At 48.3% G+C, this 143,082-nt stretch overlaps 5 protein-coding genes and 1 pseudogene across 6 annotated transcripts in view; 4 read left to right on the top strand and 2 right to left on the bottom strand.

Annotated features, from left to right (window-relative positions):
• Nucleotides 1-17,430, top strand: part of CHMP6 (charged multivesicular body protein 6) — a 24,002-nt gene extending 6,572 nt beyond the window's left edge. The window contains exons 2-8 of the mRNA XM_085858113.1: nt 6,647-6,756; nt 9,027-9,114; nt 9,319-9,405; nt 9,532-9,597; nt 11,241-11,321; nt 14,682-14,745; nt 17,041-17,430. Coding sequence (XP_085714239.1) covers nt 6,647-6,756; nt 9,027-9,114; nt 9,319-9,405; nt 9,532-9,597; nt 11,241-11,321; nt 14,682-14,745; nt 17,041-17,090 — 546 coding nt within the window. The 3' untranslated portion in view covers nt 17,091-17,430. The remainder of the gene's footprint in view (nt 1-6,646; nt 6,757-9,026; nt 9,115-9,318; nt 9,406-9,531; nt 9,598-11,240; nt 11,322-14,681; nt 14,746-17,040) is intronic.
• An 8,458-nt stretch (nt 17,431-25,888) lies between these two features.
• On the top strand, nt 25,889-67,767 carry LOC147012043 (BAR/IMD domain-containing adapter protein 2-like). Its single transcript, XM_085858110.1, has 14 exons — nt 25,889-26,039; nt 28,965-29,040; nt 30,046-30,132; nt 40,606-40,667; nt 42,163-42,234; nt 43,603-43,734; nt 50,044-50,196; nt 51,214-51,429; nt 51,885-52,026; nt 53,376-53,592; nt 54,064-54,135; nt 54,534-54,651; nt 62,699-62,754; nt 64,565-67,767. The coding sequence occupies exons 1-14, from the start codon at nt 25,896-25,898 to the stop codon at nt 64,632-64,634; spliced, it is 1,617 nt and encodes a 538-aa protein (XP_085714236.1). The 5' UTR covers nt 25,889-25,895; the 3' UTR covers nt 64,635-67,767.
• LOC147012044 (SCAN domain-containing protein 3-like) lies at nt 45,585-46,262 on the bottom strand. Its single transcript, XM_085858111.1, has one exon. It carries the CDS (start codon nt 46,260-46,262, stop codon nt 45,660-45,662), a length of 603 nt encoding a protein of 200 aa, XP_085714237.1. The 3' UTR covers nt 45,585-45,659.
• A 3,354-nt stretch (nt 67,768-71,121) lies between the features above and the next one.
• On the bottom strand, nt 71,122-108,377 carry BRI3 (brain protein I3). Its single transcript, XM_085858112.1, has 3 exons — nt 108,068-108,377; nt 107,715-107,832; nt 71,122-72,299 (listed from the first exon to the last, which is right to left on the bottom strand). Exons 1-3 carry the CDS (start codon nt 108,252-108,254, stop codon nt 72,167-72,169), a joined length of 438 nt encoding a protein of 145 aa, XP_085714238.1. The 5' UTR covers nt 108,255-108,377; the 3' UTR covers nt 71,122-72,166.
• A 16,401-nt stretch (nt 108,378-124,778) lies between these two features.
• On the top strand, nt 124,779-126,377 carry LOC147012041 (uncharacterized; annotated as a pseudogene).
• Nucleotides 126,378-130,122: 3,745 nt separating this feature from the next.
• The window catches only part of LOC147012040 (beta-1,3-N-acetylglucosaminyltransferase radical fringe-like), a 45,337-nt gene continuing 32,377 nt past the window's right edge, over nt 130,123-143,082 (top strand). Inside the window, exons 1-2 of one of the 2 annotated variants that reach the window (XM_085858109.1) lie at nt 130,123-130,716; nt 138,241-138,289. In XM_085858109.1, coding sequence (XP_085714235.1) covers nt 130,363-130,716; nt 138,241-138,289 — 403 coding nt within the window. In that variant the 5' untranslated portion in view covers nt 130,123-130,362. Of the gene's footprint in view, nt 130,723-138,240; nt 138,290-143,082 lie in introns of both variants that reach the window. The other variant, XM_085858108.1, reaches the window with a different exon arrangement.

Here is a 143,082-nt window from a genome sequence, read left to right as displayed (position 1 = left end):
ACGTCATAATTCGGAAACTGGAAGTCGGAAGTACAATTCTTTTACATCGGGACACTCCCGGGTACAGGTTCTGTCAGCATGTGAAGTTTGGTGAGGATCAGTCCAGTACTTTTCGTGTGTATAGGTCACAGACAAACACACACACAGACACACAGACAGACACACTTTCAAATATATATATATATATATATATATATATATATATATATATATATATATATATATATATATATATATATATGTTGTTGTTCGTCTTTCGGCTGCTCCCATTAGGGGTCGCCACAGCGGATCATCCATTATGATCCGCATACTGATTTGGCATAGGTTTTACGCCGGATGCCCTTCCTGACGCAACCCTGGTCGCCTCTTACGACACAGGGATAAGGATTGGGTTTCGCCATGATTCCGGGCTGCCCTACACCCTCTCATTGCACGGCCCAGTGCAGAGCTCCTGTCTTCAAGCGATCCTCAACCCAAGCCTCCGAGTAGCCGGATTACAGGCGCACGCCACTACGCCCGGTATATATATATATATATATATATATATATATATATATATATATATATATATATATATATATATATATATATATATATATATATATATATATATATATTATAATATATAGCCTGGTGTTGGCGCAGTGGTTAGGGCAGCAGCTTGGGATCCAAAAGGTCCTGAGTTCAAGCCCTGTTGGGCTACTGAATTAATACACCAGGGGGTTGACTCAGCCTGTCATCCTTCCGAGGTCGGCGAAGTGAGTACCAGTGTACTAGGCCGGTGTATACCCTGGTTAAAATTGGTGTACCATATCCCTGTGTCTTAAGAGGCGACCAGGGTTGCGTCAGGAAGGGCATCCGGCATAAAACATGTGCCAAATCACTATGCGGATCATACGGATGATCCGCTGTGGCGACCCCTAACGGGAGCAGCCGAAAGAAGAAGATATATATGTATATATATGTATATATATATATATATATATATATATATATATATATATATATATATATATATATATATATATGTAGTCACGATTGTGAGCGTCAGGGAGGACAAAGCGCATCCATGTAGATAAAGATAGTTATGCCTTTGTATTCTGCTTGACTGTTAAGTGTGTATCATATTCATTTGGACATATATGCATTGCAAATGTTAGCTTAAGTGCATGTTCTTTTCCTTTGTGCATTCTCAACTCAAACCATTTCCTACCAATACCATGCACACATCGCACCATCTCAAAATCATTCCTTTTTGTTCGAACAGAGAATCAAGGCAGTGGGTTCCCCAGCCCATTCCAAGGAAGTCATTGAGGCTTCTTTGCACAGGAAGTTATCAATCGCAAAGTGACATACGTGCCAATTCTCGCCTCATCCCCCTTCCCGGGAAATTCACCATGAAGGCCCTGTCCCACCAATCGGGCTCCGTTGCCAGGCAGATATCCGGACCTGGCCAGTCACCGTTGGTGAGGGTCAGTCCGACCTCGTGACCTCTGCACCAACAAGGATCCCAGAGTCATGAGGAGGGGGGGGGGCGAGGAGGGGGTGAAGGAATAAAGGGAAAGACACAGGGAAAGTAGAGAAACTCTTAGAGACTTTCGAGATGCACTGACTTTTCCTCGACGGTTTTACACTTTCTTCTTCATTTTTGGGACTTATCTGACTTTGGGGACTTTACGCACTTCCTTCGCTTTCTTTCCTTCTCTTTCTACAAATCGCTCACCTCTTTCGCACTTTGTTCTTTTCGTGCCTTTCGTTTTACCTCACCTCACCACATGTACCTCTCCACACCAAGCCCTGCGCACCTTTGCTTCAGCCCGGTTATCCACCTCGCCGCCCAGCCACGTTGGAGTTATCCACCTCACCTCACCGGAAACGTTTCCACCAAAGCCGTACAGTCCATCTTGTCCAGCCCAATACTATCAGGCACCCCAGGAGATCGGGGGCGTGAGCAGAGAGGAGAATCCGGGAGGGAGCATTAGGGGGACGAACTATGGACCATCAGGCCAGATTATTGAGTGGCCACAATCCAGCTGGATTGTGGCAAGGTGTGTTGGAGCTTGCAGATGACCCCTCACTAACTCTTTCGCACTTCTTCTTCTTCTTCTTCTTCTTCTTCTTCTTCTTCTTCTTCTTCTTCTTCTTCTTCTTCTGCTTTTTCTTCTCACCCTTTTCCTCTCTCTCACTTCTTCAGGTGTGTGTCTTGGCATCAATTAATTACAGTGCTCAGTGATTGATAAAGGCATCAATAGAACGAATGACTTGTAGTGAATAAGAGGAAATGTATATGTCCTGTAGTATTTGTATATCATTATCGCCATTGCCTGTGTTCACTTTCCCGACATTTTGTATTGGAATTATCATTCCTGTGTTTTCCCGCCATTTCTTACTTGAATTGCCATTGTTGTTTTCCCACCATTTCCCACTTTACTTGCTGATTAAACCCCATGTGGTAAAAATAACTATGTCTTGACTTATCACGTTCAGGTTTGGTCAGACATAGTGCTCCTGGAGGTAATTAGCCCAAGCGGTTGACTGGCCTACTGTAGTTAATAGTTTGCGTCACGTCGGTTCCCTCAGCCAATTGTCATCTGTTGCGTGGCTGCCAACATTGTTCCCCATCTACTTCAGTAATCTTACAGGAACGGTAAATCGACATTGGGCACGAGGATCCCACCAAAGGTGAGTGTGTTAGACGGCATCCAGTCTTTTTATAGGTGTGTCGGCGTTTCGTAGTTATCCGGGCGATGTCTGTTGCAATAAAAAGGTCCCAAGAGAACAGTGAGCTCCATCATTAGGAAGTGGAAAGAATATGGAACTATCCAGACTCTTCCTAGAGCTGGCCATCTGCCCAAACTGAGCAACTGGACAAGAAGGATGTTGGTCAGGGAGGTGACCAAGAACCCATTGACCACTCTGACAACTACAGAGTTTCTTGGTTGAGATGGAAGAACCTGCCTGAAGGAAAACAGTCTCTGCGGCACTTCACAAATCTAGGCTTTATGGGAGAGTGGCCAAACGGAAGCCATTCCTGAGAAAAAGGCACATGACAGCACACCTGGAGTTTGGAAAAAGGCACGTGAAAGACTGAGAGCATGAGGCAAAATATTCTGTGTTCTGATGAGACAAAAGTTGAACTCTTTGGCCTGAATGCAAAGTGCTATCTGGCAAAAACTGAGCACAGCTCATCATCCCGACCATGAAGCATGGTGGTGGCAACATTATACTATGGGGATGGTTTTCAGCGGCAGGGACTGGGAGACTTGTAAGGATAAACCCTCCATATCCGTGAGTTCCATGTATTCGTGGATTCGTAAATGTATACTGATTCCTAATTCGCGACCCTTCGACCTCCAGTATTCGTGAGTTTGCAAGCACCCGTCAACCTACCCCCACGTTGGCTCCCATCCCCCAAACCACCAACACCACCGGGGACATGAGGGGGAGGATGAGTAAGATGAGTGGGAAAGGTGAGTCTGCTGGTATGAGGCAGAAGAGTGATGAGTTTAAGTGCAAAAGTGAATGTGTTAGGGTGCAAGTGTGTCTACAGGGGGCATGAATCATCCTTCTGATTTCCCTATCACCATCCTCGTCATCATCATTATCATCAAGAAAAATACACTGTTCTGTATACGGTGCTGTCATTTGTTTATTTTAATCATTGTTCTTAAACATTCACCATTTCCCCCATTGTGTTCAGTCTGACCCAGGAACCTAACCCCCTTTTTCCCATGAAACCAATGTATCCATACTCGCAAATTGTGTTTGTCAGGTTTTCCAGGAACGTAACTCTCAAGAATACGGAGGGCCATATGTATATGTATGTTTCTGTTCAAGGATTTGAAGGAGAAATATGAAGTGCCACTTGCAGGAAAATGAGAATGTCCTCAGTGTTGCAGCTGTGTCTTTACTAACAGCGATTCGATTTGTACCTCTGGGTTAAACTTGGAATCCAAATCCTTAATGTCTTTGGCTTTGATTGAATTTGAACCCGCAACCTCTGGGATGCCAGTTTAGAGTTCAGTATCCAATAAAACCAGCTTTACGTTCTTCATCTTGTACATGATGTGTTCCATAATATGGTGAAAATTACATTGAGTCACAGTTTGAATTTAACAAAGATGTCTTTGTTAGTGATCTATGAACAGACAGGCTGGAGATGCATGGGCTGTTGTCTGCAATCTACGTTATCTTGCCAAAGCAATTCACATATTGCCAAGGAATGTGCCCCCTCCAAGTGGGGCAGATAACAGCAATTTTTGAGAGGAATCGTGCAAATGATGATACAAGCATCAAATTTGGCACATTTGTTCTCCAGGGGGTTCTAATCAAATCTGCCTGATTGGCCATTTGAAAATCCAAATTTAAAAAAATTTGAAAAAAAAAAAAAAACTTCAAAAAGTCAAGATCACGAATCTATGTTGGGTGCTGGCTGAGATTGGTGAATGTTTCAGAAACATCATCAAAGATGTTCCAAGTCTGCCATGCAGTTTTCTTCCCTTTACCGTGGAAGGCAGACACGACATCACATCCAGTGAACGCATGGAAGTATGGGATCCCTCCAGCTTTCTCAAGCCCCATTGCAGAAACAACCTCATGGACTGGAAGCCATCGTGCCTTGGCTCCTTGGCCAAAGACAATCCACATGTTCTCAAGACCTAGTTCCTGTAAGGATGGCAGTACAGATATTGCTATGACTAGTACGTCCGTGTCATTAGCCTTAATGATAATGGACTTGCTACCATCCGTTGTTGCATCCCCGGCATGTACAAATATTCGAGTGTCAGCTTCTTCATGACAACATGGAGACACAGCATCCAGTGACTTCCTTGTGTTGCTAATGGCATCTTCTCCTTTTGTGACAATGACTGTGCTTGTCATCTGTGCTTCACACATCTTTTCCGCAAGGAAGTGAAACAGCTCAGTCTTGTTTCTGTCATTTCGAAGAAAGCTTCTCCAGTTACTTGGGGTCTTACTGGTTGCTGTCACTCTTCTTCTGATTCCTTGCCCCCTTTTCGACCTTGCCTCAGACTTCAGACTTGACTTCTTGTACACATCAAACACTACGTCCACCCTCTCGTACCTGGCACCATAGGATTCCACCTTTGGGATGATGTCTTCTTTAGCATAGTCATCAAATATCTTTGAAGTGCGTGGAGGTCGGGCATTGATAAGTGCTGAGCCATCAATGATGACTGCATCTCCCCTTGGTTCTCTGTCTGGGATGTTCACTTGCGCTTCAAGAATTTCAGCCAGCTGTGACTTCAAATTTTTTTGAAGTTTTTTTTTTTCCTTCAAATTTTTCAAAATTTAGATTTTCAAATGGCCAATCGGGCAGATTTGATCAGAAAGCCCTGCAGAACAGAAATGCCAAATTTGATGTTTGTATCATAATTTGCACGATTTTTCTACGATCTACTACACTATCCTCACCCCAGCACCCCATTAACCTTTGGGTTAAGGGGCAAGCATTGCACCTTTTATTTGCCTGTGCTGAAGAAGTCGCTGGAGGCATTATGTTTTTGCGTTGTCGGTACATAAGTTCGTCCGTCCATCCATGCTAATTTTCTGTTTTCTTTGAAACTGCTTATCCAATTGACACAAAATCTTCACCATAGGGGCAACTACTCGTGTAGAATGTTTTAATGATAATTATGAAATAATAGGTCACGTGGTGTGGCAGCCATGTTGGAAAAAAGGAAAAACTTTGGACCTCTGTATTTCGAAACTGCTCCATGGAAAAAAATTTGGCACATGTCAAGTACTCCCCATGGGAAACAAGTGTGATTTTTTTTTGATGATGTCATAGATGGCTTTGTTTTGACATCATAATTGAATACGTCGAATGCTTTATCCGATCGGTATGAAAATTTTTGAGGGTCATATTGGGCTAAATTGTATGAGGGAAACAAAATGATGATGTCATCAGTCACGTGGTTCGGCAACCATGTTTTTTTTTAACATAAAAGTCTTCAAAATCTTCTCAAAAACAGCTAAACAGATCAAGGCAAAACTTTACAGGTATGATCGCCTATCCATGAGGAACAAAAAGTTCTCCACCTTTGATGTCATAGGTCATATGGTTTGGCAGCTGATTTTTTTTTGAAGAATAAACCTTTAAAAACCCTGTTCTCCAGAATGGCTTGACAGATCGAAGGGAAACTTCACCCACATGTTCCCCAAGCCTTGGGGATACCAGGCTGTTCACAAATAATTAATGTCACATGGTATGGCAGCCATATTGGATTCAACGGAAATATTAAAAAATATATATTTTCTCTTGAACAGCTTCATCAATCGACATAAAACTTCACTATTATGATCTAATAGTCATGGGGAATGTTTTCAACTTCAACCTGATTGGCTGCATGGTCTGGCAGCCAGAATTATTTAATGTTTTGAATCTAGGTTCAGGGATCTAAATAAAACGTACATGTATGTATAATGATGTAATAATGTGAGCGGAGGCATATCTGGGGACGTCGCGACATCAAAGAGTGCCCTTCTAGCTTTGTCTTCTCTCCACCATCCCCACCCCCTTTCTTCAACCTTGTCTATTACTACCATTCCCATTATCCTGATCTGATTTATTTTCGCTTTTCTCCCCTTTTCAACATTTTTTTCCCTCACCCCTGACATCACACAGCAACTAAAGCAGCAGAGAGACAAACTGCGCCAGTACCAGAAGCGCATTGAGCTGCAGTTGGAAAAGGAACGTGATGTTGCAAGACGATTGCTTAAGAATGGACAGAAATCGTATGTCATCACATGACTCCTTATCCTCCTCATCATGACCTTTTACTGCATCTGCAAATGTTAATATTTCCAATTATTCCCCCCCCCCAATCCTTGCATTGCATCAACATGCCAAGCCTTCGGCACTGTCCAAATATCCTTACTTATTACACCCCACCTCCTCCCCTCACTCCCCAACCTATTCCTTTCTGTTGCCTCGTTCGCACCGTGAAATGTTCTATTCCAAAGGATGTAACCATTCTGAGAGGTTTCAGCCGAGAGCAGAGCTTACAGTTTCTGTATCCTCATGAAGCTTTGGGGATGTGATTGATAGCCATATGCATCACCAGTTGTTGCAGGACTGTTCTCATGGATGTTAACTAGGTTTTTGGCATTATCCCTCACTTCCTATTCCAGTTCTTGACTTGGCCGTCTGCAAATTTTAGCTTTTGCATTTTTATTCCAACATTGCTTTACAGCCATATCTGTTCTTGAGTAACCACTGTGTTGAAATGTCACTTGAACAGCTTTTCATTCCCTGAACCTGATGCCATTTCATTCTGCTGCTGTTTTGTTTTGCTCAGTTTCACAAAGTGCTCTGATGAGAGAGCAGTGGGAACATGATGACATAACTTGACCAATGGACTGTTGCGTTCACTGGAGTGAAATTGAACGCATCCTGCAGGAAAATTTCACTGGCCCGGTTAAAGGGGGATTTAGACAAAGGAAGGCAGCATTCATGCTGCTCGAGCACAGGAACAGTTCATGGTGGAAGGAGACATTAGTGTCCCAGATTTTAGAAATAATTATTCACCATACCCTAAAGCCTTTGTATTTTTCTTATAATGACTAGTTTCAAACCAATATATATATATATATATATATATATATATATATATATATATATATATATATATATATATATATATATATATATATATATATAATACACACACAAGTCTGAAGACGACGATGGTTCACGAGCGGTATTTGACGATGTAGATTGTTTCAGAAGTCAAGGATGAGACAATGTGATAATGTTTGACCAAGTTATAAAAATGATCAACATGATGTGGTACGAGTGACAGGTTATTAGCTTCAAAATGTCGAAAACCCGGTTTCGTTCAACAACTTTAAAAATTTGACCTTTGCATCACATTTAAAGGTCACAAAACAATGTTGTGGACATTAAAATAACGAAACAAGATACGTGCTATAGCTTAATGGAGTTAGTTCGTCGAAGAAGGTCGAAAACCCGGTTCGATTCCCACAACTTTGAAAATTTGACCTTTGTGAACTTTAAAGGTCAAAGGTCAAGGATTATGACCTTTCGTGCAAAACTTCCTCTGGAACATTCCAGGAACAATATAACGTCATATAGGCTATATGGCATTTCGCACTCCTCGGATTATCCATACTTTGATGAAATCAGCGTAAAAACAAACTTTAAGGGGGCGCCACGGGCAAGGTGTTCGAGATAGAGCAAAATGGTCTCAAGACTTTAGGTGGGGAATGACCTCAAGATTATGCATAAAAAATAGTCATCCTAGCTCTCAAAGTTTGGGTGGTCGTATGATTTTATGTCAAAATTCGAAATTTTCTAAGTTCGTGACCTTGTGACCTTGGGACGAAAATGAAAAATTGAGCTCCGTGGGGCTATGCAGGTGCCATTGGGTTAACCAAATACCGAAACCCCTGCCAGATTCGACAAACCCCTCGGAGAAGATGGATTTTTATGTCAAAATCACAATTTTCTAAGTTCGTGACCTTGTGACCTTGACCTTGGGACAAAAATGAAAAATCGAGCTCCGTGGGGCTATGCAGGTGCCATTGGGTAACCAAATACCGAAACCCCTGTCAGATTCGACAAACCCCCTAGGTAGGAGAAGATGCAAATTGGAATCGGCTACCCCCTAAAAACACATGTTTTTGGGGCGTGGCTCCGCCCATAATAGGCGCACCATGCCCATTTTCAGGAAAACACAACTAGATCATGATATAAACCTCCCACCAAAATTTTATCAGGATCAGATCAAAACCCACGGAGCTATGCTCGGGACAGACAGACAGACAGACAGACAGACACACAACAATAACGGATATAGTGGTCACTTATTTTTTTCGTGAAAATATTTTTTCGTGAACCAACATATATATATATATATATATATATATATATATATATATATATATATATATATATATATATATATATATATATATATATATATATATATATATATATATATATATATATATATCTTTCTCCCTCTCTCCTTTGCCAATCCCAGCAAAGCTTTGCTTTTATTAAAGAAAAAGCGGTATCAGGAGCAGCTTTTGGAGAAGACTGATGCACAGATCACCAACTTGGAGAACATGGTAATAATGCTTACAAGTGAATGATTTTATAATTATTTTTTGATGTTGTTTGTAAGGGGAGGGTCGTTTACACAAAGGCATCTTCGTGAAATGCACTGGAACATACCCTTTGTCACATCCTCTTCATTCTGCTCCATTGTTTTCAACGAATACATAGACATTCCCTAATGAATTTGTCTATTTCTTTGCGATACATCAATACAGGTACAGGACCTTGAGTTTGCTCAGATTGAAATCAAGGTCATGGAAGGCCTGAAGGTTGGAAACGACAGCCTGAAAAAGATGCATGAGGTCAGTATTTGGACATGATTGGAATTCTTAGCCACGCTCAGCCATCCTGATAACTGAGACATCCTACACTTTGTAACTGACACTTTTGGCCAAATTTTGTTGCGATTTCCTGTGTGTGGTGAGCAGGTGATGTCCATCGAAGATGTTGAGAGAATTATGGAAGAAACAGAGGAGGGCATTGCATACCAAAGGGTAACAATTATTTTATGATTCCCTCATAAGATTACAGAATTTCTTGGGAATTTTTTTCTTCGAGTTTTGTTTGTTCACATTTACGACTACTACTTCTACTACTACTACTACGATGGGTACAATTATTCGAATCTTCTGTGGGTTCGGCTGGGGAAAATGTTATTTGGACCCAAGTCTTTCACGAACCAGCAGGCCAGGTCAGACGTTCAACTGATAGTGTAGTAGATAGTAGACAAATCGTGCAAATTATGATACAATCATCAAATTTGCCATTTCTGTTCTGCAGGGCTTTCTGATCAAATCTGCCCGATTGGCCATTTGAAAATCCAAATTTTGAAAAATTTGAAAAAGAAAAAAAAACTTCAAAAAAAATTTGAAGTCACAGCTGGCTGAAATTCTTGAAGCGCAAGTGAACATCCCAGATAGAGAACCAAGGGGAGATGCAGTCATCATTGATGGCTTAGCACTTATCAATGCCCTACCTCCACGCACTTCAAAGATATTTGATGACTATGCTAAAGAAGACATCATCCCAAAGGTGGAATCCTATGGTGCCAGGTACGAGAGGGTGGACGTAGTGTTTGATGTGTACAAGAAGTCAAGTCTGAAGTCCGAGGCAAGGTCGAAAAGGGGGCAAGGAATCAGAAGAAAAGTGACAGCAACCAGTAAGACCCCAAGTAACTGGAGAAGCTTTCTTCGAGATGACAGCAACAAGACTGAGCTGTTTCACTTCCTTGCGGAAAAGATGTGTGAAGCACAGATGACAAGCACAGTCATTGTCACAAAAGGAGAAGATGCCATTAGCAACACAAGGAAGTCACTGGATGCTGTCTCCATATTGTCATGAAGAAGCTGACACTCGAATATTTGTACACGCCAGGGATGCAACGACGGATGGTAGCAAGTCCATTATCATTAAGGCTAATGACACGGACGTACTAGTCATAGCAATATCTGTACTACCATCCTTACAGGAACTAGGTCTTGAGAACATGTAGATTGCCTTTGGCCAAGGAGCCAAGGTGCGATGGATTCCAGTCCATGAGGTAGTTTCTGCAATAGGGCCTGAGAAAGCTGGAGGGATCCCATACTTCCATGCGTTCACTGGATGTGACGTCGTGTCTGCCTTCCGCGGTAAAGGGAAGAAAACTGCATGGCAGACTTGGAACATCTTTGATGATGTTTCTGAAACATTCACCAATCTCAGTCAGCATCCAACATTGATTTGTGATCTTGACTTTTTAGAAGTTTTTTTTTTATTTAAATTTTTCAAAATTTGGATTTTCAAATGTCCAATCAGGCAGATTTGATTAGAATCCACTGGAGAACAAATGTGCCAAATTTGATGCTTGTATCATCATTTGCACGATTCCTCTCAAAATTGCTGTTATCTGCCCCACTATGAAGCTGGTAGGAAGTTGGAATTTGACCACATCGACCGATGTAAGCTTGTTTACGACGATGCATGTAAGCTGAGGGTGGTGATCTTCAAGGTTTGATGAAACGGTCCACTACAGGAGGCAAATGTTGAGTGTCGATCAGCAGATGAGAACGAACCAGGGAACGATGGTGGTTACATTTTATGTGGGTTGAGTGGAGAATGGAGTTATTGGAATTATTTGTGTCTTTACTGTTTGTAACAGGAAATTGATGACTTGCTGGCTGGAGGTCTGTCAGATGAGGATGAAGATGCAGTTTTGACTGAATTGGAACAAATCACCCAGGTTTGTTTTTACTTATTATCCCCATGCTTTTTGAGAAAAATGGGAAGATATTGTAATTGGCCCTGTCTGTCTGTCTGTCACGCTATCTCCTCCTAAACGGTTGGGAAGAAAATCACCAAACTTGGTGGTTTTGATCACCACATGGAAAGAAGGTGCAAGAGCAGTGGCACATGTTTTGCCCTGCCCCTAAGGTGGGGTCATAAAGGTCTGATAAGAAGAAAATGCAATTGCCGGAACATTTCAAAACATTTTTAATGAAACTTTGAATATGCAATCAACATTGGGGGACGCATGAAATATGTAACGATTTTTTGGATGTGACCCCCGGTTCATGCCCCTGGTGGTAGAAACTTCGGATCACAGTAGTGAAAACGGAGAAAAAAATTTTTTTACTTAAAACTTGATATCAATTCATTCTTGGTGGAACTTTTTGCCATCTTTCAACTTTGCATTCGGTGGGAAATGTGAGGATTTGCGATGGCACACCATCGACTTGGCTCGAGGTTTTTAAAAAAATTTTTTGAGGTGCATTGGTTGCTCACATACATAATACCAGATATGCATTGTTAGAAAGCTTGAGGGTTCTGGTAGCGTGTGCACTTAATGAATGTGTCATGACCGGTGTCTTGAAAGTGCTAATTTGCAGTCTTTCAAGAGTCCTGGACACGATTATGAGGCAAACTTCATTTTGAACATAATTTCCCGTCTCACCCCATCACTGATTTTGTAGGTCATATGAAGCAACTGTTTATGAATAAACAATTCATAGAATTGTGTTGTCTTATTCTTAACCAGCAAATACCACCCATCGCTTCACTGACGGGATTCCAGTACTAAGAGGTGGGGGGAGAGGAGGGAGAAAGATGTGAAGAGGGGTGGGGAAAGGGAAGGCAGTGTGAGGGGAGGGGAATGGGAAGGCAACATGGGGGAGGGGAATGTAAAGGCAGCGAGGGGGGGGGGGAGAAGTCAGCGTGAGGGGATGGTAAGGCAGCGTACCGGGGCGAAAGTGCTTTCAATCATCGATTGTGAAAGCGAACTTGTTGCTGTTGCAGACTTTGGTTTCTTTGAATCCTCATTTTCAACCGTCACTAATGGGTACTCTGGTGTTTGGTTTTCACATATTGGACGTATTATGTCTATTGTCTATTGAACAATATGCAACAGAGGAGCAATGTCTATTGAACGTATGCAATGTCTATTGAACAAAGTGAGCATGCAACTTTTGGACTGTCTTATTTAACCTTCCCAAAATAGTTCCAAACTGCACTTCTGGACCTTTTGAATGACATGTTGTCAAAACTTTTATCAGTCGATTTATTACCCATTTGTCCATCAGCAAAGCAATCAGCACGCTTTACCGGCCCACTCTAAATGCCTTGCTATTCATTTCAAAGGACCATGCTCTTGGGGTGTGTTTAGTTTGCAAGTGACTTGCTTGTGCTGCTATATTTCAAGCAGGACGCCCCAGGGGTGTGTTCCTTTTTAATTAATACATTACCAGACCATGTGTAATTGGAACATGCCCAACAGGGATGAAAAAAAATTCCCAGAAAAAAAAAACGCTTCTTTCTGTGAAGTTGGAATTGCTCGGAATTGACATCGATTCCAGTTCACTACTCGATCCCTTTCAATTCCATGGTTGTAATTGAGTACATTGGAATCAATTCCACCCACCACGATTAAGCACTCAAGCAGCACTCAAACGAAGCAGTTGATGAAGAACGGCTGGCTAGGTCATATTAAACACCGTCCGGAGATGACCAGAGACATCTGAAGTATCAAACAATATTAGAATTGGAGAAATAAATACTTTCTTTGTTTTGTTTTTTTTAGCTGTCGGAACTGGTGCTAAGTTCAATTCCACAGTTTAAATTTTGAAATTCGGTTCAGGTTAAGAGATTCTCGAGCTGATCACATTTCAGCTGCAATGCTTATAAATACCCAGACAGCTGTATGGGAATGGAGGAGGGAGGGGGTTGGAAAGGGGTAAGCGTGATGGGAAGGGAAGGCAGACTTGCGGTGGAGTGTTAATTATGATTCGTGCTGTCTCGTCAAAATGATTCTGCATGGAATAACAGTGAAGATGGAAATAAAATAATGACAGAAATGTATTTCCTTCCGGTCATACTACAAACACCACCCAGAGATAAACAACGTCCAGACCTGTCCATAGATAATCACCGTCCTGAGAAAACTGCCATCCAGACACGTCCCGAGTATCAAATAATGTCCGAATACAACTCTGGACATTTGGACGATGTCCAAATTGGACAAATGAACTGTAGCAGTCGGAACTGTTGCTAAAGTCAATTCCTCAGTTTAAATTTTGAAATTCGACTTGGGTTAAGAGATTCTAGAGCTTATCGCATGTGCGGAAATGAAATGAAGCCATGAACACTGGCGTCTTTTAGCGTTTATAAGCATTGCAATCTATCCAGCGATTTGTAGGTTTGAAGTTGAGGCATTTGATGATATGAGTGAGGAAAGTGAAGTGCTTATCGTTAAGAAACCGTTGTGGCCTGTTCCAAGTCAAGGCATTGTTGAGCAGGCCTCAACAATGGCGAATTAAGACCCCAGCGAGGGTGAGCTGGCTGATAAAGGGGCTGACCAAGGACGAAGTCTTGAGAAAGAACATAATTAAATAAGGCCATAAATTATCTTCAAAAGGGGTGCTTAAATTTACCCAAACACCCAGTTTTCATTCATGCACTCCTTTGGAGTTCCCTTAGTATCCATGCAAAAGTTTCAGGCCACTAGGTTTCATGGTTTTAGAGTTATGGAGGTCACACACACACACACACACACACACACACACACACACACACACACACACACACACACACACACACACACACACACACACTAACTGGTATAGACTATTATGTATATCTGCTGAGTGCAAGTGATGAGATGTCCTAGGGATGGCCCAACACCACCAATGTCAATCCAACTGGAATGTGGTGACTTCATATAGCATGGGGAACACTTTGAGAGAAGTTTATCTTCGACGAGGTCGATCGCAATAAAAGCAGGCATCGTAAGTAAATTTAAATGCCGTAAGCTGAATTGCATGACATTGTTAATTATGCCTCCAAAGTTTGGTGACGATGTACCGAGCGGAGGAGGAGGTAGGAAAATGGACAGATACCGTCCTTTTACTTCTGTTGATTACCTTGATTAAAAAAAAAAATTGTTACTAAAAGAAATCGTTTTACATTCCGGGAGGTTGATTTTGTGCGATTATTACGTAGCTTGCTCATATTATAAACATTGATACCGATTATCACTTGTAGAAGGCTTGTTTCAAACGTCGTTGTCATATCTCCATTTATGGAGCCAACTCTATGTGTTTGTCTTCAGGATGCTCTTCCTGATGTTCCAACGGAGCCCCTACCAGAGCTGCCTACACCACCACTGGAGGACCGTAAGTATGTGGAAATGGAAGTAAGGTGATGGGGGTGTAATGGTGTGTGGAATATGTGCTTTGCAGGTAGGGTGTTGCATCATCATAATTTTGAAGGACATTTAAAGCTGACCTATTTGGGAGCATTTTATGGTGTATAGTTAATGATCCCACAGTGCCATTTGGAAATGAGTTTGTCATTTTGTGCTGGTACTCTGGCCAAATCCATTTTCCTGCTCAAGATTACTGCTGCTGTTGGATGGTGCCAGGATGCCAATGTGACACCCAAACAATCAACAATCTCGTCAAAAGATAAAATACATACTTTTATTTTATTTTTATTTATATGATGTTTTTGTATTTATTTTTTATTTTCTCTCACATGACGTTTAATTTCCTCCACCACCAAAGGTGGATGGACGTTATGTTTTCACTTCTGTCTGTCTGTGTGTCTGTCTCAGTTACATTCGAAATTGAAGATTCACAAGTATATTGGTTGGTCTGGTCTGTGATTATGCCTGGTGTTGGCTTAATGGCTGGAGTGGTGGGCTTGGGGTCTAAGGGTCCTGAGTTCAAATCCCACTTAGCTGCTGAATTAATACCAGGTAGGGTTAACTCTGCCTGTCATTCTTCCGAGTTCTGCAAAAATGAGTGCCAGCTTGCTGGTATCCTGTGTCGGAGTGATGACCCATCCAGGATTGTGCTCAATAGCCAAGTATGGTCCCAATGGATGGATGGATGGGCTGTGAATCTGTCTTTGTCTGTTTGTCTGTATGTCAATTGCCTACTGGTCACAATTTGAAACTGATCTTCACAAGACTTCACCAAATGGTTGAATTGGTCATAATCAAGAAGCCTATTGATTTTGAGGTCAAAAGGTCAACATAAGCCAAAGATCAACAACTTCATTCTATTTCTAAAATCCTCAATTTTCATCTGATTGGCTTGAAATTTGAGGAGGATTTTCACATCAGATCACTGAATTCAAGCATTAATTACTTTTTGACCTCAAAAGGTTAACATAGGCCAGATTTCTAAAATCTTCAATTTTCATCTGATTGACTTGAAATTTGAAGAGGATTTACATATTTGTTCATTGAATTCAACCACTAATAATTATTTTTCAGGTCAAATGTGTTTGAGGGATTTTGCAAGTATCTTGCTCTGCCTGACATCTTTTTAGTTTCTTTCTTTGTTTGTCTGTGAGCAGGATATCTCAAAAAGTTGTGGACTGATTCTGCCGAAATTTGATTGACCAGTTGGGTGTGTGACAAGGAATAAATTATTCCATTTTGGTGATGATCCGAATCCGAATCTGGATCTGAGAATTTTAAAATTTTTAAAGTGATTCTTTCTTCACCATTGTGAGATGGGGGCCAAAACGATATACTGTAGTATAGCACAATATTTCAAAAAGTTATGGATGAGTTATGACAAAACTTGATTAACGAGTATTAGTGGGATCCAAAACGTAAACTGTTTACCCTGGCAGAGGTATGTGCTCTCCTGAGTGCCGTTCTAGTTGATTTTATTTTTGTTTGTTATGACGAAAATTGAAATTTTTTATCATATGTCGGTCTGTCTCATTTATTTGTCTATTTGTTACCTTGTGTGCCCAAAGAGAAAAGTGGGGTCTATCAGTCTGTCTGTCTACAAATGTCAGCTTATGATTGAGGAACAACTTCTTTAAATATAATGTTATATTTTGAACATGAATCAGAAAACAAAACTTTAGTTTAGCAGTACTTTGGCTCTGAACTTGTCCTGACTGCACATGCGCAGCGAGGAGTGAGATTTTAATTTATTTATTTTACTCTGTCTGCCTGTCTGGCAGTCAAACAAATTTGAAAATCGTTCTAAACAGGAAACTCATTGTTTTTAAGGACGTCATAAAGGACACAAACAACAGGCATGAGTAACTAATATAACGTGTTGGATAGGATGATGTGTTGGATGTTGATGTGTTGTTGGATAGGATGATGTAATAGATACTGGGTAAAATGGCGGTAAACCCCAGAATTCATTGATTTATGTCTTTAAACCTTTACTTAAATTGAATTAGATACTTGAACACTGCAGAACACAAATCGGCTTTTTGTCATTTCCAAGAACCTCCAGTTTAGCAGTACTTGGACATGTTAACTGGTGTGATGTGTAAGGGTGGTGTATAAGACTGCTTCAGTCGCGCTAAACTTCCGGAATTTTTTTTAATGATCATTATTTTATTTAATCTAGTTTATTTATGTGGTTATTCATTTTCTGCACATTAGATGTGGAGATTGTGCTGTGTTTATGCTGTGTTTGTGCTGTGTACAGTAGTGGAGCCAACGTGCCCACGAGAACAACCGGCACTCGCAGCATCATGAACTCGGGAGAAGGCTCATCTCATGTTTTTATTACATATTATTTTTTGCAGTTGTCTCCTTTGTCAATAAACTTGTTGATTTGCCCAGATTTTCAATGTTTATTCTATTTTTTTTAGGTTACGTAACATCAATGTTGCTTTAAAAATAATCTTTATTTAGAGTTACCAGTGCACGCGATTCATGTTCCCACGTTTATAAGAATGTGTTTCCTTGAATTGAAGATGTTGGATCTTGTGGATAAAATTGGAGATAAATAATTCACCCTGAAAATGTAACAGATCATGGAATATCTTTAGGTTGGAAAGGTGTAAGCATGATTTTTTTTGTATTATTTGATAAATGGATTTATTATCGATTGAAAGCTTATCATTTGTAGCAATTTGAGGGAGGGAGGCGGGGTGCTGGTGAAGATATTTTCACTTGTTTTGTATTTTGCTTGCAATTGTATGTGCATGTTGTAAGTAGTTGCAGATATGAAAATGATTTCAAATAAAAGTTCTGTTCACTCTCTGAAATTGTTACTGTTTTGTTTTACTCTCATAGGCTGGAAGCTGCACAGCATTGTGGTGCATCGTTTTTCAAGTCGATTAGTGTGCGTTTTACCACGATATTTACCTTTTGCATTATTTTAGAGTAGGCCAATGTTTTACCGTGCACTAGAAAAAGTCTGAAACTTTGGAGTTGTGGTACCATAGGTGTAAAAGGCTTGGTGAACAAACTATCGTTGATATCATTGACACACCCACAATTCACAATGCTGGTTGATTTCTCTACCCCCCCCACCCCCCCTTTTGCTTGTGCCTCATCAACGAAGTTGCCAGATGCATGTTTTTGGGTTGTCCATACAACTGTCCATGCATGATAGGTTTTTGTTACCGTGATAACTTGATGGTTGAAGGGATCTAAGTCAAACTTGGTACAAGAATGTATAATGATGCAAAGATGAACTGATTAGATTTTAGAGTCGAGAGGAAAAGGTCAGAGGTGATGAGGTAAAAATTCTGTTATCACGCTAACTTGATACAAGTATGTATAATGATGCAAAGCTGAATGGATTCGATTTTGGCATCAACAGGTCAGCGGTCATGTCAAGGAAAAAATTATTTTACCACACAAACTTGTGATGAGATTTTGACCAAACTTGGCATATACAGTGCTGATAGTTTATACCCCCTTTCAAATTTTTCACCTTTTGCTACCTTATAGCCTGGGATTAAATTGCATGAAATCAGACTTTTTCCACCTTTTATTTACACATCGTAACCCACTACTTCCAAGTAGCCTGGTGTTGGCGCAGTGGTTAGGGCAGTGGCTTGGGATCCAAAAGGTCCTGAGTTCAAGCCCCGTTGGGCCACTGAATTAATACACCAGGGGGTTGACTCATATCATCCTGTCATCCTTACGAGGTCGGCGAAGTGAGTACAGTGTACTGGGCCGGTGTATACCCCGGTTAAAATAGGTGTACCATATCCCTGTGCCGTAAGAGGCGACCAGGGTTGCGTCAGGAAGGGCATCCGGCGTAAAACATGTGCCAAATCACGATGCGGATCATACGGATGATCCGCTGTGGCGACCCCTAACGGGAGCAGCCGAAAGAAGAAGAAGAAGAAGAAGAATAACCCACTACTTCCAAGTGAAAAACAAATTCTACAAATTTCAGAAAATTAAATAAAATACAAAACTAGAATATCTGAGTTGGATAAGTATCCACCCCCCTCATAATAGCAATTGTAAATTATCTCCGGTGTAACCAATCACCTTCAAAATCACACACCAAGTTAATTGGCCTCCACCTGTGTTAAATCGTAGTGATTCTTATTATTTCAGAATAAAATCAGCTGTTACTGTAGGTTTCCTCTGTTGGATAGTGCATTTCACAGCAAAGACTCAACCATGAGACCCAAGGAGATTTCAAAAGACCTCCAGGATAAAGTTGTAGAAAGGCACAGATCAGGGGATGGGTATAAAAATATTTCAAAGGCCTTGAATATCCCTTGGAGCACAGTCAAGACAACCATTAAGAAGTGGAAGGGGTATGTTACCACCAAGACCCTGCCTAGATCAGGCCATCCCTCCAAACTGGATGACCAAGCAAGGAGGAGACTGATCAGAGAGGCTTCCAAAGAGGCCAATGGCAACTTGTGAAAGAGCTACAGGCCTTTATGGCAAAGACTGGTCACTGTGTGCATTTGACAATACCCCAAGCACTCCACAAGTCTGGCTTGTACGGTAGATGCAAAAAAAAAAAAAACACTCAGATTCTGAAACCATGTGGCAAAAAGTTTTGTGGTCTGGTGGAACTTTTTGGCGTAAATACAAAACATTATGTTTGGCGCCAACCCGACACAGGACCTCATCCAAAGTATGGTGGTGGCAGCATCATGTTTTGGAGATTATTCTCATCAGGGACTGGAGCACTGGTCAGGATAGAAAATGGATGGAGCACAATACTGAAAAATCTGAGAGGAAAACCTGCCCTCTGCAAGAAATTTGAAATTGGAATGCAAGTTCATCTTTCAGCATGATAATGACCCAAAGCTACATTTGAGTGGCTAAGGAACAAAAAGTAAATGTCCTTGAGTGACCCAGTCAGAGCCTCGACCTAAATCCAATCGAAAATCTGTGGCATGACTTCAAGATTGCTGTCTATTAACGCTCCCCGTGAAACTTGACTGCGCTTGAACAGTTTTGTTCAGTAGAATGGGAAAATATTGCCCAATCAAGGTGTGCAAAGTTGGTCGAGACCAATCCCAACACACAGCTGTAATTGCTGTCAAAAGTGCTTCCACCAAGTATTAAGGCCTAGGTCACATTTGTTCTACGGCGAGGATACGGCGGCCGTACACCCTCTGAATTGACAGAAACGTGCGGCGGCCGCAGAGAAACAGGTGGCCTCAGGGAGGCCCTACGCCGTTTGGCTATATTTTACAGGCCATAGGGTCGCCGTGGAATTATAGCGTGGAGTTATAACTTTTTTTTCATTCCTACATTCGCTGGAGCAATTCGACAAGCCAAGGTATGACGTAGATGTGTTCCACGTCGACCGTACGTAGGGCGTACGGTGGGCTTGCGTTATTCGTGCGGCTGCCGTAAGCTCTTCTCAATGAAAAATTAATTTTCCCAACCCCCAAATAATTACGGCGGCCGCACTATTTCCACAGTCGCCGTACGGTGGCCTTGTGGTCTGTGTGACCACCTGCGGGCAACGCAGGGTCGACACGGTTCCCCTACGCCCACTGTGCACCTACGTACGCCTCCGTGGCAGTCTGCGTCGACCGTGCGTCCACCGTGCGCTACCGCTAGAGATCGGAGTATAGGTGTTTGCCTATACTGTGGTGCCCCCAGAATCCCAATTTAATTCGTTCCAAGAGGCTGTTCGGATTGCAAAAAGTTCGGATTCCAAAAATATTTTCCCAATGAGAAATAATGGAGTGAATTAATCCGTTCGTGGACCCAAAGAAAAGCCATTTTCAAGACACTTTAAACTGAAATTACCCATGTTTAAGATAAAATAAGATGAGTAAATGACCTTCGGTGGCGGTGTATTGTATGTAAACTGGTACAATCACCACATCCAAAGGTCCACACAGGCTCGTGCTCCGGCCTGGGTTCCGATCGCTCGCGCACTCTGCGAGAGCGCTGCCCCTAGGGCAGCTCATCAAACATGATGCCCCCAGAACCACAATCACTTTCATCAAACGCATCGGGCTGACGTAATCATGGATATTCCAAATTACAACTGGTTTTGCTGTGAAATTCAATCCTTGCCCGTCACACCACGTGATCGGATTGCTTTTTTGTTATTAATTAAAACACAAGATGGTTAAAAAAACAAACATCACAAATGAAGGTGAAAACACGAGGTAAGGCCTGTCACATTTGGCTCGGCGGCCGGAGGGTCTACAAAATGTTCTTCTTCTTCTTCTTCTTCTTCTTCTTCTTCTTCTTCTTCTTCTGACAAAATCTTAATCTCTCGGACTCGGCTCTTGTATATACAAGATCCGGATCGCCTTAAATACTGAGCACATGTACACAACCTCACATAGACGGTGCCTTTTGAGAGCGTCTATCATTATCTTTTAAATATATTCGGACATTTGCTTTAAAGTTTAGAAAAGTTGACGTTACTATTTAAAGATTATTCCATTTATCGTTTTGTAATTTCGTAAATACATTATATATTTCGTAAATACACGACATATCGTAAATACGTAAATACATTATGACGGGTTTCGCCATTGGCTTAATAAAGACACGTGACGAAATATCGGAAGTTGTTGTTTCTTAAAAAATTTTTTTAATTTTTTCTTTTTTTCAGCCGACAAAACCTTTAGGTTTTGGACGCTGCTCTTGGACACATTTGTCCTTGTTATTTTTCGGGTAGCCGCACGGCGTATTTATAAATTGTGGAGACTGAAAACATGGGTGTGCCGTACGGTCTTTGATTTGATGTCTCACGGTGACCTTAGGGCGTTCCTGCGGCGGCCATAGAATTTTGAAGGCAGACTCAAGGTGCCCGCAGGGGGACCCGAAGCCGAACGGACGGTAACGAATGGGTTAATTTTTTTAATTTTTTTTTTTACCAGTTCTTTTTTTTCGGCTTGTCGAATTTCTATGGCGAACGTAGAAATGAAAAAAGTTATAACTCCGCGCTATAATTCCACGGCGACCTTACGACCTGTAAAATATAGCCATACGACGTAGGGCCACCCTGAGGCCACCTGTTTCTCTGCGCCCGCCGCACGTTTCTGTCAATTCAGAGGGCGTATGGCCGCCGTATCCTCGCCGTAGAGCAAATGTGACTGAGGCCTAAAGCATCGATCGACACACGAGAGATGCTTTCACGATGATTTCCACCGACGAACTGAATGAACAAAGCGCAAAGATGCGGCTCGAACAGGTGGGGGAGACGCGTGAACAAACATGAACGCTATGTTGTGTTCGGTTTTTTAAAATGTATTGCGTTTTTAGGGCAAAACTTTCTCAAAAAAATTGTTCGGATTCCAATTTGTTCAAACAATGGGGTGTTCGGATTCTGGGGGCACCACGGTATATTATAGTTATAGTATATTCAGTTATATATACTGTTATATTTTTATTTCAGTAAAAAAAAGAACTGGTATATATACCCACTCGTTACCATCCGTCTGGCCGCACGTTCGCCTTAGGGCCCCCCTGCGGTCACCTTGCGGGCACCTTGCGTCTGCCTTCAAAATTCTATGTCTGCCGCAGCGACGCCCAAAGGTCACCGTACGGCACCCCCACGTTTTCGGTCTCCACAATTTATAAATACGCCGTGCGGCTACCCGAAAAATAAAAACATATGTGACTGCTACATTGTGTGACCGTGGAAATACTGCGGCCGCCGTATAATTGCTAGTGGCCACAGATTTGGGAGACCCCACGGCCGCCATGGCAAATGTGACCTAGGCCTAACTCAGGGGGGTGGACACTTATCCAACCAAGATATTCTATTTTTGTATTTTTCATTAATATTCTGAAATTTGTACAATTTGTTTTTCACTTGGAAGTTGTGGGTCACGATGTGTAAATGAAGGTGGGAAAAGTCTGATTTACTGCAATTTAATTCCAGGCTACAAGGCAACTAAAGGTGAAAATTTTGAAAGGGGGTGTAGACTTTCCATCGGCACTGTATCTAAATTATGATGCAAAGATGAACTGATTAGATTTCCACATAAAGAGATCAAAGGTCAGAGGTCATGTCAGGTAAAAATGTTATACTTGAGAACAGTTGAAGGGATTAAAATCAAACTTGGTACAAGTATTAATTATAATGTTGGTGGAGGCATATCGGTCAACGTCAAACAGTGTCATTCGAGTTGTTGTTTTTTTCCATACATAGTCGAGGCTCATGGGAGAGCTATCGCACTGAACATATCAGGACGTAACAGACAAAAACAGGATGCAAAACACGCATGCATGGAGAAGGAAACTCAAAGGAGGAAAAACTGTAAAAGTAGGAGGAATTTGGGTGGGGTTAATGAGGGTAGAAAAGATCATGGTTTTGGATTGGGGACAATCTGAGATGCTGGTGGATAGCTGTCTTGAAGACTTAGAGGGAAGAATGAGCTTGAAAAGGATGTGAAAGTTGATTTCACAGGTGGGAAAGAAGAACAAATGAGTGAAGATGAGCAGTGATCCTGGATTTAGGTAGTTTCACCAAAAGGGGGTTGATGATGGATCATGTGAGCCCTGCACAAACTTGGTGAGGGGTAGGGGTGGGGTGGGGACAAAGCATGGAAAGGAAAGAGCAGATGCAAGAACAGAAAGGAGGCAGAGAGAGAGAGAGAGAGAGAGAGAGAGAGAGAGAGAGAGAGAGAGAGAGAGAGAGAGAGAGAGAGAGAGAGAGAGAGAGACCACCGAGAGACCACCGACCTGTCTGCAATGGCGAAGTGATTGGCTCACCTTCCTCGTGGGAGATTCCAATAATCTTGAAGGTCTTGGTTTCCATGGTGTTAAGCTGAGCAAGATGTGAGGCAGGGTAGCCAGCCCAGAGGGGAGCGCAGTGCTCCATCAAGCTACAAATGAAGGCCTTGCAGGTGGATAGTTCAATTGTGCCAAGAAGGACTTTGTACGATGAAGGATGCCCAGTTGGCGGCTAGATTTGAAGGCCAACTTAGATATGTGAATCCGTATCCAGATGTTTTCTTCCAGGTTTTGCACTCTTATGATTACTATGGGACCATATATTTGACAATATGACAATGTCTGACCTGCCCTCCCTGAATACGGCAATCCGATCCACATATATGTACATAATAAATAGTTGGTTTCTAAATGTCAAACATCAGTCACACATGCATCAGTTTTTCTCTTTGCCTTTTGCAATAACGTTTTTATCCCAGAAGTACTCTTGTAATTTGCCATCCTCCATATTTTCGGTTTGCTTACCTTTCTGAAATCCTCCAATATATGGTATGTAATACATCATACAAACAAGAACGGCACTCAGTAGAGAGCGCATACCTCCATCAGGCAGAACAGTTTACATTTTTAACTCGCCTGTTCGAAGAACAGAGAGCTTTAGCGATACCCCCGGCGTGAGCGTGAGCGTCAGTGTTAGCATGAAAATGTTAAAGTTTTTGGTGCGAGTTATTTCCTTTCTAATGTTTTTATCCACCACACTATTTTTTACTGATTACAAAATACAAATACATATATTGCTTTAAAATTATTTGGATCAGACTTCACTGCAATGCTTTATAAAAAATATTATTAGACTAGTCCGATAAATGTATAAACAGGCGAGCATTGGGTGGCTTTGACACCAACTCTCTGGTTATCTTAACGAGAGGTTACATCTGCATTTGGACCTTAACCAAAATCTAATCAGCTTGTTCTTGTCAACTACACAACTCATCCACCAAGTTTTTGTCATCATCCGTCCATAACTTTTTTGAGATGTCGTGCTTTATATCATTTTTGGCCAGATCTCTGAATGGTGAAGCATCTTGTATCCGGATTCTGATCTTCACCAAAATGTAATCAATTCACCCTTGTTACATACCCAACCTGGACACTAAATTTGTCCGAATCCGTCCTCAACTTTTGGAGATATTCTGCTCACAGACAGACAGACAAAGAAACAAGAAAAATGTCATGCAGAACACGATACTTGCGAAATCCATTAAACAGATTTGACCTTAAAAACAATTGGTGGTTGAATCCAATGACCAAATCTGCAAATCCTCTTCAAATTTCAAGTCAATCGGATGAAAATTGACTATTTTAGAAATTTGACTTGTATTGACCTTTTGGCCTATTTTTACCTGCAAAATAATTGGCTGGTTGAATTCAGTGACCTGAAATATAAATCCTCTTCAAATTTCAAGTCAGTTGGATGAAAATTGAGGATTTTAGAAATACCACCTTAGCTGTTGACCATTGGTCTATGTTGAGCTTTCAGTCTTTTGACCTCAAAAACAATAAGCTTCTTCCTTATGACAAACTTTACCAAGTGGTGAAGTCTCGTGAAGATTGGTTTAAAATTGTGACCTGTAGGCGACAAACAGTCAGAACAACAAAATGGACTGACCAATATACTTGAAAAATATACTTCCATTTTGGAAATAACAAACAAACAGACAGACATGATGAAAATTTTCAAATTTCCGCAGAGCAAACAAATCCACAGAATAATGCATAAGACCAACCAATAATACTTGATAAATCTTCGATTTTCGCAAGTCACAAACAGGGGTGAAAACATAACCTCCGTCCACCATGGTGTTGGAGGTAATTATTCGCTCATGATTGAGAGAGGTGAAGGACGTAAGAAGTTGAAACCATATCCCATCCTAGATTCCAATTGGCATATAACGAGGGTGAAATTTTTTTTTAAAAAGAGGACACAACAACTTCGTGTGACGAGTTAAGTGTAAAATTAAAGGTCAAAGCGATAAGATTGCATCACTCGAGGAACACTGAGCGTGTCGTCTCCACCCACACAATCCGGTGCCCCGCCCATAATCCGCCATCGTCTCCACCCACACAATCCGGTGCCCCGCCCATAATCCGCCATCGTCTCCACCACACAATACGGTGCCCCGCCCATAATCCGCCATCGTCTCCACCCACACAATCCGATGCCCCGCCCATAATCCGCCATCGTCTCCACCCACACAATCCGATGCCCTGCCTAATAATCCGCCGTCGTCTCCACCCACACAATCCGATGCCCCGCCCATAATCCGCCGTCGTCTCCGCCCACACAATCCGATGCCCCGCCCATAATCCGCCGTCGTCTCCGCCCACACAATCCGATGCCCCGCCCATAATCCGCTGATGTGCCGCCCCCTTGATTCCCCTGTTCGTGCCTTTCATCTTTGCAGGTTCGCTGGTCGCTCTCACCTCACGCTCTCTTCTCACGGCATTGCTGTCATGGCGAAAGTCGAAGAGGCAGTGAAACTGGCGGAAAGTGTTTACAAGGTAAGAATACGGGAACGGCTCTTGAATTGAACTGAAAAACCAACATGGTACTGTTCGAATAACGTCTTCAATTATATCGTGTGAAATTGCATTTTATTTCACTGGACAATGATCGCTTCTTCCTTTGCCTCAAACATACATATACATATACATATATATATATATATATATATATATATATATATATATATATATATATATATATATATATATATAATAAATGACCGTTTTTACAGCCATTTTTCCCTGCTGTGTAGGGGTTTGGCTTTTTCTTGAGGCAATGTTTTATGGCCGGATGCCCTTCCTGACGCCAACCCTGATCGCCTCTTACGACACACAGGGATATGGTACACCTATTCTAACCCGGGCATACACCGGGACCAGTACACTGGTACTCATTTCACCGACCTCGGAAGGATGACAGGCTGAGTCAACCCCCTGGTGTTAATTCAGCAGCCAACGGGGCTTGAACTCAGGACCCTGGGATCCCAAGCCGCCACCCTAACCACTAAGCCAACACCAGGCTTAATATATATATATACATATATATATATATATATATATATATATATATACATATATATATACATATATATATATTCATATATATATATATATATATATCTACATATATATATATATATATATATATATATATATATATATATATATATATATATATCGTTTAACCTAAAATATTTTGAAGTTAATATATTTTTGTTAACATCGATCGGGATCCTTTAAATTTTTTTCCTTTTCTTTCTATAATTAATATTTTCGGTTTTCAAAATCGATGCATAAATTTCAGGATATCCAAGGATGTGCAGGGAAACTCGTTGCCACCGCTGGAGGAGGGCTATTTGGTCTATCATGCCTGTGCTTTATCCACACCATTGAATTGATCCAATATGAGACCCACATTCCCCTTTTTTCATTTTTATACTGAACTCGCACATATCACATTTAGCCAGGGAACCTGCATACGGTGACTCACTTGTTTGAGAGATGATATGGAATATTTAAATGTGCACAACCTCACGGCAAAAATGTAAATGAAATGGCACAGCCAGGTTCTGATGCTCATCCGAAGGACTGTCTGCTCCACGATGCAGCCCCCACATCTGATGGTGCACCAACATGGCAGCTGAAGTCGCATTTGGTTCCACGGGCAAATAAACACACTTGAGCCGTCTTGCCATTCTTGGCAAATGATAAAGTAAGGCATGAGCATCTGTGTCTGAAGGTAAATCAATGATTGTTAGCGCTCGTTGTTGTTCAAGTCGGGTGATTATTCAGGTGGGTCATTGATCTGGTCGATTTACCTGTGTTGTTATTATTATAAAGAGTATGCCATTGTGTTCTCGTACACTGAACAAGTATAAAATGTTTTATTCGAGTCCTTTCAAACAAATTAAAATGCTCTTTTGTGATGCGACCACATGATATTCCAACATTGTAAACTTGTAGTGTGAAACAAAATGATGGGATGTTCACAATACTTGGCAGATACCAAAGTTATACAGCTCATTCCCAAGTTTGTTTGAGCCATTGCCGAGCATTTTAATTGGGTCAACAACAGGTCGATGTGCCTTATTTTCCCAATTCCTCGAATGTTAAGCACAGGGTTTTGATGAACATCGGTGATTAAGTTCTGCACTATCAACCACACAGTCCACTATCAACCCCCTTCTGGTGAAACTACCTAAATCCAGGATCACTGCTCACCTCCACTCATTTGTTCCCTTTTTTTCCTGCCTGTGGAATCAACTTCTACATTCTGTTCGATCTCATTCTTCTCTCCATGTCTTCAAAACAGCTGTTCACTGCCATCGCAGATTGTCCCCAATCCAAAACCATGATCTTTTCCGCCCTCGTTAACGCCTCCCTTCCTCACCCACCCCAATCCCTCTTACTTCCAAATTTCCAGTTTTCCCTCCCGAGAGTTTCCTTCTTTGTCCATCTTGTCCACCCCATGCATTCTCTCCTACTCCTCCATTCCTTCCCAGCCCCACATCCATTGTTTGTCTTCCTCCCTCTGTCTTGGCCTCCCCCCCCAACCCTCTCTACTGTTCCTTTTGTCCTGTTGCATCCTGATCCGTTCAGTGTATTAGTACGAGCTCTTCCACGAGCCTCGACTATGTATGCAAACAAAAAAAAATTAATTTATCAAATGGTACAGATACTAGTATATCAATGCAGCACCAAAACGTCTAATATTAACTTTGTCATCATGGGGTTGAAAAGGTCAAGGCCATCTGATATGTCTGGACTTTGGGTGGTCATGCCCAGGCACAGATGCTTCCTAAGTTGATGTATTTTCAAATTGCTGTTTGGGGTCTGATTATGTACAGGAAAATAAAATGGTTCAATTTTCTGCAATGAACAACAGCTATCGATTGTATTAAAACCTTTTTTTTTATACCTCTATTGACGAAGTCACCAGAGGCGTTATGTTTTTGGGCAGTCCGTACGTGCATGCGTCCGTGATAGGTTTTCATTATCACGATAACTTAAGAACGGCTGAATGGATCTAAGTCAAACTTGGTACAAGTATGTATAATGATGTAAAGATAAACTGATGAAAATTTTGGGTCAAGAGGTCAAAGGTCAGGTTATGTTCAGTAATTTATGTGATTCTTCACCATTGAGACAGAGGGCCAAAAAATGATGCAGTATACAGCACTATAATCTCAAACGGCTATGGACGGATTCAGACGAAACTTGGTGGATGAGATGGGTAGGTGACAAGAACAAGCTGATTCGATTAGGGTTTACGTCCGGATGCAGATCCGGCCTATCAGTGGGATACAAAATGAAAACTGTTCAACCTGGTGGAGGTTTGCGCTCTACCGACTGCCGTTCTAATTTGTATAGACTTATTGATTAATATCAAATGTGTTCGTCCGTGTGTGTCTTTGCATCCAGGGTGTCATGGACGATTTTAATCCAACTCTTCGCAACTTCATCGTGACGGGTCGAAGTTACGAAAAAGCTCTCGCCGGTAAGATCTGCGCCACCAATGTTCATTGGTTATAAATGTGTAATCGACCCACGAGCCAAGCATTTTATTGCGGAGTTTATGTTGGTTCATGTTCATCGGTTAATCAAATTCATTTCATAATGTCCTTTTCTTCAGTATAATTCACTTATTTCTAGCATTTTGTTTTATTGCTTATAATCAATAATCCTCTTCTTTCTCTCCCCCCCCCCACCTCCCCCCTCTACATTCGTATCATTATTTTAAAGTTGATCTTGTTGTTGCTTTTCATTTGTGTGCTGTTAATTTCATACTATATATATGTACACACACACACACACACACACACACACACACACACACACACACACACACACACACACACACACACACACACACACACACATACACACACACACACACACACACGCCTATTTCACTGTGCTGACTGGGAATGTCAAAGGATTTCCACCATTTGAAGGGTCACGGTGGATGACCTGGCAAGTCTTACGTGGCTCACATTTGGAAGAAAATAGTTTTTATATTGAATTCAAAGTATGTGTGGTGGTAGTAATGGTGGTGGTTAAGGTGTAAGGCCATACTCTTGACAGGACGTAGGGGCTGCTAATGACAAGTCATGAACATTTCCTTGCCGAAGAACCAGTGCTGGACAGGTGACCACCCCATCGCATGGTCCATAAATTTCCACCCTGAGCAGGTGTGGGAATCAAACCTACACTCATTAAGGCAAAGCAACAAGAATTTCCACACTCCAAAGTGTGCGCAGTGTAAATATAAATTTTTCATTTTTTTTTTTTTTTACAAAACCTGCTTGCATTCCCTGCAACGGAGTGACAACCTGTCCAGGGCTGGATCTCAGCCGCAGAACCGATGATGCTCTGCAAACAGACATACGGTCATGGATGGTGATTGTAACCATACTCGCATTACCTGAACAAGCTATTTATTCGATATCATTCCAAATGAGAACTGTTCGTTCAATGGCCTTCGTGGCCTTGCCTTTCCCAGGTGTGACCTACACTGCGAAAGGCTACTTTGACGCGCTGGTGAAGCTCGGGGAGTTGGCAGAAGGAAGTCATGCAGCGAAGGATTTGGGTAAAACGAGCTTGCTCATCTTTAATAATGATGTATTGTAGGAGAACATGTGGTGATTCCAAAAAATGTTACAGGGGTTTGTGACAAGACCCCTCCCCACCAAAAAAAACCACTAAATTTTGACATTTTAGTGCACTGCCCTGCTATCATGATACTCATCCAATTTTAACACATGTTTTTAGTTTCTTAATCCTTGTGCCATTAAATATAAATCTTTGCCAAATACAGTACAGTACAAGCATTTTAAATAATCTCTCTCACAATGATCATTAAAATCACAATTGGATAAAATGGAGTACATTTACCATTTGATTTTCTCTTCTTTGTCTTCTTCCAGCCATGACCTTGTCAGGCCCTTTTGTGGTACCACAATGTGGCCTTGTATTAATGACCAGCAGCATTGTTGGGAAAAGGAGTGGAAGGGGTTAAAAGGAGCGTGGGGGGGGGTAGTTAAGCAAGACTCATGCTTTGTACAGAGAGAGTGGGACATTTTTATCGGAGTTAATGAAACACTTTGTAATGCGCTTGTTTGCACCTCGCTGCTATTTGCAGGTTTTTGTCCAGAGGGAAAGAGGTTTGACATTTCTAGGTATTCATTGATGGTACTGGAGAGAGTTGGGAGGTTGGGGGGAAGAAACAAGAGGTAGGAGAGAAGGTTATCTTGTGGTTGCGCAATGATGACTGAATTCAGATTACAATCATAGTTTCCGTTTCCACTACAAACATTTGACACCCGTGCAGCAAGAACTCTTGGGGTGATTGTATGTTCCTGGGACATGGAACATGTTCTTGTTGGGTTTTCTTTAAAATCTTATCGACATAGTTTCTTCAATAAGATCTCATTTTTCATTGCATCAAACTTTGCTTCTTTTTTTTGTTTTCCACTATGATGTAATTATTCAGATATCCCCAATTTGAAAGCTATCCTTTCATCATTTGTTTTCGATACAATAACACAACCACCAGTTTTGTTGAGAGTTCTCAAGTTTGATTGGTAAAACGTTTTCAAACCCGTTTAAAATAAAGAAACTCGGCCCAGGTATTTGATACAAAGAAATGTTCCACTTGACATTTGGTTTATTAAATCAGCAGCTTCTGATTTTTTTTTTTTAAACAGCCCCAATTAATCCCACTGGGGTAAGCGGTGGAGGAGGGGAGGACCATGTAGGCCCAAAGCTTTCTGGAACTGGCTGGCCAGGCCTGTCACTCAACTGTGACAGGATTTTACTATTTGTTTGGGGTGCCGGCAATAACTCACTTCATCTTCATGAAAAACACAGCAGGATCTTTAATGCTCCTAGTGCTGGCAGTCTGGTCCTCTGACTTAATGACCATCCAGTAGATGGCACACACATTGACACCTCGCCTGCAAGACATCAGCATTACAATTATAGCTGACTCGAGATTTGAACACAGGCTCGACAGCTCGGAGGCGAGTGTGTATTGCTCTTGGCTATCCTGTCATGTGTGTATATATGTATATATATATATATATATATATATATATATATATATATATATATATATATATATATATATATATATATATATATATAATATTGTTACGGCTGTGGAAATTCGCAATACACCATAAAGGGTCCTGAGATGAGTTATGACGCTAAGTTTATGTGCAGATAGGTCCCCACCGTTGTTTAAAGGGATTTCTTCGGGTTCACCTGGTTGCGACTCTTTGAGATAGCCGTTTTTCTTTATCCATCGTTATTTTGAGCCACCATTGCAACAAACCTCCACGCAAACAACAACCGCCACCAACTACGCCACAACGCCCAGCACGCTCACACCACCCCCACAACAATCACCACCATCTTCGCCACTACGCCTGCTTACGAACGCCATTCTCCGCGGACCACGGTAAGACGGTTTCCGCATCGGAAACCGTCCGAGAAGGATTGGCAGAACAAAAGCTCTTGTGAGGCCTGTGGGGTTTTTCCCGCCTGTTTTCCCCACGCTTGGTGTGAAGGAAAGGGGGAGGGCAGCTCACCGCCAATTGGTGGATGCACGGCGTGAGGCGGTCGGGGTGAGGGAACGCCCCTTTTCGGGAACCTTCTTGAAGGGAGGCGGAGCCGAAAACGGGGAGGAGCGAAGGGTGGAGCGCCACGCTATATAAGGCGGACCGCACGTGGGGCCCACTCTCTGTTGGTGGTCGAGGTCAAGTCCTTTTTTGTCTGGGTCGTCGACGTCATCCTCTCTGTCAGGGTCGTGCTGGATCTCTCTCTTTCTTTGTCGTCGAGGTCGAGTTCTCTCTCCCTCCCTCTCGTCTTGGCATTCACCGACCTATCGGCGAAGGTGCGGGCCGGTGGCGAGTCCGGGCGATGCCTCGGAGATGCGGACGGGAGGCGACACAAGTGATCTGTGGTGGACCTGCGCGTGCGGACGAGGAGAGTGCTGGAGAGGGTTCACCGGCCGCAGAAGGGAGGTTTTCTTTTCTTTGGGCTTTTGTATGTGTGTTTGTGGTGCTCGTCCGTGAAGTAAACCTGTTTAAGTGCCTGTACATTTAATGCTATAGTCGGTCGCAACGTCTTTCATTTCTTGCTGTACATATTGCATGACTGCCCTTGCTTGTTTGTGTTATATGTGTAATAAATGTGCTTGTGAAATGTTTCCCGTTCGTTGCGTCCTTCCCCTCTTTTGAAAGTGCCTTCTTGAATCGTGGAATGATCGGTCGTGGGTTTTAAACACCCGATAAATAATCTGAACCGTCGAGGTCGGCGATAACACCGCTCGGTTATCCCTATAGAACGGAACGAACCGCTTAAGCGGTTCGTGTCCTAAGCCGACCTGCGGCGTGGTGCAACCCCTCGGTAGGCTACCTGCGTGGGTATTTAGGTATATCGACATTCGGCGATTCACCCTATCTCACGCGGGTAGAATGCGGACTGGGTTGTGGTGAGGTTAAACCCCCACCCGTGACTGGCTCCTGGCAGTAGTTCCAGGAGGGTCATGACTGAATTGTCTGTCCGGTGGGCGATGCGGCTGCCATTAGAGGTACGCGGCCGATCGCACGCCAGGCGGGCCAGAATTCGTAACAATATTACACATACACACACACATATACACATACACATACACATACACATACACATACACATACACATACACATACACATACACATACACATACACATACACACACACTACTGTAATGCCCAATTCATCCCCACCTACTTCTGGAGCATTACATCATAATGTGTGTGGTCTCTCGGATGGATGCTAAGTTGGGTGTCTCATCTGGTGAATGTTAAAGATCCTATAGTGTCATTCACGAAGAGTAGGTGAGTTATCACTGGCACCCTGAACAAATTGCAAATTCCTGCCCTAATTCTCTTGCCAGCCCCAAATCCCAAAACCTCCAACATCAGTTAAAGGTCTTCATCATGCAGTGAATGGATCAAAAATACAGGGTGTGTGTATTTTTAAATGTATGTTTCACCACATAATCCGAAAAGAACAACCATCTGTCTGCCACCCAGATGATTGTTCCCGCTAGTACGCACCATTCAACCAGAAGGCACGTAACGTGATCGGCAGGTAAATCAAAACATGGGGAGTGTAACGAGCACTCCACGGATCTCCATTGGACATAGTCCTTCACCAAAGCATCACCTCCAACCCAGAGGCCTTGGCCGGGTGACTGTCAAACAGACAAAGATTGTTTGTCTACATCATCAACATTAATTAAACATCAAACGCCTATTTCAAACGCCCACTTATCAAGATTTCAGGCCTATTTGCCCTCGAGTCATCAGGACAGCATACCGATAAACATCTAACCAGGGATGACCACATTGATTGTTTATACATCAGACACACATCCTGACTGTTATAGTGAGCATCACCATGGATTATGACTCACACGATAAAACCGCATAATCCGCAAAGAACAACTGTCTGTCTGATACCCAGACGATTGTTCCCGCTAATGCAAACCATTCAACCAAAAGGCACGTGATGTGATCGGCAAGTAAATCAAAACATGTGGAGTGTGACGACCACTCCCCCGATCTCTGTTGGACATAGTCCTCCACCCGTTTGATGTTTAACTGATGATGACCATGTAATCTTTGTCTGTTTGACAGAGTCGGCGGGCCGAGGCCTCCGGGTTGGAGGTGACGCTTTGGTGTAGGACTATGTCCAATGGAGAACGGGCGAGTGCTCGTCACACTCCACATGTTTCGATATGTATGAAGCCTGGTGTTGGCTTAACGGTAAAGATGGCTGAGTTTGAGCCCCAGTCGTGCAGTTGAAATAACACCAGGTGGGTTGACTCAGCTTGTCATCATTTTGAGGTCAGCAAAATGAGTACAATAAGCCATTTGAGTACCCTGAGTCAGAGTGGTGACCCATCCAGGATTGTACTCCTTAGCCAAATTAAATGGCCTCAGCAGCCCGATTCACTTGATCGGACATCCATAAAACAGCCCTATCCACAAATTTAAACTGATCGGACGCATGGTCTGGCACCCAGAATTATTTTGATTTTTTGAATCTCGGTTCTTTTTGATGTTTTATTTTCTTTTCTTTTTTTGAATGAGGCTCACTTTGCTGCGCCTGGATGAGGTGAGGGTAGAGTAGTAGTCGAAACCCGTGTTCTATCCAGGTTTCTCCTGATGACTTCATCTTTGCTTTTTTCTTTTTGCTTCCATTTGATTTGAATTGAATTTATTTTAATTCCATTCTGAATTCAATTGAATTTTTTTTTTTTTTAAGTCATGGGGGTTAGGGTCAGGTGTCCGATCAAAGTGGGACGTCCGCTACTCTGACCACAAGTTGTATGCACAGTCTGCGATCGTTGACAGACGTCAACACATGCTACTTGTAAGTTAATCATAAGTTGAGACACGCCGAGGTAATGTTTAGCGTACCCGAAACTTATTTCTAACCTATGATTAACGTGTTGTTGGCACGTTACGCGATCGTTGCCACACATCGACAGACGTTACTTTTAAGTTACTCATAGGCTGAAAGACGTCGGTATAACGGATCGTCCTTGCGTCAGCGTCCACGGCCACGGCCAGGACACTTATTTGCAGCATTCTTAAAACTTTTCTTGGGCATGACGAGGATGTTCACACTTCGATGTCTAGCTTGGCTATGATTCCAATTGTCCATCGGCAGCGTCTATTTAAAATAGTCGAGTTTGAGCGTTTTAACACGTTCAGAAGGAACGCTTCAAATTTCAAAACCCCAGCGTCAAAAAACAAAGGCGAGTGACAGCAATTTAAATCGTTCATTGTAAACAATGAAACTAGCTGAGTGGTACCGTTTAAAAGTCGTTAAGTGTAAAAAAATCCAATTGTTGAGCGCAAGCATCTACTTTCAATAGTGGAGATGCAGCCATTTAAATCGTTGAGTTTATCATTTAAATCGTTAAACGCAAGGACGATCCATCATAACCCACACCCTCCCCCTCACACTCACCTACCACTGCCAACATGAACAAACTACTAATACTAATACTAATACTAATACTGATACTGATACTGATACTGTTACTGCTGACATGGACATCGACTCAAAAAGGACTCGAAAACACTGTTGGGTTCCCCTTTTATGAACACCATTTTTATATACCAATTCCCAAAACCGCTGGGAACACGTCTTTATAAGGCAGTTGTAAGCTAGAAACACGTTCGTTTATTTTTTTTTTTTTGTCGACCGGAAGATGTCATTGGAATACGTCTACATACGTCGATGTGTGTTGGGACTACGTAAAGAATTGGTTCAAAGCACGTCAAACATAAGTTAGAAATAAGTTTCGCGTAAAAAAGACATTACCGCGACGTGTTTCGACTTATGAGTAGCTTATAAGTAGCCTTTGTGGACGTGTGTAAGCGTCCACATATCGTGTGTACAACTTATCCCCATCGCATGCGGAACGTGTGTCATACGCCGAGTACGTCGTAAAATTTTGAACATGTTTAAAATTTCTTGACGTACTCTACTTACTACGACGTATGATAGCGTACTTTAGCGTTGTACTCACGTATACCAAACTTACTCATACCGTATTTGACGTGCCCCAACGTTTTAGACACATTTTTCTTAGGTCGGCATACGCTGGCAAGATCGCCAAGGTGTGACCGCGATGTTGACACTTCCATTTCTACGGCAGTTATAATTCGAATCGTTGTGCGTCAGCCTTTTAATAGGCTACGTCACGACATCGTCGGCGATGCGTGCAACGCGCTATGCCTAAGTTAGACTATCGTTGGGCATCGGTTGTGTAGGCCGACAACAGGTTCAGCATTCGTTGGTATAAGTTATCTATAACACAACGAAACGTTCTGTGTCCGTTACTAATCCGTTATACATAAGACCAAGTCGCTGTGAATACGTCCGAATCTTTAAAAAAAAAACATCAAAAGTTCAACGTAAGCCAGCGTTTTACATACATTTTAATACATTGCCATCGCTGGCTAAAACGTCAAGGTGTGACCGGGCCTTAAGGAATAGAATAAGGAATATTTTAGTCTTTGTTTGAAGTCAGTTAAATCATTTTTGACGAAGTTATGAGCGAAAAACGATTTTGACCTTTTTGTGACCTGACCTTGACCTTTGACCTAATTGGACCCAAAAGTTAATGGGATCGTCCGAGGTTCATTACCCACCTGTGGATACAATTTGACAGTGTTTGAGCCAGCCGTTTTCCCGTAAAGTTGTATTTTCGTAACCATGTTTTAGTTTTAATGGGAAATATGTAATTTTGACCGATGACCATGACCCCAAAACTTCGGACGCTACTGATCTTCACAAATATGCATTTTTCACTATATGAAGGGGTAGGATTATAAGTGACAAATAGAATAAGGTTCACTATAAGCTTAGATTGAAGTAAATTAGATCATTTTTGATGAAGTTATGAGCGAAAAACGATTTTGATCTTTTCGTGACCTTGACCTTGACCTTTGATCCAATTGGACCCAAAAGTTAATGGGGTCGTCCAAGGTTCATTGCCCACCTGTGGATTAAATTTGATAGTGTTTGCTAAAGCCGTTTTGCCGTAAAGTTGATAACAGACAGACAAACAAACAAACAAACCGGACGATTATAATATCCTGCTCCCTCCCTCCCGGGGGTGGGGGGTTGGGGGGGAGATAATAACTCAACTTACCAAAGGTTTGGGGTAGTTATGTACTATATTTACCATATTTGATAAACTGGGTTCCAATATTTGAACTTTCAAAAAATGGACACTCTGGAGAGGGGCACTCTGAACAAGAGGGCACTCCGGAGAGGGACACTCCGAAAAAAGAGAACATTCCTTTCAAGAGTTTCCTTTATGTATTGCGTAATCCTATCGGAAGTCTCATTAGATGTGTTCCAGACCTCCATTAATTTTGACTGTAAACCACCATTCTTCCAGTCAAAATACTGAATTATTACTGGAAATAATTTCACTGAACTGTGATTGATTCCATATGTCACAACTTCACAGTAAGCTATGTAATTTTCTTCAAACGCTTTCTGAGCAGCATCAATAGAATCCGGTGCAAGTACAGAGTTAACAATTGCTTCTGTCTCAGCTTCTCCAGTGTTAACCACCAATCGCTTTTCCTGCCCCCCTGCCCACCCCCATGCCCTCCAACTCACCTACCCCCTTCCCCATGCCCTCCAACTCACCTACCCTCTCCCCCAACCCCCAACTTGCCTACCCCCACCCCAACCCTTCAACTCGCCTATTTTCTATCCCCCCAGCCCTCCAACTCTGTTACCCCCGCCCCAGCAATTCTTCTACCCCCCTGGTCTGCCAACTCTCCTTACCCCCCCCCCCTTCTCAAAATTTTCCCCCAAGCAACATCGGGTAAAGTAACCCTGGATATATATATATATATATATATATATATATATATATATATATATATATATATATATATATATACATACATTTGCACATACAGTACTCAAGAAGAACATGTCATAAAGTGTACAGCGGCGTGGGCGATGTGAATATTTTTATTCTAAGTACCCAAATGGGGTTTGTTTTCAATCCAAATACTGTGAAATTTCTCTCCGCATTGTGTACTGTAACAGCAAGAGCAACATTCACGTGGCTTTCATTCATAACCTTGGACCTCATCATGATTATCCCCAAAGTTTAAAAAAAAAAAAAAAATATATATATATATATATATATATATATATATATATATATATATATATATATATATATTGCAATGAAGAGTCTCAGTTAATGGGCTTAGAGTATGATCCTTGAGCTAATCCACCCCCTTGGTAAACAGGAAGAATGGTGGGTGGCGAGCATGCTGTGAGAGCCTGGTGATAAGCTGTCAGAGCAAGGTGGCGATGGCTGGCAGTGGCGATAACTGGAATTAGGAAATCAGTGAGGCCCATTATCGAGAAATCACTTGCTTGTTTAAAACCATTGCCCACAGCATACAATCACCGATCGCAAACTCCTACAGTTATAAGCAAATCCTTCACTTCCGGTAAATAAGTGACAAACGGGTGCTTGATGAATCGTACATCCCATGCTTTAGCGATCTGGATGCAATATCAGTTGTTTTGAAAATGCATCAAAAAAAAAACCACATCTCATCTCGAGGGTGTGACCATATGTGCTACACAACTTGCCTTGCATCAGCCGGAAAGACCTGCCTGGTTCTTCAGGACACCAACTGGACTTGATTACCTAATTATCCCTTCAAAATGATCCACGCTCAACAATCCGACTTCGAAAAAGATTCCTTTGATTTCGGATCAATCGGTTTGATGTTATGGGCGAAAACACGTGCGTTTGAGCGTGCGTGCTTGTTTGTCGCTGATATGATATCATTTCCTGCTAACGGAACATGATGAACTGCAATTTAGTGCAAATCTCTCAACTCCTTATTTGTAAAAGATCTGATGTACAAAATAAAATGCCAGACAGCCAAGGTGTTATTGGATCAATCTTTTAATATCTGTTTATCCAACGGAAGAACGACTTGCACACAAAACTTAGAGCAGGAGCAATGGATTGGATTCCACCGGTTTCTAGATTTTCTTCAGCCATTGTTACAACTACTACTTCAGTGACTCACAAAGGCCTCTGCAATTATTTACCTGATTAGCCAATCAAATAATTATTTACCTGATGTCCAGTTCCTTCCAGCTCACGTCATGTAAACCATATTGTAATCTGTCCACAATTTTTTTTTTTTACGATATCGTGCTATCTATCGTCTTTGGCCACATCTCTCAGTGGTGAAGAATCACTTAGGAAATTAAATAAAAATTCTCTTTTCTGGATCCTCACCAAAATCGAATCGATCGGTCCTTGTGACGCACCGAACCGTCCAACATGTTTCATCTGAATCCGTCCATAACTTTTTTTGAGTTATCCTGCTTTCAGACAGATGGGGTGAAAACTGGAGGTAAATATGTAGCTACTGGGTTCGGCTGCACAACTGCACTGCCAGAAAATGATGCGACTGCTGCTTCCTATGGAAGAAGAAGAGAAAGAGGATTCCAGCAGACTATCCGAATACATGAAACAATTGATGAGAAAAATAAAAACGTTATAAGATCATTATAAATCCCGAATCAAAAAGATTGAGAAACGTCTGGATGTGCATGGTGTGCTAATTTTATCGTTTAGCCTTTGTTCGATGCCCAAGAAGCAAGCGTTCCACTAATAAACTGGAGGTATTAGTGCTTGGTATGGTTTTCTGCTTGTTCTTGGGCTAACTACTCCTTCCAATCTCTGTTTTGTCCCCATGTCAATCCAAAAATATGACTGGGATGTAAAGCAACATGACGAAGATGTCTGGGAGGTCGGCAGATCGATTCTGCCCCTGGCTGAGCTCTACCAAAAACTTGAAAAATGCTTCATGTTGCTTCCTTGCTTGATGATTAGAATTTGGGGATAGAACATGTTGAAACCCCTTGGGTTGGCATCCCACCTGAGAGGGAGGGAATGAGCATTTCTCCCTAATTGCCCCCACTGACTGCAAAGAGAATAGCGATGTCACAAGATGGCATCGCCGGTACCCAGAGTACCCTGCGAAGTTACCGCACTTACTCCAACCTCAGCGGCTGTGTTTGTCTGAAGTTTGTCCGGTTCTATGTGTTGAAAATTTTAAAATGCTTTGGTGTAAAGAAATTTAAATTCAGTAATCCAAGCACAAGTACCTTGTCCATGAGGCCAAGTGTACACCTCTGCACAGTCACAGAATGCGGATGTATGAACGTTACGTGGGCTCAGACATTCGCAAATATTACACAATCAAGCCCGAGCATTGTCCTCGAATCTTTCTTAACTTTGCAAGTACTTTGACTGCCCTTTGCTTTCATATCGATTCTGGTTCTTTCTCAAACTGTGCGACGATGTGTGCTTCGTGGTGAGTTTGGGTCTTATGCATTGGTAACCAATTACTGGTAGAGGTTTGGGGGTGGGGGTGGGGGTTTCAAGTATTTAGGTATTCTAACTATGGGTTGACCTGTGTTTTGCAGGCGCCGCACTGTTCCAAATGGCAGAGGTTCATCGTCAGATCCAAATCGAAATGGAGGAAGCTGTGAGTGGTACATTTGCTTGACCTCTGGATTTTTTTTTTTGCCTTTTGATTCAATCATTCCCTCATTTGATCATGCACTAATACTAATGCAATGAAGCTCAGAAAACATGTATTCTGCTATATTCACAAGTGGTTACGGTCACACAGTGTGTTCTGTGATACACCAAACCAATTGAAACTGGAGAGCATTTCAAAAATGTGCAAAGCCCGTCCACGTCCACTTTGCACTAAAATTTACTTTACGAAAACGACGGTTAAAAAATTGTACATTTTATTCATTTGTTTTCTCCATATTCTCATTATAAAGGTTTGTTGGAGATTTGATGACAAAAACTCAAATGGTAAAAAAAAAAATATTACGACCTGGACGTGCGCGCACGCACGCACGCACGCACGGAAGATGAACAATCTCAGTTACTTCTCAAAGCATATATCGTAACTGAGGGCATGAGATACCGCAGTCGACAAAAGAATCAACAACTTTGTTTACTCAGCTGCTTACTTCAGCAAAACAGACATTTTCACTTTTTGCATAAAACTGATGGAAGAGCTTTTGCCAGGCAGAGTGAAGCATCGATGTGTGCCGTCCCTCGGATGGACGTTAACCTGGGCGTTCCGTCTCCCAGCGTTGGTTGGTGGACGTTGAAGATGCCACGGTGTCCTTCGTGAAGAGTAGTCTTCGCTGTAACCGGCACCCTGAGCAAATTAGAAATTCCTGCCCTAACCTAATTTGTCCAACGTCAGTCAAGGACAGCCAGTTCATGAAAGACTTTGGGCCAAATACATTCCTCTGCCAACCCCACATGGTGGGAATAATTGTGGCCATTAAATATTCATCATCATCATCATCATCATCATCATCATCATCATCATCATCAGCATCATCTTTTGGCTGTACGTGGCAAGAATTTGTAATTTGTTCAGGGTGTTGATAATAACTCGCATGCTCCATGTGGAAGACACCGTGGGATCTTTATCAAGCACCAATGACCCGTGCTGGCAGGTGGTCTTTCCGATGGATGGCACACGAACTGATGCATTGCCTTACCTGAAAAATTCCAGGGTGACGGTTCTGGCGTCCAATGGAAAAATCTAGCGAGTCTCCTAAAGACGGCCTGTGGCTCCTCGGCTTTACTTTTGTACGATTGAATCTTTTGCTTGGTTCAAGATCAGAACACAGAAGAGACAGTTCAATTAAGGTGAGTGTGCATACTCTCTCCACTCTCCTGATGGCCCGATTGGTGATAAAAATTGACGCACACCATTCTTCTTGCTATCCAGAAAGTAGTGATTTTTTTTTTATTGAGCCAAGTGCACCATTTTGGAAACTGTGATAATGATGGTTTGTAAATTTAGAAACAAACTTGCTCTGTTTCATTCTTCAGCATGTATTTTTAGGCACAATTCTGCTATATTTCCCACAATGCTTTGCACACAGCAAGAAAAAGCTCCTGTTTCGATGTTTATGTGCATAATGTTCCATCTCCTCCCATAGTTGAAGGTTCTTCAAACAGACATGCTACAGCAGCTCGAGCAGAAGCTTGATCAGGATGTTCGATACATCAATGTGAGTTTCTCCAAGCTTTGCTTCCATATATTTACCTCCACCACCGAAGGTGGACGGAGGTTGTTTTCGCGTCTGTCTGTCTGTCTGTTTGTCTGTCTGTCTGTCTGTCTGTTTGTCTGTCTATGAGCAGGATATCTCAAAACGTTGTCGACGGATTCAGATGAAATTTGGTGGGCAGCTTGGGTGTGTAACAAGGACGAATTGATTCGATTTTGGTGAAGATCCAGATCCAGTTACTAGAATTTTAAAAAGTGATTCTTCACTATTGAGAGATATGGCTAAAAATGATATATAACACGATATCTCAAACACTGATGGATGTATTCAGATGAAACTTGGTGGACAGGTTGGGGGGGGGGGTGACGAGGACAAATTTATTCAATTTTGGGGAAGATCCGGACCTGAGAACTTTCTTTGTGATTTTTAACCATTGAGAGATGGTGCCAAAAATGATATATAGTATGATATTTCAAAAAGTTGTGGACGAGTTTTTACAAAACTAGGCGGATGAGGTGGTGAGGTGAGAAGAACAAGCCGATTAGATTTTGGATCAGGTCTGGATCAGTGGGATACAAATCATAAACTGTTCAGCCTGGCGAATGTTCTCTGAGCGCCGTTCTAGTTCTTCTTGCTTCCTTCTATGTGCCATCTCTTTTGTTGTGAGCACTTATTCCCACATATTATTTCCCCCCATTGGACTTAGTCTGAAATAGGGGCTTATGGGTTTGGTCTCGATTTTTGTGTCCGTGCGTGCGTACGTCTTCAACCATATCTCGGACGTGTATGGACCGATTTTTATTCATACTCGGCACAAAGACAACATATGATGGTATACATATGGACATCATTTTGTTTCAGGGTGTGATAAAAGATGGCTGACTGGCGGCTACATTTTAGTTGTAAAAAAAAACCTGATGTTCAACACATCCTCAACTATTTCTTTTGATTTTCATTTACCGATATTGTTCGAACTTGGCACACAGATAACGAATGATGGCTTGTATACGCACGTCATTGTTTTTCGAGATAACATCCAAGATGGCCGACTGGTGGCCATTTTGTTACTTAAAATTGGCCCCAACCATTCCTCGGACATGTATGGTCTGATTTTGTTCAAACTCTGTAAATGTCACATGTCACAAATGTCACAAATTTTCTTGTATGTCACATTACCACTCAAGTCAGTTGCGCATACACATAAGTCTTGTAAAGATGGGTTTGCGCTTTAACTCCGTCGAGCAAAATTACTAAAACCATGGGGGCGATGACACTTTATGACTTTTTCTCCTTGTTGTAACTCGATCTCACCACATCGGCCGATTGTACATCAACATTGGCAAGCGGCCCATCCACCCCTCTTCTCTCCAGCTTACCACCAAAGGCTTCCAAGTTCAAAGCAAGGTGAAGATTGAGGGTTTGGAAAAGATTCGGTCAGAGTTGGGGAAAATACGGAAAAAGGTCGGGAAGAACCCTGGGAAATATGGTGAGAAGGAGGTTCAGGTATGTGTGACAATGCAGAATTTATTGAATTTTTTTTTTCATTTATTTCTTTATAAAAGGTCCTTCTAAAGTTCTTTCTTTATTTCTGTTTTTTTTCCTTTTGTCATTGTCGAGTCATAATCGTTGCATCACCTTGTACGTCATATTGCAAAACTACTAATATATAGCATACTGTATCTTAAAATTTCACTGTTAAGGATGGATTGGAATGGAAGGTAAGAAATAGATTGTTTATTCACCTCGTTCATATCCAGAGAGAGAGAGAGAGAGAGAGAGAGAGAGAGAGAGAGAGAGAGATTCTCAATGAGTCCGCATGCAGACCTTTAATACTGCACCCCAAGCGGCCCTGAGGCTTGTCTAATGTAAACAAATATATATATTTTTTAACATCAAATTTAACCATAAGTGATGACCTGAATTCCTACCTTCAATGTGGATTACGTCCAACTTACTGAACCCATTCCCGAGTGTGTTCGCCCACACGTCCAGTGGTTTGAGGTATCCTGCAAGGCCCCATGCCCAACCAGCCCTTGGCGCCAGTTCCACAAAGTTGTTTACTTTCACCACAAGTTGATTTCATACCTACAAAGTTCATTATGTCCAAGTTTCAGATTATTACCTCTGCCGCCGAAGGTGGACGGAGATTATGTTTTCACCCATTTGTCTGTCTGCTTGTTTGTCTGTGAGCAGGATATCTCAAAACATTGGGGACGGATTCAGATGAAATTTGGCGGACAGGTTGGGTGTGTGACGAGTACAAATTAATGAGATTTTGGTGAAGATCCGGATGCGGACTATCAGTGGGATACAAAATGTCAATGTTCACACCGGCAGAGGTATGCGCTCTACTGGGAGCCGTTCTAGTCAATCTTGTAATATAATTTGTGTGGACACTCCGCCATGTGTGTTGTAAACAGCCATAATTTGCTGATCTCTACTCCTTGTAAAGGAGGTTGATCTGTGTATGACGGGTATATTGCTAGTTCACACCTAAACTAATTGATGATGTTAAACAGACACGTTAATATTTCCTTATATACATTACATTAACCATCGCTAACGTATTTTACAATATACGTGCCAACAATTGTGAAACAGAACTGGACTGATTGGCAAACAAGCTGCTGCAAAACAGCAGAAATTTCTCGTGTTCCAAAGTTCTGGTTCTGAAAAATGATTTAAAAGAAGAATTTACGAATCAAGTTGAGACGTTCAAAGAATCTTTTATTCACCAAAGTTTTGGACCGAATTTTTTCTTCTTGTCGTGTAAACTCCTTCATAATCTGATTCTGGGAAAAAAGGAGAAATCTCCATTATTAATAAACATTTTTGATCTTATCTTGCATTTTGAAAATGTATGTTTCCTCGTCCTGGCTTTCTTATCTTTGTGAGCAGTTACTGTTGGATTAATGTAGGTTTTTTTTTTATCATCTGCTGACAAATGTACAAATGTCATTTTCAGCATTCGGAAAGCAGGTGTCATTGAGGTTGAATATACATTTGGGAAATGTGTATGTCCATGATATGAAATGCCGTTATGACCTTGTGGATCTTCTCTCTTCCCTTTCGTTACCAAAATTAATTTTTGTCAATTTACCACCCTCTCCCCTTGCCTATTCCACTCCCAATCTGCAAACTTGATACACAGATGATGCAGATCAGTGGTTCTCAAACTTTTTTTGACTACCGCCCCCTTCTGCCCTCTTGGACCGGCCCAATGCCCCCTTGTCCTATCGTTCGTGGTCGGACACCCAGTGGGCAATAGGATAGTCTGAATTTATGTAGATAGGAGGCAAAAATAACAGAAGCTAAATATTTTCTGAATAATATTTTATTTTATTTTACTTTACTTTTCTATTTTATTTTGCACTACCTACAATGTTTCAGCAGAACAGGTCCAGGTGAGGCAAACTGGGAATCTGTTATCACAGGTCCAGACACCGTCGGTGTGAAGGGTGGGCCTGGTGACTCGCTGCAAGATTACGAACGTCTGGCTCCATCTCAGTGAGGTAGAGACGCAGATCGCCCCTCTTGGTAATGTCAAGGCGGTTTCGATACTTCATCAGCAGCACCATCACGGTGCTGAACCCTCTTTCAACAAGGTATGATGTGGGGAACGCCATCAGCAGCAGTTCTGCCTCTGTCCACATTGCGAGGTATTCGCCCCGCTCCGGAATCCAGAATTTTCCGTATTCATTCTGCGAGAATCTTGCCTTCGCCTCATCATCATTCCACAAATTGATAATTTCGTCCTGTAATTCGCACTTCACATCTCGAATGTCACATTTGATTGGGTTGATCACCCATGCTGGCACCGACAGTTCTAGCATGTCTCTGAAACGCTGCTCCATATCTCCACGGATCTTCTCAAGGTGATTGCAATAAATGAGCAGCTCTTCATCAGAAACAGCAGTTTCCTTTGCCAACCGGGGAAAGTGGTACATGTCTCTGCGGCCGAGGGTTTCCCTGTGCAGAGTCGCCTTGGTTACGAACGCGCCGATCACTTTCTTTCCTTTAATCAGCGTCATATGGTCACCCTGGAGTTGTTTGTTGGCATCATTCAGTATACTGAATATGTCCGCGAGGTAAGCCACATCATGCTCAATCACATTCACTTTCTCCAATAACTCTGTATCAATTTCCGACAGAAACTCGACCACTGTCGAGAAGAGGGCATGGAAACGGGTCAAACAAGTGCCTTTGGACAACCATCGAACTTCGGTATGCAACAAGAGCCTCTCGAATGGTTCATCATTCTCCTGGCAAAGCTGACGAAATAGCCGATCTTGCAGAGACGACACCTTGATTTTATTCACTGCTTTGATTACTATTTGGAGTGATGTATGAAGTCTGGTGCAGAGAGCTTTTGCTACAAGATGCTGGTGGTGCACAACTCGGTGAATGGCAAACACGGACGGTACCTGGTTCTTCAGAAGCGCAATTTAACCACGCTGGCGGCCAACCATCGCTGGTGCCCCATCCGTCTCACAAGCAAGAATGTTCTCCATCGGTATGTTCTTATCAGTAAAGTACTTCTCCAACGTTTGGAAGATGGAAGAACCCTTCGTATCGGTCTGGAGAGAGCGGGCAAACAACAATTCTTCCACCATTTCCTGATCACGGATGAAGCGAACGTAGCAGAGTAACAGAGCTTCACTCTCACGCAAAGTGGACTCATCCAGCTGGATGACGAAGTGCGTGCTTCTCAGCTCACAACACAGCTCATCTTGTACAACTGATGACATTTCATCAATCCGCCTGGCCACGGAATCATTGCTGAGCGCAATCGACGAGGGAACTGGATACGGATCCTGGCCCATAACAGGTTTTATCACTTCCCCAACAGCCGGTTTGATCAACTGTTCGCCGATTGAATGCGGTTTTCCAGATCTGGCGATGAGCAATGACAGCTGATACGACGCTTCCAGTCCTTTATCCACGAGCTTTTGGCTGGCTTTGAACATTGTCGTTACCGTGGATCGCTTCTCAAATTTCTCTTTCAGCGATTGGAAATAGCTGACCTCTGCGCGAGCCTTATCACTGTGCTATTAAGTCAGGTGCTCGCTCAGTCGAGATGGTTTCATTGCTTCATTGGACAACGTGATACCACACAACAAACACATCGGTAACTGCGTGTTCGTCAGGGATGGAATGAATCCATACCTGATGTATTCAACGCAATACTGACGACACTTTTTCTTTGAGGCCGACATCTTGAAGCCGATCGGACGTGAAGCTTTTTTGAATAACGAAATCAATACGCCAAGATGTCGAAAAAGTAACACCAGTGATTAGGCCAAACAATAATTCTATATTTCCGGTATCTGGTCAGCGCGCGCATCGATTTTCACCCTGCGCGTCCAAAAAATTTTTTCTTCACATTTCCAACGGTAGTTACAACAGCGCGCGCCTAAAACACAATGCCGCGCCGCCTCGGTACTCGCGCCGCCTCTGTACTCGCGCCGCCTCGGTACTCGCGCCACCTCGGTACTCGCGCCGCCTCGGTACTCGCGCCGCCTCTGTACTCGCGCCGCCTCAGTACTCACGCCGCCTCTGTACTCGCGCCGCCTCGGTACTCGCGCCGCCTCGGTACTCGCGCCTCGCTGGGAATTGCGCTGCCGGATCATAACACATGTATGTGGTATTCACACCATGTGTGTATTAAAAAACACACTGACTTGTATTGTTGGTAAACAAGTCTGTAATATGCTTGAAGAACTTAATGATTTTCAGAATAAATACATTTTAAAATGTGTTTATTATTTACAAAAAGGCCTACCTGTCCCATTGCCTGTCTTTAATTTCTCTCCGGACAGTGCCACGGCAAACGAGGAGGACCACAAACAGGCATTGTGTGGCCAATTTGCCGAATGGCGCCGGGTAACCTGTTCAGACTGCAGGAAGCCCAATGAGCACTCCTAATCGCCGCTGCTCCTCTAAATCGCCAGTGCCCCCCAAATCATTGCCAGCACCCCCTACCACTCGTGGAGTCTGGAGCGCCACCTGAAAGTTCCCAGCGCCCACTGGGGGGCAGTAGGGACCACTTTGAGAACCACTAATGCAGATGATTATGTCATTGTCACCTCGTAATTGCTTACCTAACTTGCGCTGATTTTTTTTTTCATAATTGACCAAAAAATTAATACAACAATTTAGAACCGAACGGCACTCGGTAGATCACATACCTCCGCCAGGCTGAACAGATTACTCTCTGCATCCCACTGATAGGCCGGCTACATGCTTCTGGATTTGACCAAAATCAAATTGGCTTGTTGTTGTCACCTACCCAACTCATCCACCAAGTTTTGTTATAACCCATCCACAACTTTTGGAAATACCAAAATGGTGTTTTTGAAATACCATTTTTGGCCCTATCACTCTATTATGAAGAATCGCTTTTAAAATTTCAAAATCTTGTGTCCGGATCTGGATCATTACCAAAATTGAATTAATCCGTTCTTTCATGCACCCAAATTGTCCACCAAGTTTCGTCTGAATTCCGACAAAACATTTTGAGATATTCTGCTCACAGACAAAGAAACAGACAGATAGACAAACGGGGGTGAAAACATAACCTACATCCACCTTTGGTGGTGGAGGTAATGAAGAACTAGTCTTGCTTGCGAAAGCTCATGTCGATCTGCGTTGATGGACATGTAGAACAATGGATGAAATTCACAGGACGTTGATCGAGGGATTCTTCGGAACGAAAGAGCTCAACCCTCTTCCTCGACGAAGGGTTAATGCCAGAAACGTCTGCTTCTCCTCACTTCCCACAATGGTTAACTTACCTCGAACAACGTCACCTTCATTTCATCCATCCTCCCTGTGGAATCTTCCATTTGTAGGCTGATAAGACAGCCAGCTTAATGTTTTCTGCCGAAAGAAGATCGATAAAGTGTGTGCGTGTTGCATGCATGCGCGCAGACATGTGGCGATGTCTTAACCTGGAGATGGGTGAATCATCACGTCGTGATTCAATTTAAAACTAAATAATAAAAACGGTCATCGGGTTGCCATGAAGTATGTGCTGCTGAATCAACTTAGGTCTTAAAACCACATCGTTGTCAAAAGAGCATGCACACATCGATTCGTCCATTGTGTGTTACACACTTGGCTCTGGGATACATGAACAAAGAGGTCCAAGGTTACCTATGAGTACACGGCATATATATATATATATATATATATATATATATATATATATATATATATATATATATATATATATATATATATATATATAATAGGCATTTTGCTTTCTGGTTGTCAAAAAGTTTTTTCCCTGGCCATGAAGAAAAATTCGGTGCAGTTGTGGCTTCTTTATGTGTCTAATCCAGCCAGGGTCACGCGTAATGATCCCAGTCATGGATGAGATTCCTGATTCCACTGGAATATAATTCATGTTTTTGTCTCTGAAATATATATATATATATATATATATATATTCATTTTTTGATGAAAATCTGTTGATTTCCCATCATCCCAACATCTTGTGCACAGCAGGTGCTTTTATGAGGCAATAAGATTTACTCTGGTGAAAAATTATCATCGTTATTTAAAAGAATGTAACGTTTATTGACAATGTGAGTATATCAAGTTAGTCGAGTAGCTGTCAAAGTGTGTAGCAGCAACTGAATTGAGTTATTTGGTTTCTGCACAAACCTTCCACCGTCCAACATTTTCCTTCTATCTGTCCATGCTGGGAACAGCTGTTTGATTGTTCTCTACATGTTAATTTCTTCATCAACTTGCACCTTTCCAATGCCTAACTACAACTTTTTTTTTTATCTCATTATCACCCCAAAGCTCACCCAGCTGGCAAACACCCGACAAACAGAATTGGAGTCTTATGTAGCAGAAGGTTACAGGAGCGCTGTGGTGGAAGAGCGGCGCAGGTACTGTTTTCTTGTGGATCGTCAGTGCGCTGTGACCAAACAATTCCTTCTCTATCACAACAAGGTAAGCGTGTGTGCGTGCGTGTGTGTGTGTGTGTGTGTGTGCGTGCGTGCGTGCGTGTGTGTGTGTGTGCGTGTGTGTGTGTGTGTGTGTGTGTGTGCGTGCGTGCGTGTGCGTGCGTGCGTGCGTGCGTGTGTGTGTGTGCGTGCGTGTGTGCGTGCGTGTGTGTGTGTGTGTGTGTGCGTGTGTGTGTGTGTGTGTGTGTGTGTGTGTGTGCGTGTGTGTGTGCGTGTGTGTGTGCGTGCGTGCGTGCGTGTGTGTGTGTGTGCGTGCGTGTGCGTGCGTGCGTGTGTGTGTGTGTGTGTGTGTGTGTGTGTGTGTGTGCGTGCGTGCGTGCGTGTGTGTGTGTGCGTGCGTGTGCGTGCGTGCGTGTGTGTGTGTGTGTGTGTGTGTGTGTGTGTGTGTGTGTGTGTGTGTGTGTGTGTGTGTCAGTGGGTTACATCAGCAATTCCAAACCTTTATCTCAAAGTTTCCTCTGCTGGGATAATAGCCGATGGTTTGATACAATAGATTTGAGTTGTCAAAATTCCTGTCGTTCATAGTTTATATTTTTAATTGGCCTCGGGGATTTTTCGATGACAGTGCCTTTTCGTAGTTGGCATTTTAGTGCCCATCCGACATTCTCCTGAGAGCATTTAGAGTCGACCACAAGTCTGGTGCTTTCAGCTGGACGTGAACCCATAATCTTTGGTATTCCAACCCAGTATCCTCTCGGTCAGCACCATCCCATTTATCCCCACTCCCACCCCACTCCCAAGTGAGGAGGTAAATTAAGAAAAGGAAAAAATTGAAGTAAAGGAAAGGAAGTAGAGTTTGGGAGAATGGGGGGGGGGGGTAGAAAGGGGAGTGGAAAGGAGTTATTTTACAGGGCTTGCGTGATTGGGCGAAGAGTCTGAAATTCCTCCTTTTTTGCACATGTAAGAAGTAGTTGACTCCTTTGCACCAAATATTATACGGTGGAGGCAATATGGATTAAAATTTGGCCTCGGACATTCTTATTTCTGGATGGTTACCATGCAGGCACGAGAACTCCTTGCCAGCAACCTGTCTGGGTGGCACAAGTCGTCGACGTCTCCAATGGAGTTACCGGGCCCAGCCATGGCGATCATTCAGCAGCTTACACCTTCAGGAGAGTTCCAGCCTCCTGCCTTGCCAGGGCCAGCACCACCGAGCCAACCACCCATCATGCAAGCATCGTCGAAGGCCACAGAGCTCAATCAGTATACTAGGCCCAAGGTGAGTTTCAAGGAATTTCTCTACCTTGCCAAAAGAGGGAAAACTCACATGCTGGAGGGAATTTTCAGCAAGGGCAAGGAGTTGGATGGGAACAGGAAGAGAGGTATTTGGGATATTAGCATTTTCCTCAAAGACAGAGTTAAATGCACCTGGCCTTAGTAAGGATGGTATCCATGAATCCATGCTTCGAGAGGAAAGGAACAGATGAGGTACACGTATCGGTGATGGACACTGTAATCCCAGGTTCCAAGTCCATATACTGTCCTGTTTTGATGAGTCCCTTTCCTGATGTCCTTGCCAAGCATGTGATAACTGACTATGCAATCTCCTCCACGAGTATCACATCACTGTGAAAAATAAAAGAATAAAACACCTTTACCGATAAGGCTCCTGATGGTCAAACGTGAGTGCAATACAAGACTTGTGTCTGTTCATCCCACCAATGCCCCCAAAAGAATCGGGATCTGCCGGCAGTGCCTAATGGCACATTACCCACTCGAGCCACATGGGGTGAACGGGGACCTCCGCAACAGCTCAATGAGAGTTACTCGCGCACACTTCCTGCTCGTCGTAACCAGAAAGTGGACATCCCGACGGGTGAGTTGGTTAAAGTAGAATATTTATTGTGCTGTCAATAATCTACGCTTCGTGTTAGGTGTTTCCCTAAAACTCACATTGGTTTTGGGTTCAGTTCTCCCTGAAGCTCACATTGGATTCCCTTTTGACCTCCGCCACCGAAGGTGGATGGAGGTTATGTTTTTGCCCCGTCTGTCTGTCTGTCTGTCTGTCTGTTTGTTTGTTTGTTTGTGAACAAAATATCTCAAAAAGTTGTCGACGGATTTGGACGAAATTTTGTGGAGAGCTTGGGTATGTGACAAGGACGAAATGTTTAGATTTTAGTGAAGATCCGAATTCGGATCTGGATCTGAGAATTTTTTAAAGTGATTCTTCACCATTGAGTGATTGGGCTAAAACGACATAGAGCAGAATATTTCAAAAAGTTATGGACGGATTCGGATGAAACTTGGTGGATGAGTTGGTTCGGTGGCAAGAACAAACCGATTAAATATTAAGTTCAGGTCCAAATCCAGATCCAGCCTATCAGTGGGATACACAACGTAAATGAATCAGCCGAGCGGGGGTATGCTCTCTCCCGGGTGCCCTTCGAGTGCGGGGGTATGCTCTCTCCCGGGTGCCCTTCGAGTGCGGGGGTATGCTCTCTCCCGGGTGCCCTTCGAGTGCGGGGGTATGCTCTCTCCCGGGTGCCCTTCGAGTTGTGAATGTGCCACGATGCATGTAAACTGAAAAACCAAGACTTGAAAGTCATGACCAAGCTATCCGAGTTTCAGAATGAGTCATGTCCAGTGGTATTGTCACTTCCACAAAGTCATCGTGTTCCTTGCACGACTTACCACCGTGCAGAGCGGCCCCTGAAGAACTGCAGTTGTATTGTTATCGGAGGTCGGGACAAGGTAGTAGATATATTTGCAGGCATAATTAACTTGTCTTCACACGTGTGTATTGCGCTGATGTTTGAGGTGCATATGTTGCTTTTCATGAGTAGCATGATTCAATATATTTAGTTTGTTAATGTCCATCTCTAACTAAACGGCTGTTATGGGCAAAAAGTTGAGATCTCGAGTCCAGAGTTGGACAGGGATGAGCTGAAAAACGGTCCTTTGGGGGAGAAAAAGCAAAGTTCGTGAAAGATTTTTTCCAAACCGAACAATGACACGAGTATATTGTCCACGAGTGGATAAGAAAATTGAATGCCATTGAATTCTAATTTGAGGAATGCTGGCTGGATAAGAGAGAATTAGAACAGTGAGGTGAAAACTTGAACCTGCAGCACGTGATGCAGCTGACATAATAATGCACATAAGTGCTGTTGTATCATGTTAGGCAAACATAATCCAAGCAACAACACCTGCCGCATGTGTATACAGAGCATGGAATCCTGGCACGCAGCAGCTCTGCGTCAGCTGGGCTAGAAGGCCCCGCACATCTTGGTGCGACCTTTGGCCTCGTGCTAGCTCTCTATGAACATGACGGCGACGGCGCGGATGGGACTATGATGACGTTCCGCCCTGGAGACACAATCGTCCTTTTGGTGGCTGAAAGCGTCGACGGCTGGCATTACGGGGAGAACGAGAGGACCAAGCAGTAAGGCGTACTTCTTCTTGGACTATCGGGGAGCATAGACCGACACTGCAATATGGTTATTTATTGGGGTTTGTTTGTTTCACATGTAGCACATGGCTGTGGGTTTGCATCACTTGCTCTTGGGGGGGGGGGGCATGACTGTACTGCTGATGCAGTGCCCCCCGTAGGTTAGAACAGGAAATTGCCATTTCGTCAGGCTGCCAGTGATAGTTCGTCGACTCTTCGTGAAGGACACCATGGGATCTTTAACATCCACAAACTAATGCCGGCAGACTGGGGCACCCAGTTTTAAGTCCATCTGAGGGACGGCACACGCATTGATGAATCACATTGCCTGTGAACACCGGGATGATAATTTATAGCTGGGTCGGGATTCAAACCCAGGCTAGACAGCTCGGAGATGAGTATGCGTACCTCGAGGTTATCCTGCCATCCATGATTTATTTGTTTTTTTTCTTCTGTTTCTCGTAGACGTGGATGGTTTCCTTTTGCCTACACGCGGTGTATTGATCAAGATGACATCGATGAAGGGGCGTTGTCCAGGTAACATTCAAATCCACACCACTCAGCCCCTCCCTTAATTTTATAATCCCTTCTTTCTTTCATGCCCCCTCCCTTTTTTGTTTACCTTCCTATGAAGCGGTATTGGCTCACCTCCAATGCCTGAGAATTTTGTCGACCAACTGTGATGAAAAACAAAAATATTCATTCGGTCAATCGGTGAGATGTGCTTCAGTTAATGCAATTGGTGTTTATGGAGATAATCGATAGTTTTGTCCAAAGACAGTCTATCTCAGTAAAAAAAACAATGTTTTATTGGTTCCAAGCTGTCTGAACTCCTTGTTGCTCTGTTTATTTGTTTTTTCTTAATCTCACCTCTAATTCTATTCTTTTTTTTTTCTCTTTCCCCCTTGTGTATAATTTTGCTTCCACCTTCTCAGTGGGGAACACGAGACGTTGAGCAGCTCTGGAAGCCTGCAGGGTCAGGAGGAGACACTTCCTGGCACACAGTCACCCTATGATTTAGACGAGGACGATGATTACGATGATACATCACCCGTAAGTGGCACCAGTGTTGATGAATGCAACGTTCCAAGTACCCCGCACTTTCCGAGAACAAACATAACGGGGAATACCCATCGCTCTAATCTTATCGGAGGCAGGTGATTTTGGCCGTTTCGATGCAGTCAGTCGGTAAGATGAGTTTTTAACCGTCACTGGACTCGATGCCGATGGTCTCCCAGTGACTTTATTCCGGGTCCATCAAGGTTGCTGCAGTCATCATAACTGTTGTTTACAAAGAACACCGAGCAATTCACATGGTTGGTTAAATTCACGGTCAAGGACGTAAAGTGCCGGTCACGGGCGTCAATCGAGACCATTTACCGACCAGGCTTTGTTTCTGTCGTGGAGGAAACTTGTCGGCAAGTTTTGATGCGACGGAGGGTTAACATCCGAAACATCGGTCTTGCATTCCGCGGCAGTTAGTACACCTCGATCAACATTCTATTGATCTCATCCATTATGTTAAAACAGGCGACTGAGCTTTGCTGAAGCTTTTTACTCAAATGAAAGATCAAATACTGCATTGGAGTCATCAGAAGGAATCCGAATAAGCCACAGCCAAACAGTGATCGGCATTTTCCCCACACACAAATGCACGAACAAGCGGCACGATGTTAACTTTGAATGTTTTTAACGAGGAGAGGAGTGGGCTCCGAACCATTCCAGTTGTTCACTACGAAGCTTTGATTAAAACCTCGTCTTGGTCAGATATAGTTCCTTATCACTCCATCCAGAAGGGACCCCGATCTTTGGTGCGTAGCACCCACCACGTGTGAAAGGATTTCTGGTTTGTCGCCACCCTTATACAGTCCTCTTGTAGAAGGTCCTTGCATCGAACTACAACACAATTGAAGTAGTCTCCACAGCTGTCTGGTGACCGTCTTGTATTCAACTTGCAGTCAATCGTTTGCACGAAATTAACGCTAAACCTCAAAATGAGCTTCTTTTTCTCATTCATAGACCGTGGGCAAACAGGGTCATGTTAGCCTAACGTGGGTGGTGGGGAGGAACTAATTTCACATTGAAGTTCGGAGTTGGAATGTATCCATTCTTTGTGGGTCGTGACATCATTGGTGGCCGAGCTCATGGTGCCGCTGCTGATGGTGGAGTGGAAGCATCGGCGATGCCATGTGATGTCTCCAATTCCTTTAACTGTTTAAAACGTCGATGATTAAAAAAAATAATTCCACAATTCACCATAAACCAAACCAATGTCGTTTCGCAGGATTGAGCGTTAACCCGAGCAAAATAAATGTACCGTTGTCACGATTTTCGTTGATCCATAAAAATCCATCATCTTGTCTGCTGACGTGGCGAGACAATCACTTGCCTTCAGTGACTTGTATTCCATTGTAATTCTGATTCTCGGCAATGCCGGATTTCTTCGTCATTGTTTACTCTATTTCCCTACGAGGTGATTTAGGTGAAACTTTTTAAACTATTTGTCGACTGATGCTGCTCCCTTTCGGCGAGGATGCATAACTGCATGTCTTCCCAGCACAAGCTATAGTAAAACATAAATAAACTAGAGGGGGAGCACTCGGGAGAGTGCAAAACCTCCGCCGCCAATACTGCTGGGTCACTCAAGTGAACCTTATATCTTATGCATTAAATATGATGTCAACAGTGCTGACAGTTGTAGTTCTTTTCTCCAACATTTTTTTTGGGGGGAGGGGGGGTTGGAAATCACTTAAAACATGTAGAAATGCAAAAAAAAAAAAAATCGAAATTTTGTTGAAAAAAAAGTTGCAAAAAACATTTTTTTTCTCCAACAATTTTTGGGGGGTTTGGAAATCACTTAAAACATGTAGAAATGCAAAAAATAAAAAAAATATTTGGGGGGGGGGTAACAATTTTTTAGGGGGTTGGAAATCACTTAAAACATGCAGAAATGCAAAAAAAATTTTCTTTAACAATTTTTTTTGGGGGGGGGGGGGGTTGGAAATCACTTAAAACATGTAGAAATGCAAAAAAAAATTTTTTTTCTCTAAATTTTTTTTGGGGGGAGTAACAATTTTTTTGGGGGGGTTGGAAATCATTTAAAACATGTAGAAATGCAAAAAAAATTCTCTTTTTTGAGGGGGGTGACAATTTTTTGGGGGGGGGTTGGAAATCACTTAAAACATGCAGAAATGCAAAAAAAAAAAAATTCTCTAACAATTCTTTTTTTGGGGGGGGGACCAAGTCCAAAATTTAATGGCATGATCCTTGGACCATACCTAACCCCCCCACCAAGTTTCGTCGAAATCTGTCGAGGAGTTTTTCCATAATACTGTTCACAAACAAACAAACAAACAGAAAGGGGTGAAAACAGTAACCTCCATCCATCTTCAAAGATGGCGGAGGTTAATAAACTTGTGTCTTTTTTACATCCACAGTCAAGGCTCAATGAGTAGCTAGAAACAGAATGGACCAGAACGAACAGAACAGTTGAAATTGACAGTTGGAGGAAATGGGGGGGGGGGTGGACGGAGCACAGAAAGGGCAGAGGGTGCAAGACCAGAAAAGAGGTGGTGGAAGGCAGTGAGACTACTGACCTATCTACAAAGTGAAAATAATAGGCCCAGAGACTCGGCTTCATTGCAGGAGATACCAATGATTTTGAAGGCGTTGGTTTTCATGACGTCAAACTGGGCAAGGTGTGAGGCGTGGGTGGCAGCCCAAAGGAGAGAGCACTATTGCATCAAGCTGCGGATTAAGGCCTTTTAAGTAGATCTACGTTCAGATGTGCCAAGCAAAGACTGCATGACGGAGGATTCCCAGTCAACAGCTGGTTTTGGAGGTCATCTGAGATATGTGGTTTGCCCAAGATTGAATTGTGGCTGATCGTGAGGCCAAAACGTTTGCGTGACTGAATTTATTTGAGAGGTTTGTTAAGGAAGTGGATGGGAGGGTTCCCCAGATGGTCTTTTTGGGGAGAGAAAGTGAGTGTGACATTTGTCGGGATTGAAAGCCACGACAAGTGTTGAACCAACTCATGATTATATCAAGGTCTGCAGAAAGGGAAGAGGTTGCTGCCTGCCTATGTGAAGGATAAGGGAAGCTGTGGCAAATGGTGGAATGTTCAGCAAAGTGATATGGGATTTCCCAGAGAGTCTTAAGGATTGTTGATGAAGATTAAGAACACGACTCGGCCAAAGACACTGCATTGGGGCACTCCAGCCTTGACAGTGAGAGGATATAAGAAGACACCTTTGAGAGCCACGTGTTGGCTCTGAGAGTGGTGGATGTCGGTAAGCCACGAGAGGAGGTGGCCTGGGATGCTATCCACAGGCCGAGTTTTGAGAGCAAATCAGGGTGCCAGACTATCAAATGCTCGAGATATGTCCAGAAGACAGCCCGGATCTCATGTCTGAGATTGAGGGGCTCCATCCATTGTTGGGAGAGCAGAAGCATCATGTGCAAGGTCGAGTGACCTGGTCTGATGGTCTCAATCTGAACTCATGGTCTGAGAAAACAGAAGAACAGGAAGCATTCCAGGAGAAAGACATTTTTGGAGTGAGAGTGTGGGAAGATTAAATACGATAAAAGTTGTCATTTAAAGGATTTGTATGGATGCATTGTTTATTAAAAAGCAACCAGGGGCAGGTAAAAGGGAAGAGGGAGAAGTGGAGGTGAGGAAAGAAATAGTTTGGGAATGAACGACCAAGGAATGACATCAGAATTTGTGGAAATTATGAATGACTTGTTATTTACCGTATTTGTGGTTGCCGACTCGTATCAATAACCTCAGGTGTGGCCACCTGTTGATTACGTGCACTTGTATCTTGGAGACGGTATAGCCTCATTAAGCAAAAATCATATTTGCCATCGTCTTACATGAGTGGCATGCGCACTGTGCAATTAATACTGAGGAGGTTTACATGTTCACAAAACACTGGTCAACAGGTTTGTCAGAATGCTTTTACGCAACGACCAAAGCATTGTCCAAAAGTTGTACACAACATTCTCCAGGCCCCAGTTGCTCAAAACTCGGATAATTTAACCACTGGATAACAGCTACCCTGTGGTTAAAATTATTATCCGATGGTGAACTAACCCGACAGATAAACTACGGGTGGACAAGGTGGACAAGGCCAGGAAACCTATCTGCGAGATAAGGTGTGGATAAACTTTTTATAGGTACATGGTATCCCACAATGCATTACGCTGTCGTCTTATGGCAAAACAATCATGGTGCCAGAAGAAGTCAAATTAGAAAGAGGAAGGCAAACTTTACGCCAGCCAAACAGGATGCCAAACTGTGTCGGGTGCCAAGAGTATGTGAAGGTCATCAGGAGTAAATTTTCCAACACTACAACAAATGATGAGAAGAGGAAAGCGTGGTTGGCGTCACCACAAACACACCTTCCATGCTTTTTGAATTTGACAAACCTACGTACGTATTTATAATCACGGATAAGGTGGTATTCACCCGGCGACTTCAGAGAAATAAAATGGCCAGAGGAGACTTCACCCAGCGGAAAATCACCACTTTATCCACCGGATAGCGCTTATCCGAGCTTTGAGCAACCGAGCGCAGCTGTACAAAGTTTTGTACATTCTCTTAAAATGATGCAAAAGTTTTACACCTTGATGCTGATCTCAAAATATTAAAATCATGATCAAGTCATAACACGTATCCAATCTTTAATTGATACCTTCACTGCTTGATGATGTGTATGAACATCGGACACATCTCAAACGAAAACCGGGAGTGACGTTCACAAGTACGAGAGAGCAACTGTTTGTGGTTCAAAAAAATTTATTGAAATACAGGGTGTTCCAAAAACACCTGCACAACTTTGGTTGTTAATCTATTTAGTCCAACAAATGATACAATGATACCCTTTGATTTACATGATGCAGAAACTCATAAAGTTTCCTTTATTTTCAGGTCTGGTAGTTTAATGTAAGAGAAAATGGCGACTCCACAGGAGAAATCTCAGTGCGTCAAATGGTTTATCGAGACGAGATCAGACACGCAAGTTCAGCGTAATTTCCGTACAAGGTATGGAAGGAATCCGCCATAATGGACTCGTATCAGAGAGTGGTACAAGAGGTTTAAGGAGACTGGAAGTTATCAGAAACAGAAAAGTACCGATCGACCAAGTCCAAGTGCAGCAGATGTTGAACAAGTGCGTGAATCATTTCAACAAAGTCCCAGAAAATCAATTTGACATGCAATCAGACAACTGGAACTACAAACCACCACTGTACACATGATTTTGCATAAACGACTGAAGCTTTATGCCTATAAGGTGCAGATCCTGCAGGAACTCAAACCAAATGATGGACACAAATGCAAGATGTTTGCCTTGGATATGCTCAGTCACATGGAGGAGGAGGAGGAGATTGGGACCATACTCTGTGCAGAGTGTTCGTGCTGCTTAAGTAGTCTCCTTGGCTATTGGGTACAATCCTGGACGGGTCGCCACTCCGACACAGTATACCAGCATTGCCGACCTCGGAAGGATGACAGGCCGAGTTAACCCCACCTGGTATTAATTCAACAGATGAGCGGGATTTGAACTCAGGACACTAGGATCCAAAGCCCACCACCCTAACCATTATGCCAACACCAGGCATAGTCGCATAGAGGATGACGAAGATTACCTGAAAAAGGTCATGTTCACAGATAATGCTTACTTTCATGTATCGGGGAAGGTCAACCGGCACAATGTGAGAATCTGTGGCTCTGAAATCCTCCCACGTGGTCATTGAACACATACGTGACAGTCCAAAGGTCAATGTGTGGTGTGGCCTTCTCTATAACTGCTTAGTGGGTCCGTTTTTCTTTGTGGATACAGTGACCTCAACAATTTGCATGACTTCCGATTCGCCTTCCCACAGATTGAAGACGTGCAACCAGATATCATTTTTCAACAGGATTGTGCTTCTCCTCATTGGGCCTTGGTCGTTCGAGCTGTCCTGAATGAATAATTTCCAGATGGCTGGAATTGCCCAAGACGAACCAACCACCTGGATCCCACGATCACCAACCATAACTCCCCTTGAATTGTTTTCTCTGGGGGTTTGTCAAAGATGTTGTCCACATTTTCTCTTTGGGTTTGTCAAAGATGTTGTCCACAACACCAAGGAAGCAAACCTGCAGGATCTTCGTTCTCGGATCACAGCTGCATACGCACTGGTGGACGCAAACATGCTGAACTGAACATGGCAAGAACTTGTGTACCGCCATGATGTCCTGTGCGCAACAAACGGAGCTCGCATTGAAGTGTGTCGATGGTGTGCACAAAATGTTATGAGGTTCTGTATCATATAAACCAAAGGGTGTCATTGTATCATTTGTGGTTCGAAATACACTGTCGGACCCCGCTATTTGCGGGGGATACGTTCCTGAAAAATGCCATGAATGTCGAATCCACAAATGTTGGAGCATTTGTTTAATTTTTATTTTTTAACACGATCTTGGCTCGTGGAAGAGCGATTACACAGAACAAATCAGGACACAATATAACAAAGGGAACAGCAGGAGAAAGGGGGAAACAACAGAAGGGCGGAAGTAGAAAGTAGTGGGAGACGGACAAACGAGGGATGCAGGTAACGATGAGGGGTAAGGGAAAACGCAAAGGGTGGACAACATGGATACGTAAACAAAATTGTGTTTAACCAGTTTGTGATTTTTTTTTTTCAAGGTCTAAAGAGAGGGAAGAGGCTGCATCCTGTCTGTCAGAAGGATGAGAGATGTCATGGCAAGGAGTGGAGGCATCAGCAAAGAGATAAAGAGGGTTTTCCAGAGAGTCAGTGAGATCATTGATGAATATTAGAAATAAGATGGGAACCAAGAAAACTGCCTTGGGGTACTCCAGCCTTAACAGGGAGAGGAGATGAAAGGGTTCTGTTGAGAGCCACACATTGTCTGCGAGAGGGGAGGAAGTCAGTAATCCAAGAGTGGAGTTCGTCTTGGATTCCATTGGCAGACAGTTTGGAGAGCAATGAAGGATACCAAATTGTATCAAATGCTTGAGATATGTCCAGATAAACGGGCCTGATCTCATGTCTGATATTGAGGGCCTCCACCATTTTTGGGAGAGTAGAAGCAGCAAGTCCAAGGCAGAGTGACCTGGTCTGAATCCAAATTAATGATCTGAGATGAGGCTGTTGGACAAAAGGAATGATTTTAGGTCAACTGCGGTGATGGATTCCATCATGACCATGTTGATGATTGGAAGTAAGCTAATTGGGCTGGAGTTTAGGGGATCCGTTTTTGCACCTTTTTAATGGAATGCTGTGATGTTGGCTGATTTCCAATTTCCCAGGTGGACATAAGAGACCAGTCCTGATGTGTTGAGAAAAAAAAACCTTTCAATATGCGAGTGTCGAAGCAGGTCACACTTTAGTCCCGTGAATACTTGGGGTCTGCAAATAGCGGGGTCCGACAATATTAATAACCAAAATTGTCTGGGTCTTTTTGAAACACTCTGTACAAGTACGTCATATAGGATACCATATTTCTCCTTAGTATAGTATAACCTGTTATATAGCAGTAAAGGGGTCAAAGTGAGATATTTTGGGATTGCTCGTCTCCTCTAACCATTTATTCGAGCACGTTTACTTTCAGAATCCAATCGTAAAATAATGCCCCATCTGGAAGTTAAAAATTATTTACGAGTGACACGTTAGTGTGTCGTGTTCAGGGCACTGTTGATGCTTGTACACCTCCGATTCGATATGGAACGACTTGTTTATACGACTGGTATTTATATGGTGAAGGCGAGATATTCCTTATGGAAGTTGTGTCGATGTTGCAGTTGGATTTTGAGCCGTGAAAAGATCGCAAGAATTTGGGAATTCTTTTGGTACTTCTGGACATTGAACCATCTCACGTTTAACAAGCAATTTCTACGAGCATCTGGTTATAGCTTATCTCTTACGTAAATGCAAGTTTGTACTGCACAGACCTCCCCGTTAGACGGCAATTGATCAAAGGTCATTGGGTGTTTTACGGCGTTGATAATGCCAAGAAATATTAAAACTCCTTTGGCTTGTGTGATCCTCACTTCTCTGCATGCTGTCTTTGTGTGTGACTGGTATGCAGGCCAGCCTCGAACCACCCTCCCCTCGAGAGTGCTACAATGTTCTTCCAAGCTTCAGGTACTTGCTTACTTAGAACTTCCATCCTTTATAAATATATTTGAGAGGCAATGACAACACATACCAAATTAAAATTGACATTTATTTCATAGCAAGTGAAAAAAGATCGATGTATGCAATCACGTGAGATTTGTCAGGGACAGTCCTACAGAATCTGCGCAGAGACGGGGGGGAAAAAGGGGGATGTATATGTGACGTCACAAAAATGTCAAACGATGCAGGGGTCTGCACAGTCAATATCGAGTGTGATCACCTTGGGCGGCGATCCATGTTTGAAGTCTGCGGGACATAGATAAACACAGGCAGTGGATCAGAGCTTGTGGTATTGCTGTCCAATGGAACTGTAAACCATACCACCACCATCTCCAAAACGGTCTCTCTCAATAATGCAGCCGAGCAAAATGGTGTCCTTGCCGAGGGTACATGCGAAGACGTCCATCTGGAAAACTGACGTTGAACCTCGATTAATTGGAAAAGATGACGTTTGCCCGCCGCCGCCCACCCAAATTACCACCAGCTGCTGCCCATCGTTGTCATTCAACTCAGTGTTGATGTGTCAAGATTTGTCCACGGTAAAGTCAACGACACCGTGAACCTCGTGCAGCAAGATGACTTTGTACGATTCGGTCACTGATGAGTCGTCGCCTTGTTCCAATGGTGGTTCTGGCCATTTCTTATGCTGTCCTGAAGTGGTTACGGAGGTGACCGACGATGATGTATCGGTCATATCTTGCTGACATCATACGCTATGCATCAGGACGGTCACTGACCCTTCCTGTGGCTCTGTAGCCCACAATCTGTTGACTGTGGACATGAAAGTGTCGAGCAACTCTTTCTTGACCGATTCCACTATTCAGCATACCGATGCCTTGGTTCCTCTGATCATTCGTTAGACGTGACATTTTAATTGACGGCCTTACATTTAAGGCAACCTGAGCTTTTATAGGGCATGGATACACATGTTGTACATGCAGCAATTTTGTTTGTTTTTTAACCACCGCTCATCATTTCCAAGATTTTCCAAATGGTTGCGTTCAGATGTTCAGGCATGCTTTAAATGCATTTGTTAAGTTAAATTCCAATCAAGTACTTTCGGAGTTGAGTGGTACTTGAGGAGTTGATCAAATGGGGAAGGTATGGGTCACTTTAACTTTTCTATAAACAGTAATCTAAGGCTCATGTCGGAGCTCGTACATAAACTGCACACAACACGGACATGAAGAGAACTTTGTAATAATATTACACAAATTACAAGGACATCATTAGATGATGGATAAATCAACTTGGTTGCAATATGAAGCAGCGAGTCCAGCATCATGAGCTCCTCCTCTTCCTTTGTATGCAGCACAAAGCTGCAGGTGGCATCATTGGCTGAGGGCGCGGCTATGCCGCTGATGCAATGTCCCTATTACCAGTACATTGGCACTCATTTCGCCGACCTCAGAAGGATGACAGGCTGAGTCAACCCCACCTGGTGTTAATTCAACGCAAAACAGGGCTCAAACTCAGGAACTTAAGATCCCAAGCCAGCCACCCTAACCGCTAAGCCAACACCAGACTTGAGGCATCATGAGCTAAGTGCTCAGATTGGAAACTTATTTGGTGTTTTAAACAAAAGAGAGATTGGCTGAGAGATGGACAGACAAAAGGGTACATCAATTAAAAATTATGACATATATATATATATATATATATATTTTTTTTTATATATAAAACCACTAAACTATTTTTATGATTGAGGTCACTCACATATGTAGAAATTGGATTACACTAATGTATTATTTGTGATGCCTCTGGTTCTTTTCTCCAGACCTTCGCAAATCGCTGCCAGCCAGCTGAAACGAACCCTGTCCAACGACTTCTCTGGCCCATTGATTTGACCCAAAGACCACATGATTCCTCGTGATCAAACAGAAGTGGTCGACGGTGACTTTTTCACCAAGTTATTGTTACTGCATTTGCAGCATTCAGAAGACAAAATTGTTCCATCTCCCGGAGGCTAAGAAAACCATTCCACGTACACTGTTAGATTATTTCAATCTGTGGTGGTCTGCCACACTGAATCCAGGCTTAACCTCAGACACTATAAACCTTCACTTCAAGCCTCTTTTAGACTCTAGATCATAACCTAGTCGAACTTCGTATCCATCATAGGCAAGATTGAGACAATTTAGTGGGCCTATTCTCAGTGAAGAGAAAGTGGTGAGGATGAAATCACGAGACATTACCAAGGAGACAAAATGAAATTTCCCTGACCAAACTACAGCTATGAGTGTACAGTACTATAATCGTTGACCTATATATATTTATATATATATATATTTATACATATATAAACTAGAGTGAAGTTGATCGATGGTGTGCCATCACAAATCCCCATGCTTCCTACCAAAAGCAAAGTTGAAAGATGGCATAAGAGTTCCACCAGTAATGATCCAATATTAAAAATAGTTTTTTTGTTTTTTTAATCTTCTGTTTTGACCCCTGTGACCCTAAGTCACCACCCCTGGGGCATGAAACTCGGGGTCAAATCCAAAAAGATTGCCACATATTTCATGCATCTCACAACGTTGATTGCACACACACACACAGTTTCATTTAAAAAATGTTTCAAAATGTGCCCGTAATTGCATCGTTTGGTATTTGACCTTTTTAATTCCACCCTGGGGGGAGGGGGGGGGACAAGCGACAGAGCCAAAAATGACTGCTCTTACACCTTCTTGCCATGCAGTGATCATAACTACCAAGTTTGATGGATTTGTACCCAACCGTTTAGGAGGAGATTCACTGTTCACAATCCTATGAGACAACATTGGTGTGAGAAGTTAATGTGGATTATAGTAACCTGCCCCTCGCCCCCAATTTGGTAATGTGGGGGGAAAGCGGTGAGGGGGGTTTCTATATTTTGCTTTGTCATACGAGAATTTTCGTTCACAAAATGTAAACAGACGTTAAACCATAATACAGTGAAAGCAGAAAACAACCAATAAATAAAGCCTTTTTATTTTTTAATGTAAAATAGTTTTCCTAACTTTAAGCTTTGAAAGTTAAAATTTCAGCAGCCTTGTAGTTAAGCTGAATATCATATTCATTCATTATATGAGGGGCAGTCCACAAGTCGTGTTAAAATGGCGATATAAATTGGAGAATGTAATGTGTGTAATTGTAAACGGCATATGTTATATCTGTGGGTAAGATTCATGTTTTGCCTGTTTTAGATCTGGAAACATTGAGTGTATGACGTCAGTGGAGCAGTTCCAAGATGGCAACTCCCTTCGAAACATGCACCAGGGAGGAGCAACGTTCCGTCATCAGTTTCTTGGGAAGTGAGGCTGTGAATCCCAGTGAAATCCATCGCAGAATGAAGATGCAATATGGTGACGCATGTTTATCGCTGCAGCAGGTGTACGACTGTGACAGGAAGTTTAAAAGTGGAGTGTCCAGTGTGGCAGACGCTGCTTGCTCAGGCCGGCCTCACACAGCCGACACACCAGAGATGGTTGCAGGAGTTGAGTGCGTGCTAAGGGAAAACCGTCGCATTACGCTGGATGAAGTGATCTCCGAATTGAACATTAGCCACAGTTCAGCACACCATTCACAACATGCTGGGGTTCTGCAAGGTGAGTGCCCAAACAACTCACACCCAAACTGAAATAACTCCACTTTTAAACTTCCTGTCCCAGTCGTACACCTGCTGTAGCGATAAACATGCGTCAGCGTATTGCATCTTCATTCTGTGATGGATTTCACTGGGATTCACAGCCTCACTTCGCAAGAAACGGATGACCAAATATGAAGGCAACAGAATGTTGCTCCTCCCTGGTGCACATTTCTAAGGGAGCCGCCATCTTGGAACTGCTCCACTGATGTCACACACTCAATGTTGCCAGATCTAAAACAGGCAAAACATGACTGTTTCCCATAGATATAACACGTCGTTTACAATTACACACATTACATTCTCGAATTTATATCGCCACTTTAAGGTTACTTATTGATTGCCCCTCGTACAACGATAATGTATAAAAATGTATTTTTAACTGTGTTTTGAACATTAATCACTTGTTTGTTGTTGTATTTTTGCTTAGCACACCATGACCACCACACTGAGGGTGAAGGGAGACTAAACAATCACACAGAAGCCAATCAACAATAACTGTGCAAAAGCAATCACCCAAATCAGAGTCGGGGTGGTTGAGTTTCAAAGGTTTTGTTTTTTAACCCTCATCCTCGCCCTCCCAAAGTAGACAAGGAGACAACTCCAACCCTAAGCCTGGAGTTAGTTTAGTGCTTAGGGTAAGCTGGTTTGGGATCTTGGGGTCCTGAGTTAAAACCCCAATGGCCACTGAATTAACACCAGGTGAGGTTGACAGCCTGTCGTCCTTCTGAGGTCGGTCAAATGAGTACCAGTGTGACCACTCCTTGGTTTTTTCACAATATCTTGGCTCTTCGTTGTTCACCTTGGCGTATAGGTTTTCCGAAACCTTGTGAATTCTTGGCTTTTTTCATTGGCTCACCTTGGCATTTATGAAAATGGAGTGGTCACACAGAGTACCAGTGTTCTGGTAGAGGGGCTCAGCATCAGCGGCGCAGCCATGCTTCCAAGAAATAATAGCCACCCGGCAGCCAAGCTGCCATACACAATAACAGAACCGAACCCCAACCCTATACTGTATTCCCTACATTTAACTGTATATCTGTTACAAGTTGACAAAGGAAATATATGGAAAATCGTTTGGGGTATTTGGAATCTTGTGATCGGTGGTTATGAGTGACCACATCGGTTTCATTTTACAAACTAAACAGTTTTAAAAGGTCAAATTCCATTTCTTTCTTCTATAGTTGCAATATGTCTAATTATTATTGAGTTTCTAGGAATAAGTTACTTTGTACAGAAATAGAACTTTTCCCAAATGTTCAAAATGTAATGCTATTCCACATTTGAGAATCATTTACAATTATATGTACTTTGTTTGCTTACAAATAAACTGGTTACTGTTGGTGGTGAAAGTACATTGTGCTTCTTGGATTGTTCGACTTCCCTGCATCACTCGGAACTAATGCTGTTTCTACCAACAAAGTTAGACAAGGGACAAAACGGGTTACTTTGCTAACGGGTTAAAGCATTGTCCACTATATCAGATTAAAATAGAAATATATAGCTATAAAAATATAATTATTCAAACGATCATACACCTAGGAGCAAATGATTGAGGGAAAGTTTACTCTGAGGTTTGGAAAAATAGATACAGGATATTGCATACTAAGACAGCATTGCATCAAGAGAAAGGGGTAAGTGGCTGAAAGCAAAGAGTTTTGAGGTAATGTTTTCTGAGATCCTCCCAAGATGAGGAAACAATATAGAAATTATGAGCAGAGCAATAGACGTCAACCAATGGCTGGAAGAATGGTGTCGGGAGGAAGGTTTTACATTTAAGAAGCAGTGGGAATCATTTAGGGGACAAAGGGAGTGTTTCCAGAATGATGGCCACATCTTAAATAGAAAGGGGCAGCAAGGTTTGCAGTGGGAATTGAGGAAGGAATAGAGGTTTTTTTTTTAGGTCAGTGGAGGGTGGGGAAGGTATTAAGGAAGGAACGGATGCTGTAATTGTGATGAGTTAACAGCTCGGCTTACCCAAACAGCTCGGACGATTAAATGGGTATTTTTCAACTTTTACACAAGAAGTCAGGACAAACAGAGTAGCAAATGTAATGCCATGATTTAAGAAAGGATCCAGAGAAGAATTGGGAAACTATAGACCTGTTAGTTTGACTTCAGTTGTGGGAAAGGTGTTGGAGACTAATTATGGACAAGATGAGTAACCATTGAAATAAATACAAACTAATTAAAGGTAGTCAAGCATGGGTTTACCTAAGGTAGTTCCTGTTTAACAAATCTTTTAGAGTTCTATGAAGCAGTGTCTGATTGGGTGGATGAGGCAAAAGCAGTGGACATAGTATATCTAGACTTTAAGAAGGCTTTTGATAAGGTACCGCATCAGAGGTTGAAAACCAAGTTAAGGGCTTGTGGAGTGGCTGGTCAGGTAGCTAATTGGATTGCAAACTGGTAGGAAGATTCGTGGTTGGCAGCAAAGAGTGTCTGTGAGTGGGAGATGTCTTTCTGGGAGGATGCAAGTCGTGGAGTACCTCAGGGATCAGTACTCGGACCATTACTATTCATTATTTACATCAATGATTTGGATAGTGGGGTAAAGAGGAAGCTTTCCAAATTTGCAGATACAAAGCTTTGAGGCAAGGTGGATAGCAGAGGGGGTGGTGATCGGATACAAGAGAGTATTGATACTTTCATGGATTGGGCAAAAGATTGGCAGATGGAATTTAACCTGAGCAAGTGTAAGGTGTTGAGGATGGGAAAGAACAATGAAAATAGAAGCCTGGTGTTGGCTCAGTGGTTAGGGTGGCAGCTTGGGATCCTTGGGTCCTGAGTTCAAGCCCCGTCGGCCGCTGAATTAATACACCAGGGGGGACTCAGCCTGTCATCCTTCCGAGGTTGGCGAAATGAGTACCAGTTCCAGTGTGTGTACTGGGAGAGGGGCACTGCATCAGTGACACAGTCATGCTTCAAGAAATGATAGCTATCCCGGCAGCTAAGCTGCCATACGACCACACACACACACAATGAAAATAGAGATGCAGAAGGGGTAATTTTGGAGTGTGTCACACAGGAGAAGGATCTGGGGGTGGTAATATTTATGGGAGGTAAGCAGGGAGCACAGTGCCAGGCAGCTTTTGGTAAAGCAAATCGGGTTTTAGGCTATATTCAGAGGGGGATCAATTATAAATCAAGAGGTGGTGTTAATATTGTACAGGAATTTAGTGAGGGCCACATCTGAAATATTGTGTGCAGTTTTGGTCACCACTCAGGAAGGACATCAATGCCATGGAGAGGGTTAATCGCAGGGTTAATTAATAGATTAATTCCAGGCCTAGCTAAACTTAACTATAAGGAGCGGCTGAAGGAGACAGGGCTTTATACTCGAGAAAGGAGGCATTTCCGAGGAGATTTGATGGAGATGTTTAAGATAATGAAAGGTAGAGATAAAATAAGTGGATGAATTATTCAACAGAGTAGACAGTGATAGCACCAGGGGCCATAGCCTGAGAGTAAAGAAGAGGAGAGTTAAGACAGTGGCAAGGCAGGGGACTTTCACTCAGAGTAATTAATGCATGGAATGGTCTCCCTGGAAAGGTGGTGGCAGCAGAAACAGTGGATAAGTTTAAGTTGGAATTGGATAGGTACCTGGAAGTTATGGAGATGGAAGGGTATCAGGATGTTGACAGGACTTTTAGGTAGTTTAAGCATTGATGGGTGATTGTGTACGGAGTGCTCTTGGTGGGGGTCTCGTCAAGGGGTGTTGTGTGGTTGTGTGTTTTTTAATGAAGCTCATGCCCCATCCCCTGAGGAGAAGAAAAAAAAAGTTTTTATGACACAAAATCAACCTCCACAAAATCCAGATATTTTATTTTTAAAGCAGCAAAATATATAAAGTGTACATATCGAGTGCAGTAATTCAATCACCCTGGTGCTTTATGAGCAGGACCTTGCATCATTAAACAATAATTTCAGGCCTGGGACGAGTGGGGGGGGGGGCATTAAGCCAGCTGTTTCTTGTCTAGTGCATCATTGAAGATCCCACAATTAGTTCTGGAATAAGGTCATGTGGCAGTACCCTTGATAAAATATCACCACATACAGTATTCGTATAATTCCTGACGAAATATGAATTTGGTACACAGCGTCAAGCATGAAGCAGACATGAGAGCAGTCACAAATTAAATTATCATGATGGTTTATTACTTATTTACCACTTTCTTTATGGAGATATGTCTTCTCCCATCACTGCAAGCACATGTAGGACTCCAACTGAACAGTGAACAAAACCCACAGTTCGGCCTGAGCCAGTGAAGAAGTATGCACGGGTATTTCATCAATGTTTAAGATCCCAGTGTCCTTTGTGAAGAGCAAGCAAGCTTTTACCAGCACCCTGAACAAATTACAAATTCCTGCTCAAACCATAATCGAATGTCAGGCCTGGCCAGCCGGTTCATGAAAGACTTGGACCACAACTCCTCCAGCCAACCGAACTGTTGTAGCCATTAAAGAATAGTAGTAGGAGGCCTGAGCCAGTGTGAGCTTGTGTGGTTAATTTATCAGCTTAAAATAGAGGAAGCAGGAAGTGGTATCAGCTGGTCAGGGTTATGTTATCCCATGACGTTTCATTACGACTCGGTAGGGGATGGGAGGACACATTGGATCGGACAGTAAATGGCAAACAAGAGACTAATTGAGTACGATAACAGCAATGCCATTTACTATTGTTTAGTTCACTTTTTCAATAAAGTTCATCAGAGTATTTTTCTTTTTTAATGTACAACTGTTACAGAAATAATGGAGTCATAGGTCACTACAACCAACAGCTCCATTCTTTACGTTGGAGAATCAAATAAGGAAAACAGTAAAACATTTGGATAAACAACAATGATAGAACACAGGGCTTCGAATAGAATGGACATATTCACAGTCAAAATAAAATTAAACAATGCACAGAAAAAAAACAAAGGGAATGACAATTAACTTCCTTAAAAGGTGACCAAAGGCAATGTCCCACCACAAGGTGCGAATAACTTCACTACTCTTGCAAAATCCAATGAGATACTTCATTTGGACTGCTTATACCAAACCAGGCCAGATTGTCAGACTGCCCAAAGTCATTCAAAAGCTTCAAACGAGCTTGGCCTAAACCAGACAATCGGTTCGATTTCTAACACACGGAATTCCTTGCCATTGCTCAGGTGGTACATCCAGCGAGTCATGGTTGTAGAAGTAGGAAGACACCCTCCCCGCTAAAATCCCCTAACCATGTCTGTGCAAAAACATCTCTCAAGCCTTGTGCCTCAAACTCCCTCCCCCACCCCCCAAAAAAGAAAACTCACCATAATATTCATCAATATAACCACAATTAGTTTCTGCTCCTGGCAGCTGCATAGGCAAAACATTCTGTACAATTTCACTTATTTTTTTCTTGACAAAGTGATAACATAGAAAGGAAGAAAAGAAAGATTTGCATCAAAATGATGAACAAACTCAATATGTTGTGCAAGAAAGGATTCAATTTGGATTAAAAACATATATGTACGATTAGAGTTGCAATCAACTAAGACAAGCCAAAAAAAGAAAAAGAAAGGAAGAAAAGAAAGATTCGAATCAAAATGATGAACAAACTCAATATCTTGTGCACGAAAGGATTCGATTTGGATTAAACATGTATGTACGATTAGAGTTGCAATCAACTTAGACAGGCCAAAAAAAAAGGTAACGAGGCTATTTAAACCCAGATGATCTTACACCACCAGATGTCCTCATGGTCACCGTATGCCAGCACTAAACCACCTAACTGAATGTGGCACCGCAGTGGGGACAGTGCCTCTGCCGAAGTAACAGGCAGCACAGCAATCCAATGGGGAAGAAAAGAATGGCACAGAGGATCCCCAAACAGGTAAAGTCATCTTCAAGTACTCCAACACTGCAGGGATGGGAAACAGTATGAAACAGGAGGGTGGGGGGGGGGGCAAAAAAATGGATGGGGTGGGGGCAGGTTAGCCTGATTGGATGGGACGACCAAGCATATAGCTCATGATGTATGAGCTCCGAACCAGGTTCAAATCCCACATTGCTTTGTTAATTTTTGGTCAATCTATCATTCTTATTTCCATTAAAGTGTATTTTGCCTCCCAAAGTCATACTAATAGGTTTATGCAAAACTGCAATGAACTAAATACATGATGGCCAAAATGCTGAATCAGTTACTCTGCCCTCAGGCCATGAGATGGCATGAATATTTCTTCAAGTAATGATAAACAGAAAGTTTTTGAAAGTGCCAAGAAGGCAATTTGTGTTCTCGTGTTTAAATATAAAATTCAATTAAATTAAGGAGATTCGAAAGAATGTAGAAAAACAAACCAAAAAAAAACAACTAACTTTTATCAGAAGTTTATCGCTGTTGATGCAGCGTCTTTTACACCGCCCTATCAAACATGTTGCATGAGTTATTCGTGCTTGTTGTGTGTGTCCTTTATGACATCCTTAAAACAGCAAGTTTCCTGTTTGGAATGATTTTAAATCTTGTTTGACTGCCAGATAGGCAGACAATTAAAAAAAAAAAAATTAAATTGCATTCCGATCGCACACTCACCAAGATTTCATACATTTTGCCAAATTCAGAGCCAAAGTCCTGCTAAACTACAGGTTCATGTCCCGATTCATGTTCTGCAGTATAGTATTTAAAATGTGAAATTAAATTGAAATAAAGTAGTTCCTCGATCACAAACTTCTATCGAAAGAGACAGACAGACGACAAAGTGAACCAATTACTTCAGCCTGCTTTTTGCTTCATGTGTGTGGGGCAATTAAATTAGTTCTAGTTGTGAAGATTCATTTTCAAGCATGAAGGAACCACTGACTTGTATAGCTTACAGCAGGAAAGGCTCAGGTCAAACATTTCAACTTGAGTGGTCTTCATCTGGGACGAGGCAGGCATTGTGTGCTCAAGAGCCCAAGTGTCAAGATTCCTCTCAAAGGGGAACAGTGATCACATGACACTATGCGATCACTTTGTCTGCTGGACAGCTACACGAGTTTGTGATACCTTCAAGTATGTTTCCCTGCTGGGTTGGTATGTCAGTGTTCCCATCTGAACCCCTGGCTCGTGAAGCAGAGAAATCCGGTTCAAATACCATATAAATGGGGTGGGGTGGGTAGGGGAAAAAGATACCAACATCAGAGGGAGGACAAATGGGCATGGGAGATGAGATAAAGGGGAGGGGGAGGAGGACAAATGGAGTGATCAAGCTTGACCAAGATGTGAAAGGTGCGAGGCAGGGGAATGTACCCAAGGGGAAGAGCAGTACTAATTGTCTCGTAATGTCCATGTAATATTGTAATCTAAACCATAAGAGAGAAGTTTGTCTGTCACCATTTTTCTCAGAGATGGCCGAACGGATGTTCATCAAACCATCATTATTTACGTTCAACGATGTACGTGCATAGTATATGCATCAGGATGATAATTGGTTTGGGGTGTCGTAGTCACTTGACAGTTGGAATTCCACATATCTCATGGGATTGCGAGTTGGACAGGTGACAGTAACAGGCCATGACTGTTTCGATTGCGGATTCTGTGAAGTCGGTGACAGCAAGAGAGGGGAGAGGAAAAGCGTTACATATTCCCCTGTTTTGATGGGGGAATGCTTGTTTACTTTTATGAGTGGGGGAGGACAGAGTTGGGGTTCCAGTGGTGGGGGGAGGGGAAGGGAATAACAAAGATGGGACAGAGTTGAGAGGGAAAGGTTGAGGCTTGGTGTTTGAGGGGAGAGGAGGGGTTGAGGACTTGGCGTTTGGGGGAGAGGAGATTGAGGTTTCGGGTTTTGAGGGGGGAGGAGATTGAAGTCTTGAGGTTTGGTGGGTGAGGGAGATTGAGGACTTAGAGTTTGAGGGGGGGGAAGAGATCGAGGACTTGGGGTTTGATGGGGGGTAAGGTTGAGGCCCTGGGGATTGGAGGGGGAAGGTCGAGGACCTGGAGTTTGAGGGGAAGAGGTTGAGGAGATTGAGGACTTGGGGCATGAGGAGGGGGAGGTTGAGGACTTGGGGCTTGAGGAGGGGGAGGTTGAGGACGAGGCCATTGAGGAGGAGGGAGGTTGAGGACTAGGGCCTTGAGGAGGAGGGAGGTTGAGGAGGGGGAGGTTGAGGACTTGAGGAATGGGGATGTTGAGGACTTGGGGCTTGAGGAGGGGGAGGTTGAGGACTCGGGGCTTGAGGAGGGGGAGGTGGAGGACTTGGGGCTTGAGGAGGGGGAGGTTGATAAGTCGGGGCTTGGGGGAGAAGGGAGGTTGAGGAGTCGGGGCTTGAGGAGGGGGAGGTTGAGGAGTCGGGGCTTGAGGAGGTGGGAGGTTGAGGAGTCAGGGCATGAGGAGGGGAGGTTGAGGACTCGGGGCTTGAGGAGGCGGGAGGTTGAGGACTGGGAGCTTGAGGAGGGGGAGGTTGAGGACTTGGGGCTTGAGGAGGGGGTATTGAGGACTTGCGGCTTGAGGAGGGGGGAGGTTGAGGACTTGGGGATTGAGGAGTGGGGAGGTCAAGGACTTGGGGCTTGAGGAGTGGGGAGGTCAAGGACTTGGGGCTTGAGGAGGAGGGAGGTTGAAGGGTTGAGGAGAGGGGGAGGTCAAGGACTTGGGGCTTGAGGAGGGGGAGGTTGAGCACCTGGAATTTTAGGGGAGGAGGTTGACGACTTGAGGTTTGAGGGGGTGAGGAGATGGAGGACTTGGGGCTTGAGGAGGGGGAGGATGAGGACTTGGGGCTTGAGGAGGGTGGAGGTTCAGGACTTGGGGCTTGAGGAGGAGGGAGGTTGAGGACTTGGGGCTTGAGGAGGAGGGAGGTTGAGGACTTGGGGCTTGAGGAGGAGGGAAGTTGAGGACTTGGGGCTTGAGGAGGAGGGAGGTTGAGGACTTGGGGCTTGAGGAGCAGGGAGGTTGAGGTCTTGGGGTTTGAGGTCTCGGGGCTTGAGGAGGGGAGAGGTTGAGGACTCGGGGCTTGAGGAGGGGGAGGTTGAGGAATCGGGGCTTGAGGAGGGGGGAGGTTGAGGACTCGCGGATTGAGGAGGGGGGAGGTTGAGGACTTGCGGATTGAGGACGGGGGAGGTTGAGGACTTGCGGATTGAGGAGGGGGAGGTTCAGGACTGGGGGCTTGAGGAGCGGGGACGTTGAGCACCTGGAATTTTAGGGGAGAAGGTTGAGGACTTGAGGTTTGAGGGGGGTGAGGAGATGGAGGCCGTGGGGCTTGAGGAGGGAGAGGGTGAGGACTTGGGGCTTGAGGAGGGTAGAGGTCCAGGCCTTGGGGGTTGAGGAGGAGGGAGGTTGAGGTTTTGGGGCTTGAGGAGGAGGGAGGTTGAGGATTTGGGGCTTTAGGAGGGAGGAGGTTGAGGACTTGGGGCTTGAGGAGGGAGGAGGTTGAGGACGGGGGAGGTTGAGGGCTCGGGGCTTGAGGAGGGGGAGGTTGACGGCTCGGGGCTTGAGGAGGGGGGAGGTTGACGGCTCGGGGCTTGAGGAGGGGGGAGGTTGACGGCTCGGGGCTTGAGGAGGGGGAGGTTGACGGCTCGGGGCTTGAGGAGGGGGGAGGTTGACGACTCGGGGCTTGAGGAGGTGGGAGCTTGACGACTCGGGGCTTGAGGAGGTGGGAGCTTGACGACTCGGGGCTTGAGGAGGTGGGAGCTTGACGACTCGGGGCTTGAGGAGGTGGGAGCTTGACGACTCGGGGCTTGAGGAGGTGGGAGCTTGACGACTCGGGGCTTGAGGAGGTGGGAGGTTGACGACTCGGGGCTTGAGGAGGTGGGAGGTTGACGACTCGGGGCTTGAGGAGGTGGGAGGTTGACGACTCGGGGCTTGAGGAGGTGGGAGGTTGACGACTCGGGGCTTGAGGAGGTGGGAGGTTGACGACTCGGGGCTTGAGGAGGTGGGAGGTTGACGACTCGGGGCTTGAGGAGGTGGGAGGTTGACGACTGGGGGCTTGAGGAGGTGGGACCTTGACGACTCGGGGCTTGAGGAGGTGGGAGCTTAACGACTCGGGGCTTGAGGAGGTGGGAGCTTGACGCCTCGGGGCTTGAGGAGGTGGGAGCTTGACGACTCGGGGCTTGAGGAGGTGGGAGGTTGACGACTCGGGGCTTGAGGAGGTGGGAGGTTGAAGACTCGGGGCTTGAGGAGGTGGGAGCTTGACGACTCGGGGCTTGAGGAGGTGGGAGGTTGACGACTCGGGGCTTGAGGAGGTGGGAGGTTGACGACTCGGGGCTTGAAGAGAGGGAGGTTGAGGACTCGGGGTTGAGGACTCGGGGCTTGAGGAGGTGGGAGGTTGAGGACTCGGGGCTTGAGGAGGTGGGATGTTGAGGACTCGGGGCTTGAGGAGGGGGATGTTGAGGACTCGGGGCTTGAGGAGGGGGATGTTGAGGTCTCGGGGGTTGAGGAGGGGGATGTTGAGGACTCGGGGCTTGAGGAGGGTGGAGGTTGAGGACTCGGGGCTTGAGGAGGGTGGAGGTTGAGGACTCGGGGCTTGAGGACTTGGGGCTTGAGGAGGGGGAGGTTGAGGACTCTGGGCTTGAGGAGGGGGGAGGTTGAGGACTCGGGGCTTGAGGAGGGGGGGAGGTTGAGGACTCGGGGCATGAGGTGGATGGAGGTTGAGGACTCGGGGCTTGAGGAGGAGGGAGGTTGAGGACTCGGGGCTTGAGGAGGAGGGAGGTTGAGGACTCGGGGCTTGAGGAGGAGGGAGGTTGAGGACTCGGGGCTTGAGGAGGGGGTAGGTTGAGGAAGGGGGAGGTTGAGGACTCGGGGCTTGAGGAGGAGGGAGGTTGAGGACTCGGAGGTTGAGGAAGGGGGAGGTTGAGGACTCGGGGCTTGAGGAGGGAGGAGGTTGAGGACTCGGGGCTTGAGGAGGGAGGAGGGGCAGGACTCGCGGCTTGAGGACGGAGGAGGTGGAGGACTCGGGGCTTGAGGAGGGAGGAGGTTGAGGACTCGGGGCTTGAGGAGGGCGGAGGTTGAGGACGGCGGAGGTTGAGGGCTCGGGGCTTGAGGAGGGCGGAGGTTGAGGGCTCGGGGCTTGAGGAGGGCGGAGGTTGAGGGCTCGGGGCTTGAGGAGGGCGGAGGTTGAGGGCTCGGGGCTTGAGGAGGGCGGAGGTTGAGGGCTCGGGGCTTGAGGAGGGCGGAGGTTGAGGGCTCGGGGCTTGAGGAGGGCGGAGGTTGAGGGCTCGGGGCTTGAGGAGGGCGGAGGTTGAGGGCTCGGGGCTTGAGGAGGGCGGAGGTTGAGGGCTCGGGGCTTGAGGAGGGCGGAGGTTGAGGGCTCGGGGCTTGAGGAGGGCGGAGGTTGAGGGCTCGGGGCTTGAGGAGGGCGGAGGTTGAGGGCTCGGGGCTTGAGGAGGGCGGAGGTTGAGGAGTCGGGGCTTGAGGAGGGCGGAGGTTGAGGGCTCGGGGCTTGAGGAGGGCGGAGGTTGAGGGCTCGGGGCTTGAGGAGGGCGGAGGTTGAGGGCTCGGGGCTTGAGGAGGGCGGAGGTTGAGGGCTCGGGGCTTGAGGAGGGCGGAGGTTGAGGACTCGGGGCTTGAGGAGGGCGGAGGTTGAGGACTCGGGGCTTGAGGAGGGCGGAGGTTGAGGACTCGGGGCTTGAGGAGGGCGGAGGTTGAGGACTCGGGGCTTGAGGAGGGCGGAGGTTGAGGACTCGGGGCTTGAGGAGGGCGGAGGTTGAGGACTCGGGGCTTGAGGAGGGCGGAGGTTGAGGACTCGGGGCTTGAGGAGGGCGGAGGTTGAGGACTCGGGGCTTGAGGAGGGCGGAGGTTGAGGACTCGGGGCTTGAGGAGGGCGGAGGTTGAGGACTCGGGGCTTGAGGAGGGCGGAGGTTGAGGACTCGGGGCTTGAGGAGGGCGGAGGTTGAGGACTCGGGGCTTGAGGAGGGCGGAGGTTGAGGACTCGGGGCTTGAGGAGGGCGGAGGTTGAGGACTCGGGGCTTGAGGAGGGCGGAGGTTGAGGACTCGGGGCTTGAGGAGGGCGGAGGTTGAGGACTCGGGGCTTGAGGAGGGCGGAGGTTGAGGACTCGGGGCTTGAGGAGGGCGGAGGTTGAGGACTCGGGGCTTGAGGAGGGCGGAGGTTGAGGACTCGGGGCTTGAGGAGGGCGGAGGTTGAGGACTCGGGGCTTGAGGAGGGCGGAGGTTGAGGACTCGGGGCTTGAGGAGGGCGGAGGTTGAGGACTCGGGGCTTGAGGAGGGCGGAGGTTGAGGACTCGGGGCTTGAGGAGGGCGGAGGTTGAGGACTCGGGGCTTGAGGAGGGCGGAGGTTGAGGACTCGGGGCTTGAGGAGGGCGGAGGTTGAGGACTCGGGGCTTGAGGAGGGCGGAGGTTGAGGACTCGGGGCTTGAGGAGGGCGGAGGTTGAGGACTCGGGGCTTGAGGAGGGCGGAGGTTGAGGACTCGGGGCTTGAGGAGGGCGGAGGTTGAGGACTCGGGGCTTGAGGAGGGCGGAGGTTGAGGACTCGGGGCTTGAGGAGGGCGGAGGTTGAGGACTCGGGGCTTGAGGAGGGCGGAGGTTGAGGACTCGGGGCTTGAGGAGGGCGGAGGTTGAGGACTCGGGGCTTGAGGAGGGCGGAGGTTGAGGACTCGGGGCTTGAGGAGGGCGGAGGTTGAGGACTCGGGGCTTGAGGAGGGCGGAGGTTGAGGACTCGGGGCTTGAGGAGGGCGGAGGTTGAGGACTCGGGGCTTGAGGAGGGCGGAGGTTGAGGACTCGGGGCTTGAGGAGGGCGGAGGTTGAGGACTCGGGGCTTGAGGAGGGCGGAGGTTGAGGACTCGGGGCTTGAGGAGGGCGGAGGTTGAGGACTCGGGGCTTGAGGAGGGCGGAGGTTGAGGACTCGGGGCTTGAGGAGGGCGGAGGTTGAGGACTCGGGGCTTGAGGAGGGCGGAGGTTGAGGACTCGGGGCTTGAGGAGGGCGGAGGTTGAGGACTCGGGGCTTGAGGAGGGCGGAGGTTGAGGACTCGGGGCTTGAGGAGGGCGGAGGTTGAGGACTCGGGGCTTGAGGAGGAGGCGGAGGTTGAGGACTCGGGGCTTGAGGAGGGCGGAGGTTGAGGACTCGGGGCTTGAGGAGGGCGGAGGTTGAGGACTCGGGGCTTGAGGAGGGCGGAGGTTGAGGACTCGGGGGTTGAGGAGGGCGGAGGTTGAGGACTCGGGGCTTGAGGGGGGCGGAGGGTGAGGACTCGGGGCTTGAGGAGGGCGGAGGTTGAGGACTCGGGGCTTGAGGAGGGCGGAGGTTGAGGACTCGGGGCTTGAGGAGGGCGGAGGTTGAGGACTCGGGGCTTGAGGAGGGCGGAGGTTGAGGACTCGGGGCTTGAGGAGGGCGGAGGTTGAGGACTCGGGGCTTGGAGGAGGGCGGAGGTTGAGGACTCGGGGCTTGAGGAGGGCGGAGGTTGAGGACTCGGGGCTTGAGGAGGGCGGAGGTTGAGGACTCGGGGCTTGAGGAGGGCGGAGGTTGAGGACTCGGGGCTTGAGGAGGGCGGAGGTTGAGGACTCGGGGCTTGAGGAGGGCGGAGGTTGAGGACTCGGGGGTTGAGGAGGGCGGAGGTTGAGGACTCGGGGCTTGAGGAGGGCGGAGGTTGAGGACTCGGGGCAGGAGGGGGGCGGAGGTTGAGGACTCGGGGCTTGAGGAGGGCGGAGGTTGAGGACTCGGGGCTTGAGGAGGGCGGAGGTTGAGGACTCGGGGCTTGAGGAGGGCGGAGGTTGAGGACTCGGGGCTTGGAGGAGGGCGGAGGTTGAGGACTCGGGGCTTGAGGAGGGCGGAGGTTGAGGACTCGGGGCTTGAGGAGGGCGGAGGTTGAGGAGTCGGGGCTTGAGGAGGGCGGAGGTTGAGGAGTCGGGGCTTGAGGAGGGCGGAGGTTGAGGAGTCGGGGCTTGAGGAGGGCGGAGGTTGAGGAGTCGGGGCTTGAGGAGGGCGGAGGTTGAGGAGTCGGGGCTTGAGGAGGGCGGAGGTTGAGGACTCGGGGCTTGAGGAGGGCGGAGGTTGAGGACTCGGGGCTTGAGGAGGGCGGAGGTTGAGGACTCGGGGCTTGAGGAGGGCGGAGGTTGAGGACTCGGGGCTTGAGGAGGGCGGAGGTTGAGGACTCGGGGCTTGAGGAGGGCGGAGGTTGAGGACTCGGGGCTTGAGGAGGGCGGAGGTGCAGGAGCCGGGGCTTGAGGAGGGCGGAGGTGGAGGACTCGGGGCTTGAGGAGGGCGGAGGTTGAGGAGGGGAGGTTGAGGACTTGAGGAATGGGGATGTTGAGGACTTGGGGCTTGAGGAGGGGGGAGGTTGAGGACTCGGGGCTTGAGGAGGGGGAGGTGGAGGACTTGGGGCTTGAGGAGGGGGAGGTTGATAAGTCGGGGCTTGAGGAGAAGGGAGGTTGAGGAGTCGGGGCTTGAGGAGGGGGAGGTTGAGGAGTCGGGGCTTGAGGATGGGAAAGGTTGAGGAGTCGGGGCTTGAGGAGGTGGGAGGTTGAGGAGTCAGGGAATGAGGTGGGGGGAGGTTGAGGACTCGGGGCTTGAGGAGGGGGAGGTTGAGGACTGGGAGCTTGAGGAGGGGGGAGGTTGAGGACTTGGGGCTTGGAGGAGGGGGTATTGAGGACTTGCGGCTTGAGGAGGGGGAGGTTGAGGACTTGGGGATTGAGGAGTGGGGAGGTCAAGGACTTGGGGCTTGAGGAGGAGGGAGGTTGAAGGGTTGAGGAGAGGGGGAGGTCAAGGACTTGGGGCTTGAGGAGGGGGAGGTTGAGCACCTGGAATTTTAGGGGAGGAGGTTGACGACTTGAGGTTTGAGGCGGGTGAGGAGATGGAGGACTTGTGGCTTGAGGAGGGGGAGGATGAGGACTTGGGGCTTGAGGAGGGTGGAGGTTGAGGACTTGGGGCTTGAGGAGCAGGGAGGTTGAGGTCTTGGGGTTTGAGGTCTCGGGGCTTGAGGAGGGGAGAGGTTGAGGACTCGGGGCTTGAGGACTCGGGGCTTGAGGAGGTTGAGGACTCGGGGCTTGAGGAGGGGGGAGGTTGAGGAATCGGGGCTTGAGGAGGGGGGAGGTTGAGGAATCGGGGCTTGAGGACGGGGAGGTTGAGGACTTGCGGATGGAGGACGGGGGAGGTTGAGGACTTGCGGATTGAGGACGGGGGAGGTTGAGGACTTGCGGATTGAGGAGGGGGGAGGTTGAGCACCTGGAATTTTAGGGGAGAAGGTTGAGGACTTGAAGATTGAGGGGGGTGAGGAGATGGAGGCCGTGGGGCTTGAGGAGGGAGAGGGTGAGGACTTGGGGCTTGAGGAGGGTAGAGGTTGAGGACTTGGGGCTTGAGGAGGATGGAGGTTGAGGACTTGGGGCTTGAGGAGGGAAGGGGTTGAGGAGTTGGGGCTTGAGGAGGGAGGAGGTTGAGGACTCGGGGATTGAGGAGGGAGGAGGTTGAGGACTCGGGGCTTGAGGAGGGAGGAGGTTGAGGACGGGGGGAGGTCGACGGCTCGGGGCTTGAGGAGGTGGGGGAGGTTGACGACTCGGGGCTTGAGGAGGTGGGAGCTTGACGACTCGGGGCTTGAGGAGGTGGGAGCTTGACGACTCGGGGCTTGAGGAGGTGGGAGCTTGACGACTCGGGGCTTGAGGAGGTGGGAGCTTGACGACTCGGGGCTTGAGGAGGTGGGAGCTTGACGACTCGGGGCTTGAGGAGGTGGGAGGTTGACGACTCGGGGCTTGAGGAGGTGGGAGGTTGACGACTCGGGGCTTGGAGGAGGTGGGAGCTTGACGACTCGGGGCTTGAGGAGGTGGGAGCTTGACGACTCGGGGCTTGGAGGAGGTGGGAGCTTGACGACTCGGGGCTTGAGGAGGTGGGAGGTTGAGGACTCGGGGCTTGGAGGAGGGGGATGTTGAGGACTCGGGGCTTGAGGAGGGGGGATGTTGAGGTCGGGGGGCTTGAGGAGGGGGGATGTTGAGGACTCGGGGCTTGAGGAGGGTGGAGGTTGAGGACTCGGGGCTTGAGGAGGGTGGAGGTTGAGGACTCGGGGCTTGAGGAGGGGCTTGAGGAGGAGGGGAGGTTGAGGACTCGGGGCTTGAGGAGGGGGGAGGTTGAGGACTCGGGGCTTGAGGAGGATGGAGGTTGAGGACTCGGGGCTTGAGGAGGGGGAGGTTGAGGACTCGGGGCTTGAGGGAGGAGGTTGAGGACGGGGGGAGGTTGAGGACTCGGGGCTTGAGGAGGGCGGAGGTTGAGGACTCGGGGCTTGAGGAGGGCGGAGGTTGAGGACTCGGGGATTGAGGAGGGCGGAGGTTGAGGACTCGGGGCTTGAGGAGGGCGGAGGTTGAGGACTCGGGGCTTGAGGGGGGAGGAGGTTGAGGACTCGGCGCTTGAGGAGGGAGGAGGTTGAGGACTCGGGGCTTGAGGAGGGAGGAGGTTGAGGACTCGGGGCTTGAGGAGGGAGGAGGTTGAGGACTCGGGGCTTGAGGAGGGCGGAGGTGGAGGAGGCGGGGCTTGAGGAGGGGGGAGGTTGAGGACTCGGGGCTTGAGGAGGGCGGAGGCTGAGGACTCGGGGCTTGAGGAGGGCGGAGGTTGAGGACTCGGGGCTTGAGGAGGGCGGAGGTTGAGGACTCGGGGATTGAGGAGGAGGGAGGTTGACGACTCGGGGCTTGAGGAGGTGGGAGGTTGAGGACTCGGGGCTTGAGGAGGTGGGAGGTTGACGACTCGGGGCTTGAGGAGGTGGGAGGTTGAGGACTCGGGGCTTGGAGGAGGTGGGAGGTTGAGGACTCGGGGCTTGAGGAGGGGGGAGGTTGAGGACTCGGGGCTTGAGGAGGGGGAGGTTGAGGACTCGGGGCTTGAGGAGGGTGGAGGTTGAGGACTCGGGGCTTGAGGAATCGGGGCTTGAGGAGGGGGGATGGAGGTTGAGGACTCGGGGCTTGAGGAGGGGGAGGTTGAGGACTCGGGGCTTGAGGAGGGGGAGGTTGAGGACTCGGGGCTTGAGGGAGGAGGTTGAGGACGGGGGAGGTTGAGGACTCGGGGCTTGAGGAGGGCGGAGGTTGAGGACTCGGGGCTTGAGGAGGGCGGAGGTTGAGGACTCGGGGCTTGAGGAGGGCGGAGGTTGAGGACTCGGGGCTTGAGGAGGGCGGAGGTTGAGGACTCGGGGCTTGAGGAGGGCGGAGGTTGAGGACTCGGGGCTTGAGGAGGGCGGAGGTTGAGGACTCGGGGCTTGAGGAGGGCGGAGGTTGAGGACTCGGGGCTTGAGGAGGGCGGAGGTTGAGGACTCGGGGCTTGAGGAGGGCGGAGGTTGAGGACTCGGGCTTGAGGAGGGCGGAGGTTGAGGACTCGGGGCTTGAGGAGGGCGGAGGTTGAGGACTCGGGGCTTGAGGAGGGCGGAGGTTGAGGACTCGGGGCTTGAGGAGGGCGGAGGTTGAGGACTCGGGGCTTGAGGAGGGCGGAGGTTGAGGACTCGGGGCTTGAGGAGGGCGGAGGTTGAGGACTCGGGGCTTGAGGAGGGCGGAGGTTGAGGACTCGGGGCTTGAGGAGGGCGGAGGTTGAGGACTCGGGGCTTGAGGAGGGCGGAGGTTGAGGACTCGGGGCTTGAGGAGGGCGGAGGTTGAGGACTCGGGGCTTGGAGGAGGGCGGAGGTTGAGGACTCGGGGCTTGAGGAGGGCGGAGGTTGAGGACTCGGGGCTTGAGGAGGGCGGAGGTTGAGGACTCGGGGCTTGAGGAGGGCGGAGGTTGAGGACTCGGGGCTTGAGGAGGGCGGAGGTTGAGGACTCGGGGCTTGAGGAGGGCGGAGGTTGAGGACTCGGGGCTTGAGGAGGGCGGAGGTTGAGGACTCGGGGCTTGGAGGAGGGCGGAGGTTGAGGACTCGGGGCTTGAGGAGGGCGGAGGTTGAGGACTCGGGCTTGAGGAGGGCGGAGGTTGAGGACTCGGGGCTTGAGGAGGGCGGAGGTTGAGGACTCGGGGCTTGAGGAGGGCGGAGGTTGAGGACTCGGGGCTTGAGGAGGGCGGAGGTTGAGGACTCGGGGCTTGAGGAGGGCGGAGGGTGAGGACTCGGGGCTTGAGGAGGGCGGAGGTTGAGGAGTCGGGGCTTGAGGAGGGCGGAGGTTGAGGACTCGGGGCTTGAGGAGGGCGGAGGTTGAGGACTCGGGGCTTGAGGAGGGCGGAGGTTGAGGACTCGGGGCTTGAGGAGGGCGGAGGTTGAGGACTCGGGGCTTGAGGAGGGCGGAGGTTGAGGACTCGGGGCTTGGAGGAGGGCGGAGGTTGAGGACTCGGGGCTTGAGGAGGGCGGAGGTTGAGGACTCGGGCTTGAGGAGGGCGGAGGTTGAGGACTCGGGGCTTGAGGAGGGCGGAGGTTGAGGACTCGGGGCTTGAGGAGGCCGGAGGTTGAGGACTCGGGGCTTGAGGAGGGCGGAGGTTGAGGACTCGGGGCTTGAGGAGGGCGGAGGTTGTGGACTCGCGGCTGGAGGAGGGCGGAGGTTGAGGACTCGGGGCTTGAGGAGGGCGGAGGTTGAGGACTCGGGGCTTGAGGAGGGCGGAGGTTGAGGACTCGGGGCTTGAGGAGGGCGGAGGTTGAGGACTCGGGGCTTGAGGAGGGCGGAGGTTGAGGACTCGGGGCTTGAGGAGGGCGGAGGTTGAGGACTCGGGGCTTGAGGAGGGCGGAGGTTGAGGACTCGGGGCTTGAGGAGGGCGGAGGTTGAGGACTCGGGGCTTGAGGAGGGCGGAGGTTGAGGACTCGGGGCTTGAGGAGGGCGGAGGTTGAGGACTCGGGGCTTGAGGAGGGCGGAGGTTGAGGACTCGGGGCTTGAGGAGGGCGGAGGAGGAGGACGCGCGGCTTGTGGAGGGCGGAGGTTGGGGGCTCGGGGCTTGAGGAGGGCGGAGGTTGAGGACTCGGGGCTTGGAGGAGGCCGGAGGTTGAGGACTCGGGGCTTGAGGAGGGCGGAGGTTGAGGACTCGGGGCTTGAGGAGGGCGGAGGTTGAGGACTCGGGGCTTGAGGAGGGCGGAGGTTGAGGACTCGGGGCTTGAGGAGGGCGGAGGTTGAGGACTCGGGGCTTGAGGAGGGCGGAGGTTGAGGACTCGGGGCTTGAGGAGGGCGGAGGTTGAGGACTCGGGGCTTGAGGAGGGCGGAGGTTGAGGACTCGGGGCTTGAGGAGGGCGGAGGTTGAGGACTCGGGGCTTGAGGAGGGCGGAGGTTGAGGACTCGGGGCTTGAGGAGGGCGGAGGTTGAGGACTCGGGGCTTGAGGAGGGCGGAGGTTGAGGACTCGGGGCTTGAGGAGGGCGGAGGTTGAGGACTCGGGGCTTGAGGAGGGCGGAGGTTGAGGACTCGGGGCTTGAGGAGGGCGGAGGTTGAGGACTCGGGGCTTGAGGAGGGCGGAGGTTGAGGACTCGGGGCTTGAGGAGGGCGGAGGTTGAGGACTCGGGGCTTGAGGAGGGCGGAGGTTGAGGACTCGGGGCTTGAGGAGGGCGGAGGTTGAGGACTCGGGGCTTGAGGAGGGCGGAGGTTGAGGACTCGGGGCTTGAGGAGGGCGGAGGTTGAGGACTCGGGGCTTGAGGAGGGCGGAGGTTGAGGACTCGGGGCTTGAGGAGGGCGGAGGTTGAGGACTCGGGGCTTGAGGAGGGCGGAGGTTGAGGACTCGGGGCTTGAGGAGGGCGGAGGTTGAGGACTCGGGGCTTGAGGAGGGCGGAGGTTGAGGACTCGGGGCTTGAGGAGGGCGGAGGTTGAGGACTCGGGGCTTGAGGAGGGCGGAGGTTGAGGACTCGGGGCTTGAGGAGGGCGGAGGTTGAGGACTCGGGGCTTGAGGAGGGCGGAGGTTGAGGACTCGGGGCATGGAGGAGGGCGGAGGTTGAGGACTCGGGGCTTGAGGAGGGCGGAGGTGGAGGACTCGGGGTTTGAGGAGGGCGGAGGGTGAGGACTTGGGGCTTGAGGAGGGCGGAGGTTGAGGACTCGGGGCTTGAGGAGGGCGGAGGTGGAGGACTCGGGGCTTGAGGAGGGCGGAGGTTGAGGACTCGGGGCTTGGAGGAGGGCGGAGGTTGAGGACTCGGGGCTTGAGGAGGGCGGAGGTTGAGGACTCGGGGCTTGAGGAGGGCGGAGGTTGAGGACTCGGGGCTTGGAGGAGGGCGGAGGTTGAGGACTCGGGGCTTGAGGAGGGCGGAGGTTGAGGACTCGGGGCTTGAGGAGGGCGGAGGTTGAGGACTCGGGGCTTGAGCAGGGCGGAGGCTGAGGAGTCGGGGCTTGAGGAGGGCGGGCGATGAGGACTCGGGGCTTGAGGAGGGCGGAGGTTGCGGACTCGGGGCGTGAGGAGGGCGGAGGTTGAGGACTCGGGGCTTGAGGAGGGCGGAGGTTGAGGACACGGGGCTTGAGGAGGGCGGAGGTTGAGGACGCGGGGCTGGAGGAGGGCGGAGGTGGAGGGCGCGGGGCGGGAGGAGGGAGGAGGTTGAGGACCCGCCGCTTGAGGGGGGCGGAGGTGGAGGGCCCGGGGCCTGAGGAGGGCGGAGGTTGAGGACTCGGGGCTTGGAGGAGGGCGGAGGTTGAGGACTCGGGGCTTGAGGAGGGCGGAGGTTGAGGACTCGGGCTTGAGGAGGGCGGAGGTTGAGGACTCGGGGCTTGAGGAGGGCGGAGGTTGAGGACTCGGGGCTTGGAGGAGGGCGGAGGTTGAGGACTCGGGGCTTGAGGAGGGCGGAGGTTGAGGACTCGGGGCTTGAGGAGGGCGGAGGTTGAGGACTCGGGGCTTGAGGAGGGCGGAGGTTGAGGACTCGGGGCTTGAGGAGGGCGGAGGTTGAGGACTCGGGCTTGAGGAGGGCGGAGGTTGAGGACTCGGGGCTTGAGGAGGGCGGAGGTTGAGGACTCGGGGCTTGGAGGAGGGCGGAGGTTGAGGACTCGGGGCTTGAGGAGGGCGGAGGTTGAGGACTCGGGGCTTGAGGAGGGCGGAGGTTGAGGACTCGGGGCTTGAGGAGGGCGGAGGTTGAGGACTCGGGGCTTGAGGAGGGCGGAGGTTGAGGACTCGGGGCTTGAGGAGGGCGGAGGTTGAGGACTCGGGGCTTGAGGAGGGCGGAGGTTGAGGACTCGGGGCTTGAGGAGGGCGGAGGTTGAGGACTCGGGGCTTGAGGAGGGCGGAGGTTGAGGACTCGGGGCTTGAGGAGGGCGGAGGTTGAGGACTCGGGGCTTGAGGAGGGCGGAGGTTGAGGACTCGGGGCTTGAGGAGGGCGGAGGTTGAGGACTCGGGCTTGAGGAGGGCGGAGGTTGAGGACTCGGGGCTTGAGGAGGGCGGAGGTTGAGGACTCGGGGCTTGAGGAGGGCGGAGGTTGAGGACTCGGGGCTTGAGGAGGGCGGAGGTTGAGGACTCGGGGCTTGAGGAGGGCGGAGGTTGAGGACTCGGGGCTTGAGGAGGGCGGAGGTTGAGGACTCGGGGCTTGAGGAGGGCGGAGGTTGAGGACTCGGGGCTTGAGGAGGGCGGAGGTTGAGGACTCGGGGCTTGAGGAGGGCGGAGGTTCAGGACTCGGGGCTTGGAGGAGGGCGGAGGTTGAGGACTCGGGGCTTGAGGAGGGCGGAGGTTGAGGACTCGGGGCTTGAGGAGGGCGGAGGTTGAGGACTCGGGGCTTGAGGAGGGCGGAGGTTGAGGACTCGGGGCTTGAGGAGGACGGAGGTTGAGGACTCGGGGCTTGAGGAGGGCGGAGGTTGAGGACTCGGGGCTTGAGGAGGGCGGAGGTTGAGGACTCGGGGCTTGAGGACTCGGGGCTTGAGGAGGGCGGACGTTGAGGACTCGGGGCTTGAGGAGGGCGGACGTTGAGGACTCGGGGCTTGAGGAGGGCGGACGTTGAGGACTCGGGGCTTGAGGAGGGCGGAGGTTGAGGACTCGGGGCTTGAGGCGGGCGCAGGTTGAGGACTCGCGGCTTGACGAGGGCGGAGGTTGAGGACTCGGGGCTTGAGGAGGGCGGAGGTTGAGGACTCGGGGCTTGAGGAGGGCGGAGGTTGAGGACTCGGGGCTTGAGGAGGGCGGAGGTTGAGGACTCGGGGCTTGAGGAGGGCGGAGGTTGAGGACTCGGGGCTTGAGGAGGGCGGAGGTTGAGGACTCGGGGCTTGAGGAGGGCGGAGGTTGAGGACTCGGGGCTTGAGGAGGGCGGAGGTTGAGGACTCGGGGCTTGAGGAGGGCGGAGGTTGAGGACTCGGGGCTTGAGGAGGGCGGAGGTTGAGGACTCGGGGCTTGAGGAGGGCGGAGGTTGAGGACTCGGGGCTTGAGGAGGGCGGAGGTTGAGGACTCGGGGCTTGAGGACTCGGGGCTTGAGGAGGGCGGAGGTTGAGGACTCGGGGCTTGAGGAGGGCGGAGGTTGAGGACTCGGGGCTTGAGGAGGGCGGAGGTTGAGGACTCGGGGCTTGAGGAGGGCGGAGGTTGAGGACTCGGGGCTTGAGGAGGGCGGAGGTTGAGGACTCGGGGCTTGAGGAGGGCGGAGGTTGAGGACTCGGGGCTTGAGGAGGGCGGAGGTTGAGGACTCGGGCTTGAGGAGGGCGGAGGTTGAGGACTCGGGGCTTGAGGAGGGCGGAGGTTGAGGACTCGGGGCTTGAGGAGGGCGGAGGTTGAGGACTCGGGGCTTGGAGGAGGGCGGAGGTTGAGGACTTGGGGCTTGAGGAGGGCGGAGGTTGAGGACTCGGGGCTTGAGGAGGGGGAGGTTGAGGAGTCGGGGCTTGAGGAGGGGGAGGTTGAGGAGTCGGGGCTTGAGGAGGGCGGAGGTTGAGGAGTCGGGGCTTGAGGAGGTGGGAGGTTGAGGAGTCGGGGCTTGAGGAGGGCGGAGGTTGAGATTTCGGGGCTTGAGGAGGGGGAGGTTGAGGACTTGGAGGTTGAGGACTTGGGGCTTGAGGAGGGGGAGGTTGAGGAATTGGGGCTTGAGGAGGGGAGGTTGAGGACTTGGGGATTGAGGAGTGGGGAGGTCAAGGACTTGGGGCTTGAGGAGGAGGGAGGTTGAAGGGTTGAGGAGAGGGGGAGGTCAAGGACTTGGGGCTTGAGGAGGGGGGAGGTTGAGCACCTGGAATTTTAGGGGAGGAGGTTGACGACTTGAGGTTTGAGGGGGGTGAGGAGATGGAGGACTTGGGGCTTGAGGAGGGGGAGGATGAGGACTTGGGGCTTGAGGAGGGTGGAGGTTGAGGACTTGGGGCTTGAGGAGGAGGGAGGTTGAGGACTTGGGGCTTGAGGAGCAGGGAGGTTGAGGTCTTGGGGTTTGAGGTCTCGGGGCTTGAGGAGGGGAGAGGTTGAGGACTCGGGGCTTGAGGAGGGAGGTTGAGGACTCGGGGCTTGAGGAGGGGGAGGTTGAGGACTCGGGGCTTGAGGAGGGGGAGGTTGAGGACTCGGGGCTTGAGGAGGGGGAGGTTGAGGACTTGGGGATTGAGGAGGGGGAGGTTGAGGACTTGGGGATTGAGGACGGGGGAGGTTGAGGACTTGGGGATTGAGGAGGGTGGAGGTTGAGCACCTCCGATTTTAGGGCAGAAGGTGGAGGACTTGCCGATTGAGGCGGGTGAGGAGCTGGAGGCCGTGGGGCTTGAGGAGGGAGAGGCTAAGGGCTTGGGGCTTGAGGAGGCTAGAGGTTGAGCATTTGGGGCCTGAGGAGGAGGGAGGTTGAGGATTTGGGGCTTGAGGAGGGAGGAGGTTCAGGACTTGGGGCTTGAGGAGGGAGGAGGTTGAGGACGGGGAGGTTGAGGACTCGGGGCTTGAGGAGGTGGGAGGTTGAGGACTCGGGGCTTGAGGAGGTGGGAGGTTGAGGACTCGGGGCTTGAGGAGGTGGGAGGTTGAGGACTCGGGGCTTGAGGAGGTGGGAGGTTGAGGACTCGGGGCTTGGAGGAGGTGGGAGGTTGAGGACTCGGGGCTTGGAGGAGGTGGGAGGTTGAGGACTCGGGGCTTGAGGAGGTGGGAGGTTGAGGACTCGGGGCTTGAGGAGGTGGGAGGTTGAGGACTAGGGGCTTGAGGAGGTGGGAGGTTGAGGACTCGGGGCTTGAGGAGGGGGGAGGTTGAGGACTCGGGGCTTGAGGAGGGGGGATGTTGAGGTCTCGGGGCTTGAGGAGGGGGGAGGTTGAGGACTCGGGGCTTGAGGAGGGTGGAGGTTGAGGACTCGGGGCTTGAGGAGGGTGGAGGTTGAGGACTTGGGGCTTGAGGAATCGGGGCTTGAGGAGGGGGGGAGGTTGAGGACTCGGGGCTTGAGGAGGGAGGAGGTTGAGGACGGGGGAGGTTGAGGACTCGGGGCTTGAGGAGGGCGGAGGTTGAGGACTCGGGGCTTGAGGAGGGCGGAGGTTGAGGACTCGGGGCTTGAGGAGGGCGGAGGTTGAGGACTCGGGGCTTGAGGAGGAGGGAGGTTGAGGACTCGGGGCTTGAGGAGGGGGGAGGTTGAGGACTCGGGGCTTGAGGAGTGGGAGGTTGAGGGCTCGGGAGGTTGAGGATTCGGGGATTGAGGAGGGGAGGTTGAGGAGAAGGGAGGTTGAGGAGCCGGGGCTTGAGGCGGAGGGAGGGTGAGGAGTCGGTGCTTGAGGCCTTGGGAGGTTGAGGAATCGGGGCTTGAGGAGTCGGGAGGTTGAGGATTCGGGGCTTGAGGAGGGGAGGTTGAGGACTCGGGGCTTAAGGAGGGGGAGGTTGAGGACTTGGGGCTTGAGGAGGGGGAGGTTGAGGACTTGGGGCTTGAGGAGGGGGGAGGTTGAGGACTTGGGGATTGAGGAGTGGGGAGGTTAAGGACTTGGGGCTTGAGGAGGAGGGAGGTTGAAGGGTTGAGGAGGGGGGGAGGGGAAGTCAAGGACTTGGGGCTTGAGGAGGGGGGAGGTTGAGCACCTGGAATTTTAGGGGAGGAGGTTGACGACTTGAGGTTTGAGGGGATGAGGAGATGGAGGAATTGGGGATTGAGAAGGGGGAGGATGAGGACTTGGGGCCTGAGGAGGGTGGAGGTTCAGGACTTGGGGCTTGAGGAGGAGGGAGGTTGAGGACTTGGGGCTTGAGGAGGAGGGAGGTTGAGGACTTGGGGCTTGAGGAGAAGGGAGGTTGAGGACTTGGGGCTTGAGGAGAAGGGAGGTTGAGGACTTGGGGGTTGGGGAGGGGGAGGTTGAGGACTGAGGGTTTGAGGAGGGGGGAGGTTGAGGCCTGGGGGCTTGAGGAGGGGAGGTTGAGGATTTGGGGCTTGAGGAGGGGGAGGTTGAGCACTCGGGGCTTGAGGAGGGAGGAGGTTGAGGACTTGAGGTTTGAGGAGGGTGAGGAGATGGAGGCCTTGGGGCTTGAGGAGGGAGAGGATGAGGACTTTGGGCTTGAGGAGGAGGGAGGTTGAGGACTTGGGGCTTGAGGAGGGAGGAGGTTGAGGACTTGGGGCTTGAGGGGGAGAGGTTGAGGTCTTGGGGCTTGAGGACGGGGGGAGGTTGAGGACTCGGGTCTTGAGGAGTGGGAGGTTGAGGACTCGGGGCTTGAGGAGGGCGAAGGTTGAGGACTCGGGGCTTGAGGAGGGCGAAGGTTGAGGACTCGGGGCTTGAGGAGGGCGGAGGTTGAGGACTCGGGGCTTGAGGAGGGCGGAGGTTGAGGACTCGGGGCTTGAGGAGGGCGGAGGTTGAGGACTCGGGGCTTGAGGAGGGCGGAGGTTGAGGACTCGGGGCTTGAGGAGGGCGGAGGTTGAGGTCTCGGGGCTTGAGGAGGGCGGAGGGTGAGGACTCGGGGCTTGAGGAGTGGGAGGTTGAGGACGAGGAGGTTGAGCACTTGGGGCTCGAGGAGGGGATGGGTTGAGGACTCGGGGCTTGAGGAGGGCGGAGGTTGAGGACTCGGGGCTTGAGGAGGGCGGAGGTTGAGGACTCGGGGCTTGGAGGAGGGCGGAGGTTGAGGTCTCGGGGCTTGAGGAGAGGAGAGGAGAGGTTGAGGATCGTGGCTTGAGGAGGGCGGAGGTTGAGGACTCGGGGCTTGAGGAGGGGAAGATTGCGGACTTCAGGAGGGGAAGGTTGAGGGATTGAGGAGTCGGGGCCTGAGGAGGGGGAGGTTGAGGACTCGGGGCTTGGAGGAGGGCGGAGGTTGAGGACTCGGGGCTTGAGGGGGGCGGAGGTTGAGGACTCTGGGCTTGAGGAGGGCGGAGGTTGAGGACTCGGGGCTTGAGGAGGGCGGAGGTTGAGGACTCGGGGCTTGAGGAGGGCGGAGGTTGAGGACTCGGGGCTTGAGGAGGGCGGAGGTTGAGGACTCGGGAGCTGGAGGAGGGCGGAGGTTGAGGACTCGGGGCTTGAGGGGGGCGGAGGTTGAGGACTCTGGGCTTGAGGAGGGGGGAGGTTGAGGACTCGGGGCTTGAGGAGGGCGGAGGTTGAGGACTCGGGGCTTGAGGAGGGCGGAGGTTGAGGACTCGGGGCTTGAGGAGGGCGGAGGTTGAGGACTCGGGGCTTGGAGGAGGGGGGAGGTTGAGGCCTCGGGGCTTGAGGAGGGCGGAGGTTGAGGACTCGGGGCTTGGAGGAGGGCGGAGGTTGAGGACTCGGGGCTTGAGGAGGGCGGAGGTTGAGGACTCGGGGCTTGAGGAGGGCGGAGGTTGAGGACTCGGGGCTTCAGGAGGGCGGAGGTTGAGGACTCGGGGCTTGAGCAGGGCGGAGGTTGAGGACTCGGCGCTTGAGGAGGCGGGAGGTTGAGGACTCGGGGCTTGAGGAGGGCGGAGGTTGAGGACTCGGGGCTTGAGGAGGGCGGAGGTTGAGGACTCGGCGCTTGAGGAGGGCGGAGGTTGGGGACTCGGGGCTTGAGGAGGGCGGAGGTTGAGGACTCGGGGCTTGGAGGAGGGCGGAGGTTGAGGACTCGGGGCTTGAGGAGGGCGGAGGTTGAGGACTCGGGGCTTGGAGGAGGGCGGAGGTTGAGGACTCGGGGCTTGAGGAGGGCGGAGGTTGAGGACTCGGGGCTTGAGGAGGGCGGAGGTTGAGGACTCGGGGCTTGAGGAGGGCGGAGGTTGAGGACTCGGGGCTTGAGGAGGGCGGAGGTTGAGGACTCGGGGCTTGAGGAGGGCGGAGGTTGAGGACTCGGGCTTGAGGAGGCGGAGGTTGAGCACTCGGGGCTTGAGGAGGGCGGAGGTTGAGGACTCGGGGCTTGAGGAGGGCGGAGGTTGAGGACTCGGGGCTTGAGGAGGGCGGAGGTTGAGGACTCGGGGCTTGAGGAGGGCGGAGGTTGAGGACTCGGGGCTTGAGGAGGGCGGAGGTTGAGGACTCGGGGCTTGAGGAGGGCGGAGGTTGAGGACTCGGGGCTTGAGGAGGGCGGAGGTTGAGGACTCGGGGCTTGAGGAGGGCGGAGGTTGAGGACTCGGGGCTTGAGGAGGGCGGAGGTTGAGGACTCGGGGCTTGAGGAGGGCGGAGGTTGAGGACTCGGGGCTTGAGGAGGGCGGAGGTTGAGGACTCGGGGCTTGAGGAGGGCGGAGGTTGAGGACTCGGGGCTTGAGGAGGGCGGAGGTTGAGGACTCGGGGCTTGAGGAGGGCGGAGGTTGAGGACTCGGGGCTTGAGGAGGGCGGAGGTTGAGGACTCGGGGCTTGAGGAGGGCGGAGGTTGAGGACTCGGGGCTTGAGGAGGGCGGAGGTTGAGGACTCGGGGCTTGAGGAGGGCGGAGGTTGAGGACTCGGGGCTTGAGGAGGGCGGAGGTTGAGGACTCGGGGCTTGAGGAGGGCGGAGGTTGAGGACTCGGGGCTTGAGGAGGGCGGAGGTTGAGGACTCGGGGCTTGAGGAGGGCGGAGGTTGAGGACTCGGGGCTTGAGGAGGGCGGAGGTTGAGGACTCGGGGCTTGAGGAGGGCGGAGGTTGAGGACTCGGGGCTTGAGGAGGGCGGAGGTTGAGGACTCGGGGCTTGAGGAGGGCGGAGGTTGAGGACTCGGGGCTTGAGGAGGGCGGAGGTTGAGGACTCGGGGCTTGAGGAGGGCGGAGGTTGAGGACTCGGGGCTTGAGGAGGGCGGAGGTTGAGGACTCGGGGCTTGAGGAGGGCGGAGGTTGAGGACTCGGGGCTTGAGGAGGGCGGAGGTTGAGGACTCGGGGCTTGAGGAGGGCGGAGGTTGAGGACTCGGGGCTTGAGGAGGGCGGAGGTTGAGGACTCGGGGCTTGGGGAGGGCGGAGGTTGAGGACTCGGGGCTTGAGGAGGGCGGAGGTTGAGGACTCGGGGCTTGAGGAGGGCGGAGGTTGAGGACTCGGGGCTTGAGGAGGGCGGAGGTTGAGGACTCGGGGCTTGAGGAGGGCGGAGGTTGAGGACTCGGGGCTTGAGGAGGGCGGAGGTTGAGGACTCGGGGCTTGAGGAGGGCGGAGGTTGAGGACTCGGGGCTTGAGGAGGGCGGAGGTTGAGGACTCGGGGCTTGAGGAGGGCGGAGGTTGAGGACTCGGGGCTTGAGGAGGGCGGAGGTTGAGGACTCGGGGCTTGAGGAGGGCGGAGGTTGAGGACTCGGGGCTTGAGGAGGGCGGAGGTTGAGGACTCGGGGCTTGAGGAGGGCGGAGGTTGAGGACTCGGGGCTTGAGGAGGGCGGAGGTTGAGGACTCGGGGCTTGAGGAGGGCGGAGGTTGAGGACTCGGGGCTTGAGGAGGGCGGAGGTTGAGGACTCGGGGCTTGAGGAGGGCGGAGGTTGAGGACTCGGGGCTTGAGGAGGGCGGAGGTTGAGGACTCGGGGCTTGAGGAGGGCGGGGGTTGAGGACTCGGGGCTTGAGGAGTGGGAGGTTGAGGACGAGGAGGTTGAGCACTTGGGGCTCGAGGAGGGGATGGGTTGAGGACTCGGGGCTCGAGGAGGTGGGAGGTTGAGGACTCGTGGATTGAGGAGGGGGAGGTTGAGGACTCGTGGCTTGAGGAGGGGGGAGGTTGAGGTCTCGTGGCTTGAGGAGAGGAGAGGAGAGGTGAGGATCGTGGCTTGAGGAGGGGAGAGGTGAGGACTTCGGGCTTGAGGAGGGGAAGATTGCGGACTTCAGGAGGGGAAGGTTGAGGGATTGAGGAGTCGGGGCCTGAGGAGGGGGAGGTTGAGGACTCTGGGCTTGAGGAGGGGAGGTTGAGGACGAGAGAGGTTGAGGACTCGGGGCTTGGAGGAGGGGGAGGTTGAGGACTCGGGGCTTGAGGAGGGGGGAGGTTGAGGACTCGGGGCTTGAGGAGGCGGGAGCTTGAGGACTCGGGGATTGAGGAGGGGGAGCTTGAGGACGTGGAGCTGGAGGAGGTGGGAGGTTGAGGACTTGGGGCTTGAGGAGGGGAGAGGTTGAGGAGTTGGGGCTTGAAGAGGGGAGAGGTTGAGGAGTTGGGGCTTGAAGAGGGGAGAGGTTGAGGAGTTGGGGCTTGGAGGAGAAGGGAGGTTGAGGACTTGGGGCTTGAGGAGAAGGGAGGTTGAGGACTTGGGGATTGAGGAAGGGGGAGGTTGAGGCCTGGGGGCTTGAGGAGGGGGAGGTTGAGGATTTGGGGCTTGAGGAGGGGGGGAGTGAGCACTTGGAATTTTAGGGGAGGAGGTTGAGGACTTGAGGTTTGAGGAGGGTGAGGAGATGGAGGCCTTGGGGCTTGAGGAGGGAGAGGATGAGGACTTTGGGCTTGAGGAGGAGGGAGGTTGAGGACTTGGGGCTTGAGGAGGGAGGAGGTTGAGGACTTGGGGCTTGAGGGGAGAGGTTGAGGTCTTGGGGCTTGAGGACGGGGGGAGGTTGAGGACTCGGGGCTTGAGGAGGGCGAAGGTTGAGGACTCGGGGCTTGAGGAGGGCGAAGGTTGAGGACTCGGGGCTTGAGGAGGGCGAAGGTTGAGGACTCGGGGCTTGAGGAGGGCGGAGGTTGAGGACTCGGGGCTTGAGGAGGGCGGAGGTTGAGGACTCGGGGCTTGAGGAGGGGGGATGTTGAGGACTCGGGGCTTGATGAGGTAGATGGTTGAGGTCTCGGGGCTTGAGGAGGGGGAGGTTGAGGACTCGGGGCTTGAGGAGTGGGAGGTTGAGGACGAGGAGGTTGAGCACTTGGGGCTCGAGGAGGGGATGGGTTGAGGACTCGGGGCTCGAGGAGGTGGGAGGTTGAGGACTCGGGGCTTGAGGAGGGCGGAGGTTGAGGACTCGGGGCTTGAGGAGGGCGGAGGTTGAGGACTCGGGGCTTGAGGAGGGCGGAGGTTGAGGACTCGGGGCTTGAGGAGGGCGGAGGTTGAGGACTCGGGGCTTGAGGAGGGCGGAGGTTGAGGACTCGGGGCTTGAGGAGGGCGGAGGTTGAGGACTCGGGGCTTGAGGAGGGCGGAGGTTGAGGACTCGGGGCTTGAGGAGGGCGGAGGTTGAGGAGTCGGGGCTTGAGGAGGGCGGAGGTTGAGGAGTCGGGGCTTGAGGAGGGCGGAGGTTGAGGAGTCGGGGCTTGAGGAGGGCGGAGGTTGAGGACTCGGGGCTTGAGGAGGACGGAGGTTGAGGACTCGGGGCTTGAGGAGGGCGGAGGTTGAGGACTCGGGGCTTGAGGAGGGCGGAGGTTGAGGACTCGGGGCTTGAGGAGGGCGGAGGTTGAGGACTCGGGGCTTGAGGAGGGCGGAGGTTGAGGACTCGGGGCTTGAGGAGGGCGGAGGTTGAGGACTCGGGGCTTGAGGAGGGCGGAGGTTGAGGACTCGGGGCTTGAGGAGGGCGGAGGTTGAGGACTCGGGGCTTGAGGAGGGCGGAGGTTGAGGACTCGGGGCTTGAGGAGGGCGGAGGTTGAGGACTCGGGGCTTGAGGAGGGCGGAGGTTGAGGACTCGGGGCTTGAGGAGGGCGGAGGTTGAGGACTCGGGGCTTGAGGAGGGCGGAGGTTGAGGACTCGGGGCTTGAGGAGGGCGGAGGTTGAGGACTCGGGGCTTGAGGAGGGCGGAGGTTGAGGAGGGGGGAGGTTGAGGACTCGGGGCTTGAGGAGGGCGGAGGTTGAGGACTCGGGGCTTGAGGAGGGCGGAGGTTGAGGACTCGGGGCTTGAGGAGGGCGGAGGTTGAGGACTCGGGGCTTGAGGAGGGCGGAGGTTGAGGACTCGGGGCTTGAGGAGGGCGGAGGTTGAGGACTCGGGGCTTGAGGAGGGGGGAGGTTGGGGAGTCGGGGCTTGGAGGAGGGCGGAGGTTGAGGACTCGGGGCTTGAGGAGGGCGGAGGTTGAGGACTCGGGGCTTGAGGAGGGCGGAGGTTGAGGACTCGGGGCTTGAGGAGGGCGGAGGTTGAGGACTCGGGGCTTGAGGAGGGCGGAGGTTGAGGACTCGGGGCTTGAGGAGGGCGGAGGTTGAGAACTCGGGGCTTGAGGAGGGCGGAGGTTGAGGAGTCGGGGCTTGAGGAGGGCGGAGGTTGAGGAGTCGGGGCTTGAGGAGGGCGGAGGTTGAGGAGTCGGGGCTTGAGGAGGGCGGAGGTTGAGGACTCGGGGCTTGAGGAGGGCGGAGGTTGAGGACTCGGGGCTTGAGGAGGGCGGAGGTTGAGGACTCGGGGCTTGAGGAGGGCGGAGGTTGAGGACTCGGGGCTTGAGGAGGGCGGGGGCTGGGGACTCGGGGCTTGAGGAGGGCGGAGGTTGAGGACTCGGGGCTTGAGGAGGGAGGAGGATGAGGCCACGGGGCGTGAGGAGGGCGGAGGTCGAGGACGCGGGGCTTGAGGAGGGCGGGGGTTGAGGACTCGGGGCATGAGGAGGGCGGAGGATGAGGACTCGGGGCTTGAGGAGGGCGGAGGTTGAGGAGGGGAGGAGGTTGAGGACTTGAGGAGGGGGATGTTGAGGACTTGGGGCTTGGAGGAGGGGGAGGTTGAGGACTCGGGGCTTGAGGAGGGGGAGGTTGAGGACTTGGGGCTTGGAGGAGGGGGGAGGTTGATAAGTCGGGGCTTGAGGAGAAGGGAGGTTGAGGAGTCGGGGCTTGAGGAGGGGAGGTTGAGGAGTCGGGGCTTGAGGATGGGAAAGGTTGAGGAGTCGGGGCTTGAGGAGGTGGGAGGTTGAGGAGTCAGGGAATGAGGTGGGGGAGGTTGAGGACTCGGGGCTTGAGGAGGGGAGGTTGAGGACTGGGAGCTTGAGGAGGGGGAGGTTGAGGACTTGGGGCTTGAGGAGGGGGGTATTGAGGACTTGCGGCTTGAGGAGGGGGGAGGTTGAGGACTTGGGGATTGAGGAGTGGGGAGGTCAAGGACTTGGGGCTTGAGGAGGAGGGAGGTTGAAGGGTTGAGGAGAGGGGGAGGTCAAGGACTTGGGGCTTGAGGAGGGGGAGGTTGAGCACCTGGAATTTTAGGGGAGGAGGTTGACGACTTGAGGTTTGGAGGGGGGTGAGGAGATGGAGGACTTGGGGCTTGAGGAGGGGGAGGATGAGGACTTGGGGCTTGAGGAGGGTGGAGGTTGAGGACTTGGGGCTTGAGGAGGAGGGAGGTTGAGGACTTGGGGCTTGAGGAGCAGGGAGGTTGAGGTCTTGGGGTTTGAGGTCTCGGGGCTTGAGGAGGGGAGAGGTTGAGGACTCGGGGCTTGAGGAGGTTGAGGACTCGGGGCTTGAGGAGGGGGAGGTTGAGGAATCGGGGCTTGAGGAGGGGGAGGTTGAGGACTTGCGGATTGAGGACGGGGAGGTTGAGGACTTGCGGATTGAGGAGGGGGAGGTTGAGGACTCGGGGATTGAGGAGGGGGAGGTTGAGGACTTGCGGATTGAGGAGGGGGAGGTTGAGCACCTGGAATTTTAGGGGAGAAGGTTGAGGACTTGAAGATTGAGGGGGTGAGGAGATGGAGGCCGTGGGGCTTGAGGAGGGAGAGGGTGAGGACTTGGGGCTTGAGGAGGGTAGAGGTTGAGGATTTGGGGCTTGAGGAGGAGGGAGGTTGAGGATTCGGGGCTTGAGGAGGAGGGAGGTTGAGGACTTGGGGCTTGAGGAGGGAGGAGGTTGAGGACGGGGGAGGTTGACGGCTCGGGGCTTGAGGAGGTGGGAGGTTGACGACTCGGGGCTTGGAGGAGGTGGGAGGTTGAGGACTCGGGGCTTGAGGAGGTGGGAGGTTGAGGACTCGGGGCTTGAGGAGGTGGGAGCTTGACGACTCGGGGCTTGAGGAGGTGGGAGGTTGAGGACTCGGGGCTTGAGGAGGTGGGAGGTTGAGGACTCGGGGCTTGAGGAGGTGGGAGCTTGAGGACTCGGGGCTTGAGGAGGTGGGAGGTTGAGGACTAGGGGCTTGAGGAGGTGGGAGGTTGAGGACTCGGGGCTTGAGGAGGGCGGAGGTTGAGGACTCGGGGCTTGAGGAGGGCGGAGGTTGAGGTCTCGGGGCTTGAGGAGGGCGGATGTTGAGGACTCGGGGCTTGAGGAGGGTGGAGGTTGAGGACTCGGGGCTTGAGGAGGGTGGAGGTTGAGGACTTGGGGCTTGAGGAATCGGGGCTTGAGCAGGGGGGCAGGCTGAGGACTCGGGGCTTGAGGAGGGAGGAGGTTGAGGACGGGGGAGGTTGAGGACTCGGGGCTTGAGGAGGGCGGAGGTTGAGGACTCGGGGCTTGAGGAGGGCGGAGGTTGAGGACTCGGGGCTTGAGGAGGGCGGAGGTTGAGGACTCGGGGATTGAGGAGGGCGGAGGTGGAGGACGCGGGGCAGGAGGACGGGGGAGGTTGAGGACTCGGGGCTTGAGGAGTGGGAGGTTGAGGGCTCGGGAGGTTGAGGATTCGGGGATTGAGGAGGGGAGGTTGAGGAGAAGGGAGGTTGAGGAGTCGGGGCTTGAGGAGGGCGGAGGTTGAGGAGTCGGGGCTTGAGGAGGGCGGAGGTTGAGGACTCGGGGCTTGAGGAGGGCGGAGGTTGAGGACTCGGGGCTTGAGGAGGGCGGAGGTTGAGGACTCGGGGCTTGAGGAGGGCGGAGGTTGAGGACTCGGGGCTTGAGGAGGGCGGAGGTTGAGGACTCGGGGCTTGAGGAGGGCGGAGGTTGAGGACTCGGGGCTTGAGGAGGGCGGAGGTTGAGGACTCGGGGCTTGAGGAGGGCGGAGGTTGAGGACTCGGGGCTTGAGGAGGGCGGAGGTTGAGGACTCGGGGCTTGAGGAGGGCGGAGGTTGAGGACTCGGGGCTTGAGGAGGGCGGAGGTTGAGGACTCGGGGCTTGAGGAGGGCGGAGGTTGAGGACTCGGGGCTTGAGGAGGGCGGAGGTTGAGGACTCGGGGCTTGAGGAGGGCGGAGGTTGAGGACTCGGGGCTTGAGGAGGGCGGAGGTTGAGGACTCGGGGCTTGAGGAGGGCGGAGGTTGAGGACTCGGGGCTTGAGGAGGGCGGAGGTTGAGGACTCGGGGCTTGAGGAGGGCGGAGGTTGAGGACTCGGGGCTTGAGGAGGGCGGAGGTTGAGGACTCGGGCTTGAGGAGGGCGGAGGTTGAGGACTCGGGGCTTGAGGAGGGCGGAGGTTGAGGACTCGGGGCTTGAGGAGGGCGGAGGTTGAGGACTCGGGGCTTGAGGAGGGCGGAGGTTGAGGACTCGGGGCTTGAGGAGGGCGGAGGTTGAGGACTCGGGGCTTGAGGAGGGCGGAGGTTGAGGACTCGGGGCTTGAGGAGGGCGGAGGTTGAGGAGTCGGGGCTTGAGGAGGGCGGAGGTTGAGGAGTCGGGGCTTGAGGAGGGCGGAGGTTGAGGAGTCGGGGCTTGAGGAGGGCGGAGGTTGAGGACTCGGGGCTTGAGGAGGACGGAGGTTGAGGACTCGGGGCTTGAGGAGGGCGGAGGTTGAGGACTCGGGGCTTGAGGAGGGCGGAGGTTGAGGACTCGGGGCTTGAGGAGGGCGGAGGTTGAGGACTCGGGGCTTGAGGAGGGCGGAGGTTGAGGACTCGGGGCTTGAGGAGGGCGGAGGTTGAGGACTCGGGGCTTGGAGGAGGGCGGGGTTGAGGACTCGGGGCTTGAGGAGGGCGGAGGTTGAGGACTCGGGGCTTGAGGAGGGGGAGGTTGAGGACTCGGGGCTTGAGGAGGGCGGAGGTTGAGGAGGGGGAGGTTGAGGACTTGAGGAATGGGGATGTTGAGGACTTGGGGCTTGAGGAGGGGGGAGGTTGAGGACTCGGGGCTTGAGGAGGGGGAGGTGGAGGACTTGGGGCTTGGAGGAGGGGGAGGTTGATAAGTCGGGGCTTGAGGAGAAGGGAGGTTGAGGAGTCGGGGCTTGAGGAGGGGGAGGTTGAGGAGTCGGGGCTTGAGGATGGGAAAGGTTGAGGAGTCGGGGCTTGAGGAGGTGGGAGGTTGAGGAGTCAGGGAATGAGGTGGGGGAGGTTGAGGACTCGGGGCTTGAGGAGGGGGGAGGTTGAGGACTGGGAGCTTGAGGAGGGGGAGGTTGAGGACTTGGGGCTTGAGGAGGGGGTATTGAGGACTTGCGGCTTGAGGAGGGGGAGGTTGAGGACTTGGGGATTGAGGAGTGGGGAGGTCAAGGACTTGGGGCTTGAGGAGGAGGGAGGTTGAAGGGTTGAGGAGAGGGGGAGGTCAAGGACTTGGGGCTTGAGGAGGGGGAGGTTGAGCACCTGGAATTTTAGGGGAGGAGGTTGACGACTTGAGGTTTGAGGGGGGTGAGGAGATGGAGGACTTGGGGCTTGGAGGAGGGGGAGGATGAGGACGTGGGGCTTGAGGAGGGTGGAGGTTGAGGACTTGGGGCTTGAGGAGGAGGGAGGTTGAGGACTTGGGGCTTGAGGAGCAGGGAGGTTGAGGTCTTGGGGTTTGAGGTCTCGGGGCTTGAGGAGGGGAGAGGTTGAGGACTCGGGGCTTGAGGAGGTTGAGGACTCGGGGCTTGAGGAGGGGGGAGGTTGAGGAATCGGGGCTTGAGGAGGGGGGAGGTTGAGGACTTGCGGATTGAGGACGGGGGAGGTTGAGGACTTGCGGATTGAGGACGGGGGAGGTTGAGGACTTGCGGATTGAGGACGGGGGAGGTTGAGGACTTGCGGATTGAGGAGGGGGAGGTTGAGCACCTGGAATTTTAGGGGAGAAGGTTGAGGACTTGAAGATTGAGGGGGTGAGGAGATGGAGGCCGTGGGCGTGAGGAGATGGAGGCCGTGGGGCTTGAGGAGGGAGAGGGTGAGGACTTGGGGCTTGAGGAGGGTAGAGGTTGAGGATTTGGGGCTTGAGGAGGAGGGAGGTTGAGGATTTGGGGCTTGAGGAGGGAGGAGGTTGAGGACTTGGGGCTTGAGGAGGGAGGAGGTTGAGGACGGGGGGAGGTTGACGGCTCGGGGCTTGAGGAGGTGGGAGGTTGACGACTCGGGGCTTGAGGAGGTGGGAGGTTGACGACTCGGGGCTTGAGGAGGTGGGAGGTTGACGACTCGGGGCTTGAGGAGGTGGGAGCTTGACGACTCGGGGCTTGAGGAGGTGGGAGGTTGACGACTCGGGGCTTGAGGAGGTGGGAGGTTGACGACTCGGGGCTTGAGGAGGTGGGAGCTTGACGACTCGGGGCTTGAGGAGGTGGGAGGTTGACGACTAGGGGCTTGAGGAGGTGGGAGGTTGACGACTCGGGGCTTGAGGAGGGGGGGATGTTGAGGACTCGGGGCTTGAGGAGGGGGGGATGTTGAGGTCTCGGGGCTTGAGGAGGGGGGATGTTGAGGACTCGGGGCTTGAGGAGGGTGGAGGTTGAGGACTCGGGGCTTGAGGAGGGCGGAGGTTGGGGACTTGGGGCTTGAGGAATCGGGGCTTGAGGAGGGGGGGAGGTTGAGGACTCGGGGCTTGAGGAGGGAGGAGGTTGAGGACGGGGGAGGTTGAGGACTCGGGGCTTGAGGAGGGCGGAGGTTGAGGACTCGGGGATTGAGGAGGGCGGAGGTGGAGGACTCGGGGCTTGAGGACGGGGGAGGTTGAGGACTCGGGGATTGAGGAGGGCGGAGGTGGAGGACTCGGGGCTTGAGGACGGAGGAGGTTGAGGACTCGGGGCTTGAGGAGTGGGGGGTTGAGGGCTCGGGAGGTTGAGGATTCGGGGATTGAGGTGGGGGAGGTTGAGGACTCGGGGCTTGAGGAAGGGAGGTTGAGGACTCGGGGCTTGAGGAAGGGGAGGTTGAGGACTCGGGGCTTGAGGAGTGGGAGGTTGCGGACTCGGGAGGTTGAGGATTCGGGGATTGAGGCGGGGAGGTTGAGGTCTTGGGGCTTGAGGAGGGCGGAGGTTGAAGGGTTCAGGAGGGGGGAGGTCAAGGACTTGGGGCTTGAGGAGGGGGAGGTTGAGGACTCGGGGCTTGAGGAGGGGGAGGTTGAGGACTCGGGACTTGAGGAGGTGGGAGGTTGAGGACTGGGGGCTTGAGGAGGCGGGAGGTTGAGGACTTGGGGCTTGAGGAGGGGGAGGTCGAGGCCTTGGGGCTTGAGGAGGGGGAGGTCGAGGACTTGGGGCTTGAGGAGGGGGAGGTTGAGGACTCGCGACTTGAGGAGGGGGAGGTTGAGGACTCGGGGCTTGAGGAGGTGGGAGGTTGAGGACTTGGGGGTTGAGGAGGGGGAGGTTGAGCACCTGGAGTTTGAGGACTTGAGGTTTGAGGGGGTTGGGAGATGGAGGACTTGGGGCTTGAGGAGGGGTGAGGTTGAGGACTCGGGGCTTGAGGAGGGGTGAGGTTGAGGACTCGGGGCTTGAGGAGGGGGAGGTTGAGGACTCGGGGCTTGAGGAGGGGGAGGTTGAGGACTCGGGGCTTGAGGAGGGGGAGGTTGAGGACTCGGGGCTTGAGGAGGGGGGAGGTTGAGGACTTGGGGCTTGAGGAGGAGGGAGGTTGAGGACTCGTCGGGTTGTCGGCGACTAAACCGTCTTCCCCACCAGGTTTTCTGGTGAGGAGGGTGTTTGGATATGGACACCCAGCAGGATTAAAAACAAAACCTGTCAAAGGGTGGAGGAGCTCCTTGTGAGCCGACGGCCATCCATATCTAGTGCCCAACTGTGTCTGCGGACGTCCTCCTGCAGTTGGGTTACTTCTTATTAGGAGGTTGGTGGCAGGATTTGCACTCCGGCCACCATAAAACCCTTCACTCCACAAAACACAAAAATGCAAAGAAATCTGAAAATCCACTCCGTGGGAGTACCTCCTGTGCAGCTGCCCTCCACCGGGCAGCTCACTGTATGACAGGATTGGGGCAAAGACTTCGAGACCCCCACTCTTTGATGATAGGAAGAAAACCATGGGGTAACCTTCCCGGGTCAGATTGCAGTAGTATGTGTCGGTGGTGCTGAGGTGTCATCCACCAGATGGCAGTCTCCTTGGGTTCACCTGAGGCAGTCCCTTCGGGGGATGCCTGGAAGAAGATGATCAGAGAGGATGATCATATGATCCCTAAGAGAGGATGATCACCTGTCTCTGTTATCATCTGAGCTCAAGCGTTTGGACATCGGGATTGCAGCTCTCTCTGAGGTTCGGAGACCGGATTGCGGCGAGATCATGGTGGGTGGTTACATCTACTATTGGTCTGGTCGCTCTGATGGTTACCATGCCCAAGGAGTAGCTGTAGCTGTGTCCAATAAGCTGACCCCAATGATAATTGAGGTAACACCGGTCAACGAGCGTATTATGAGATTAAGGATTCGCCACTCCTTAGGTGTCATTTCCCTGGTCTCTATTTATGCTCCGACTGAGGCGAGTGATCTCACCGTGAAGGACACATTCTACGCCACACTCGAGTCTGTGGTTGATCAGTGCCCCAGACGAGATACACTTCTAGTCTTGGGGGATTTCAATGCATCGACTGGAACTGATAGGGGTGGTTATGAGGTGTGTGTTGGTCCCCATGGGTCAGGAACTATGAACCAGAATAGCACTAAGTTCCTTGACTTTGCAAGAAGTCATGGACTTAGGGTGGCTGGTTCATGGTTTCGGCACCCGCAAGCTCATCGCTGGACTTGGTATTCCAACGCTGGTGGTGTGGCAAAGGAGATTGACCATGTCCTCATTGACGGTCGTTGGAGGATGATCCAGAACTGCAGGGTCTACCGGAGTGCTCAGTTCCTCAATACTGACCACAGGCTTGTTGTAGCAACTCTAAAGCTGCACCTTAAATCCTGGAGAATGGTACCATCCCAGCCTAGGCTGGATGTTGCCAAGCTCAGGGATGAGAGAGTTGCTGAGGAGTTTGCGAACAGGCTGAGTGGACACTTGGAGGGGGTCTGGGTGCTTTGGGGGGTCCTGAAGAGTTGTGGAGCACCTTCAAGACCACCGTCCTTGATGTTGTCGGTGGATGCCTTGGAGTTCACCGCAGGGCAAAGAAGAATTTTGTCTCTCAAGGGACACTGGATACCATTGACCAGAGTCGCAGGGCCAGGCTGAATGGCAGAGCTGAGCTGTTCAGGGAGCTGAGGCGTAAAACTGTACGTGCACTGAAGGTGGACAAGGAGGCCTATGTGCGAGGAATCTGTGAGGGGGTAGAGCATCACCTGTGGACAGGTGATTCTCGTCCCGCTTTCAGGGGAATTCGCGCATTACGTTCATCCAAGCCCATCCCTCGGAGCACTGCAGTTCGAGCAGAGAGTGGTAGGCTCTTGACAGAGGAGTCTGAAGTGAAGGCCCGCTGGGCCGGTTACTTTGAGCGGTTGTACCAGGCTGATCCCCCAGCTGTCGAGTTGGACGTCAAGGGTGTTACAATCCCTGTTGCTGACCCTCGAATCAACTGTGGTCCACCATCGCTTGTGGAAACACGGGCTGCGGTGAACCAGTTGAAACGGGGCAAAGCTCCAGGGATCTGTGGCATCCATGCCGAACTTCTCAAGGCTGGTGGAAATGCTGCACTCGTGTCGTTGCATGCAGTTTTGTGCTCTGCCTGGAACACAGGCATCATCCCAACTGACTGGAAGAGGGGCCTTGTTGTCCCTCTCTGGAAAGGGAAGAGTGATCGCCAAGACTGCAACAACTACCGAGGGGTGACGCTGCTCTCAGTGCCAGGCAAGGTCTTTGCTTGGATAATTCTTAATAGGGTTCGCCAACATCTGCTTGAGCACCAGCGTCCAGAGCAGTCAGGCTTTACACCAAAGAGGTCAACGATTGACCGTATCCTTGCACTTCGTGTCCTCACCGAACGCAGATGAGAGTTTCGGCAGGGGCTGCTTGCAGCCTATGTTGATCTCTGTAAAGCGTTCGATTCAGTGAATCGGGATGTCCTCTGGAGGATTCTTGGTCTTCGTGGGGTGCCACCGAAACTGATCGATCTGATGTCTGAACTCTACTCTGGTCCTGAGAGTGCTGTGAAGTGTGGTGGTACCATCTCTGACTTATTTCCAGTTGTTACTGGAGTTCGTTAGGGATGTTTACTTGCCCCCACACTTTTCAGCACTTGTATGGACTGGATTTTTGGGAGGATGTCGGAGAGATCAAGTTGCGGTGCATCGTTTGGCAATGTCAAGATCTCGGACCTTGATTTTGCAGATGATGCAGTCATCTTTGCAGAGACTTTAGACATCCTCTTGGGGGCCCTCGAGGTGCTGAATGAGGAGTCGGAGCCGTTGGGATTACGGATTTCTTGGGTCAAAACTAAGATCCAGGCTTTCGGTGACATCTTGGATGCTGCTGTCCTGTCTGTGTCTGTTTGTGGTGAGGATGTTGAGGTCGTGGATAGATTCACTTACCTTGGCAGTGATATTCATGTCTCCGCAGGTTGTGAGCCGGAGGTCAATAGACGTCTGGGTCGGGCCTGGGGAGTCATGGATTCACTGGATCATGGGGTGTGGCGCTGCCGGTACCTGTGCAGGAGGACGAAAGTGCGAGTCTTCAGGTCCTTGGTACTTCCAGTCTTGCTCTCTGGGTGCGAGACTTGGACTTTGACCAAGGATCTGAGACGGAGACTTAATTCCTTTGGTACCAGGTCTCTTCGGAGAATCCTTGGCTATCGCTGGTCGGATTTTGTGTCCAACGAGCGGTTGCTGAGAGAGACTCGGATGAGATTTGTTACCTGCATAGTCCGTGAGCGTCAGCTGCGGCTGTATGGACATGTGGCTCGTTTTCCTGACGCTGATCCTGCTCACCAGATTCTCTCAGCGAGGGAGTCTCATGAGTGGAGGAGGCCAGTGGGCCGACCACGTGCCTCATGGTTGCAGCAGGTTGACCATCATCTCAAGGAGATGGGGATGGGCCTGGCATCTGCCTGGGGGATGGCCAGACGGAGGCCCCTGGAGTACCGGCGGAAAGTGGACGCAGCGACGCGCTGCTCTGGCACATGCTCCCATACCTGACCTGAGGGGGGAGGTTGAGGACTTGGGGCTTGAGGACTTGTGGCTTGAGGAGGAGGGAGGTTGAAGACTTCGGGGTTGAGGACTCAAAGTCACATTTTACATTACCTGTATGTTGCACGGATCCCTGCAGTTCTTCATAGCTTTGTGACTTTTTCGATTTATAAGATGTAATTTTCGTGACGTTTGTGTGTGACGCATTTCTCAACTCCTAAACCTGCAAAAAGTGAGTTTAACAGAAACAATTTGTTCATGTTCTCATGACCCGGGCAACGCCGAGTACCCACCCCAGCAGGTTCATGTACAGTATCAAGTATAAAGTATACCGAGCTGTCCAAAGGTGGTCTCCTGCACGTGATTCACGTCCAAGTTCCACTCCAAGCCGAAGATCAAAACAAAATAAAAGGATCCGAGTTGTTTCGAAACACAAACAACACCGACAGTCATTACAAAACCACACACCGGCAAGCAGGACAACCACCAACAACCACGACCGAGGAGACGTGTGGGTGGATAACGGTCGTGTACGTGTTGGCCCCATAAGGTGTCGGACCGGGTCCCGACTGACCGTGATGAACACCTGAAACACAAATCATGTTGATGAGTCGATTGTGGTTTTACTCTTCAATACCTGTAAACTCTTTATCAAAAAGGACACAGACAAACACCACACCGCCAGTGTCACTCACAGTCACTGTTAACTTGCTGCCGTTACACAAGTACAGGTACAGGTACAGCAAGTCGTTCGAGACAAACTCGGGCTGCGTTTCACCATCAATTCCCCGAACAAAGACTCCCAAACCGTGTTGACCTACCTTGTGCCTGATCCTGAGAGTGTGGGTACACGTACGGGTACGGGTATGGGTACGGGTATGGCTGCGGTTGGGGTTGAGTTTGGGGCACGGAACCGTAACCCGGAATCTGAGAGGAGTACGGCGGTGGAAGATCGTTCATTAAAGGCTTCGTTTCGGTGGTCGGATCCAGCACTGCACGACCCGACATGTTCCAACGTGAAAAAATAAAAATAAAAAATCTGCAGATATAACGTCCGTCACGACTTCACTCTCTGCTTTCTTCACGGAAAACACACTGATATCACGTGACCTTACGTCATCTCTCTCGTCACGTGACGGGAAGCTCCGCCTCTCCTGCTCACTTCCCCCACAATCGAAGACACACCCGCCGCTCGCTCGTCGACACGAAATCATGCAAAACGACGACGTTGCTGTGACACGAACGCACATCGTCATTACTGTACATGTCAAGAAGAAAAAAAAATAGGGAAGAGAAAAAGTTGAAAACGAGCAAACAACGTGTTTCATGTTATACATCTTCATATATCTCGACCTGCTGTTGCTGTTGTTGCTGCTGTATGTCGGCTCAGCCATGAGGAACGGTTGAAGGAGGCTGGACTAGAAAGTGCACTGATATGTAACAAAAATGACTTTCGTCGGATTTTTGTGCCAAAATTGATTTTTTTTGCAGTTTTCTCAACTATAGGGGGTAAATATACAGAAAAATTCGGGGTTAAATTTTTTCGTGAACTTTTAGGGTATTTTGGGTGACCCCCCAAATATTGCTCTGCCTATATCTTCGCTCCTAGACATGCTAGCTTCATCATCTTGGTGTCTCGCATAGGGTTTATGGGGGCTCTGAGTTCAATTATGATGGTTATGAGGTGATCTGAGCTCAAGGTCATAGGTCCAAGGTCACCACAGGGTCATAAATGGCCTCAAACGGTCAATTAGCCAAAATAATTGAACTATATCATGTAGTACCACTTTTTATGGGTTTTTGTGGGTGTGGAATTCAATGGTGACATTCTTTTTTTATTGGAGGTCTTGATCAGGTTACAAAGGTCATGGTCAAGGTCATTTGGGTAGGTAAGAATATGCTGAAAACAAAATATGGCTGTGTGCTGTGTGGTGCTGTGCTGGTGCTGGAGGTGCTGTGTGGCTGCCCAAGTTGGCATCACATCTTCTTTCTTTAATATTTTCTTCTTCTTCTCCATTCTTTCTGTTACTTCGAAAATCATCTCTGTTTTATCTCCAACATCTGCAGCATCTCTGGCATCTTTTTTTTTTTTGTATACCTTGGTCAAGGCTCGTATGAGAGCTAACACACAACTCACAGCAAGGAGGCATGAGACAAGAGGGGCGGGAGTGGAAGGGACAAAACAGTGGGGAACAGACACATTAGGTGAACTGTGGAAGGGAGAGGGATGGGGATGGGACGGGGAACATGGCGAAGAGAAGATGGAAAATACAAGGACTTTCAGGAAGGAAAGCAGGGGAATTGAAGGAAGTGGGCTTGGGTGGATTATCGGGGGTAGAAAAGATCGAGGATTTGGATGGGGGAAGATAAGAGGTGGTGGTGAACAGCTGTTTTGAAAGCCTGGAGGGAAGAATGGGAAAGAATAGAGTGAGGAAGTTTATTCCAAAGGCGGGAAAAAAGAGGAATGAAAGAGCGAAGATGAGCAGTGATTCGTGATTTTGGTAGTTTTACCAGAAGGGGGTTGTTGGTGGACCTTGAGCACCCTGTGGAAATGTGGTGGGGACAAATCACAGAGAGAGCAGGGGGGGCAAGGCTGGAGAGGAGTCGGTAGAAGACAGAAAGACCACCGACCAACCTGCGGTGATTGAGTGAGAGGCCCAAAGACTCAGCTTCATTGCGGGAGATGCCGATGATCTTAAATGCCCTGGTTTCGACAGCGTAAAGCCGAGAAAGGTGGGAGGCAGGAGCACCAGCCCAGAGGGGAGAGCAGTACTCCATCAGGCTACGGACAAAAGCTTTGTAAGTGGTCAGGCGCTCAAGAGGGCCGAGGAAGGACTTTGCACGACGGAGGATTCCCAGTCGGCGACTGGCTTTTGAGGCGAGGTTGGAAATGTGGCTTTCCCAGGAAAAGTCATGGCAGATAGTGAGACCCAGAAGCTTGAAAGAAAAGACTTCTTCCAGAGAATTGTTGAGAAAGTGGATGGGGGTGTTTTCTAAACGGTCCTTTCAAAGAGACATAGTAAGAGTGTGAGATTTGTCTGGATTGAAAGACATGTTCCACATGTTGGACCAATTTGTGATTTTATCCAGATCTTCAGTGAGTGAAGAAGCTGCTGCTTGCCAGTCTGAGGGATGACAGATGGTATGGCAGAGGGTGGAGTCATCGGCAAAGAGAAATAGAGGATTTTCCAGAGAGTCGGAGAGATCATTGATGAAAACCAGAAAAAGAACAGGGCCCAGAACGCTCCAGCCTGCACACGAAGAGGGGATGAAAGAACTCCATTTAGAGCCACACGTTGACTGCGACAGGAGAGGAAGTCTGCGAGCCATGAGTGGAGATGGCCTTGAATACCATGGGAAGAGAGTTTGGTGAGTAGGGCAGGGTGCCAGACTGTGTCAAAAGCACGTGATATGTCCAGGGATACGGCTCGGATTTCCTGTCTGGCATTGAGGACCTCCATCCATTGATGGGAGAGCAGAAGCAGCATATCCAGGGTAGAGTGACCTGGTCTGAAACCAATTGATGATTGGAAATCAAGCCATTGGAGAAGAAGAAGGATTTCATGTCTGAAGCGATGATGGATTCCATAACCTTGCTGATGATTGGGAGAAGGCTGATTGGTCTGTAGTTACAGGGATCTGTTTTTGCACCTTTTTATGCAGGGCAGTGATGTTAGAAGATGTCCAAGCAGATGGCAGATGACCTTGGGCAAATGAGAGGGTGAATAGAACAGAGAGAGGGTGAGCAAGAGCAGAAGAGCAGGCTTTGAGGACACGTGGGCTGATGCCGTCTGGACCGGTTGCAGAATCATACTCGAGGTTTGAAAGCAAGCTCTCCACCTTGTCAGGAGAAAAGGATACAGAGTCCAGGGACAGTTGGGTGCGACTGGGTAAAGTGGGTAGAGATAGTGATGGGTTTAGGACACAAGATTTAGCTGCAAACACCGAGTTTAGACATTCAGCTTTATCACGTGTGGAATCAGCAGTGCGGCCATTTGAGGTAAGGGAGGGGATGGAGGGGGAACATACACCAGAAACAGATTTGATGAAACGCCACCAGGATTTTGAGGAGGGAGAGAGGTTTGAGAGTTCAGACTTGAGATGAGAAAGATGTTGTTTTCTGGCTCTCCTGAGGGTAGATACACACTTGTTCCGAGCTTTGTGGAAAGAACTGAGATTGCCCTCAGTTGGGTTTGCTTTCCATGAGGCAAAGGCAAGTTGTTTCAGGACAACTGCCTCACCACAAGCTTCAGTAAACCAAGGGCGGGAGGAAGGGTAGGACAACTGAACACGAGAGGGGATAAATCTGTGCATGAGGGAGAGCAAGTTTCTTTGAAAGAATTCCCAGGATGAGTTGATGTTTGAGAAATTAGTGATAGGAGACCAGTCTGTAAGTTTGATGGCTTCTCGGAGACCCTGCCAGTCGGCTTGAGTGAAATGCCAGACTTGACGGCGGTGAGGTGGTTCTCTGATAACAGCCAGAGAGATGTCCACTTTGACAAGGACGTGGTCAGAAGAACCCATTGGAGCGGAGGAAGAGCAGCAGATATTGTCAGGGAAATTTGTCAAAATCAGATCCAGAAGAGATGGAGTACCATTGGTTGAGATCCGGGTCGGGAAGTTGACTGATTGAGTCAGTCCTAATGAGTCGCAGAAAGCTTTTGCTGAGGTGCCATAGCAGGTGAGAGAGGTACCCACACCTAGCCAACTGGCGTGATGACAATTGAAGTCACCACATAAGAGGAAGAGAGAGTTTGGATGAGAAGATAGAAGATGGTCCATGTTTTCGTATAGTGAGGTGTAGATGGAGTCATCACTGTTCGGTGGACGGTACAGTACACATATAAACATGAGGTGGGAGTGGAGGGGAAGCCGAAGCCAGAGGTATTCCTGGGGGTGTGGGGGAGTGAGAGCAGTGCATGGAGAGTGAGGAATAGAGTCTTTGATGAAGAGAGCAACACCTCCACCAGGACGAGGCTCAGGTCTGTCATACCATAAGAGGGAGTAACCAGGGAGAGATACTTGGGAGTCAGACATGTCTTGGGAGAGGAAAGTTTCTGTTAGGCAGATAATGTCTGGTTTGTCAGTGGAAACCTGTAAGGAAAGATCTGAAAGGTTTGAGCGAAGGCCCCGGATATTTGAGGTCCCCACTTTTAATGAAGAGGGAGGGGAGGAGGGTTTGGGTGCAGGGGGTGGGGGGGGGTAGGGTAGAACAAGGGATGAGGGGGGAGGTAAGGAGTGTTGTTGAAAGAGTGTGGGGGGTTGCAGAATAGCTAGGGGAGGGGCCGAATGAGGAGGAGAAAAGGCTCTGTGGTGCTGGGGGAGAGGGGGACAAGAGAGGGGGAAGAAGGCAGTTGAGGATTTGAGGAGGTGGAGTGAAGAGATGGAGGTGAGAGGGCAGTGGAAGGAGGCAGCTTTGTAGATGGGAAGGGGGGCAACTTTGGGAAGGATGAGTGTGGGGGATGAATGGTGGGAGAAAGGTGAGGGGGGAGTTTTTGAGAGAGGTGAGAGGGAGGCTTGGAGGGAGAAGAGTGGGATGGTTGCTTTGAGAGTGAGGGGTGAGAGGGGTGAGTTGGCACTGAAATTGGAAAAAAAAGAATGGTTGATGGAAAGGCAACATTCATAGCAAACTGGGTATCACACTTCCCAACCCAACCCAACCCAACAAGAACCCAACCCAACAAGACCCAACAAGAACCCAACAAGATCACACTTCCAACACATCAAACTACAAAAATTAAAATCAAACGTTTTACGACTGAAGGTGCCGAAACCTTCTGATATTGAACAACAAATACACCAATGTTTCATTGCACAGATGGCCGTTTCCATGGCAACCAACTGTTCCAATACTTGAAAATCATAATACTTATGTGTAAGTTAGTCATGGTCACTATATTTAACAATTATTTAGGCCATCCGATGGAAAATATAATTTAAAAATATATGTATTAAAAAATTGCAATTCCACTCCAAAAATGCTGTTTCCATGGCAACCGACAGTCAAAATGCAACATTTTATTAACTTATAAAATCCATTGTTAGCCATTTAACAGTAATCCATCATCAGTTGGTTATTTTGTATTGTTTCAGATTTTTTTTAAATTGGAATTCAAAAAAAGCATTTTTCACCCCAAAACGACCTTTCCAAAAGTTGAAAAAAACGTGAAACATCATTTTTTTTATTTAAATAGATTTTAAACTTCTCAAAAATCTATAGGCTTGCTACTCTCCAAAAAATTCCAACGAAATTACACAAGGAACCTGACTATTGGAAGTGTTAAGGAATTCAGCTCTACTCAACATGCTTGCCAACGAAATACATCTCAATTTGATGGTATGCTTTGCTAACTTTTTTTTTTTTTAACTATTTTCAAACTAAAACAATTCGAACATGGAATACCTAATGGCACTGTACTTTCAGGTCTCCTACAAATCCTATCCTGTCACCTCACCATGGTAGAGGAGTGGCAATGGTCAATGGCAGCGAATGTCATGGCCAGCAAAGACAGGGAGGTAAACTTGATTTTAATTTGGATTTTAATTAACTCTGTGTGTAAGTATCACAGCAGTTGTTACTTCAATGAAAGTGATAATTCGTGGAATGATGTGAACATTCCGTACGGGCACGCACTACTTCTGGATAGTGATGGCTTACTGTATTCTAATAATTTCTCGATTTCTTATGCGGATTTATAGATAAACACAATGCCCCAATCCAGTCGTCGTTTATGAGAGCAAAGGAACGGCCTGTGTAGTTGTTTGAAAGTTGTTTTTTTTTTTGCACGTACGGCCACGCGAGAGCGAAGGAACGGCCCGTGTGGTTGTTGTTTCTGGCACACGGTTTGAAAGTTTTTTTTTGTATGTGCGGCCACGCAAGTATGGCCACGCACATACGGCCACGCACATACGGCCACGCGAGACCGAAGGAACGGCCTTTGTGGTTGTTGTTTCTGGCACGCGGTTTGAAAGTTTTTTTGTATGTACGGCCATGCAAGTATGGCCACGCACATACGGCCACGCACGTACAGCCACGCGAGAGCGAAGGAACGGCCTGTATGGTTGTTGTTTCTGGCACGCGGTTTGAAAGTTTTTTTTTGTATGTACGGCCACGCACGTATGGCCACACACGTACAGCCACGTGAGAGTGAAGGAACGGCCTGTGTGGTTGTTTCTGGCAAGCGATTTTAAAGTATATATATATATATATATTTTTTTTTTTTGCACGTACGACCACGCACGTACGGGCACGTGAGAGCGAAGGAACGGCCTGTGTGGTTGTTGTTTCTGGCACGTGGTTTGAAAGTTTTTTTTTGTATGTACGGCCACGCACGTACGGCCACACACGTACAGCCACGCGAGAGTGAAGGAACGGCCTGTGTGGTTGTTTCTGGCAAGTGATTTTAAAGTATATATATATATATATTTTTTTTTTGCACGTACCACCACGCACGTATGGGCACGTGAGAGCGAAGGAACGGCCTGTGTGGTTGTTGTTTCTGGCACGTGGTTTGAAAGTTTTTTTTGGGGGGGGGTTTGCATGTACGGCCACGCACCTACGGGCACGCACCTACGGGCATACACTAGTATTGATAAAACGAATGTCTTACTTTGAAACAGGGTGACCTGGTTGATAACACTGCAAACTTTTGCCACGATTGTGTCATTCCCTCCCTTACACCCAAAGTGGACACGTATTGCAGTTTTGAGTTATTTTGCCTCATGCTTATCAGCTAATCCTGCCGTTGAGTTGCCAAATGTCTCATCCTCCCATTCTTTGGAATGTCAAATTGTATATAAGAAGAATTGCTTTGGGCTTGTCCATTTGAAAAGTGAAGTCCATTTGAATGTTTCAGTGAATCATTCAATGTTCTTCCTCCGTATATAAGAAATTAAAGATTCTCCTTTGGTATGCTGATCCAACTTGTGGAAATTGAGTTCTTTTCCACCACACATGGCAGGATTTGACAAATTTCTCCACATCTCTTTCCATTCCTGGCCAGCAGACTTTTGTCCTCAGGTTCTGTTTGGTACTAATGATTCCCAAATGACCTTCATGTGCTAACGTCGCCAGTCTTGGTCTCAACATCTGTGGCACCAAAATCCTACTACCTCTGAGAATGCATTTCCCAATTGAACATAGCTCATCTCACATGGCTACATATGCCTTGTGTGGGCAGTTCTCCCAGTCTCCAGTCTTGATACTCTGTCTGACTTCATCTAACTCTGGATCATTGTCTGACCCTCTCTCTCTACTTCTCGGGTTGTCATCGCTTTAGGTGTTGAGTGTACTGCCACAAATCGTACAAACAATTCAGCTTCCTTCTCTTGTGAAGATTCCTGTCTCTTGTCCACCTCTAATAGTCTCGATAGAGCATTTGCAATATTTGTCTTGCCAGCAATGTGGACCACCTTGTACCTATATGGTTGAAGTCTTACGACCCACACTCAATCTTTGCACATGGCTTGGACCTCCATGAATATATCACCTCCACTGGCTTGTGGTCTGTCACCAACTCAAACTCAATGCCATATATATGCATGGAATAGCTCGCACGCCCATACAAGTCCCAAGGCCTCCTTTGCCGTCTGTGAATATCACCCATCTCCGTCTATGAGCAATCAGCTTGTGAACGCAAAAATTCTTGGTTCCCCAATTTGTATCTGCACTAACACTGCACCTAATCCCACAGGACTGGCATCTGCAATGACTTTGGTTCGTGCTTTGGGATTGTAATATCCAAATGTTTGAGCATTCATCAAATTCTCCTTCAATGTTTGGAAAGCATCTTTTTGTTCCTGGCTAAACACAAATCGCTCGTTCTTCCTTGTCAACTTTCGCAATGGATTTGCTGAGGTAGCAAAGTTTGGAATGGACCTTACACAATAGTTCACAAGACCCAAGAATTTACACTTTCTCCCAAGAAACTTCTCACTTCACTTGCATTCCGTGGCTCTCACGCCTCAGCCACTGCTTCCACTTTGTGTTCGGTTGGGTTGATACCTTCACTCGTCAGCTTGTGACCCATGAACACCAGCTCTGAAACCCCGAACTGGCACTTGTCTGTATTCACAGTCAAACCAGCTCATTGTCGTTTTCCCAACACCAACTTCAACCTTTTGTCATGTTTCTCACGCGTCGCACCATGGACGATAATGTCATCAGAGATGTTAGCTGTCCCTGGAATGCCTTGAATCATTTTGTGGATCTCATGTTGGTAAATCTCAAGTGCTGCATTGATACCAATTAACAGCCTCTTATACCTGTACAATCCAGTGTGTTAAAAGTATTGGATTTTAAATTTACACTTCCTCACAAAATGATCCTTTCGCCCACATTTTCCACATAATTTACCTTCAGCAAGGAAACTCAAATCCTTCCCACGATGTCCCAGATGTCCACATCTGAAGCATTCTTTATCTCTCTTACTCAGGCGGAACCAACGCTTACCTCTTTGGGTAATCTTGTTGACATGACTACTGGAGTTTGACAGAGACTTTGCAGCATGTCCACTATCCAATTTCATCGCCTGACATTGAGCTTCAACTGCTACAAACACTGAAGAAATCTTCAGTGTTTCTACCAAAGTTAGACGATCACCTTTCTCAAGTAATTTGAACTACTTGGTCCCTCATCTGAGTCTCCAGATTCCTCTCGTAGTTGCATCCATCAGAAGCTTGTTTCAAACGCGCCACAAACTGCGCCACAGTCTCCCCATCAGTCTGCATCATCTGAAGGAGAACATGGCGCTGAAACGTAGCATTAGTATTTACAATGTAATGACTGTTTAGTGCTCTCACCACTTCTTCATAAGTCTCTTTTTCTCCAGTATCATGAAACATCTTGCAGGTCTCTTTCACTGCTGCACCAGCATTGAACAATAATAGTTCTCTTTGGGCTGGTGACGCCCCATCCAAAAATAGGCCTCTGCTGTCCACAAACCATTCGAACTCTTCAAGCCAAGCCCGCCATTGCACACTCACAACGCTCGCATCACTCGTCGTATCGAACGACTTTATGCCTCGAATAGCAGATAAATCGGTCCCTCCAAATGCCATCTTGACGGTGCACACTCGGTCGACTTAAATCCTCGTCGCCAATGTCACGTCGTCGAGACCAAGAAACACAGAAACCAGCGTGATTACGGATCACCACTATCGCTCGCGGTGCTCGTTTTAATCAGCCATCTTAGAACCTCCTCTTCCAGTTGTTTCACAGCATCGTGACAGTACAGTACATCGTGACATTTATTCAAAAGTATCCAAACACGACACAAACTGTTATCATAACAATACCTCACAGCAATGGAAAACGTGGGGACAGGAATACTGTACACTGTAAAGGATGGAAACTTGTAATACCCGCCCCCAGCTCAAGGCAGCGCTGCATGATATACATATTTACCTGGATAATTTGTTTTCCAACCTCCCCCACCCCAAGACCACCAGGAAAGATTAAAAAAAAACACCCCTACTCACTAACTGGGGTCATGCTGATCATACGTAGCAAGTCTGGATGCAATCAGCCCAGAACTGTAGGAGGAGTAGCATGCCAAATACACACACACAAACACCGGTGCATGAATTATGGTAAGGATGATGAAGAAGGTATGTCTTACTGGGTAAGTAATATCGAGCCGTAAAGTATAAATTCAGGTTCAAGAATCCTAAATTCTGTCTCTCCGAGCTTCTTCCCTTGACTGTTTCAATGGATATACAGTGACGTCATTATCCACGTTTGGTCCCAACCAATTGATCTTCTGTGACGTCATAATCAGGGATGACATAGTTACTACTGGATGACGTGTCATGTCCATTGTTCTCACGCCTATACAAAACCGGCATGAGGGAAAGAACAGTCATTTTATCGAGTTTTCTTGCTCGAAGCAGTTTCTGTAAGTGAGCTCTCTTGCTCGTGATGCAGTCTCACGGGGCTCGGGAAGCTGGTGTTCGCTTCACTTGCTTCTCGACCCCTTTCTTTATCCTGCTTTCTTCGGTGGTTCAGGTGGTGCTTTATCGTGGTGCACAGTGCAGTATTCCTCCATCCCTTGTCGAGTTAGCGAGTCGCGGTGGTGACGTTCCTCATCTTACCCAGTGATGGGAGGCTCACTGGGTAAGATGAGGAACCCAGCTTACCCAGCCCCAGCCCCCTGTCTTTCTTTGGACATAGGGGGTGTGACCTCCTTGTTCCTCCCTGGCGATGGGGAGGGGTGATGATCCGGAGCTCCAAGAGTTCACAGTAGTCCTTGTGGGGTTGATGATCTTGAAGTCGGGCTTTGACAAAGACCACAAGCTCTTCAGCCTCCTTTTCGCTCACGCTCTGACTTTATGGGTCCTCCCTCAGTGGCTGGAAGTTGGAGAGGTCAAGGAAGTTCTTGTGCTCCTTGAATCTCTTGAACAGCAGAATATTGGGCCCAGTGGAAAGGTTCATCAGCAGAGAAAAGGATTTCTGCACTTGGAGCTCAATGAGATGGTGACAGCATGCCAGATGTAACAAAGGCCTCCCCAACTTTTCCTCAGAGTGCAAACACCACGACGGAGTTTGGTATTGGATGCCTTGGTATCAAACGACATCGCCTTGACTGAATGTTGGAGTCTGAAGCCATGTAAGATGGTCACAACTGCTGTCGCCTGCGCCTCTCCCGATCCTGATCCTATCTTCTGGACCAAGAGGAGCTTCTCGATCTTTTTTGCTGTTACCAGCACAGGGCAGCCTGGTGTTGGCTTAGTGGTTAAGGTGGCGGCTTGGGATCCTAGGATCCTGAGTCAAGCCCCGTTGGCCGCTGAATTAAAAAAAATACACCAGGAGGTTGACTCAGCCTGTTATCCTTCTGAGATCAGCAAAATGAGCACCAGTGTACTAGTAAGCGGGACACTGCATCAGCGGCACAGCCACGTCCCAACCAATGATGCAACCAGCAGCCACAGGCTGCACTCGATAGAGAGAGAGACCAGCACAGGGAGGCGATCCACTTGTTTGTTCTCAACAAGATCAGGAAGCAACTTTCCGTCCCAGTGAACCACAAATATTCTGGACTTCAAGAAATCCATTCCCTTCTTGTGTCAGCTTTCGCTTCCTCTCGATGCTTCATTCTGGCTCTGCGAATGGTGGAGCGGCTGAGAGCTATTGTGGAAGCGTCCATTCCACTGCTACTTATGAAAGATGCTGTAACATGTAGTGCTTCTCTGTCACTGAGCCATGTCCTATCAAACGTAGCCGACATTCCTGGGGACACAGTGGGCAGGGGCCGACGTCGCTTCGGCAAATGAGTGACACCAACCCCTCCAACTGTTTCTCTCTCAGCTGATGAAACCGATGATGAATCGTGGGCAGAATCGGAGGTGGTCTTCTTCACAACAGAGCTCCACCTTCTTTGTGAGCCGTAACACATCCTGATCACTCCTTCGCTTCCTCATGTCAGCTTTCTTTGAAGCTTCCAACCGCTGCTCCTCTTTCAATGCAGTTTTGGTGTCGATTCCAAGCATTATGGCTCGCTGAGCAGGCTCCCACTGGGCTTGGAGGAACCTCAAATCGTCCTTGATCATGGTTTCAATGTTGGCATGTGTGATGTCAAACAGCTTGGAGAGCATCTCTAAAAATGCTTTTCTCTTATCTTCTTCTTTCGTAGATCTGGTCGCCCGCTTTTGCAGATCCTTTCACCGAGCATACAGATCCTCAACCTTTTTGATGATGTGCTATTTCTCACAGACAGGGATTCGTGCTTTTTTCCAGAAACTTAAAACTCCAGCACATGTCTCGCTCGCCGCCTCTCTTATCCGTTGCACCAGGGTTGTCGATGAATGAAGTAGAATCGGTGAATCACATCTCCATTGGAAGAAAGTTTTCCTCCCTTGATTGGATCTGGGAGGTCATTACCAAGGAGTTAGATTGATTTATTGAAGCACGTACCCATCATTGTAAACCTGCAAACAAATTAGAAGAATATTTAGAAATTAAGTGCATTTCTCCGAGGAAAAACAGCGCTACTGGGAAAACCGGAGTTCCTGTTTTGCAGGGGGTGAAAATTTGGTGTTGTTGGAGCACCTTTTAATAAAGTTCAATCGTCACAAAACTTTACAAGGATAGTCTAACCAAAGAGGAACACAACGAAGGGGTGAGACAATAGAAATTCAGAAATAAATTTTCAACCCCACAATCAGTGGACCACCCTTGTGTGTATATATTGTTGTGGTTACCAAATTCGCAAACCACCATTCAGGTCCCTTAGGTGAGGTATCTCGGTAAGTACATGTGTAGTTAGGCCCAAACCCGTTGTCTAGTGGGAATACATGTCATTTATGCGAGCTGCGACTCTTCAGGATAGCCGTTTTTCTTTTACTATCTTTATTTTGGACCAACCGCCATGATTACAACCACAACCACCGCTTCACCACAACCGCCACGACCTTCACGTCACACCTCGCAACCATAGCATCGCCACCGTTCTTGCCCCGCTGTGGGTACCGGTGTTGGACTCGTGCAGGGCGCGCGTCGAACAGCGTGTACAAAATCACGGATTTTGTGCTTCAAAAACGGATCAAAAACGACACACGCCCACTTTTTGCCGTCCAATCGGTGAGCGAGGGGCGATTTGGCTCCGCCTCCAGGACGATCGATATATGCAAATTTGTGGATCAAAAAGCCTTCACGCCCACTTTTTCTCGGGCCAATGGGGAGCGAGGTGAAAGGTCAAAGGGAGGGGGTCAAAGGCGAAGCTACGGGGGGATAAAAGGACCGTGTTCGTCAGTCAGGAGAGTCGTGGAGAGTCGGAGAGTTCAGGAGTGGAGAGTCGGAGAGTCCAGAGGCGGAGAGTAGGAGAGTCGGAAGCAGAGGGTCAAGACTTCGCGGGCGGTGGAGCTGCTCGTTGTGTGCGTTGGAGTCGGAACGGAGGGGACGAGCTGTGGAAAGGCGGCGACACCAGACGAGGGGGTGCTCGCGTCGTGCAGGGAGCTGCACCCGAGGGAGGCCGACAGCGCGACCTGGCCGAGGTGGAGACGCACACCAGGGATAATAAAGATCCTCTATACCCCGAGCATCAGCAACCCCCTCCTGTTTCCCCCCGCGCTGAGATAGTGCGACCAAGGGGGCCCCTTTCCCACCCCCCTACCAGACACTGCCCGCGAGGCCCGCGGGGTTGGGGCGCCATCGCCGCTCCGCGTCTCATCACCAGACGGGTAGGCGCGACCCGGTCTCGGCCTCAGGCCCGCCTCATCCTTGAGGGTATTCTTTCCTTGGTTTTGGGTATGTGTTGTCGGCGCCGTCTGTGAAGTAGAATTGTATAAGTGTTGCCGTGTGCTCGGTAGTCGGTATTAGCTCTGCATTGTGTTTTCACTTTTACATTTGCTTGTTGTGTAAATTGCATTGTGTCTTTTCTGTGTGCATTTGGTGGAATTGTATATGTGTGCTTCCCGTGTGCCGCGAATAAATGTGCTTTTGTGTTGAACTGTTTCCCGCTTCGCTTCGTCATTTCTCCCATTGAATCCTCATCTTGCTTCACGTAAAGGGTTGGTAGTTGGCTGAATACGCCCGATAATTAATCGAACCGTCGAGGTCGACGATAACACCGCTCGGTTATTCTGATAGTACGGAACGGGTCGCTTAAGTGGCCCGTGTCCGAAGTCGACCTGCGGCGAGGTGCGATCGCCCGGTCTACCCTCCGCGTGGGTACTTAGGTAGGTCGAATTTGGCGAGCAACCCTATCCCACGCGGGGGCTGATTGGCTCGATCGCGGTGAGACCGAAAGGTCCACCCGTGACTGATTCCCGGCGTTAGTCCGAGAGGGTCACGACTGGATTGTCCGTCCGGTGGGCGACGTGCCGCGATTCGAGTTACGTGGCCGTCAGCACGCCGGCGGGCGCGAATACCGCAACAATATGTATGTGTAATATGTATGTATATGTGCATGCTTATGTGTGTATATATATATATATATATATATATATATATATATATATATATATATATATATATATATATATATATATATATATATATATATGTGCACCGTCTGTCACGTGTTGTGTTGTGTTGTGTTGTGTTGTGTTGTGTTGTGTTGTGTTGTGTTATCATTGAACTACTCCCTCACACTTTTGTGAAATTTTACCAAACTTCTGGGCTGTACGTATGTGCGCACGCTTGTGCGCGTATGTCCCACTAGACAGTGGTGGCATTAGTCATTTGGGGTCCCCATGCAAAACTCAATCGTGGCCCAGTGGGACCCCTTTGAGTCCTGTCAAGGTCATGAGTCACTACACAATGAAATACACAATTTGACATCTGTCTGTCTGATGTCGATGTATTTTGGTTGTTCTTTAGATAATCTCAACCAACTAAACTTGCCAAGGGGACTACAGGTCATAAGGCAAAGGTGGTGGTGACTTCATTGGGCCCCTCACCTGGTGTAAGTGTGTGTGTGTGTGTGTGTGTGTGTGTGTGTGTGTGTGTGTGTGTGTGTGTGTGTGTTCCACCACCATTCACGTTGATATCGCTTGCCAAGCTAGCCGTTCCTTATCAACCGTTTCGTTGGAGTGCTTGCTTGAGTGCTTAAGCTGCTTGGTAATGGAACACACCCCATGGGTTCCGAAGGTGGGGCAATGCAAATTATCTTCGTGAATGTGTGCCGTGTCGCTCTGCTCCCGGTGGTGGTGGGAGAGGGTATCATGAGTGACGCTTCAGAACCCTTAATTGTATGTCAGGACTGCCTTGGAAAGGTGTTTCGATAACAGCTTCAGCCGTTTATAGGGACTATGCATGCTTTATTGTAATTATTGTTGTATTTGTAAACATTAAACGTCATTATTATTCCACGTACTCTCTCTACTATCCTTCACCTCAAACCTAACCTCTACTAACCCCCATACTTTTGTAATCGTTCTGTCGAGTTAAACATCAAGGGAAAACGTGTTTTTTAATTGATTCATTATGTCACAGTGCTTTCTTTCCTTGAGATGGACCATTCCCTTTGCACTGTGTTTATCACCACTCACAAGGTGATGTGTTTTGTCAGCAAAGTGAGACCACATCCTCAGGGAGGCCCTTCTCGAAGATTGTGAACCACGACCGGTCGTGCGTTAGTTCGTGTGGGTTCGGGGTTTCACAACTTATTCTCGATGCGCATTCGAGCTATTTCCCATTTTCGCACTGACACTGATGAACACTTGCTTGGGATTTTAGGAACGTCTGAATGAATCGTAAACTCCATGTATGTAATTTGTGGATTAATTGAGATTGTCCATGTTTTCTTGGATTTTCAGCGTTGGGTTGTTTAGTCACGGTCAAAAGGCCCATATTCACCAAATCTCTTGCATAATAATATCTACCAATGTGATTTAGTTGAGGAGGGAGAGGGTGATGTTGAGTGCTTCATCCCAATTTGTCATTGTGCACTCAATGACCAGGTTGACTGTTAAGGGAAACAATTATTTGACGTTGGATGACGAGCCTTGGTGTACGGCCACCGAACATCTGGTGGGGGCAACCCAGTGCCGTGATCACAGCTTGGACCTTTAATTCAGCATCTGGACGTGTGGTGCATGCGTGTGTGCGTGCGTGCGCCCCTTAAAATTGCATATTCCGAAGCTACAGCAAGATCTAAAGTTGGATTATTATTTTTAAGCATATATGAAAACAGCAAAACTGGAAAGAATAATAAAAAGAACTTATTACATTAAAAAAAAAACTCTTCATAATAATCGTCATTTTATATTTACAACTCGCAAGGGTACCCGGCATTGCCAGCATCCACCCTTTCCCTCTCCCTCATCCTTCCCCCCCTTGGAGCTCTTTGCGGTCCGTATGGTCTTCATTAGGCTAGTGGCCAAATGAGGTTTCGGGTGGCATACCCCTACTCAAGGTAGAACAAGTCACAACCTATTTTTTCTTGAAGAGGGATATTTGGGGAGTTAGAAAATCATGGTTGTGAACCTGAGATCATTGCACAACATTTTGAAAATCACGTTTACATATGTACCACTGCAGACTGCAAAAATGGATTTAATCGCCACAGATTTTGGCTCATATTGGCTCATATATTTGTTAATACTGGTGCTACAAACACAAATTTGGTACCAAAACGTGAGGAATGATGACATATATATCTGTAGAAACCATTTGTGATGTAACTTTGTGTGACCTACAGGCAAAAATAGTGGAATTTTACTCAACAAATCAGCTTCGGGTTTACCAATAAATATCAACTAAACAATTAATTTCTTCATAAGTATTTGAGTTGTATTACTACATATTACATCAAAATAACCCTATATCATTCTCCTTTTTAGAAATATAACTCATAAAGATAAATCAGTTGAATTAATCGAGTTATTATCGAAACCATATGTCACCCCCCCTAAAAGTAATCGACATTGATTAATTTATAATACATGTATATGCATTAACCAAACAAGAATGATCTTAAATCCAGTTGCAGAAAATCAATTTTGAGCTTGATTGCCTTTTTATAAAACTACTGATATATAGTTATCTTTAACTATTTCATTTCAGACACTTGTGCTGACAATTGATCTGCAATTATGGATCTGGAATCACCTGTTGTGAAGCATCGTAAAATTGACACTGACCACTACATCATATGCTTTAAACCCCTCAACCCTAAAAAGCAAGAAGTTGTAAAGAACCCAACATTTAATGGTTTGAGTGCAATCTTCAAAGCAAGTCAAATCAGAAAAGATGACGTTTACGAAAGTATCTCGCCTTTGCAACAAGACATATTGAGTCTTGATTTGAAAGTATCATTCCACAAATCGTGTCGGGCCAAGTATACCAGCAAGTCAAATATCTCCACATCCAACCCCAGTGAGAGTGACCAGCAACCATGCACGTCTGCGGCAACAGAACACACAAGAATCAGCAGAAATGAAACAGCTGGGTTTGACGTCAGGACTAACTACTTCATTTGTGGAAAATCTAACACTTCCAGAAACAAGCTTGCACCGGTATCTACAGGAACTGGACAGTCCACCAGAGAAAAAGTTCTGGCAGCAGCTGACAAAAGACAAGACAATAAAATACACATGCGCATGCTTGCCTTTCCAGATTTGTTCGCCTATGATGCCAAGTACCACAGGTTATGCTATTCACACTATATTTCAGAAAGGAACATCACTGCTGCAATTCGTAAATCAGGAGAGGAAACAATGGGCACATTACATGATGAAGCTTTTGATGAACTGAAATGTTATCTGGAACAAACTGTGTTCTCCAAAACTAAGACAGTGACAACCCTCGTTCATCTGAAAGATGAATACGTTGAACATTTGGTTTCACTGGGTACCACGAATGCAGAACAGTATAAAACTTGGAAGTTGAAGGAGCGATTAACTATATATTATGGTGACCAAATAGTCTGTGTAACATTTGATCGCCACACTGACATCATATGCTCTTCTTCTGTGACCTTATGTGATGCCCTGAGAAAAGCCACGATTCTGCAGAGCATGACTGATGAACCAGAATGTGAAGACATCCCGTCTGATGTACCATCAACCACAGATAGTGAAATGCATACTTTACATGCTGCAGCTGGTATCCTGAGGAAGCACATGGCTGATATCGAGCATGCTGGAAATATGTATGCACCTGTCGAGGAAACAGATATTCAGCACTGTGGAGAATTTGTTCCTAATACACTCTACGACTTTATTCAGTGGTGCACCAGTGAGAAATCACACACGAATGTAACCAGCTGTAGTGATTAAGGTGTTATGAAGAACAACCCGAGGACGATCGCCATTTGTCACAATATAATATCACAGAGCCGTCGAGTGTACTCCACAATAACGCTTGGTTTAGCCTTGCAGGTGCATCATGAATTGGGAAGCAAGCATCTCATTGACATGCTTCATGAATTAGGATACTGTGTGTCCTATGATAAGGTGAGACGTTTCCTCACGTCTGTGGCTGTTGATCAAACTGCCTTGGAGGATATTTACATCCCCAAAGTTCTTCAATACCTACGCTGCACCGACGATGACTGTAGGCAGAGCAGAACATGTCATTGTATCTCTGCAGGACTGACCTGCACTGAATTCTGCTCGTGTAGCGCAGACGATTGTCCAAATGTTGATGATTCTGTTGTCTTTGACGACAGCACTGATGAAGAGCGTGACTGAACTTTTAAATGTATTACATGTATTACTTCATGTCATAGATGTACATAAGTTACAGTGCATGTTATGAATTCATTATCGTCATATGTGAAATAGCTTATATCAACATGATGTCTATAAAAGTCACTTTTACAATTGTGTCAGAATCTTAAGTCAATTCTTCATGTTGCATATCTGCTTCGGGATTTCTATCGGTCAGCATTAGTGAGGCGACATATGATTTCAGTTATAACTACATCATTTCAGTGACAATTATATCATTAGATATATTTTTCAAAGGGTAAATAAACTTGGATTATGTTGATGTATCAAGTATGACTGCAAGTCCAATATTTTTGAAGTAATTAATGTTTTTGTTGATATTTATTGGTAAACCCGAAGCTGATTTGTTGAGTAAAATTCCACTATTTTTGCCTATAGGTCACACAAAAGCCTTTGTTACATCACAAATGGTTTTTACAGATATATATGTCATCATTCCGCACATTTTGGTACCAAATTTGTGTTTGTAGCGCCAGTATTAACAAATATATGAGCCAATATGAGCCAAAATCTGTGGCGATTAAATCCATTTTTGCAGTCTGCAGTGGTACATATGTAAACGTGATTTTCAAAATGTTGTGCAATGATCTCAGGTTCACAACCATGATTTTCTAACTCCCCAAACATCCCTCTTCAAGAAAAAAATAGGTTGTGACTTGTTCTACCATGGGTAGGGATTTCTCACAATTTTAGGCCCCTTTTTAATTTGGCCACTAGCCTACATGGTCTTATGTATCTTTGGGGTCTTCAATGTCTTAGTCTTTGTGGTCTTCTGGGTCTTAAAGGTCTGCAGGGTCTTTGGGTCAAAAGCATCTTCGGGGGTCTTACAGGTCTTTCAGGATTTTAGGTGTCTTTGAGGGTCTTAGAGGGTCTTTGGGGTCTTTAAATGCTGAGGTGGTTGATGAAAATATGCTGCGGACAATTCCCGGGTAGGACTTGTCTGTGTGCCAAATGTGGTGGTTCGTGGCTCAGCGGTCTTTGCCAAAAAAAGCGAACATACAGACAAATTTTAACAACATAAATTAAAATTTTAAATTTTAACAACATAAATTAAAATTTTAAATTTCAACAACATAAATTAAAATTTTAAATTTTAACAACATGAACATACAGACAGATGACAAATTTTACTTATTATATTTTGTCTCAACAACAGATATTGAGCCCTCTACCACCTATCATGACCATTCATACAAGTTTTGAGTGACAGCGTATCATTTTCATTGGCCTTGATGATTCACAGTGACCAACTCCAATAGCATTGATGCAGGTTGATGAGCAGATTAAACTTCAAGTGATTTTGAAGATGTGTGGTCAACCAGAGAGAAGGAATAATTTTTTTTTTTGAAGACTGGCAATTTAAAAAACGAATAGAGAGGGTGTGCAGAGGAATTGCCTCGCAATGGAACTTGCTCAATGAAAATCGAGTCAAAATTCAAATAAATCTACTCTGGGTTGTATAAATTCAAAAGATTTACAATCTTCAGAAGATTTAATGTTTTAAACTCAAAAATTACAAATCTTTAACGTTCACTAACTAATGCCAGCGGACGAGAAGCCCAGTTTAACGTCCATCCATGGGACGGGGTAGTCATTGATACAACCACGGCACCTGTCTGCTGAACCACCAAACTGACAGTTTATCGTCGGTTCAAGAATCGAACAGTTGAGACCAGGGGTTCTCATCACAGGTGTAATTGGAGAGTTCATCGGATACGATATCCCCACACAGTTACTTCAATTTTAATAAAATATTGATTTTAACGATCGTTAAAAAAACAAAATCTGAAAGTTTAGTGCTATTGAAGTGCGGTACTGTAATCCAGAAGCAGTCCCGAACAGCACCATGATACATCATCCCCATCAAACCTGTATTTCAATTGACATACTGTGAAACTGCAGGTTCTTGTAAGTATTTACAAGGTGATTTGTGTTCTACAGTCTTCAAATATATAATTTGATTTATGTAAAAAACATTGTAAAAATCGTATAAATTAATGATTTCTGGTTTTACCGCCATTTTACTCAGTGCCGATTACACCAACCCCAGCTAAGACGTTACATGAGTTATTCGTGCTTGTTGTTTGTGTCCATTATGACATCCTTAAAAACAGTAATTTTCCTGTTTGGAATGATTTTCAATTTTGTTGAACTGCCAGGTAGACAGACAAAGGAAAGAAATTGTCTCTCCGCTCTTCGCACGTGCGGTCGTGATGAATTCAGAGCCAAAGTACTGCTAAACAAAAGACTTATCTTCCGATTCATGTTCAAGAAGTAACATTTTATTTAAATAAATTGTTCCTTGATCGTAAACTGATAAGACAGATGGACAGAATGACGGACCTGGAGAAATTGCTTAACCCCGCTTTTCGCTTCGAGTGCGTGGGGTAAATACCCCCATGAGCACAATTTGGGATATCCAGGAGGTATTAAATGGAAACTCGCTTTCAAATCAAAAATTGGAAAAAGAAATCTCGCTTTCAAATCTCTCACCACAATTTGGGAGAATGTTTTAAGTTCGTGTTGTGAAAGCGAGAGAATATTATGACATTTCATCCTTTGATTCTTTTATTAGTCCCCTCCCGGTTTTACCGGAGGGGACTATAGGTTTGCCTCTCCGTCCTACCTGTGGATTTTTAGAGTTTTTCCCATGCCTTTTAACATATTTAACTGATACTTGGTACATGGCTTTATTTTGTTAAGTTACAGAACAAGTTCGAGTTTCAGAAAGTTTCATCAAAATTTCGGTAATCTCCTTTTTGGACTGAGAAAATATCACATCTGTATGGGACATGCATGGCAAAGCAATTCTTGCTCTTGTTCTCTATGCTAGCCACCAAAGGTCAAGGTAAATTTGTGTGTGGTATTAAAGAAGAGTAGGCAAATTATTGTTCCCTGACTACTGCTTGGGAAGGTGAAAGACCAACCACCGAAGAGTAGTCTTAATTGCCAGAAGACAGCTATGGCGGCTCTGAAAGTGTGGGGAACCACAAGGGAAAGCCTTTTCGACACGCAGAAGCAAATTATTATTCAAAAATGTGGGAGGGCGGGGGGGGGGGGTATTGTAATCGGCTCCGTCTGTACATCTGTCTGTCGCGCTATCTCTTCCTAAACATTTGTGCAAAAATTCACCAAACTCGGTAGTTATGATCAGCACATTGCAAGAGGGAGCGGGATCACACGGTCAAAGACCGAAAAATGCAATTACGGGAACATTTTAAATGCAACTTTATATATGCAATCAACATTAGGAGACATGAAATATGTACGATTTTTTTGGGGATTTGACCCCGGGTTCATTCCCGAAGGATGGGGACTTAAGGTCACCGAGGGGAAAAATTGGGGGGAGGGGGGGGGAAATGAACTCAAAATTTGATATTGGGTCTTTCCTGGTGGAACTTTTTACCATCTTTCAACTTTCCTTTTGGTGCAAAGCATGGGGATTTGCGCTGATGGCAAATGCCACCGACTTGGCTCGAGTTTATTTTTCAAAACACCTTCATCGAATCGACCCACGGGTAGCAGCACCATGATCGATCTCCACTTCGGCCACGAGTGTTCCCCGTTCACCAGGTCCGTTTGATTGAAACAATCGATAGATGTTGATCCTGCAATGATTTGGTCCTGTTGTCACGCATGGGTGGATCATGGCGCGTCCGCAGGAAACATGCTCCGACCGACTCCACTTCCTCGCTTTGTTTCACACACTCGGCTGCACAGCCGATCCCACATCGTTACGTTTGGCCTTTCCTCTCCGCTTTTCCCCTTAGTTTCCATTTCCCAAGCATCTCCCTAGTTTCCTGCCCACCACGTACTCCTGCTTCTGTGACCATGCGCACAAAGTCTTCGCTCGGTGCCCACGGTGTCATGCGAGGAGACTAGAGTGACGGACAAATTGATTGACAAAGAGTGTGCATAGAGGGACACGAGAAGAGTGAGCTAAGACATGCGTAATAAGCGTCCCGCCTGCCTGGCGCTTCTCGCTTGCGTCCTTGTTGGGGTCGTGTTACGACGGGAGACCGCGAGAGGTATCAAACCACATGCGCTGTCGCCATATCGCACCGCATCGACGGGGCATGGTCTCTCCGGCTACATTGCGGAGCTTGTGGGTCATTCACAAAGGGACATACGGCTCAAAGAGAAGGACACGGGTTGGCTTAAGGAGCAAGATAACGGGGGGAAACGCCGGGGGGGCCAAAAGCTCCGAGCAGCGGACATCATGATTGCAGTCCGCACCTCACGCAAGTTCCACCAGTCACGCCTTGCGCTGCTCCTCGCCACGTGGATCCCGCGTGCACGGGTACAGGTATGCGCTCGGGAGCGAGCGTTCGTGCGAGTGTGAAAGTAGCGGAGGAGTGTTCCTCTCATTATTATTATTGGTTCATGAGCGCCAGCCAGAGTGACCACTATATTCGTTACGTCTGTGTGTCTGTGAGTCTGTCTTGTCTGTCTGTCTGTCTGTGTGTCTGTCTGTCCAGAGCATAACTCTGTGGATTTTGATCCCATCTTAATGAAACTTGGTTATGTGTTCGATATCAATGTCTAGTGTTTTCCTGGATGAGGGCGAGCTACGCCCATTGTGGGTAGAGCCACGCCCCAAAAAAGAGCCATTTTTAGGGGGTAGTCAGATTAAAAATCTATCTTCTCCCAGGGAATTGATTGAATGGAATGAGTTCTTCGGTATTTAAATAGCAAAATGAATTATCTAAAACTTGTTGTCCGATTTTTCATTTTCTTCCCAAGGTCAAGGTCACAAGGTCAAAAACTTAGAAAATTGCGAATTTTGACATAAAAATCACACGACTGCTCAAACTTTGAGAGCTGGGATGACAATATTTTTTTATGCATAATTTTGAGGTCATTCCCAACCTAATGTCTTGAAACCATTTTGCTCTATCTCGAACACCTTGCCCGTGGCACCCCTTCAAGTTTGTTTTTACGCTGATTTCATCAAAGTATGGATAATCCGAGGAGTGCGAAATGCCATATAGCCTATATGACGTTATATTGTCCCTGGAATGTTCCAGAGGAAGTTTTGCACCAAAGGTCATAATCCTTGACCTTTGACCTTTAAAGGCCACAAAGGTCAAATTTTCAAAGTTGTGGGAATCGAACCGGGTTTTCAACCTTCTTCGACGAACTAACTCCAATAAGCTATAGCACGTATCCTGTTTACTTATTTCAATGTCCACAACGTTGTTTTGTGACCTTGAAAGGTTATGCAAAGGTCAAATTTTGAAAGTTGTTGAACGAAACTGGGTTTTCGACATTTTGCAGCTAATAACCTGTCGCTCGTACCACATCATGTTGATCATTTTTATAACTTGGTAAAACATTATCACATTGTCTCATCCTTGACTTCTGAAACAATCTACATCATCAAATACTGCTCGTGAACCATCGTCGTCTTCAGACTTGTTATTGTTATGATTATTGTGGGTGAAATAAATGTAATACTGTATGTAATTGCAAGCGGGTGAAACTAACTATGAGACATTATTATTTCATATTGGAAAGGTGTTGAAAAATTCTCCGAACGTAAAACGAGTCTTCAGGTATCAAAATGCCAAAAATATTTTCTCACTGATCAGGATATGGGATAAGGATGAAAAGAAAAGTTTCTTTTGAGCGATTGAATCAAGTTAATGGTCGAAAATTTAAACGATCAGTGAGCGGTGTGCAGTACATGGGCTGGCAGGAGGGCCTAGAGCAGGAGGGCCTAGAGGTAGGCACACTCACCTCCAAGATGTTTAACCTGGGTTCGAATCCCGGCCGAGGTATAAACTGTCATCCCGGTGTTTCACAGGCAGGGTGATTAATCAATGTGTGTGTGTGTGTGTGTGTGTGTGTGTGTGTGTGTGTGTGTGTGTGTGTGTGTGTGTGTGTGTGTGTGTGTGTCTGTGTGGTCTCTCGGATGGGCGTCGGCATCCCATCTGGCGGCATTAGTTGGTGACGTTAAAAATCCCACGGTGTCCTTCGTGAAGAGTTGGCAAGCTATCGCCGGCATCCTGAACAAATTACAAATTCCTGCCAGAAGCTGAAGTCCAATGTCAGGCCTGGCCAGCCGGTTCATGAAAGACTCGGGCCAAGATTCTCCCGATAAACCTCACAAGAACATGGGAATAATCTTCTTGTGTATGACAGCTTGGCTGCCGGGTAGCTATCATTTTGTTGGGGGCACGACGATGCCGCTGATGCTGTGCCCCTATACCGGTACACTGGTACTCATTTCACCAACCCTCAGAAGGATGACAGGTTGAATCAACCCCATATGCTATTAATTCAGCAGCCAACGGGACTTGAACTCAGGACCCCAAGATCCCAAGCCAGCCACCCTAACCACTAAGCCAACATCAAGTTTCCCATGGGAACAATCGTATCCATTAAAGAAGACAAAGAGGGAACGGTGTGCAATATTTGTATTTATTGATTTATTTATTGGTATACTGTACAAAATCAAGGCTCATGGAAGGAATGGAAAAAGGTGGGCTTTTGGGCGAGGGTTAGGGGCTGGACAGTCAACTGCTGTCTTGAAGACCTGGAGGGAAGAATTATATTGAAGAGAATGTGGAAGTTGCTTTCACAGGTGAGGAAAAAAAAGAGGAACAAATGAGTGGAGGTGAGAAATGATTTTTGGATTTTGAGAGTTTCACCACAAGGGGGTTTCTGGTAGACTGTGTGTGTCCTGCACAAACCGAGGGAGTTGAGGGGGACACAGAAAGAGCAGAGGGTGCAAGACCAGAAAGGACGTGGTGGAACACAGAGACCACCGACCTGTCTGCGATAGGAAAGTGATAGAGATAGAGGCAGACCCATAGACTCAGATTCATCGTGGGAGATTCTAATGATCTTGAAGGCCTTGGTCTCCATGGCATCAAGTTGAGCAAGATGGGAGGCAGGGGAGCCAGCAGCCGAGAGAGGAGAGCAGTGTTCCATGAAGCTACGGATGAAGGCCTTGTACGTAGGTGGATATGAGTTCAGGTGTGCCAAGGAAGAACTTTGCACAACTGACTTTGGAGGCCAACTTTGAAACGTGCTTTGTCAAAGAAAAGAAAGATCATGGCTGATCGGGAGACCCAGGAGTTTGAACGACTCCATCCTTAAGAGGATTATTAAAAAAAGTTGTGGAAGGGGGGGGGGGTAGTGGGTGGAGAGGGGATTGCCAGATGGTCCTTTCAGAGAGAGATAGTGAGAGTGTGAGATTTGTGAGGATTGAAAGACGTATTTCAAGTGTATCAAGACCCGAAGAGACGGAAGAGGATGTTGTCCTCCTATCTGAAGGATGTAACACCAAATGTATGAAATGTTGAACTTTTATTCTTTTTTTAAGACACAAAATCAGACGGGATTCCCATTTAACGTACATGAGAGGGACACATTGATGAACCCCCTGCCTGCGAGACACCGGGATGGCAGTTTATCGCTGGGACGAGATTCGAACCCAGGCTGGACGGCTCGGAGGCGAGTGAGTGTACGAACAGGGCCGGATTTAGACATGTGGTGGCCCCTGGGCAGCCTTCAGTAGTGGAGGCCCACCCTACCTTAGAATACTAAAAAGGTGACAATACATATTTACAGTCATCCAAAAAGTATATTTTTCAAGAACAAAGAATCTGAACTTCCATATAAAATAGAGAATGAGATAAGATGAATATCTTATATCTGTTCCACTAACTAACAACTACCGTTGAGGCACTCACAAATACATTTTTCCTTACAATTTTTTTTTCATGAAATATGTGGAGGCCCCCTGGTTGTGGTGGCCCCTGGGTAACTGCCCAGCTTGCCCATGCCTAAATCCGGCCCTGTAAGTACGAACCTTTCGGACATCCTGACAGCCCTCTAGAGCAAGAACGGATCCAAGGAGAGGGCGCAGGGGGTGTGCAACTCCCCCCCCCCCGGACTTTGCACATGTTTCTGTTTCACTTTTAAACAAAAATATATTTTCACCCTCATTTTTATGCCCAAACTATGTAAAAAGAACACCCCAGCTCCCATTTCCATTTTTCCAGCAAACACACAGTACCGCAATCCATGCAGGGCCCGCCACATGGTTGTCAGCAGTGAGGCGTGTGTGTGTGTGTGTGTTCACTGTGTCAGGTTCTCAACACCATCGGGTGGACGAGTCCACGAACACGCTCGACGAGGGGTGTTGAGAATGACGCGCACATATCCTGTACCAGCATATGCCGATTGCGCGTGCCAATGCCAAACACAACACCCCTCTTCGAGCGTGTCAGTGGACTCGTCCACCCGATAGTGCTGAGCGTCGACGTACGAACTCGGTCAATGCTGTCCCCGTACGGATAAATCGTATCGGTTTTATCATCGCGTCACTAACTTTGCCTCAAAACAAAACGAGTGATTGTCATGGAAGGTTCGAAAAAAAAGGAACATTACCGACTTGTTTGAGTCTGTCGGTACCACAGACCGTGTTAGAACTACTGCACAGATGAGGCGCAACAGGGTGGTATCTCCGGCCCTCACGAACATACACCATGACTTTCCCATATATCCCGACATGATGTGTGTCACATTTTCATTCGGAAACACAAGCATCGCATCCGCCATCCGATATTTGATCTCTTTTGTGGGGAGAACCCCCTGCACTCAACCTCGGTCCTCGGCGCATGGCGGTGCTAGGCTTCACCCAGTTCAGTCGGACAACGCCATCATTTCCCACTCAGGGTGTGCGCTGTGCACAGACCTTTCACCTCAGGATCGGTTGGGAAAGTTTTGCGCTTTGGCCCATTCGTCATCGCGAATCTGCTGAACTGTTGGGCCGAGGAAGAACGCAACAAATTGCAGAAAACTGTGGGGAAGAGATTTAGGCCATCAGCCATGGCTCAGAAAGTGCCTGAAAATCAAGTTTCGTTCCACTCATCGGGGAGGGGGGGGGGGTAGACAAAACCTTGATAATATGATAGTATATATCCAAATACATATGTAGCCAAAAGTTCTCCACTCAAATAGCTGCAGTCATTGTGTATTTTCATCTTGAAAATCGATGCATTCCCCGCATTCTCTCATTTGAATTTTCTCCACACGGATCACGCGTGGGCCACGTGACGCCTCGACAGCCAATCGATCGGCTGACATCGTATGCAAATTACGTCAGACTGTCACGTGACCAGCTAAGTTGTCCAAGATGGCAGCTGATCGGCGATTTTTGATGAATATGGCCAGTGAGGATGCTCCCCCAGTGTATTATTCACCAGGACAATGTAGCGAACGAAGAAGTCAAACGTTTTACGTGTGCAAGATGGGATTAATGGAGAGAAAGTGTCAACAAATGGTTCGTCTGAAACGGTCACGAACGATGTTGAGCCGAGAGTGCCGGCGCGGGAGGACCAACTTCGATCATGGGCCGATTGTACCCGGAGTGCCGGTGTAAATATTTCAAGCTACCCCCCTTTCAAGTTACCTCCCGGTAATCTGAAATCGATTTCAAGCTTCCTGGGGTATTTCCTTGTTCCTGATGGCCTGATTGAAGTTCCTTGTTATGAAATTGTGAATAAAGTCGTGTTTGTTGTGGAAAAATGTAAGCATCGGTTGTTACAGGAATTTTTAGTGGTCATATGAAGTGGTTGTTGTGAGTATGGTATAGTTTGTTGAGCAGAATGAAGGTCTGAGGCGAAATGGCGATTGAGAATTGACGTGCAGTTTGGAATGGAAAATTGGCGTGCAAATGCACCTATTGTCAGTTCAGGTCAGATTATATCTGTGACGTGCTACAGGTACCATGCCAAGCCGGACTAACCTGTTTCATGGTCGGGTTGTCGGTGACTAAACCGTCTCCCCCACCAGGTTTCCTGGTTCGGAGGGTACATGATATGGAAACTCAGCAGGATTAAAAACATAACCTGCCAAAGGGTGGAGGAGCTCCTTGTGAGCCAACGGCCATCCATAATCTCGTGCCCAACTGTATCTGCGGACGTCCTCCTGCAGTTGGGTTACTTTTTTATTTTTAAAGAGGTTGGTGGCAGGATTTGCACTCCGGCCACCATAAAACCCTGAAAATCCACTCCGTGGGAGTACCTCCTGTGCAGCTGCCCTCCACCGGGCAGCTCACTGTATGACAGGATTGGGGCAAAGACTTCGAGACCCCCACTCTTTGATGATAGGAGGAAAACCATGGGGTAACCTTCCCGGGTCAGATTGCAGTAGTATGTGTCGGTGGTGCTGAGGTGTCATCCACCAGATGGCAGTCTCCTTGGGTTAACCTGAGGCAGTCCCTTCGAGGGATGCCTGGAAGAAGATGATCAGAGAGGATGATCATATGATCCCTAAGAGAGGATGATCACCTGTCTCTGTTATCAACTGAGCTCAAGTGTTTGAACATCGGTAATGCAGCACTCTCCGAGGTTCGGAGACCGGATAGTGGTGAGATCATGGTGGGTGGTTACATCTACTATTGGTCTGGTCGCTCTGATGGTTACCATGCCCAAGGAGTTGCTATAGCTGTGTCCAATAAGCTGACTCCAATGATAATTGAGGTAACACCAGTCAATGAGTGTATTGTGAGACTGAGGATTCGTCACTCCTTGGATGTCGTTTCCCTGGTCTCTGCATATGATCTGACTGAGGCGAGTGATCTCACCGTGAAGGACGCATTCTATGACACGCTCGAGTCTGTGGTTGGTCATTGCTCCAAGGGAGATACTTTTCTAGTCTTGGGGGATTTCAATGCATGGACTGGAACTGATAGGGATGGTTATGAGACATGTGTTGGGCCTCATGGGTCTGGAACTGTGAACCAGAATAGCACTAAATTCCTTGACTTTGCAAGAAATCATGGACTTAAGGTGTCTGGTTCATGGTTTCAGCACCCACAGGCTCATTGTTGGACTTGGTATTCCAGCGCTGGTGGTGTGGCAAAGGAGATCGACCATGTGCTCGTTGATAGTCGCTGGAGGATAATCCAGAACTGCAGGGTCCATCGGAGTGCTCAGTTCCTCAATAGCAACCACAGGCTTGTGGTTGCAACTCTGAAGTTCCAGAATGGTACCATCCCAGCCTAGGCAGGATGTTGGCAAGCTCAAAGATAACAGGGTTGCTGAGGATTTTGTGAACAGGCTGAGTCGGGATTTGGGGGGGGGGGGGGGTCTGGGTGCTTTGGGGAATCCTGAAGAGTGGTGGAGTGCCTTCAAGACCACCGTCCTTGATGTTGCCGGTGGATGTCTTGGAACTCATCATTGGTGGGAAGAAGAATTTTGTCTCTCAAGTGACACTGGATACCATTGAGCAGAGTCACAGGGCCAGGCTTAATGGTAGAGCTGAGCTGTTCAGGGAGCTGAGGCGTAAAACTGTACGTGCGCTAAGGGTGGACAAGGAGGCCTATGTGCGAGGAATCTGAGAGGGGGTAGAGCATCACCTGTGGTCAAGTGATTCTCGTCCTGCTTACAAGGGAATTCATACTTTGAGTTCCTCTAAGCCCATCCCTCGGTGTTTGCACCTTTGTCAAGATCCATCTGTAAGTACTGTATATTGGTACTATGGTCTTTGTAATCTTCAGCATCCAGAAATTCCATTTGGTGTGAAAGTATTCATTACATTAAAAACTGTTTGTTTGGACGAGCTTTGAATTCATTCATATATGACCTGTGGGAAACCCATTTTAGCAACTTGAACAAACATGACCTTACAGTTAAACTGCTTTGGTAGCACCAATGCTCCAACCGTTAGGACAACAAAAAAGGATGGAGTTAAACCAGGCTCCTCTTGTCCAAAACCCAAGACCGATTTGCCGCACTCCAGCAACCTCACTCATATCTTCATTTTTGCCGACAAAACACTTGCTCATCTTTCTCCTTCTCCTTTCCAGACAATTGTGTTCACCGATGGTGAAGACAAAGAGCTTGAAAAAACATCAGGTACACTCTTTTCCTACTTTACAAATGATAAACAATACTTATGAAAATAAAAGTCAATAAATCCATGAAATACAGTACTGTGCAAAAGTTTGGGTTATTTTCACATTTGTGGTCCTATTCCCCATTAAATATTTGTGCGAAGTTAGAAGTGTGCAATATACAAGAGGTAGATGATTCAAATTTCTGTGAAAGTCAATTTAATATCACAGTTACCTTCAACTCTAAAGGATATAAATTTAATTAGGAAATTGAAAAAGTATTATTTTTGCTGTATATATTATATTATCATGTGCTTATTTGGTTTAATGGTGAGGGTGGTGGCTTGGGATCCAAGGATCCCGAGTTCAAATCCCACTCGGCTGTTGAGTTAATACCAGGTGGGGTTGACTCTGCCTGTCATCCTTGTGAGGTTGGCAAAATGAGTGCCAGCTTGCTGGTATCTTGTGTCGGAGTGGTCACCCGTCCAGTATTGTGTCCAATAGCCAAGGAGACTGCTTCAGCAGCACCAACGCTCTGCACAGTGTATGGTCCTAATGGATGGATGGATGGAGGTGCTTGTAATATCCACTTTCCAAAGAGAAAATATGCAGGAAGCTGTTTGTATATTTTTGTATAGTAAATAATAAATTATTGAAATAATCAACAGCAGTTACCCAAATGCAAATTACAAGAAAACACAATAAAAGTTACAAATTAGTGAGTATGTGAAATTAGTTTTCGTTAGCTTGTTCCCTTGCTTGAAAATCTAAGAATGGGTTCAGAATGGCACCAGGGAAGCAACTTTCAACAGAACAGCGTGTGAAGATCCAACCTCTGTGAGAAGAAGGGCACACAATGAAGAAAATGGCAGAAAAACTGAAGATCTCCAACGGTGTAAGGTACACTTTGCAACACTTGAAAGAAACTGGCTTTGTACAAGACAAGAAAAGGCCAGGAGGACCCAGAAGAATCTCCTCAAGGCAAGACAAGTACTTGAAGTTGCTCAGTTTAAGCGATAGAAGACAAGAATATCTGCAATATAGTCACAACCTGCAACACAGAATATTTTTTTTGCCTCCTCTGTCCACTTAACCCCCTCATCCTTGCTGTTATATGGCTCAGCTTACATTCTCTAATCTGTCTCATTAACCTTGTGCCATATCTGTACCGTGTACCCATGGGGGGTGTGTACGGGCTTGTTTAAACCTTACTAATAATTTTTATTCGACATGTGATTATATTTTTTGGGGTCTATCATTGTGATTAACACTCGATGCAAACAAAGCCAATGAAAATGTGACACAACAAACCCGGAGGAGTGCATAATCATCAGAGGCCCACAAGAAAACCAAGATGGTGGCCATATCATTTTGTCTGGGTGCCATGGTGGGTGGAGTCACACCACTAATGTGGGTGTGGTCTGGCAGCTGTCTGACCAATGGGTGCACATTTCAAAAATCTACCCCAAAAACAGCAACAGCAGCAGCAGGAGCAGCAGCAACAACAGCAACAACAGCAGCAGCACCAGCAACAACAGCAGCAACAGCAGCAGCAGCAGCAGCTGCAATGTGGAGCTCTTGTGGACCTGCACTACGTCATAGGTGAAAACCAAGTCAGCAGCTGACAAATGAAATGAGAGCAGGCCTGAAAATTAACATCTCATCCAGCACTGTGCACAGATGGCTAATTGCAGTAGGTTTCCATGGCAGTGGTTCAGCAAAGAAATCATTGCTGAGACCACAGAATAAGGTGAAAAGATTGAAATTTGCAAGGCGACACCAAGATTTGGTGACTGAACAATAGAATCGGGTACTCTGGTCTGATTTATCGAAGTTTCAAATTTTTGGACCCAAGATACGCCGGTTCGTACACTGAAGACCTGGAGAACGTTCTGACACACAATGTTTGCAACCTACTGTTAAACACAGGGGAGGCTCTGTGACTGTCTGGGGTTGTATCCCAGCTTTTGGTGGAGGAAAACTTGTTAAAATCAATGGAATGCTCACAAAAGAGAAATATGTACAAGCAGATACTGCAGCACCATGCAGTTCCTAGTGGAAATCATTTAATCAGAAGATTTATTCTCCCACAGGATAATTATCCAAAAGGCACTTCTAATACCGCATAGTAAAACAGTATTTGGGGAACAAGGTTACACCTGGTGTGCTCCAAGTGTTAGAATGGCCACCCGTAGTCCGGACATGAGTCCTATCAAGGTCATATGGGACTACCTGGCAATAGAAAAGAGCAAGAGGAAACCAACTAATCTGACTGAACTGTGGAATATATTACAGGATATTTGACATAATAATCCTGGAAGAGTGACAGGAAGATTCAGTCGTATACAGGAAGCATGTGTAAAAGAGTGATTGCATTCAAAAAGGCAAAGGGTGGACATACAGAGTATTGAATGATATTGTTGCGGTTCTCGGAACTGCATGCATACAACAGATAGGTGTCCTGAGACAGTTATGCCATTAATATACGTGCAGATAGACCCCTTCCTTTTGTTTAGTGGGAAAACAAGGGAGAGCGTTAACCCCTGCGTTGCGTTGAGGTTTAATAGTTCGGATTATTAAATCATTTTCTCCTTTTATTGCATCCCCACTCTTTTTCTTTTCTTTTCTGAGGTAAAATCCGCCATGTGCGCTAGGTGCTGGACTATCGCTTTGAGCTTCCACGACAACCCACGGTACCCTCTGCCTGCTCGCCCCTCGTGACGTCTACCATAACCCTGCATCAACGTATACCCAAAACCAGACATGTGCGGCGAGTCAAGTACGCTTTGGCGGTAAGGTGGGCAAAACTGCCGCGCTGCCATAAAGGATCCGCTGTATCCACTGTATCCGGAGTCTCGTTTTCCGGGCGAACCTGAAACCCGACAGGTGCGGCAAGTCACGTACGTGGGCGGGGTGCACCAACATCTACCCGAAACCTGGCCCAAGCTGGCGGACCACGTGAGACGTCGGAGCCAGTCGGAACGTCCGACGCGGGTGATGACGTTGGATTCGGCATGGCCCCTCCCTCGAGCTTCGGGCTCCATAAAAGATGTATAAATTCTTCCGTCTAGTGATGTTGAGAAGTGTGTGTTCGGTGTGGGTGTTTTCACAAGCTGTTCCTGCTTCTCGACTCCGCCCACGTCTCGCCTCGACGAACCGCCTCCTGTTCCTCGTCTCCACCCACCCGACCTCGACGAATCGCCTCCTGCTTCTTGACTCCGCCCACGTCTCGCCTCGACGAACTGCCTCCTGCCGGGTCCCACCTACTGCTCCACCCTCGCACTCTGGACTCCGCCCTTCTCGACTCAAGCTCCTTCAGAACACGATCTCCACAAGTGCGGCTGTGGCCAGGACAATGCGACTATTGTCGGGTACCGCACCACGGAGCATCCCTCCCCGAAACGCCCAGGTACCGAGAGCATAACCTCAACCCCCTCCCTGGCTGCAAAAGTCCCTTTTCATTGGGGTTTCTTTTTCTGTGTGTGTGTCTGAGTGTGCTGGCGCCTGTCTGTTAAGTAAGCCTGTCTAAGATCCTTATTGTTGTTACTGTTAATAATCTCGCGTCAAGTCTGCACTGTGTCCGCTTTCGTTTAGTAAGTTGCTTGTATTATTGGCGCACCCCACACCTCTCTCCTCTTTCCCTGCGTTACATACCCAATAAATCCTTGTCGTACCACATGCTTTCCTTGCTTGCTGTTATAAATAATTGTCATGAGGAATATTCCCAGCTCGTCTTTTCTCTCATTGGTCCAGCATGGTTCAAATCTAAGTTTAGCCGGGTCTTTATTCCCAACGATCCGTTCCTTCTAGCCGGTACGTCCTTGGCAGTGTCGCTCGGCTGCATCCGATCCGGTAAAGTGATCCGATCCGGTAGAGTGATCCGGTTCGGACAAGGCGTACCGAAGGTGTGGTTCCCCGGTAATCAAACCACGTGGTTAATTAGGTAACCCGATTCCATAGACGGGAGGACCCTAGGTCACGCGGTTGAGTTATTGGCGTCCACAGTCGGTTAAGCGACCCGCCGCGTCACGGAATTATCCATGAGCGACGGCCTACAATTCCGGGGAGTCTGGTGGGAATCGACCTAGCTTCCCCCACATAGTGGTCTTCTCACCCGACCCCGCCGGCCCACAACAATATGGTAAAATGACACTTTTCTTGTTATTTACTTGAAAAGTTTATTTCACACACATTTATAGAGGCTGTTAATTTGCAATAATAAACACATTATGACTATTACCACTGATAATTTGATGAATTTACCCATGTGAAAGGGGAGGGAGATCCATAGCTCGAGTGTGCTAAGAATAGTATTGACAGTGTGATCATGTAGGTTAGATTTACTCTTGTAACAGAGAATTTATAAGAGTAAGTTGTCTTGTAAGATGTGCACTGAAAAGGCAGCGATCATTATAAAGCAGATAGAGTCAGATTGTTGTGTTAAACCTCCTTTTTTCAGGCAAGGCCAAATGAGGACTTGTGGCATTTAACACCAAAAGCACACCAGAAAGCGCATTGTGCTTTATGAGGAACGACCATTACAAATGTTTATGCTGGCAGGCTGCACAAGCCATGGGGCAAAGTCGGCTGCGGAGCCGTGGAGGAAGGTGGAACACTTTTGTTCAGGGTCATCCCGCAGGGCTGGATGGGCTAGAAGACGGCCACACCCACAAGCAGTGGGCGGTCAAGGAAGAGACTCACCATGCATGAGAGCGATCCCAGAGTTCACGAGGGCCAGTCCCTCGCCTCCACCGCATAGCTCCTGCTATCTGCTGTTCAGAGCCACACCAGCGCTATGTGCCAGCAACTTGCACA

The sequence above is a fragment of the Eptatretus burgeri genome, chromosome 15 (assembly GCF_056783735.1).
Source record: "Eptatretus burgeri isolate ZD-2024b chromosome 15, Ebu_testis_v1, whole genome shotgun sequence".
NCBI lineage: Eukaryota > Metazoa > Chordata > Myxini > Myxiniformes > Myxinidae > Eptatretus > Eptatretus burgeri.
Note: the sequence above shows the minus strand (reverse complement) of the source record. Positions and strands in the feature narration are given on the sequence as shown.

Bases quoted from the DNA above. Each gene is read 5' to 3' on its own strand.
- LOC147012043 (XM_085858110.1), top strand. From the start codon at position 25,896: ATGTGCCGCCCCCTTGATTCCCCTGTTCGTGCCTTTCATCTTTGCAGG. The intron at 29,041-30,045 runs GTAAGATCTGCG...TGCCTTTCCCAG, and splicing joins TTACGAAAAAGCTCTCGCCG to GTGTGACCTACACTGCGAAA. The intron at 42,235-43,602 runs GTGAGTTTCTCC...TCTTCTCTCCAG, and splicing joins AGGATGTTCGATACATCAAT to CTTACCACCAAAGGCTTCCA.
- LOC147012044 (XM_085858111.1), bottom strand. From the start codon at position 46,262: ATGACGCTGATTAAAGGAAAGAAAGTGATCGGCGCGTTCGTAACCAAG.
- BRI3 (XM_085858112.1), bottom strand. From the start codon at position 108,254: ATGTCGGGTCGTGCAGTGCTGGATCCGACCACCGAAACGAAGCCTTTA. The intron at 107,833-108,067 runs GTAGGTCAACAC...TTTGTGTTTCAG, and splicing joins CTCTCAGGATCAGGCACAAG to GTGTTCATCACGGTCAGTCG. The intron at 72,300-107,714 runs GTGTGTGGTTTT...CCATCCCTGCAG, and splicing joins GGTGGTTGTCCTGCTTGCCG to TGTTGGAGTACTTGAAGATG.